Raw genomic sequence first — 144,179 nt, 5'->3', positions numbered from 1 at the left:
AAGGTATTTGGCAATCCATCGTGCCAGTGGATGGAGACACAAATCGCATTTTTTTGGCAGCTTTGTTTGTATACATTCTAATCCAGGCTGAACATGTGGACTCCTTACCAAGCCGAACACTCATGTGACTTGGAAAACTTTGGCATAAACACAAACAATGTTATGTATATGGATTCCTTTTGCAGACTGATATTTATGTCTTGGAAATTAAACATGAATTTATGCAAAGACAGAGAATATCGGTACATATGTACAATATTTAAAGACTGCCTTCTTGCCAGCACTGTACTAGGCCCTAGGGAATTAAAAATGCTTGATGATACGTATTTATAAAAAAAAAATGCAAAAGAGATACAATATGCTCTTTAACCATTCTTATATCTCCCCACATATTACTTCATGATTTTGGTCCTAAACACACTATAAAATATTTAATCAAATACATACGACACTGAAATTTAAGTTTGCTTTGTTTTCCCCTCTGCATCTTCTTTGCCTATAACTTAAAGTGACTTAAAAAAGATCAGGAAGCCAGACTTCTGTTTTTCCATCCTGAGGAGCTCTGTCAACAAATCACTTCACACATGGAAGGCACAAACTGTTGGCTCTTTCTTAGATTTTTGAGATATCCAAAATTATCCACTAAAGCAACTTTGGGGACTCTTCTGAGATCATGGAACTTTCTGCATCACCCACTAATCTTCTGGAATTTCAGCCTTCACTGAGGCCGGAATTAGAGGTGACAACATGGGAAGATCATTTTTTGTTTTTCAAGAAACCCTGAACTCCAACACCTTCGTCTGTGTACAGCAGTCAGCGTTCTTAGCTACCAACAAATGAAATCATTTTTAATTAGTTAAGCAGAAAGGCAATGTATAAAGATGTTAGGTAGCTCTTTGAATCTGCAGGAGGGCCTGAGAGCCTGGCCTAGAGGCTGCACAGCCAAGAACCATACTTGCCTCCCGCCACTTGCTAACAGTACCAGCAAAGATACCACTGCAGCAGTTGCCGGGTGAGGCTACCGCAGACCACACTGCCCACACTGCCCACACTGCTGAGGGCGAGCCCTGGACAACACTGCTAGAACCTTGGCCACAGGCACCTCTGTAAGTTTTTCCACCCACCAATGCTCTCACTCAAGTGGATACCACAGCACTGATGCCACCAGCTCCCACTTCAAGTCTGATATGGTTGTTTAGGTCCTGTGCCTGCCCCCAGCTAACTGCAATGAACGATGGGAGTACCGGCCTCCAGCTTCTTTGTAGGAGATGGGCTCTCAAAAGGTGGGAGGGGAACATCAGCTAAAAGTGCCGAATGCCCTAAACAGCCTAAAATATTCAACGGGATATGAACAAACATTGCTTTTCAGATTACTTAGCTGATTTGTGGACCATGCCTTCCTCTGCACTGAAAACGTAATTTCTACGATAGGTGGAGAGGATGGAAAAAATGGATTCTAATTAGTTATTCCATCCCAACTGTGCTTTCTCCTAATGCAGAATTCTTTTGTATACATGTTTACTTATGTATTATTTTCAGCATCGTAAAATTTCAATGCCAGTACATGGAATTTTATAAAAAAATTTTTTTGGTATGTAATTATAAAAAGAGAGAAATAAGGGAAGCTGAAAATATGGCAAAAGAGTCAATATGACTCTGCCTTCCTCATATGCCTGGCATGCTTCTGGGAATATGTAATTACTCAACCCATAAAATGTGGCACTTTCACAAATATCGTGGTTATAAAACAAATGGGCTTTCAACATCACGCCCCTCCTGTTTAAGTGTTTCTTTTCTCAAAACACCCCTCTCTCTACGGTGGTTATTTAAAACTTTATCTATTTGCCTTGAATGTCCATCTCATCCTGCCCAGGGCAGATCACTGTACCTCATACTCTGGCCACCATTCTCTTTTTCTCTAGTGTTGGAACTGGAGACCCTCCTACCTAAGGCTAATCTTGCCTGTGCTCTGGATTCCATCTTCTCCTGCTTATTTCACTGTCTCATGTGTTCACAAACTCTACACTGGCCATTCCCCCTCGGCACGTAAACATGCTCAAGGCTCTCACATCCTCAAAAACATCTTTCTTCAACCAGAAGTCTGTCTTCCTGTTGGCACCAAGCTTTTCATTGCCCTTACAGCCAAACTTCTTTCAGAAGTTTCCTGGACTAGCTCTATTATCTCACCTTGCAGTCCCTCTTCAGTCCCCGATACCCCTCTGTACTGCTCCCAGAAGTAAGCAAAGACTGTTAGGGCTGGATTTAACAATTAGTTCTTGGGTTTTATCTTCCTTGATCACTCAGCAGCTTTGAGACTGTTGACACGACTTTTCCCTGAACTTCTCTGAAACCAGAGTCTCTCCTTCCTCCCCTCCTTCTTTGGTCTCTTCTGCTCAGGCTCCTTGGAAAGCTTTATTTTCCCTACCACCTACCTCTTAAATGTCATTATTCCCCAGCCCCTGTCCTTGACCTCACCTTTTCTTTCTCTCCACACCTCCATGGGCTTCTGCATTTCCTCTTACGATTCCAAATAACATCTAAATGAGAACGACTCTGAAATCTACATCTTCTCCGTGGAGAGATACACTCAGTTCCAGACCTGTGTTTCTGACATCTTAACTCTCAGAACCTCCTGGAAATCCCACAGGCATCACAAAGTCAGAATGCTCAAAATCGAGCTGCTGATTCCTCTCTCAAAGCCCACCTGTTCCCACGTCCATCTCTCTTCCTCACAGAATGATACACCGTCCTGCCAGCTGACTGAGGCACAAAACTGACATCACCTTTCACTCATCGAGTTTCTTTTTTTTTTTTTTTCATCGAGTTTCTTTATATCCAGCCATTCGTGAAGCTCTTCCTACCGCTTTACCACTTCGGTATCTCTCAGAACTGTTCACTTCTCTCCATCCCTGAAGCGGTTACTCCAGTTTATGCCGTGACTGTCTCACATCTGGATGGCTGCCCAGTTTCAGCGCTTTCCCTGCCTCTTTTCCTGCCTGCTCCTGTACATTCTCTACACTGCTGCCAAGGGGCCTTTCTGTTATGCAAATTTAGCTGCTGGCTTCCTTATCTAACATCTTTTACTGCTACCCCACAGGCTCCAAGGATAAAGTCTAAACTCTAATATGTTTTAAGGTCTTTTGTTGACCGTGCTCCTACTTGCTTTGTCAGCCTTGAGTCACTCGCCATGCACCAGCCACTGTAGCACTGTTTCTGTAAGCGATTACATCCAGTCACATGTGAACAGTGACCTGAATAACTGAATTGGGGAGGGGGGTGACATTATAATTATTATTTACCATGTCAGGAAATCCAGGAGTAGACGGTTCAGGGCTAGAACTGTAGCTCCATGATATCACCAACCTCCCAGGCTCCTTATTATATCCTTCTATGCCACCACCCACAGCTCCTGGCTTCCCTCCTCATGGGTACCTCATGGTAACAGGATGGCTGCTTCACCTCCAGCAGTACATCCCCATTCCAAATAGGAGATGAGGGATGAAGCAACAAGGATGAAGAGATAGCACCTACATCATGAAAGCAAAACCTACTCATAAATCACCTCAACATCTACTTATGTATTGACCAGAACTCTATCAAATCAAATAGCCCTTAACTCTAAGTTAAACAAAAAAAATGTAGTTTTCTGTTTTTTTTTTTTTACATCTTTATTGGAGTATAATTGCTTTAAAATGGTGTGTTAGTTTCTGCTCTATAACAAAGTGAATCAGCTATACATATACATATATCCCCATATCTCCTCCCTCTTGTGTCTCCCTCCCTCCCACCCTCCCTATCCCACTCCTCTAGGTGGTCACAAAGCACCGAGCTGATCTCCCTGTGCTATGTGGCTGCTTCCCACTAGCTATCTATTTTATGTTTGGTAGTGTATATGTTTGTTTTTATATTTCTTTTAACCTGGGTGTTTTGCTCTTTTGAACAAAATCAGAGTTCTGTTAAGAAGAAAAAAGTAAATAAAAATGACATACTGACTAAATAACAGTACTTACCACAGGAATTTTTATGAATTCCTGAAATACTACAGCATTCTCCAACAGACCCTTTTGTCATTGTCCCTACTGCTCTTTTCATCTGGAACAATTTTTCATATCTCCGATTTGCCTGGCTAACTTCTACTTCTACTTCAGGTCTAGCCTAAATGTCACTTCTTTTAGAATGCCTGCTTTGAGCCACTCCTATCCCACCTTCCCTCAAATTCCAAACCTACCTTCCTATATACTCTCAGCATGAATGACTTTTTAAAATGTGATATAATTTCCTCTTTAAACCTCAGACTTTCCCACTAGACTGTGCCTATTTTGCTTACCACTGCATGTTCGTAGTACATAGTATATACACTCAGTATAACTTGTTGAATGAATATGAAATAAACATGAATATGTTAGTGATTGAAAGGATATTGTATATAACATATATATGTATTCAACACAGTATGCAGAGATCCAAGAAATTAGTACATACCTGAAGAGAAATACGGGGTGAACCGTGTGGGGTGGATGAATTTTACTTGAAATTAATAATGTGTGCCACCTGCCCCCTGCCATCACCACCACCATGTTACTGGCATTATTCTTCCCTGGACCACTTGCTTATTTTCCTCAGATGTATCATTCTTAAGATGTTAGTATATATAAAACAGATCAATGAGATTTAAAAATGCTAACTATTTTGAAGAAATGAATGACTAGCATCAGGATTAAAGAATATATCAGGTAATCAATCAAAGGAGAGATTTTAATATTTCTCTCTCTCACCTTGACAATGGAAGCTCTCTAGTTGGAACATAATAGTTTTATTACCACTTTATGAAGTCTTACTCATGTTTTAAACTATCAACATCAACTCTCAAATGTTATTACACATCCTCTCCCAATTTCCAGTGTCTTAGCACTTAGCAGATAGTAAGTAAATATTTGTTGGATAAAATATGTGCCAGGAAAGTGGCTGAATATGTCATTATTCCGCATATTAGGGGAAAAACGGTGGAGATTGGTAAAACGTAGCTTTGAAATTCTTGTCTAGGAATTTCCATATTGTACTTTTCAGAAGACTAAGACTCCATGCAGGTTTCTCAGGTCTAATTTTTCATGGTGCAAAATTCTGTAGTTCTTTGCTAATCATTCTCTTATGACATGTACTGATAAGTTAACACAAAAATCCTCACTCTTAGATAAACAGGGGCTCAAAATCTAGATTAATTTAAGAATTAATGCTTTCTGAAAACTAAAGAAAATTTGAAATATAAACTAAAAATTAAGATTCAGGAAGAGTTAATGTTTGCTAACCTCATTCCAAGTGGGACAGCCATCAGAGAATATGCTTTGGGCAAACAAGCCATATCTCCGAATGAAATATACAATTTCACGTCCAAGTTTCACTAATATGAATAATGTAAAACACTAAGTGATGACATCATGTGTGGTGAAGCATTTCTATTTTCAGTGAACTCGCATAAGATGAAAACTTGATGAGAACATTTAAATAAAGAGTAACTTCAAGGTATGAGTGAAGTTAAAAGTCTATTTGTAAATAAACCATTACTTAAGCATTCTCTATATCTTCATCCAAATTCATCACCTGCTGTGATAGAAGGGAGGTCTCTGTTGGCCAAATGTTTGCTCCTAAACCTAGAACCAATATTTTTCTTTTTTTCTCCCTCTTATTTTATTTTTTCCCCAGATTTACTGGGAGATAATTGACACATAACATCGTATAAGTTTAAAGTGTGCAGCATGTTGATTTGATATATTTAAATATGGCAAAATGATAGCACTATAGCCCTAGCTAACACTCCCACCCCATCACATTTCTTTTTTGTAGTGAGAACATTTAAGATCTACTCTGTCCACAACTCTCAAGTGTATAATGCAGTATTATTATTATAATCACCATGCTCTCTGTCAGACCCCCAGGACTTGATACTCTTATGACTGGAAGTTTGTATCCTTTGACTACTATCTCCCCATTTCCCCCACCCAGACCCTGGTAACCATCACTCTACTCTGTTTCTACTCTTTTTTTTTTTTAGCTTCTACATATAAGAGCAATCAAACGGTATTTGCCCTTCTTTATCTGATTTATTTCGCTTAACATAATGCTCTCAAGATAGAACCAATATTTCTTAAGAAATCATTTTGTGTGTTCTCTAGGGAATAACCTTCATTTCATAACTTCAGTGGATTTCCCCAAAGAATGATGAGGAAAGCAGCTCTTCTGATTCACACAAGGCCGATACATTCTGTTTAATATCTCTATTTGCTCTATTTGATTGATCAGAAATTGTTTGGATGAGTGTCCAAAAAAGTTGGGGGAAAGTAAATTCCTACATAATAGATAGTTGCCAAAGAGAAGTTTACATGATTAAAAAAAAAAGAAGGAAAGAGGGAAGGAAGGAAGGAAGGAAGAAAAGAAGGGAGGGAGAAAGAGGGGGAGGGGAGAGGGAGAGAAAGAGGGGGAGGAGAGAGGGAGAGAAAGAGAGAAAGGGGAAGGAAGGGAGGGAGGGAGGGGGAGGGAGGGAGGAGGAGGGAGGAGGAGGGAGGGAGGGAGGGAGGGAGGGAGGGAGGGGGAGGGAGGGGGAGGGAGGGGGAGGGAGGGGGAGGGAGGGGGAGGGAGGGAGGAAGTTGCTGCCCAACTGCGACCAGTTTTCCATCAGGGGATGAAGAGCTTTAGTGTTTGTTTCCCCATCATCACACCATGATACTGCTTCTACAAAAGGGAGCAGAGGGTAGCAGGACCTTGCTCCACATATGTTAACAGCAGACCGAGTTACTGGTAAAGGCTCACATTTTTCCTCTCACTATCCAAAATGCTTTACTTCTTCCAGTCCAAACACATTACTCTTCTTGTAAACGATTCTCCCTCAAAATAATGTGCTCACTGATAACACACAAGAGCCTCCATTCTTCACCGTAAACGTTCTTGCATCACATCACCCAGGTAGAGCAAAGTGTAACTGCCCCTCCATCCAGGCTGACTCCTGGTTAACCACACCCTTGGCCTCCCAGAAGCACCAAGCCATACATTCAGGGAGACACGACCACCAAAGCTCTGAGGGATGCTGAGCCGTTTTCATGCCTCACCCTGTCCATAGTCTCCTTTCTTAGAAGGTTTCAAGGACATTTCTTCATGTTGAACTGTCACAAGGTCACAATCTTCCTAACTCCCGAGAGATCAACACATAAATGCTGCATTGCTCATGTGCTCAAGACTTCTGAAGGTGCCCAAGCAATTCCCCTCCTCTCCTGACAAAGACAGGGAAGCGGGGCACTACTGTCTTAGTCCTGGCAGATTGAAACTGTCTTGATATAGGAAGACCCTTCCAGTTTTCAACCCCCGCTCTGAACCATATTCTGTATTTCAACTATGGAAAAGCTGTTCTAAGTTGTAGCGCAGGTCTGGGTAGCAGGGGTTTTCTTTACCAAGGGGAGGCATTTATACACTCCTGAGTGTATAAATGGGGCACAGAGGTTAGCATTATAGGCTGTGGAGCCAAGCTACCTACGTCCACATCACAGCTCAGCTAATTTTACCAGCTTGCACTCTTGACTATATCAGAGAACTTAACAAGGGAAGATATATATATATATATATATATATATATCCATTTAGACTTTAACTCTGTGCATTATTATACAAAGAAATTTGAGTTGTAGTGTGAATTTATACCTGGGAATGTGAACTTATTTAGCAAAAGGATGTTTGCAGATGTAATTAAGGACCTTGAGATTAGATCATCCCGGATTAACTGAGTGGACCCTAAATCCAATGACAAGTCTCCTTACAAGGAGACCCAGTGAAAGAAGCCCTGTGAAAGAAGGAGTCAGAGATTGGAGTTATGCTGCCAAAAGCCAAGGAATGCCTGGAGCCACCAGAATCTGACAGAGGCAGGGAGAGACTCCCTAGAGCCTTCCTAGTGAGTACCGACCTGAGAACACCTTGATTTTGAACTTCTGATCTCCAGAGCTGCAAGAGAATAAATTTCTGTTGCTTTAAGCCACCAAGTTCGTGGTAATTTATTACAGCAACATAACATCTGCCACTCTTCCACCCCTTCTTCCCTTCTAGGGAAGAAAGCACCTTTGGTCAGCTTAGCCGGCTACCCTTTGTTTATTTTGGGGCTTGATCATGTTGAGAGAGGCAGAAAGGAGAGTAACATGAAGAGCAGGAAGCTGAGGACAATGAGTGTGGGAAGAGAATGAGAAAAAGTAGGAAAAATGAGCAGCTTCTGTGAAGAGTAGAAGATTCGGGGTAAGACTTGCTCTGTGTTCTAAAATATTAATCCTCCTTTTGTTGCCTTCTCAAGAGAACCTCATCAACACCAGAACGACCTCAGAGGCTCTCTGCAGCTGGTGTTTGTTTTTTTAGGCTGTATTATCATGCTGGGATCAGAGGGCTGCTAAATTTTAATTAAGTGACATTTTTATAATCAGAAAATAAAGGTAATTTCTCTGACAAAACAGGATGTGTGCACATGAACACCAGGCTACTCTTGGTATCTTGTATTCAGGGAGGGTTACAGATGTTCAGGAAAAGAAAAGATTTCTTCTGCCCTGACCAGGGGCACCCCGAATCCATCCAGACTTACACCATCAGGGCTTTTGATTCCAGTTGGACTCTACCACTGTAGTCTTCAGAATTTCTACCCTTGCACAATTTGCCTGGGATACTGAGCCCCGAAGTATTACTTTCTCATCTGAAAATGAAAGTTGCTTGTCAAATCTGCCTTCTGGGCTGTGTAGCACTAATCCAGTTATAATCCACCGCAGCCTGGAGCAACCGCAGGTAAGCCTGGAACTCTTGCTTCTGGTGCCCCATAGCCTGCATATTTTAGCACAAATGTGTCATATGTTTTGGGTACCACCCAAAACAACGATAGAAGCAGCAGCAACAGCAACAGCAACATTGTGAAACCTTCTGGAACCTCAGCAGCCAGTTTACCAGTGAGTAGTAGATGCGGCCCCAACAGGACAATACCTGCGCTCTGAAAACTTTGCTTTTGTTGAGTCCCATGTGATAATGAATGAGTGAGCAGCCTCACCACGATCGTGAGCATCAACTAGGCACAAGCAGCAGTCTATGTATACGAAAATTCCAAGGCTGCTGGTGGAATGCTCTGTGTAAACTGGGGACTACATATTTTGCATGGAACAGCCTATGGCCAAGATTTGCCACTGTACCATTTCAGCCAGCCGCTGTGGCTCTAGCAACATATTAAATCTGGCTTAGAATAGGGACAGTGATTTGTAACACGTTTACTTGTGATATCTGTCTCCAGGTTAACTAGCAGTATAATCCCTTATTTAATCCATTTTCTTCCCTTGGATGACCACGGAGACACTTTTTCTCGATTTTATCTCCTTCTTAATGCATGGTGGTGTTATATATCCACACCAAAATGGCACACAATCTCTAGCACACCTCTGGTCTTATCTCCACTCCAGACACCACCAGTTCAGGGAATCTCCTGACCCTGTGGACAGGTTCAGCTCCCCGATTTATGGCTTATAATTTTTAAAGGTGGTGTTAAAATACAGCCAAGTCTGTATTTACCTTTCCATTGTGCTTACTGTCCATAGAGAAATGGATTAATCCATAGACAAAGCGGTGATCAAATCTGCTCTCAAAAAGCATACGCAGTGGTGTCATTGCCTATGTTCACACAACTGAACTAAAAAATACAACAGCTCCACCCAGAACACCTCAGAGAAAGAGATCATACAAGGAAGTCTCAGCATCATCATCTTTTTTCTTTTTTCTTTTTTTTGATGTGGACCATTTTTAAAGTCTTTATTGAATTAGTTACAACATTGCTTCTGTTTTTTTATGTCTTGGATTTTTGGCCGCGAGGAATGTGCCATCTTAGCTCCCCAGCCAGGGATCGAACCCGCACCCCCTGCATTGGAAGGCGAAGTCTCAACCACTGGACCACCAGGAAAGTCCCCTCAGCATCACCTTTTATCACAATCACTCTTTCCAATCCCTTGGCTCCTCTGAAATGATGGAGACAATCAATCTTACTTCAGCTGCCTCCCTTCCTTGTTTTATCTTACCCTCTAAACTCTATCCACCATGAGCTCCATTATGCCTAACAGAAACCTAAAATGTGCAGCAAGACTTTCTAAAAGGTACTGTGTTACTGAGGACTCCATAATCAGCTGCTATTTCCAGTTCACTGGAAAGGGAATATTGTCAGGAGAAATTTTTACCTCCATAGCACCTTTGGTGGGTCAATGCTCCAGTAAAAAGTGGTCCACTTTCATCTCTTCCTCTGACCTTTCTAAGGAGTTAAGGCCATTCCCTGTCGTTCTTACTCCATTCCAGCCAGGGCTCATCAGTCCCATGGGGAAAAAAAGATCTGACAAAATATATTCCAGCTATAGATCTAGCACAAGCTAATGCCAATATCAGATAATTAGAAAAACTGAAATTAGTTCATTCTTGTTTACTTGTTTACCGAGGAGTTGGCATTAGCAAGAATGATTGGGATAACATCAACATTAATCTTAATTCATGAATTATTAAAACCTTATACTGAGTCACAGTAAATCTTCAGGAATAATAATTTAATTTGGTACTGTTTGCAGTCAGTGCAGAAAAGATAGAAAAGCATTTTACGATCAAGCATTGGTAATAAAGGTGTCATTTTTATTATAATAACATTAAAAATACTCCCTCTAAATAAGATGAACTTTGTCATATTAACTAAATTAAAAAGCCCGTTTTTCACAGGCAACAGAAAACATTATGGCTACTGAATTCTTATTCTTGCACTAGGAGAAAAATATATTAGAAATCATTCTGAATAGCTGGAGACCTGATGAAATACACGCAAGTATCACAGCCAATTATATAGTGAAAATGACATCTTAAGAGGAGATTTATGTTGTCAAAGAAGAGTCAGCTGCTTTGCACATCAGTATGAAAAAGAGAAACACAACGACGGACACCGGGGACAATAGTAACACCTCTGATTTGTCTTCTACTGATTGCAGTATACAAGAAAATTGCCAATCAGTATCTTCATTTCTTTGCCAATGCAAAAGAGAAATTTATCACTTAAAAATGCAATTACATTCTTTGTGCACTTTTGTATGCATTTCTGTTGTGTATGTTCCATGGAGTGGGATTTCTGGGTCACTGCATATGTGTATGTTCATTTTAATAGAAAGTGAAAGTTTTTCAAAACCCATACATCCATTCATACTTTCTCCAGCCCTGGATGAGAGTTCCAGTTATACCACATCCTCACCAGTATTTTTACTTGGTAAAATATTTGGTTTTAGCCATTCCCTAATCAGTAGTTGGTTTGAATCACTTTTCATAGGTCTAATAGACCTTTTCATAGGTCTAATGGCTTTTTTATATCATTCTTTATGAAGTGCATTTGTAAGCCTCGGGTTGTTTGTCTTACCCAGCGGCAACGGCAAACTGGAATGAATGGTCATTCTACATATTTTTGACATAGGCAGTCTTTAAAATTCAAACCCAGTTCAAATGCATAATAAGTACTTACCATGTTTTTTCTGAATTCTCAAAAATAAGTCTCAACTTATTTTTTTAGTAGAAAGGTTGGTTTCTTTAGACAACGATGTATGTTTACAGTGTGTAGCTTTGGAAAATGACTGATATGAAAACTGCTGTATGACTGAGTGATAAGCCCAGGGGACAGATGCTTAATGTGTAAAGCTACAGTGGGTTCCTAACCATTACTAGAGTCCAAGCACTACTACAGATACAATGTGGAGGCAATTCTCCTTACCAGGACTGTTAGAAACAGGCGGTGTGAAAATTTATCTGATAAGCCACTTGAGATGGAAGATGAGATACCAAGAATTACACCTGTATAAATATTGATGATCACAATAAATGACTCTCTAAGGTCAAGGGTAACTGCGCACTTCTGATTGATGGAGTAGAGTACGTACTTTTGGGATCAGAGCGGAAAAAAATGGGAGTGATCTCTGCAAACAGTAGATCTGGATCCCTGTTGGATCCAGGAAAAGGATGTTCCTTTCCTTGCCTCTGATTATATATTAGGTTAATATGCCAAAATATCAATTTGAAGGGATGTCAACCTATTAGCTTACTTGAGAACACACACATCTCTCTCTCTTCCACAGGCACCAGTCAAATGTCTTCGATCTTAGATTAGTGCATATAGTTGATAAATATAAAATGTTTCAGGTGTATTATTTCTTACAAAAATACTACTGCACAATAGATCAAAAGTTTTGAGCAATTTGCATAGTCATTAACAGTGCATTTATGAACCTGTGTCCCTATACTCTGATGACCACTAATATTTGGATGTTTTAACATTTGCCAGTTCGGTAGATAGACAAAAATATGTTTCCTCTATTTTATTTTGAATTTCTTCAATTATAAGTGTCATAGAACATCTTTTCCATATTTACTGGTCATTTTCATTCTTTTCTGTGAACTGTCTCTTCATGTCTTTTGACCATTTCTCTACTGGGCTGTTGACTATTGATTTGTAAGGGTTCTTTTTCAATGACAGAAATTAGTATTTGTGTAGCGATAATGTTAGCTATATGTATTACACATTATTTTCTAAGTTTTCCAGTTTTGGGTACTATTATGGCATATTTTCATCGAGTAAATTGTACCATATTTTTCTTTTATGACTTCTGATTGCATATGTTTTTGCTGTGATGCATTCAGAAATTGTATAGCTGTTTTCTTCTCTCTCCCTCTTTTGGGCAGGTTAAAACTCACTGTGACAGGACTGAATAATCATTTTAGGCTCTCAAAACATTGTACTTTATCATCTCACCACGTATCCCATTTTTGAGATTGCCATTCAATGAATATTAACTGAGACCCAACTATTTGCCTAGACCTATGCTGAAATTGGGAATGAGAAAAGCCACTAGCTAAACTACAGAAACGTGGTCAAATACAAATTACATTGAACCAGTAACCTTGCTCTTTACTAATTTCATGAAAAAGTCCTCTTTAGACATTTCCTTCTCACTAGCCTTAAACAAGTATAGAATTAAGCTTGCCTCATATGATACTTATAAATATATATTTTGATTACTTTGCACTCCACTATTATTCCTAGAAATAAATGCCTTCCTGTATCAATCTTGTTGAATGCAGGGGAAATGCTATCTTTATTAGTGTACATGGTAAGCTGCTGTAGCAAGATTACTTTTCAGGCAAATATCTTATTGGGTAAATGTCAGCACTGAGTCACATGGCCACAGTCAGCTCCAAGTGAGGCTGAGAAATTTCATTCTACTTAGACAGCTATATATTTGCTAAAATTTTGGTGGGTTCTATGATTAGAAGGAATTAAGAGATATTGGATACTAGGATACACTTAGCAGCTTTTATCATAACCCATTTGTATGGTAACTCAACTATCTTGTTTCTTTCACCCTACGTGAAGGACGCACCTCTTTTCCAAAGGTGAACAGTGTAGAGTCCAGCCCAGTTTAGCTCAAAATCTAGAATCTCTATGTGATGCAAAGTTCTTTCCATGAGTCCTGAAGAGGCTTCATCTGGTTCTGGGACTGACAAACTGGCAGATAATTTCCCTGCCACTACCCCCAGCTCCCACGTCCCCACACACAAACACCCAAATACACTGATATACAGTAGTGGAATAGAACCAGAATAACCACAGTAAAAATTCCCACTTGGAGGAGAAGAATGGAAATTACACAGAGATGCTTGTCTCTGGCAAGGCTGAAATCTAGCTGGGCAGAAATCAATAAGACTCCCCTCACTAGCACTGGAGTAAGTTCCTTGATGAAATCCTGGCTCTGCCCTCTGGGAAACTCCCTTGTCCATTGTCCTTTTGGTCTCCTGGCTTTGTCCTTTGGGAAATTCTTCTCTGTCCATCATCCCCTGGGACACATCTACGGCGCACATTGGAAAGCATACTCTCTTGTCACTTTAGATGTGATGATGGACAAGAAGTTCTAGGGTTTAAACTGAATGCAGCACGAGTTTCTCAACTCTGCAGATGCAGGGTTAGAATCTCAGAAGGTGCCTTATCGTGAAACAATCCCAAACTTTGGTGGACTAGACTTGCAAGTTCTTTGGCAATATTATTTGCTCAATAACAGTTGATTCCTTGTCTATTTGGTTCCAGGTAGCTGTTTGTTTGTGAAAGAAATTATGGCCAAGGGCTTTATCTGGATATAACCCTGACGATTCTATCATCTCTCTCTCCCTTGCATTAACAGCAGTTACACTGAGTATGAAAACAACACCCTTAATCTGATTTCGGATTGGCTCACATTCTGGGCTGAGAACCCTTAAGGGAAGGCTCTTGAGCAAGGTCCTGGGTGACAACTTTACCTACTGTTATTTTGTTTACAGAAACAGTTGGCTTTTCCAAGTTACTAATCCATCAGTCAATTTAGATTAAAGGCCACCTGCTGAGAACAGAGCAGAGTTATACTCCCCTTTCAGCTCTGCTTTACACTGATTAATTCCTGCCTGAATCATCGCTCTCTTTTAGTGCATTTCTAAAAGCTGCGAGGAACAGCCAACGCACATTAATATTCTGAAATTTCCTGACCCCTTTTCCAGGAGACACAGGCTTGGTAGGCACATGATCTGCCTTCTTAGTTACCATGGGTAACAGCTTTATTTATTATTTACCTTAAAAAGGATTCCCGGCTTCCCAGCCTGCAATATCTATTTACTCACACTCAGCAAGTCTATCATTAAGGCAGGGCCACATATGTTAGAACAGTTTTACAGTGTAAAACTCCACTTCTCATACGAATGTTTGTATTAATTAGGGTAGAGGCTGAACTGCTCTAAAAAGAGACTCCAATGGCTCTAAAGCCACTGGAAGAAAATTCTTTCTTTTTATCTATTCATCTTCAACAAGCAGATCCAGTCATAATAGGCAAGCTCTGCCAGCTGCTACATGTGGCTTCCATCTCTGAGCCCAAGGTGGCTATTCAAGCTCTTGCTGTTTCGCAGCCAGTGGAAAAGGGAATAGAAATGTGGAGGACAAAGAGCTTCCTTTTCAAGGAAGTGACTAGACACCTGCCTTTATAATTCAAAGAACTTCTGCTCACGTCATTGGCCTGAATTTAGTCAGATGACCTTGCTGCTGGGGACACAAAGAATGTGACCTGCAAGTCGTACGGGTGGGTTTCTGTTATTAATACTAACAGGAAAAAGGGAAGAATGGATAATACAGAACGATCAGCAGATACAGATAACACATGAACATATTTTGCTATTCCCTTGCTTGTTTTTTGGTTTTTTTTTTAGGAGTGTCCTTAACAGCTTTATTTGTAACAGACAACGCAAATTGGGAAACAATCATATGTCATCAACACGTAAATGGATAAACAGATTACGATATATCCATGCAGTGAAATACTACTCAGCAGAATTGGGATTAGAATGAAGCAAGTGAGGTGCCGAGAGTGCAAAATACAAGGAGGCGCCCACTCCCAGGGTCATGGAAGTCCCAGTGATGCCTTTGCAGGATCCTGAGGGTGAGCACCTGCTTGCACTTTGCATCCCAGGCACCTCCCTTGCCTCACCCTAGTCCCATCTCTGCTACTCAGTAATAAAAAGGAATGCTCTATTGATACATGCTATAACACTGATAAATTTCAAAATAACTGTGCCGAGGGAAAGAAGAGTACGAACCAGCCAAAAAGAGTATATACCGTATGCTTCCACTTATATTGTATACTATACAATTCTAGAAAATGAAAACAAGTCAATCTATAGTGACAGAACCTTGCTTGTTTTTTTGACATCACTTTGGGGAAATAGCATGCATATTTAGAAACACTACTTTTAGTTCTGAAGTTACATATAAAATTACATATTTTCAATCTAGATTTCATGTCTTTTGAATTCAGGCTGTTTATCAACACCAAGTCACTAATCAATAAAAATATTTTTTATCTGTGATACTTTCTGCTTTTTTATTGTTCTTTGTCCTTTAAGTTACACTCAGGTTTTTTCAAAGCTCTCTAAACTTCTACCCTCTACTTTCTGAAATGTTCGATAAAATCAAAACTTCTTACTGATGTGTTTGATGGTATGACACTATATATGCTAAATGCAAAAGGTGAGTGAATATATAAAACAGTTGATGATATTCTTATAAGAAGTGGGGGTTTTCCTTCCAAAAAAAATTCCTTCCAAATTCAAAAAAAAGAGGAATTCTCTCTACTTTCTGCATAGGTATTGCTCATCTTATTTTTTACTTCTCGCCTCTGCATATATAACCCATCTCATTGAGTACAAAGTACTGCAAACTAGTAATAGTTTCTGGCATTCAGTTTTGTTCCCCATCACCCCACCCTCACCACCATTATTGTTTTATTCACTCTACTCAATCCTTGAGCTTTTCCCAATATCCCTTCCTTTCCCACCAAGGTTTCCATAATTAGTTAGACAATTAGGTTTATAATTCCCTTCCTCAGCATAGCCACTTTCTGACGTATCTGCTAATTTTGGTTGTGTTCAGATAGTCTTTCTTCACAATATTCTGCATGTCCTGAGACTGTGCCATGCTCTCCTCCCTCCTCCTTCTCTTCTCATTTGGCGCAACCTGAGGTAGCAGCTAAATGACTTTCCCCGACTTCCGGCAGCTATGCTGGTTTTTTTTCCCAGCACCCACGCTAACCACTGAAGACCTCTAATATGTGGAATGTTAGGAGAGTAGGCAGGCAGAGGCATGCTTAACCTTTAGAGAAACTGAGGTTAAAAAACAATTAAGTGATTTGCCTAATGTACTTGGCTCAACTAGTAATGGTGGAGCCAGGATTCTTCCCAAGAATCCTGACATCCTTTTAATTAGAGGATTAATTAAAAGACCTAACAGGACACCACACAGTGTTCTTTAGCACAGCACTGTTAATGTAACCAACCACACTGCTTTCAGACAAAGCAAAGGAAGTCCAACAGTACCAGTTGGACTGTCAGTTATATTTAGCTTTTAGGTGTCATCCTGGGGATCTGGTTCTGTCAAGGCTGAATAGTTTACTTTCTGGGAGAAAAACCATGCACAGAAAAGGAAACTATACCCTTTTCTTTTTGGTCTCACTTAGTAATTACCTTAAAAGCCAACAAGTACAAAATACATTTTAAAAACCTATAAAGCTGGATATTTTAGGATCATAGAATATTTTAACAAACTACAGGGTACCTGTAATCCTTATTGGGAAATAGAACATAACTTTGATACTTTTCATTAATTATTTTTTCATTAAAAATCAGGGAATCATTATCCCGTGGCTATTTTTCCCCACAAGTTCTTCTCAGTTTGTGTTAGTTTTGGTGCTGGAATATGGAATGATTTGCTCCAATGTATCACTTATGAAGTTCCGTAAGAATATATTGTGTTTGGCAGTGACCTCTTCTCTTAAGGAATATCATCATGGGAACATAAAGAAGGGGGTTATGTGGATACTACAGCAAAAATAGGCATTATATAGATTTCCTGCTTTGAGTAACTGATGGATGACCTCTTGGGGCCTGACACATTACAGAAGGAGAGAATAAAATGTATACTCAAATGAGCAGCTGATTCAACTACTGTTTAAAACAATAAAAAAGAAAGATTTTATCGCCGGTGTGCTCAATAAAAGTGCATGTAAAATAATACTTGACCTTGCAAAAATATGACCTTTTTTGAAACACTTTTATATTCAGAAGTTATAATCTCAAATAAATATTCTTCTCATTCACACCTGGGTTGAATATTATGCACCATTAGAATGCTGTTGGCTAACCTCATTGATGACCCACTGAGAATACTGTCACTTTAGCAACGTTCTTCCTGGCTCTTCAAATACATAAAATTCACAGATATCCCATGACTAAGCATAGAAAAACACTACTCTCAAACATCAAAGCTCAGGGATTGGTTCAAGATGGCAGAGTAGGACGTGTGCTCACTCCCTCTTGCAAGAGCACCAGAATCACAACTGAACAATCATCAATAGGAAGACACTGGAACTCACCAAAAAGGATACCCCACATCCAAAGACAAAGGAGAAACTGCAATGAGACAGTAGGAGGGGTGCAATCTCAATAAAATGAAATCCCATAACCGTTGGGTGGGTGACTCACAAACTGGAGAACAATTATACCACAGAAGTCCAGCCACTGGAGTGGAGGTTCTGAGGCCCATGTCAGGCTTCCCAACCTGGGGATCTGGGAACAGAAGGAGGAATTCCCAGAGAATCAGACTTTGAAGGATAGCGGGATTTGACTGCAGGACTTTGACAGGTATGGGGGAAACAGAGACTCCCACTCTGGGGAAAGGAGCAGTGACCCCATAGGAGACTGAACCAGACCTACCTGCAGGTGTTGGAGGGTCTCCTGTAGAGGTGAGGGGCAGCTGTGGCTCACTGGAGGGATAAGGACACTGAGAGCAGAAGTTCTGGGAAGTACTCCTTGGTGTGAGCCCTCCTGGAGTCCACCATTAGCCCCACCAAAGGGCCTGTGAGCTCCAGTGCTGGGTAGCCTCAGGACAAACAAACAACAGGGAGGGAACTCAGCCCCACCCATCAGCAGACAAGCAGATTAAAGTTTTACTGACCTCTGGCTTTAGCAGAGCAACGCCCAGCTCTACCCACCACTAGTCCCTCCCATCAGGAAACTTGCACAAGCCTTTTAGATACCCAAATCCACCAGAGGGCAGACAGCAGAAGCAAGAAGAACTACAATCCTGCAGCCTGTGGAACAAAAACCACATTCACAGAAAGACAGACAAAATGAAAAGGCAGAGGACTATGTACCAGATGAATGAACAAGATAAACCCCAGAAAAACAACTAAATGAAGTGGAGATAGGCAACCTTCCAGAAAAAGAATTCAGAATAATGATAGTGAAGATGATCCAGGACCTCGGAAAAAGAATGGAGGCAAAGATCGAGAAGATGCAAGAAATGTTTAACAAGGACCTAGAAGAGTTAAAGAACAAACACCTACAGGAATTAAAGAATAAACAAACAGAGAGGAAAAATACAATAACTGAAGTGACAAATACACTAGAAGGAATCAATAGCAGAATAACTGAGGCAGAAGAATGGATAAGTGACCTGGAAGACAGAATGGTGAAATTTACTGCCACAGAACAGAATAAATAAAAAAGAGTGAAAAGAAATGAAGACAGCATAAGAGACCTCTGGGACAACATTAAATGAAACAACATTCAAATTATAGGGGTCCCAGAAGGAGAAGAGAGAGAGAAGGACCCGAAAAAAGATCTGAAGAGATTATAGTCAAAAACTTCCCTAACATGGGAAAGGAAATAGCCACCCAAGTCCAGGAAGTGCAAAGAGTCCTAGGCAGGATAAACACAAGGAGAAACATGCCAAGACACATAGTAATCAAATTGACAAAAACTGAAAGACAAAGCAAAATTTTAAAAAGCAACAAGGGAGAGAGCTTCAAGATGGTGGAAGAGTAAGATGCAGAGATCACCTTCCTCCCCACAGATACATCAGAAATACATCTACAGGTGGAACTGCTCCTACAGTACACCTACTGAACGCTGGCAGAAGACCTCAGACCTCCCAAAAGGCAAGAAACTCCCCACGTACCTGGTAGGGCAAAAGAAAAAAGAAGAAACAGAGACAAGAGAATACGGATGAGACCTGCACCAGTGGGAGGGAGCTGTGAAGGAGGAAAGGTTTCCACACAGTAGAAGCCCCTTCGCAGGCGGAGACTGTGGGTGGCGGAGGGGGGAGCTTCGGAGCCATGGAGGAGAGCGCAGCAACAGGGGTGCAGAGGGCAAAGCAGAGAGATTCCCGCACAGAGGATCGGTGCCGACCGGCACTCACCAGCCCGAGAGGCTTGTCTGCTCACCCACCAGGGCGGGCGGGGTCTGGGAGCTGAGGCTCGGGCTTCCTAGGTTGGATCCCAGGGAGAGGACTGGGGTGGGCTGTGTGAACACAGCCGGAAGGGGGGCTAGTGCACCACAGGTAGCCGGGAGGGAGGCCGGGAAAAACGTGTGGAACTGCGGAAGAGGAAAGAGACTTTTTCTTGCCTCTTTGTTTTGCAGTGCGCAGGGAGACGGGATTAAGAGTGCTACTTAAAAGGGCTCTAGAGACTGGCGCGAGCCGCGGCTAACAGCGCGGACCCCAGAGACGGGCATGAGACGCTAAGGCTGCTGCTGCCGCCACCAAGAAGTCTGTGTGCAAGCATAGGTCACTATACACACCGTCCCTCCCGGGAGCCTGTGCAGCCCGCCACTGCTAGGGTCCCTGGCCCCCCGGCCTGAGTGAGCCAGAGCCGCCAAATCAGCTGCTCCTTTAACCCCATCCTGTCTGAGCGAAGAACAGACGCCCTCAGGCGACAACACGCACTGGCGGGGCCAAATCCAAAGCTGCACCCCAGGAGCTGTGTGAACAAAGAAGAGAAAGGGAAATCTCTCCCAGCAGCCTCAGGAGCAGCAGATTATATCTCCACAGTCAGTTTCATGTACGCTGCATCTGTGGAATACCTGAATAGGCAACAAATCATTCTAAATTGAGGAGGTGGACTTTGGGAGCAAAGATGTATTATTTTTTCCCCTTTTTCTCTTTTTGTGAGTGTGTATGTGTGTGCTTCTGTGTGTGATTTTGTCTGTATAGCTTTGCTTTCACCACTTGCCCTAGGGGTCTGTCAGTCTGTTTTTTTGTTTTTTACTTAAAAAATTTTTTTTCTTAATAATTATTTTTTGTTTTTATTTTAATAACTTTATTTTATTTTACTCTACTTTTTCTTTTATCTTTTCTTCCTTCCTTTCTTTCTTTCTTCCTTTCTTCCTCCCTTCCTTCCTTCCTTCCTTTCTTTCTTATTTTTTCTCCCTTTTATTCTGAGCCATGTGGATGTAAGGCTCTTGGTGCTCCAGCCAGGCATCAGTGCTGGGCCTCTGAGGTGGGAGAGCCAACTTCAGGACACTGGTCCAAAAGAGACCTCCCAGCTCCACGTAACATCAAATTGCAAAAATCTCCCAGAGATCTCCATCTCAATGCCAAAACCCGGCTTCACTCAACGACCAGCAAGCTACACTGCTGGACACTCTATGCCAAACAATTAGCAAGACAGGAACATAGCTCCATCCATTAGCACAGAGGCTGCCTAAAAACATAAGTCCACAGACACCCCAAAACACACCACCAGACGTGGACCTGCCCACCAGAAAGACAAGATCCAGCCTCACACACCAGAACACAGGCACTAGTCCTCTCTACCAGGAAGCCTACAAAACCCACTGAACCAACCTTAGACTGGGGACAGACACCAAAAACAAAGGGAAATACAAACCTGCAGGCTGCAAAAAGGAGACCCCAAACACAGCAAGATAAGCAAAATAAGAAGACAGAAAGACACACAGCAGATCAAGCAGCAAGGCAAAAACCCACCATACCTAACAAATGAAGAGGAAATAGGCAGTCTACCTGAAAAAGAATTCAGAATAATGATAATAAAGATGATCCAAAATCTTGCAAATAGAAGAGAGAAAATACAAGAAATGTTTAACAAGGACCTAGAAGAACTAAAGAGCAAACAAACAATGATGAACAACACAATAAATGAAACTAAAAATTCTCTAGAAGGGGCCAACAGCAAAATAACTGAGGCAGAAGAACAGATAAGTGACCAGGAAGATAAAATAGTGGAAATAACTACTGCAGAGCAGAATAAAGAAAAAAGAATGAAAAGAACTGAGGACAGTCTCAGAGACCTCTGGGACAACATTAAACACACCAACATTCGAATTATAGGGGTACCAGAAGAAGAAGAGAAAAAGAAAGGGACTGAGAAAATATTTGAAGAGATTATAGTGGAAAACTTCCCTAATATGAGAAAGGAAATAGTTAATCAAGTCCAGGAAGCACAGAGAGTCCCATACAGGATAAATCCAAGGAGAAACACGCCAAGACACATATTAATCAAAGTATCAAAAATTAAATACAAAGAAAACATATTAAAAGCAGCAAGGGAAAAACAACAAATAACACACAAGGGAATCCCCATAAGGTTACCAGCTGATCTTTCAGCAGAAACTCTGCAAGCCAGAAGGGAGTGGCAGGACATATTTAAAGTGATGAAGGAGAAAAACCTGCAACCAAGATTACTCTAACCAGCAAGGAGCTCATTCAGATTTGAGGGAGAAATTAAAACCTTTATAGACAAGCAAAAGCTGAGAGAGTTCAGCACCATTAAACCAGCTTTACAACAAATGCTAAAGGAACTTCTCAAGGTAAGATACACAAAAGAAGGAAAAGACCTACAATAACAAACCCAAAACAATTAAGAAAATGGGAATAGGAACATATATATAGATAATTACCTTAAATGTAAATGGATTAAATGCTCCAACCAAAAGACACAGACTGGCTGAATGGATACAAAAACAAGATCCGTATATATGCTGTCTACAAGAGACCCACTTCAGACCTAGGGACACATACAGACTGAAAGGGAGGGGATGGAAAAAGATATTCCATGCAAATGGAAACCAAAAGAAAGCTGGAGTAGCAATTCTCATATCAGACAAAATAGACTTTAAAATAAAGACTATTACAAGAGACAAAGAAGGACACTACAAAATGATCAAGGGATCGAACCAAGAAGAAGATCTAACAATGGTAAATATTTATGCACCCAACACAGGAACACCTCAATACATAAGGCAAATACTAACAGCCATAAGAGGGGAAATCAGCAGTAACACAATCATAGTAGGGGACTTTAACACCCCACTTTCACCAATGGACAGATCACCCAAAATGAAAATAAATAAGGAAACACAGCTTTAAATGATACATTAAACGAGATGGACTTAATTGATATTCATAGGACACTCCATCCAAAAACAACAGAATACACATTCTTCTCAAGTGCTCATGGAAAATTCTCTAGGACAGATCATATCTTCGGTCACAATTCAAGCCTTGGTATATTTCAGAAACTTGAAATCGTATCAAGTATCTTTTCCAACCACAACGCTATGAGACTAGATATCAATTACAGGAAAAGACCTGTAAAAATACAAACACATGGAGGCTAAACAATACACTACTTAATAACCAAGTGATCACTGAAGAAATCAAAGAGGAAATCAAAAAATACCTAGAAACAAACGACAATGGACACGTGATGACCCAAAACCTATGGGATGCAGCAAAAGCAATTCTAAGAGGGAAGTTTATAGCAATACAATCCTACCTGAAGAAACAAGAAACATCTCAAATAAACAACCTAAACTTGCACCTAAAGCAATCAGAGAAAGAAGAACAAAAAACCCCCAAAGTTAGCAGAAGGAAAGAAATCATAAAGATCAGATCAGAAATAAATGAAAAAGAAATGAAGGAAACAATAGCAAAGATCAATAAAACTAAAAGCTGGTTCTTTGAGAAGATAAACAAAATTGACAAACTACTAACCAGACTCATCAAGTAAAAAAGGGAGAAGACTCAAATCAATAGAATTAGAAATGAAAAAGGAGAAGTAACAACTGACACTGCAGAAATACAAAGGATCATGAGAGATTACTACAAGCAACTCTATGCCAATAAAATGGACAACCTGGAAGAAATGGACAAATTCTTAGAAACGCACAACCTGCCAAGACTGAACCAGGAAGAAACAGAAAATATGAACTGACCAATCACAAGCACTGAAATTGAAACCGTGATTAAAAATCTTCCAATAAACAAAAGCCCAGGACCAGATGGCTTCACAGGCGAATTCTATTAAACATTTAGAGAAGAACTAACACCTATTCTTCTCAAATTCTTCCAAAATAAAGCAAAAATAGAAACACTCCCAAACTCATTCTATGAGGCCACCATCAGTGATACCAAAACCAGACAAAGATGTCATAAAGAAAGAAAACTACAGGCCAATATCACTGATGAACATAGATGCAAAAATCCTTAACAAAATACTAACAAACAGAATCCAACAGCACATTAAACGGATCACACACCATGATCAAGTGGGGTTTATTCCAGGAATGCAAGGATTTTTCAATGTATGCAAATCAATCAATGTGATACACCATATTAACAAGTTGAAGGAGAAAAACCATATGATCATCTCAATTGATGCAGAGAAAGTTTTCGACAAAATTCAACACCCATTTATGACAAACACCCTGCAGAAAGTAGGCATAGAGGGAACTTTCCTCAGCATAATAAAGCCATATATGACAAACCCACAACCAACATTGTCCTCAATGGTGAAAAACTGAAACATTTCCACTAAGATCAGGAACAAGACAAGGTTGCCCACTCTCACCACTCTTATTCAACATTGTTTTGGAAAATTTAGCCACAGCAATCAGAGAAGAAAAAGAAATAAAAGGAATCCAAATCGGAAAAGAAGAAGTAAAGCTGTCACTATTTGCAGATGACATGATACTATACATAGAGAATCCTAAAGATGCTACCAGAAAACTACTAGAGCTAATCAATGAATTTGGTAAAGTAGCAGGATACAAAATTAATGCACAGAAATCTCTGGCATTTCTATACACTAATGATGAAAAATCTGAAGGTGAAATTAAGAAAACACTCCCATTTACCACTGCAACAAAAAGGATAAAATATCTAGGAATAAACCTACCTAAGGAGACAAAAGACCTGTATGCAGAAAATTATAAGGCATTGATGAAAGAAATTAAAGATGATACAAATAGATGGAGAGATATACCATGTTCTTGGATTGGAAGTATCGACATTGTGAAAATGACTCTACTACCCAAAGCAATCTACAGATTCAATGCAATCCCTATCAAACTACCACTGGCATTTTTTTACAGAACTAGAACAAAAAATTTCACAATTTGTATGGAAACACAAAAGACCCCAAATAGCCAAAGCAATCTTGAGAACGAAAAATGGAACTGGAGGAATCGGGCTCCCTGACTTCAGACTATACTATAAAGCTACAGTTATCAAGACAGTATGGAACTGGCACAAAAACAGGAATATAGATCAATGGAACAGAACAGAAAGCCCAGAGATAAACCCACGCACATATGGTCACCTTTTCTTTGATAAAGGAGGCAAGAATATACAGTGGAGAAAAGACAGCCTCTTCAATAAGTGGTGCTGGGAAAACTGGACAGTTACATGTAAAAGTATGAAATTAGAACACTCCCTAACACCAAACACAAAATAAACTCAAAATGGATTAAACACCTAAATGTAAGGCCAGACACTATGAAACTCTTAGAGCAAAACTTAGGCAGAACACTGTATAACATAAATCACAGCAAGATCCTTTTTGACCCACCTCCTAGAGAAATGGAAATAAAAACAAAAATAAACAAATGGGACCTAATGAAACTTAAAACCTTTTGCAAAGCAAAGGAAACCATAAACAAAATGAAAAGACAACCCTCATAATGGGAGAAAATATTTGCAAATGAAGCAACTGACAAAGGATTAATCTCCAAAATTTACAAGTAGCTCATGCAGCTCAATATCAAAAAAACAAACAACCCAATCCAAAAATGGGCAGAAGACCTAAATAGACATTTCTCCAAACAAGATATACAGATTGCCAACAAACACATGAAAGAATGCTCAACATCATTAATCATTAGAGAAATGCAAATCAAAACTACAATGCGATATCATCTCACACCGGTCAGAATGGCCATCATCAAAAAATCTACAAACAATAAATGCTGGAGAGGGTGTGGAGAAAAGGGAATCCTCATACACTGTTGGTAGGAATGTAAATTGATGCAGCCACTATGGAGAACAGTATGCAGGGTCCTTAAAAAACTAAAAATAGAACTACCATACGACCCAGCAGTTCCACTACTGGGCATATACCCTGAGAAAAGCATAATTCAAGAAGAGTCATGCACCACAATGTTCACTGCAGCATGAATGAATTGCACAATAGCCATGTCATGGAAGCAACCTAAATGTCCATCAACGGAGGAATGGATAAAGATGTGGTACATATATACAATCGAATATTACTCAGCCATAAAAAGGAACGAAACTGGGTCATTTGTAGAGACGTGGATGGACTGAGAGACTGTCATACAGAGTGAAGTAAGTCAGCAAGAGAAAATAAATATCATATATTAACACATATATATGGAATCTAGAAAAATGGTACAGATGAACCAGTTTGCAAGGCAGAGACACAGATGTAGAGAACAAACTTATGGACACCAAGGGGGGAAAGTGGGGGTGGTGGTGGTGGTGGTATGAATTGGGAGATTAGAATTGACATGTATACAGTAATATGTATAAAATGGATAACTAATAAGAACCTGCTGTATAAAAAAATAAAATAAAATAAAATACAACCATTACCAAAAAAATAAAAAACAAAAGCTGAAAAATTATCTTAGTGAGTTAGATGTTTAATTGTTCAAACTCTTTTGTTTTTGTTTAAATGCAAATGAAATATCATACCCACTCTCTTGTCTCCAAAGTGTCTCACAAAAGGATATGTAGTAGTGTTACTGTAATTGTGAAAACAGCAAATGCCTTATGTGAACATAGTATGGGAAATTTCTCTCTGCCTCTGTTTATAAGATGGTCAGGTTGGAACTAGAACAGCCCCTTGCAAGGAATAGGAAAGAGATGAAATGCTGACTAGATTTTCCCCCAGCTACAATTATGTTTATTTTCTGTTTTAGAAATTGGAGTCTAAGCTGAAGGTGGAGTGGATAGAAGAGAGTGGGAAAATCTACCGGCTTCCCAGGTTATCAGCTTTTATCCACTATGCCAACCGACTACAATACTGGTTTCATTGTATACCTTTCTACCCAGTGTGGTAGGTGAAATAACAACCCCCCAAAGACAACCACATCTGGCCCTGAACCTGTGAATGTATTACCTTACAAGGCAAAGGGACTTTACAAATGTGATTAAATGAAGGATCTTGAGAAGGGGAGGTTATCCAGGATTATTCAGGCAAGTCCAAGATAATTACAAGGGTCCTTATAAGGGAAGGAGGGAGGCAAGAAAGTCAGAGCTGCAGAAGGACATGTGACTGATGGTCACATAGCGGAGGTCATATAGGGAAAGAGAGAGAGATCTTTGAAGATGCTACACTGCTAGTTTTAAAGACGGAAGAAGTAGCCACAAGCCAAGGAATGCAGGAGGGAGGGCACTAGAACCTGAGCTCCAGAACCAGAAGACAATATATTTGTGCTATTTTACACCAATAAATTTGGGATAATTTGTTACAGAAGCAATAGGAAATAAATATACTATGATTCAACAATACCAATTTTAAATAGAGAGTATCAAAATTGTAGTGTTTTAAAAAAATATTTTAATATGAACTTATACCTATATCCATATACTTTATTTTATTCTGTTTTGTTTGGTTTATTTATTTATTGCCTGCGCCGGCGTGGCTTGTGGGATCCTAGTTCCCTAACCGGGGATAGAACCCTGGCCCTCGGCAGTAAAAGCACAGAGTCCTAACCATTGGAACGCCAGGGAATTCCCTATCCATATATTTTATATTTTTTAAATAACTAGGTCTTAGGTATATGGTCTGTATGTCATGATGACAAGAATATAGCAAGTTTAGTTAATTAATTAAGAGCTCTTATTTGGTCCTTCATGTGAAACATCATGTAAAAAAAGGAAGCAGCTGTCCTGCTGTATGGTGTTATCTCATTTTAGCTTGTCTCCTTAAAACTTCTCTGAAGAAACAATAGATTTCCATTTTGAAATGTAATGATTCTAGGTTAGGGATTCTCAGCCTTGGCACTATTGACGTTTTGGACTAGATAGGCTTTTGTTGTGAGGGGCCCTCCTGTGCACTGTACAATGTTCAGCAGCATCCCTGGCTTCTACCCACTAGAGGCCAGTAGCACTAGATGTCCCCGAGTTTTGACAACCATAAATGTCATCAGACATAGCCAAATATCCCCAGGGGTGCAAAATCGACCCTGGTTGAAAAATCACCCCTTTTAGAGTGAAGTAAGGGCTTTCCTGGTGGCGCAATGGTTAAGAATACGCCTGCCAATGCAAGGGACACAGGTTCGAGCCCTGGTCCGGGAAGATCCCACATGCCGCAGAGCGGCTAGGCCCGTGAGCCATGGCCACTGAGCCTGCGCGTCTGGAGCCTGTGCTCCGCAGTGGGAGAGGCCGCAACAGTGAGAGGCCTGCGTACCGCAAAAAAAATATATATTTAAAAAAAGAGTGAAGTAAGCCAGAAAGAGAAAAATAAATATTGTATATTAACACATATATGTGGAATCTAGAAAAATGGTACAGATAAACCGCTCTGCAAGGCAGAAATGGAGACACAGATGTATATATAGAACAAATGTACAGACACCAAGCGGGGGAAAGGGGGAGGGTGGGATGAATTGGGAGATTGGGATTGACATATATACACTAATATGTCTAAAACAGATAACTAATGAGAATCTGCTGTATAGCACAGGGAACTCCACTTTGCTGTACAGTAGAAACTAACACAACATTGTAAAACAACTATACCCCAATTAAAAAAAAAAGAAAAGAAAAATCATTGCTTTAGTTCATGCACAATCTGGGGAGAAATACCCCATAAGCATCCACTAGAATATTCACAAGAATATTTGGTTATATTATTAGGAAATCATCAGAAAGAACAGGTCGTTGTTTCCTTAAAATACCTTTAGTTTGTAACTAACACCTTCAAGAAAGCATTCTCTCATGGACTCCCTTCATTTCCTTCTTGCCTCACTGGGATCTTCTCATCCTCTTTGCTGGCTCTCCCTCACCTCCCACACTTCTACATGGTGGAACATCCCAGAACTCATTTATCCTCTTAGTCATCTTCTTTATCGACACTCACACTCTAGGTCATCACATCTACCCTTAAGTCTTTAAATGTATCTATACACTGACTCACAGCAAATATATGTCCCTGGCCATGAATTCTCTATTGAACTAGAATAGCTACTCAACAACTTCGATTAACTGTCCAATAGGATAAGCATCTCAAAAATGAACATGTTCAACTCCTGTTTCCCCACTCAAACCTTCTCCATCAACAGTTTCCCAGCTCAGTAAATGGCAACTCCTCTGATACTTGATTTCTCTCATTTTCTCACACCCTTTATCCAATCAACTATCCTCCCATTGGCTCCATATTCAGAACATTTTGGAATCCAATCCCTCTTAGCCACCAACACCATCAGCTCTGTCCTGGATTAGCATCATCGCCTCCTGACTGGCCTCTCTTTTCAGGCTTTTCATCCTGAAGTCTGTTCTCAACTTAGCAGCCAGAGTGATCCTTTCAAAATGTCAGACAAATCATGTCATTCCAGTAAATCCCATCCAGAGGGAAAATGAAAATGCCACAAGTTCTGTATGATCTATGCTTCTACTACCTTTCTGATCTCATCTCCCACACTTCTCCATCTCTCTCCATCACTCCAACCACACTGGCTTCCTCACAATTCCTTGAGCAAACCAAGCAGCTTCTTATGCCTCTACACAGAAAGGCTCTACTGGTCTCCACCCAGAGATGTGCACAAGGCTCTGTGTTAGTCACTAGTCACGCTTCTCCATAGAACAAAACCAAAGGGATAGCTAGATAGACAGACAGACATATAGATCTTGGTATCTATCTATATCTATCTACACAAAATAAGATTTATTATAAGAAGTTGACTCACGTGATTATGAAGGCTGAGAAGTCCCACAATATGCCATCTGCAAGCTGGAGACCCAGGAAAGCCAGTGGTATAAATTCCAGTCTGAGTCCAAAAGCCTGAGAACAGGAGACCTAATGGTGTAAGTCAGCCCAAGGGCAGGAGAAGACTGATATCTCAGCTCAAGCAGTCGGGCAGAGAGAGCCAATTCAACCTTCCCCCATCTTTTTGTTCCACTCAGGCCTGTAGCAGATTGAATGATGCCCACCCATACTGGGGAGGGCCATCTGCTTTACCCAGTCTACCAATTCAAATACTAATCTCTCCAGGAAACACCTTCACAGACACATCCAGAAGTAATGTTTAACCAGATATCTGGGCATCCGCTGGCCCAGTCAAGGTGACACATACCATTAATCATCACAGACTCATTCCCTCACTTCCTTCAGGTCTCTGTCCAAATACCACCTCAGAAAGGCCTTCCCTGTTCACTCTATCTAAAATAGAATCCCTCATCTCACAATCCCTGGCCTTATTTTTCTCTTCCTGTCCTATTTTCCTTCATAACACTTATTGCTATATGGCAATATGTATTTTAGTGTTTGTATCTTCTCTTCTCCACCCACTAGGCTGTAGCTCCACTGAGGGAAGGCATCCTTAACTATCTGCTTTCTGTTGTATCGCCAGCACTAGGCTATATACCAGGATATATAGAAGGAGACAGATGGATACATATAGGTATGTATCTATCTCAGAAAGATATATACTGCATATATACATATCAGGATATACATGACAGGATAGCCTAGCAGGTAGCAAATATATTATAAAAGCAATATATGATGGCACTCTACTGAACCCCCAAATTGGAAGAGTATAAAATACTTCCACAGCCACATTTGACCTGCCTAGAAGCACTATTCATGTCCAATCTAAAATAAAAGTAAATACGACTGTATTTTTCAGTGTTTTCAGGACCATGTATATAAACATGGGCAAGGAGTGCCCTCTACTGTGCTGTTTGGATGTATACATCTCTGAAGGTACAAATATTTTTTAACTTCTTACTTTTTGCTTTAATCAGGCAGAACACTGTTTTAATGTACTTGAAGAGGTTTACAAGTAGATCATTTTCACCCTTAATGCTACTCCTACTTTTTGAGTAAACAGAAAGTAAATCTTATGCTGCTGGGGTTTAGATTTTTCTTTAAAAGAGTATTCACTACCTCAAATTTGATTTGAGGCAAGAGTAGAACATGAACAGGGTTTTTAAGTCAAAGGGATGTTTTGCTGGTTATCAAATACTGTGAAGGATAGATAGTTACAGTTTTGGCTGTTCCTACAACTGAAAATAATCGAAGAAGTCTCCCTGGATAGTGAGGCCAGGCCTAGAGTCAGAGCGAGCTGTATTTGATTTGCAGAAGACTCTAGTAGGTATTTATCCTGGCTGCATATTATATTCACCTGGGAGCAGTTAAAGACTATTAACACCCAGATGACTTTCACCAAGAGTACTCACATCTCCCTTTCCAATCTATGAACCTTTTAGTTCTTTCTCTTGCCTCATTGAAGTGGTTCTCCATTGGGAGCAATTTTGCTTCCCTCTCCCCCGAAGGACATTTGTAATGTCTAGAGACAGTTTTGATTGGTACACTGGAAGTAGGGGTGGGAGAGATGGGGGTTGTGGTTTTCTGTTAAGCAGAGGCCAGAGATGATCCTAGTCATCCTCTAATGCCCGGACAGCCGGAAGAGCAAAGAATTATCAAAATATCAGTAGTACCAAGACTGAGAAACCCTGCCTTCTCTGCCTGGCTAGGACCTCCAGTAAAACACAGAAGAGATGAAAACAAACTTCTGCATCATGTTCCAAATCCTAGTGGGAAAAATTTGGTCTTCTGCTCTTAAAGATGTCAGCTGTACACTTTTTCATATATACCCATTTTAAGATTGAGGAACTTCCATTTTATACCTCATTTGCTGAGAGTTTTCATTATCAGTGGTTGCTGAATTTTATCAAATGCTTTTCTGTACCTATTCAGACGTTCATATGGTTTTTCCCTTTTAGTCTATTAATATGGAGAATTCTTAATTTTTAAATGTTAAAATGGATTCCTGGAATAAAACCCATTGAATTTGGATTCAATTTGAAAAACTTTAAAGTTTTTACCTCTATGTATTGAGGAATACTGGCATAGAGTATTCCTTTCTTACAATCACTTTGTTTAGTTCTGATATCAGGGTAATACTGGCCTCATCTTCTATTATTGGGAACAGTTTGTATAGAATTGGTTGAATTGCTTTTTCAAATGTTGACAGAAGTCACCAGTGAAGCCTAATTAGGCCTAGGCTTTTCTCTGCCAGAGGGGTTTACCTATGAATTCAATTTGTTTAATGTATGTGTATGTGTTGCTACTTAAGTTCTGTTTCTTCCTGAGTTAACTTTAGTAGTTTGTGTCTCCCAAAGAATTTGCCCATTTCATCAATGTCAGATTTATAAGCATACAATTATGTTTCTTATTTTCTCTTCAGTGTCCATAGGTTCTGTGGTGATACCCCTCTTTTATTCCTGATTTTAGTAATTTATATTTTCCCCCATTTTCTGTATTAGTCATTTTCTTCTCTCTGCTTTCTTTAGGTTTAATTTACTCTTCTTTTAGTTTCTTAATGTGGAAGCTTACAACATTGATTTGAGGCCTTTCTATTCAACTAATGTTAGCATTTAATGCTATAAAATTTCTTTTAAGCCCTGAGTTAGCTGTATCCCACACATTTTAATAGGCTGTATTTCAATTTCATTGAAATAAAAATATTTTCTTATTTCCCTTGTGATTTTTCCACTTATCCAAATACGTACAAATTAGCAAGATATCTGCCTGTTATGAATTTCTACTTTAATTCCATTGTAGTTAGAGAACATAGTTTGTATGATTTCAATACTTCACGTTTGTTGAAATTTGTTTTATGGCCCAGAATATTTTCTCTCTTGGCAAATAATTTAAGTGCCCTTAAAAAACCGCTATGCTGCCATTATTGGTGGAGTGTTCAGTACACATCGATTGGGTTAAACTGGCTGAGAATGCTGTTCGAGACCTCTGGGTCCTTACTGATTTTCTTCTTCTGTCAGTTCTTGAGAGATGATTTCCCCACTACAGTGGAATTCCATGTTTTCAACTATTATTTTCACATTCAAGTTTTTGAACCATATGGAATTTATCCAGGCATATACAATAAAATGTAGATCCAATCTTTAAAATATTTCATCATTAATATTTTAGGTAGCACAATAAGGATGGTTTTAAGAGACAGAACTATTTTAGAGAATATATAAAATACGTAATATACTTTTAAAATACCTAACATAGCTCTTTAAAACCAAAAGGGGAGAAATCATAATGGAGAAAAAAAATCTGAAGGTACAGCAAGAAAAAAACGTTTTGAAAATACATTTTTTTGAACAACATACCCATCCTGCATATATAATGAATACTAATATTCTTTTATTTTGACTAAAATTTAATCTCTGTGAGTAATCTGTCCAATATAGAAGTTATTTTGAAGTCAATTCTCTGATGGTCTCGCAAAACAAACAAACAATGCTAAGACGACAAAACAATAGTTCACTTTACCCAGGTTCCTTGTTTCCTGCTCTTTGGCTCAAAGTTAATGCCATAATCTAACCTTATTTGAAATTCCTGAAATATGCTACTTCTGACTAGAATGCTGATTTCTGATTAGCACTTGGTTTTCCTAGATTCACTAATTTTTTTTTCCTGTCACAAATTTCACAAGAAAACCAGTGTGCTATATTATTTGAAGCAAAGAAAGGTCTGTAAAGCACTAGTAGCTGAGGGCTAAATTTGTTATGGTTTTTCATCCCAAAAATCTTTCAGGAAAATCAGAGGCAAGAAAGCTATCTAATGTTTCATGTTAAAAATTAGCAATCCATAGTTCTATTCAAGAAAAATAGAAAATAAATTATGAAACTTTTATACTTATTGATTAGGCTATATGAAACTGCTTTTCAAATCCAAGAGACTGACTTCTATGTGGGTTTACATATAACTGGAGGTTTTCTTTGGCTTGTTTTTTTTGTTTTTTAACATCTTTATCGGAGTATAATCGCTTTACAATCGTGTGTTAGTTTCTGCTTTATAACAAAGTGAATCAGCTATACATATACATATACCCCCATATCCCCTCCCTCTTGTGTCTCCCTCCCACCCTCTCTATCCCACCCCTCTAGGTGGTCTCCCTGTGCTATGCAGCTGCTTCCCACTAGCTATCTATTTTACATTTGGTAGTATATATATGTCAATGCCACTCTCTCACTTTGTCCCAGCTTACCCTTCCCCCTCCCTGTGTCCTCAAGTCCATTCTCTGCATCTGTGTCTTTATTCCTCTCCTGCCTCTAGGTTCATCAGAACCTTTTTTTTTTTTTAGATTCCATATATATGTGTTAGCATATGGTATTTGTTTTCCTCTTTCTGACTTACTTCACTCTGTATGACAGACTCTAGGACCATCCACCTCACTACAAATAACTCAATTTCATTTCTTTTTATGGCTGAGTAATACTCCACTGTATATATGTGCCACATCTTCTTTATCCACTCATCTGTCAGTGGACACTTAGGCAGCTTCCATATCCTGGCTATTGTAAATAGAGCTGCAATGAACATTGTGGTACATGACTCTTTTTGAATTATGGTTTTCTCAGGGTATATGCCCTACAGTGGGATTGCTGGGTCATATGGCAGTTCTATTTTTATTACTGGAGTTTTAAGACTACATAATATCATAGAACAACAGCCCTTCTATAATCCACCAAATTCGCCTTTTTACAAGAGATTGGTTCCCCTCCCCAAGACTGACTTCACACGTATTGTGTTTTTTCCAGCCACATCAGTTTTAGGCGTGAAATGAAAACAGCAACTCCCTAGCTCACCCTTTCCAGGTAATTTTTACAAATGCTCTTCATCCCCTCTCTTCACCAGCAGCCCTTCAGTTCACTAACACAGGACTCATGAGCCTCCCTGATACAGCAGCTGTTGCTGCTGGTAATTTCTGTGAACACCCCCCATGGCTACATTCTCCCCACACTGCTTGTGCTGATGCCGCGCCTGTCTCGTCGGGCATCACCATCCCTGCCTCTGAGTACTTGGGTTTCGGATTTGGGAAAGCAACCTTTTCACAACTCAGGCTTAAACAGCAGGTCTGCTGAAGATGAATGTTTTGTAGCCCAGTGGTGACAGGAGAGAACCCCAAGGAATCTCCCTGCTTCTTGAGACTTCAGCCCCATTATATGGGGCTTGCTTCCACCTCCAGGCCTTAGTACTTGGCATTGCTTCTGCTCAGGTGTTAACACAAGGTTTGCTCCTGCCTAAGCACCCTATGATATCTGTACCCCACCTCACTCTTATCCAAGTATTTCCTATCTTCCTTCTTTATCTTTTTCCCTCCACAGAACTTATCTTCTAATATATTTTTATAATATATCACTTACTGATTTTGTTTTTATTAGCCTCTTCCCTGGAATATAAACTCCATGAGCTTTGGGATTTTGTCAATTTCATTCACGTTGGACCCTAGAGCGCCTGACACCAAGCAGATGCCTAATAAATATTTATTAAATGAATGAACAGTCCCTGGAAGTACAGCTTCTCACTGCTTCCCTACCACCCACCTAAGCCCCAGGTCCCCACCAGACCATCCACCTTCAGGCCGTAATGGACGCGGGTCCACGTTCTCATGCCAGGACCCAGGGCAGGACCAAATCTGAAACATACAGCCCTTCATTTCCCCAGCGAGAGGGTGAGAATTCCTCAGATCCCATCTCTGTTTGATTCCCCTTCCCATTGAAGTATGGCTTCCTCTCCTCACCCTGCCACCCCGTAGCTTACCACCAAAGCCGTTTTCTGCTTTCCTGAGCGCCGTCTTCGGCCCCAAAGCCTGTTTTGTTTAGTTAAGCGAGGAGGCATTAGACTGAGGCGGCTCCAGTGCCGTGGCAGCCGACGTAAGCAAACCAAAACCTAAGCCTGTAAATGCCTCACGGTTACGAAATCCAAACCTACGGGCAACCAATCAGAGTCAAGTAGGCTTCAAGCTGTAGCCAATCAGTAGTAATTTCCTTGCTTTGTTTCCACCTTTTCTCCATTATAGTCCCCTTGGAGTGCTCGCTTTGGCGCTGCCCAATCCAAATCGATTTTTGCTCACAAAAACTCTTAAAACTGTTAATATGCTTCTGTGTATTTTTTAACAGGACCCCGCTTTCATTTGCACTATGGTATTTAAAGTTGAAAATTATATAACCATGGAAAAGTTTAATTTTGACTATGTAATGAGAATGAATTTTTAAAAATTAAATTCATATTTATGCATAAAAGTATTTGTAACCTTAAGGTTAACTGTGTAATTAACTGATACATCACACTTGAATAAAATGTCACAACAACCTTTTTAAAAAGATGTATTTTAATGAGGAAAGAGGATTAGTGAAACATTTTTGTACATATCTTTTGAGATATTAAACATTACTGTCAAATATATAGATATATATAAAAGTGGATACGAATACAAATTATTTTGTCATGAAAGAGCTGTGCTTTCAAAGGCTTTTTTTTTTTTTTTGCGGTACGCAGGCCTCTCACTGTTGCGGCCTCGCCCGTTGCGGAGCACAGGATCCAGACGCGCAGGCTCAGTGGCTATGGCTCACGGGCCTAGCCGCTCCGCGGCATGTGGGATCTTCCCGGACCGGGGCAGAACCCGTGTCCCCCGCATTGGCAGGCGGACTCTCAACCACTGCGCCACCAAGGAAGCCCCTCAAAGGCTTTTTAAAAGGCCAAAAAGGTAAAGTTTCTCCTAGAAAATTACACTTGGGACTTCCCTGGCGGTCCAGTGGTTAAGACTCTGCCTTCCAATGCAGGAGGCATGGGTTCAATCCCTGGTTGGGGAACTAAGATCCCACATGCCGTGGGGTGTGGCCAAAAACTTTTTTAAAAAAAAAGAAAATGACACTTAAGAGTTAATGGTATCAAAGTCACATTGGCTAAAGAAGGAAAACAGCAAACTTTTAAACCTATTTTAATGGAAACCTTACTGCAAGCATGTGATTCTTTTGAACATAACACACAGAAAGGAGAATAACCTCAAAGGCATTTATAACTTTCTTCTCTGATAAATTAAAGTACAAGTTTGGCTAATCACTCCTGAATTGTAAAATTTCCTGACAAACTCCCCTAGACTGAGCAGAGCTTCTCTCCTTTAAAAGGTCTTATAAAAGATATCAGCCAGGATCCAGCAGAGCTAATACTGGTCCATAACAAAAGTTTACTTTAAGTTATTTAAAAATACTAACATAAGAAAATTCCAGTTTAAAAGAAATTTCAAACCAGTACTAAGCATTAAAAAACAGCCACATGGCTGAGGTTAATTTTCTAAAGTCAAACAAACAAGCTCCCCCTTTCTCCCCACCAAACAGCAATGGGACAGCTGCCCCATAATGCTTACTTGTTTGTTTGCTTTTTCCTACAAAACTCAGTTTACCACCTGCTGGAATCCCAGCCCAGGAACCAGCCTGTGAATGTAGATGGCTCATGGCCCTGTTTTATGATGACAATTGGCGTCCCCTTGTCTCTTCCAGAAGGGTCTGTCTCAAGGTATATTTTGGCTAAAAAGAGTTTAAAAGACAAAGTGAGTTAGTTTCAATTAAAGTAAAATAACTATAGAATGAAAAGCTTGCCAATAAAAGTAATAAATCAAATTTTCATTGCCCTAAAGTAGCCAATGCTACTCCATATGAACAATTCCTTATTGTCTTCTCTCATCTGCCATGGAATGTGCATGAGAGTCTCATTATTGCCTGAAAAAATTCCAAATTTTATGGAATTATTCTTACCGAATAATTATTCTTTACTTTGCAATAATACAAAAACAAACAAACAAAAAACTGTGCCAGAAAGAACAGCATTCCTCAAAAGGAATTTATAAAACTCTAAGTTGTTGGAGCTTCAAGATGGTGGAAGAGTAAGATGCGGAGATCAACTTCCCCTCCACAAATACATCAGAAATACATCTACGTGTGGAACAACTCCTACAGAACACCTGCTGAACGCTGACAGAAGACCTCAGACCTCCCAAAAGGCAAGAAACCCACCATGAACCTGGGTAGGGCAAAAGAAAAAAGAAAAAACAGAGACAGAAGAATAGGGACGGGACCTGCACCAGTGGGAGGGAGCTGTGAAAGAGGAAAAGTTTCCACTCACTAGGAAGCCCTTTCGCGGGCGGAGACTGCAGGTGGCGGAGGGTGAAAGCTTCGGAGCCGCGGAGGAGAGCACAGCAACAGGGGTGCGGAGGGCAAAACGGAGAGATTCCCGCACAGAGGATCGGTGCCGACCGGCACTCACCAGCCCGAGAGGCTTGTCTGCTCACCCGCCGGGGCGGGCAGGGGCTGGGAGCTGAGGCTCGGGCTTCGGAGGTCGGATCCCAGGGAGAGGACTGGGGCTGTCTGTGTGAACACAGCCTGAAGGCGGCTAGTGAGCCATAGCTAGCCGGGAAGGAGTCCGGGAAAAGTTCTGGAGCTGCCGAAGAGGCAAGAGACTTTTTCTTGCCTCTGCTTCCTGGTGCGCGAGGAGAGGGGACTAAGAGCACTGCTTAAAGGAGCTCCAGAGACGGGCGCGAGCTGCGGCTATCAGTGCGGACCCCAGAGACGGGCATGAGTCGCTAAGGCTGCTGCTGCCGCCACCAAGAAGCCTGTGTGCGAGCACAGGTCACTCTCCACCCCTCCCCTCCCGGGAGCCTGTGCAGCCTGCCACTGCCAGGGTCCCGTGATCCGGGGACAACTTCCCCGGGAGAACACACGGCGCGCCTCAGGCTGGTGCAACGTCATGTTGGCCTCTGCCGCCGCAGGCTTGCCCCACATTCTGGACCCCTACCGGCCCCCCCCTCCCCGCCCCAAGTGAGCAGAGCCCCCGAAGCAGCTGCTCCTTTAACCCTGTCCTGTCTGAGCGAAGAACACACGCCCTCAGGCGACCTACACGCAGAGGCGGGTCCAAATCCAAAGCTGAACCCCAGGAGCTGTGTGAACAAAGAAGAGAAAGGGAAATCTCCCCCAGCAGCCTCAGGAGCAGCTGATTAAATCTCCACAGTCAACTTGATGGACCCTGCATCTATGGAATACCTGAATAGGCAACGAGTCATCTCAAATTGAGGAGGCGGACTTTGGGAGCAAAGTTATATATATATATATTTTTTTTTTTTTTTTTTTTTTTTCCCTTTTCCTCATTTTGTGAGTGTGTATGTGTGTGATTTTGTCTGTATAGCTTTGCTTTACCATTTGTCCTAGGGTTCTGTACGTCAGTTTTTTTAATTTTTTTTTAACTTTAAAATTTTTTTTTCTTAATAATTATATTTTATTTTAATACCTATTTTATTTTATTTTATCTTCCTACTTTCTTTCTTTCTTCCTTTCTTCCTTTCTTTCTTCCTTCCTTCCTTTCTTTCTTCCTTTCTTCCTTTCTTCCTTCCTTCCTTCCTTCCTTTCTTTCTTTCTATTTATCCATTTTTTCTCCCTTTTATTCTGAGCCATGTGGATGAAAGGCTCTTGGTGCTCCAGCCAGGCATCAGGGCTGTGCCTCTGAGGTGGGAGAACCAAGTGCAGGACACTGGTCCACAAGAGACCTCCCAGCTACACATAATATCAAATTGCAAAAATCTCCCAGAGATCTCCATCTCAACACCAAGACCCAGCTTCACTCAACAACCAGCAAGTTACACTGCTGGACACCCTATGCCAAACAATTAGCAAAACAGGAACACAGCCCCATCCATTAGCAGAGAGGCTGCCTAAAATCATAATAAAGCCACAAACACCCCAAAACACACCACCAGATGTGGACCTGCCCACCAGAAAGACAAGATCCAGCCTCACACACCAAAACACAGGCACTAGTTCCCTCCACCAGGAAGCCTACACAACCCACTGAACCAACCTTAGCCACTGGGGACAGACACCAAAAACAACGGGAACTACGAACCTGCAGCCTGCGAAAAGCAGACCCCAAACACAGTAAGTTAAGCAAAATGAGAAGACAGAAAGACACACAGCAGATGAAGCAGCAAGGCAAAAACCCATCACCTAACAAATGAAGAGGAAATAGGCAGTCTACCTGAAAAAGAATTCAGAATAATGATAGTAAAGATGATCCAAAATCTTGAAAATAGAAGAGAGAAAATACAAGAAATGTTTAACAAGGACCTAGAAGAACTAAAGAGCAAACAAACAATGATGAACAACACAATAAATGAAATTAAAAATGCTCTAGAAGGGATCAATAGCAGAATAAAAGAGGCAGAAGAACGGATAAGTGACCTGGAAGATAAAATAGTGGAAATAACTACTGCAGAACAGAAAAAAGACAAAAGAATGAAAAGAACTGAGGAAAGCCTCAGAGACCTCTGGGACAAAATTAAATGCACCAACATTCAAATGATAGGGGTCCCAGAAGAAGAAGAGAAAAAGAAAGGGACTGAGAAAATATTTGAAGAGATTATAGTTGAAAACTTACCTAATATGGGAAAGGAAACAGTTAATCCAGTCCAGGAAGCACAGAGAGTCCCATACAGGATAAATCCAAGGAGAAACATGCCAAGACACATATTAATCAAAGTATCAAAAATTAAATACAAAGAAAACATATTAAAAGCAGCAAGGGAAAAACAACAAACAACACACAAGGGAATCCCCATAAGGTTAACAGCTGATCTTTCAGCAGAAACTCTGCAAGCCAGAAGGGAGTGGCAGGACATATTTAAAGTGATGAAGGAGAAAAACCTGCAACCAAGATTACCCAGCAAGGATCTCATTCAGATTTGAGGGAGAAATTAAAACCTTTACAAACGAGCAAAAGCTAAGAGAATTCAGCACCACCAAACCAGCTTTACAACAAATGCTAAAGGAACTTCTCTAGGCAGGAAACACAAGAGAAGGAAAAGACCTACAATAACAAACCCTAAACAATTAAGAAAATGGTAATAGGAACATACATATCAATAATTACCTTAAATGTAAATGGATTAAATGCTCCAACCAAAAGACATAGACTGGCTGAATGGATACAAAAACAAGACCCGTATATACGCTGTCTACAAGAGATCCACTTCAGACTTAGGGACACATACAGACTGAAAGTGAGGGGATGGAAAAAGATTCCATGCAAATGGAAATCAAAAGAAAGCTGGAGTAGCAATTCTCATGTAAGATAAAATAGACTTTAAAATAAAGACTATTACAAGAGACAAAGAAGGACACTACATAATAATCAAGGGATTGATCCAAGAAGAATATATAACAATTGTACATATTTATGCACCCAACATAGGAGCACCTCAACACATAAGGCAAATACTAACAGCCAGGGCTTCCCTGGTGGTGCAGTGGTTGAGAGTCCACCTGCTCATGCAGGGAACACGGGTTCATGCCCCGGTCCGGGAAGATCCCATATGCCGTGGAGCGGCTGGGCCCGTGAGCCATGGCCGCTGAGCCTGCGCATCTGGAGCCTGTGCTCCGCAATGGGAGAGGCCACAACCGTGAGAGGCCTGCGTACCGCAAAAAGAAAAAAAAAAAAATACTAACAGCCATTATAGGGGAAATTGACAGTAACACAATCATAGTAGGGGACTTTAACACCCCACTTTTACCCATGGACAGATCATCCAAAATGAAAATAAATAAGGAAACACAAGATTTAAATAATACATTAAACAAGATGGACTTAATTGATATTTATAGGACATTCCATTGAAAAACAACAGAATACACACTCTTCTCAAGTGCTCATGGAACATTCTCCAGGATAGATCATATCCTGGGTCACAAATCAAGCCTTGGTAAATTTAAGAAAATTGAAATGGTATCAAGTATCTTTTCCGACTACAACGCTATGAGACTAGATATGAATTACAGGAAACAATCTGTAAAATGTACAAACACATGGAGGCTAAACAATACACTACTTAATAACCAAGAGATCACTGAAGATATCAAAGAGGGAATCAAAAAATACCTAGAAACAAAAGACACTGAAAACACGTTGACCCAAAACCTATGGGATACAGCAAAAGCAGTTCTAAGAGGGAAGTTTATAGCAATACAATCCTACCTTAAGAAACAAGAAACGTCTCAAATAATCAACCTAACCTTACACCTAAAGCAATTAGAGAAAGAAGAACAAAATAACCCCAAAGTGAGCAGAAGGAAAGAAATCATAAAGATCAGATCAGAAATAAATCAAAAAGAGATGAAGGAAATGATAATTAACTTAATTGTGATTAAAAAGATCAATAAAACTAAAAGCTGGTTCTTTGAGAAGATAAACAAAATTGATAAACCATTAGCCAGACTCATCAAGAAAAAAGGGAGAAGACTTAAGTCATTAGAATTAGAAAGGAAAAAGGAGAAGTAACAACTGACACTGCAAAAATACAAAAGATCATGAGAGATTACTAAAGCAACTCTATGCCAATAAAATGGACAATCTGGAAGAAATGGACAAATTCTTAGACATGCACAACCTTCTAAGACTGAATCAGGAAGAAATAGAAAATATGAACTGACCAATCACAAGCACTGAATTTGAAACTGTGATTAAAAATCTTCCAACAAACAAAAGCCCAGGACCAGATGGCTTCACAGGTGAATTCTATCAAACATTTAGAAAAGAGCTAACACCCATCTTTCTCAAACTCTTCCAAAATATAGCAGAGGGAGGAACACTACCAAACTCATTCTATGAGGCCACTATCTCACTGATAACAAAACCAGACAAAGATGTCACAAAGAAAGAAAACTACACGCCAATATCACTGATGAACATAGATGCAAAAATCCTCAACAAAATACTAGCAAACAGAATCCAACAGCACATTAAAAGGATCATACACCATGATCAAGTGGGGTTTATCCCAGGAATGCAAGGATTCTTCAATATACCCAAATCAATCAATGTGATACACCATATTAAGAAATTGAAGAATAAAAACCATATGATCATCTCAATAGATGCAGAGAAAGCTTTCGACAAAATTCAACACCCATTTATGATAAAAACCCTGCAAAAGCAGGCATAGAGGGAACTTTCCTCAGCATAATAAAGCCAAATATGACAAACCCACACCCAACATCATCCTCAATGGTGAAAAACTGAAACCATTTCCACTAAGATCAGGAACAAGACAAGGTTGCCCACTCTCACCACTATTATTCAACATACTTTTGGAAGTTTTAGCCACAGCAATCAGAGAAAAATAGAAATAAAAGGAATCCAAGTCGGACAAGAAGAAATAAAGCTGTCACTGTTTGCAGATGACATGATCCTATACATAGAGAATCCTAAAGATGCTACCAGAAAACTACTAGAGCTAATCAATGAATTTGGTAAAGTAGCAGGATACAAAATTAATGCACAGAAATTTCTGGCATTCCTATACACTAATGATGAAAAATCTGAAAGTGAAATTAAGAAAACACTCCCATTTACCACTGCAACAAAAAGAATAAAATACCTAGGAATAAACCTACTGAAGGAGACAAAAGACCTGTATGCAGAAAATTATAAGACACTGATGAAAGAAATTAAAGATGATAGAAATAGATGGTGAGATATACCATGTTCTTGGATTGGAAGAATTAACATTGTGAAAATGACTCTACTACCCAAAGCAATCTACAGATTCAATGCAATCCCTATCAAACTACCACTGGCATTTTTCACAGAACTAGAACAAAAAGTTTCACAATTTGTATGGAAACACAAAAGACCCCGAATAGCCACAGCAATCTTGAGAAAGAAAAACGGAGCTGGAGGAATCAGGCTCCCTGACTTCAGACTATACTACAAAGCTACTGTAATCAAGACAGTATGGTCCTGGCACAAAAACAGGAATATAGATCAATGGAACAGGATAGAAAGCCCAGAGATAAACCCATGCACATATGGTCACCTTATCTTTGATAAAGAGGGCAAGAATATACAGTGGAGAAAAGACAGCCTCTTCAATAAGTGGTGCTGGGAAAACTGGACAGGTGCGTGTAAAAGAATGAAATTAGAACACTCTCTAACACCATACACAAAAATAAACTCACAATGGATTAAATACCTAAATGTAAGGCCAGACACTATAAAACTCTTAGAGGAAAACATAGGCAGAACACTCTATGACATAAATCACAGCAAATTCCTTTTTGACCCACCTCCTAGAGAAATGGCCATAAAAACGAAAATAAACAAGTGGGACCTAATGAAACTTAAAAGCTTTTGCAAAGCAAAGGAAACCATAAACAAAATGAAAAGACAGACTTCGGAATAGGAGAAAATATTTGCAAATGAAGCAACTGACAAAGGATTAATCTCCAAAATTTACAAGCATCTCATGCAGCTCAATATCAAAACAACAAACCAATCCAAAAATGGGCAGAAGACCTAAATAGACATTTCTCCAAAGAAGATATACAGATTGCGAAGAAACACATGAAAGAATGCTCAACATCATTAATCTTCAGAGAAATGTAAATCAAAACTACAATGCAATATCATCTCACACTGGTCAGAATGGCCATCATTAAAAAATCTACAAACAATAAATGCTGGAGAGGGTGTGGAGAAAAGGGAACCCTCTTGCACTGTTGGTGGGAATGTAAATTGATACAGCCACTATGGAGAATAGTATGGAGGTTCCTTAAAAAACTAAAAATAGAACTACCATATGACCCAGCAATCCCACTACTGGGCATATACCCTGAGAAAACCATAATTCAAAAAGAGTCATGTACCAAAATGTTCATTGCAGCTCTATTTACAATAGCCAGGACATGGAAGCAACCTAAGTATCCATCAACAGATGAATGGATAAAGAAGATGTGGCACATATATACAATGGAATATTAGTCAGCCATAAAAAGAAACGAAATTGAGTTATTTGTAGTGAGGTGGATGGACCTAGAGTCTGTCATACAGAGTGAAGTAAGTCAGAAAGAGAAAAACAAATACCGTTTGCTAACATATATATATACAATCTAAGAAAGAAAAAGGTCATGAAGAACCTAGGGGCAAGATGGGAATAAAGACACAGACCTACTACAGAATAGACTTGAGGATATGGGGAGAGGGAATGGTAAGCTGTGACAAATTGAGAGAGTGGCATGGACATATATACACTACCAAATGTAAAACAGATAGCTAGTGGGAAGCATAGCACAGGGTGATCAGCTCAGTGCTTTGTGACCACCTACAGGGGTGGGATAGGGATGGTGGGAGGGAGGGAGACGCAAGAGGGAAGAGATATGGTAACATATGTATATGTATAACTGATTCACTTTGTCATAAAGCAGAAACTAACACACCATTGTAAAGAAATTATATTCCAATAATGATGTTTAAAAAAATCTAAGTTATCACAGTTATGGAGGCTTTACTATTTCCATAATAAAAAAGTGTTTAAGTGAATTAGAAATTTTCAGAATAAATTGATATAATTACATCCTAAATTAGATAACAAAATATGTTTTTCTTGTTCCTTTTCTGAAATTCTTCATTTAAAAAAAATTCCATTACTCTTCAGTTCTGAAGATGAAAGCTAAGATTCTTCTTGGTTTTGATATGTGGTTTTGGAGGATGTGGTGAAAAGAGAAGTCAGGAACTTGGTAACACCTGTTCAGAATTACTGTCATAATTCCCTACGGGATCTAGCTTACCCGACTTCAGAGATTCTGATTTCTCAACTTCATTGGCATCTTTTCCAATCCAAATAAAAATCTGAAAAATGAAGCAATAATAATACACATTGTTTTGGGAGTGTAGATGTTGTGCAAGCCGTATGCAAAGTGCTTCTCATACAATCCCACTTAATCTTCACAGCAACCTCAAAGTCAGGGGTGTGGTGATGGAGGTGCAGAAAGGTTCAATCACTTTCCTAATGTATACACTTACTAAGAGACCCTAAATTTATATCCAGCCAGTTTGACTCCAGATTTCACATTCTGGTATTTTAAGTTTATATAGTGTTTTCTAGTTATTAAGTGAGCTTTCCTTAAAACCACACATTGGCTGGTTTTTTGCACCCAACCCTGGGGTGTGTAAGGCAGTCAGTATCCCCATACTATTATCCTGGGGGAACCATATGTAGCTTGTTTGTGGGCACCCCAGACTCCCTTTAGGATCCCCTAACTTAGTCCTAGGGTTCTTGTCCTATGGTATTGTATCCTGTCACACTTTGGTAAAAGTGCTATAATGTTTAATATTTAAATACTGATTCTTAAAAACAGATATATGTTCTGTATGTATCCTTCTTGTCAAATGTGTAGGTTTTCTGCTTCAATGATGACAAATTCTCCTGAATTCCCTTACATTTAAATCACTTTAAAATCACTTGTTGGCAGAGAAATTTTGGTCAAATTAGTTTTGATTACATTCTAATGCATACTGAAAGTGTTAGAATATTTGCTTGCAGGCACAGAACAAACCATGACAGCATGGCCATGTAGATGAAAAGTATGATTGAAAAACAAATGAAATGTAGTACAGGAAATATTCTGAAGTATCCATGATTATGGAAGCAACAGAGCTCACTACAAATGGAAAAGATTAAATTCTTCTGAAAAAGGAAACATTCTTATAATTCTTAAATACACAAAGGTGTTTTATTGACATAAGGTTTTAAATTTCATATCTAGAAATAAGTGATCCATTCACTTAGGGAGAATCTGTGACTAGATCCCAAACTCAGATATGGTAATTCTAGACCAAGAAGCTAAGTTGTAATATAACTGAATGACTTAGCAAGTAAGAACAAACCTAAAAGTAACAAGTCTCTGTGGTTGACTCTAAGACTAGGCCTAATTCAGATAAGTGTTTTATAATTGTTCTATACGATTTAGCTCCTAATATATTTATTTTTCCCTTTCACAGGAGAAAACAACTAACAGATGTGACATATAAAATCGCCATTAATTTTCTATCAAATAAAGATATATACATAACAGTAATATATTTTACTGTGTAGATTCAAAACTATTCTGTGTCTATTCCTTCCCCAGGGAAGGGGTTTCCTAGGACTTCTTGTCAAATTTCAAGAGAAATTCTGAATATTTTGGTCTTCCTGAGGCATCGTACCCCCCATGCACTGCAACCAACTAATGCATTTATTACTTAAATGAGTGGATGAATGAATGTACGAATAAATTAGGAATGAGTGAATTTTACAAATAAATGAAAAGTAGGGTTTTTTTGGCCAAAACTATACAGCCAAAGATGGTAGCCGTGGAATTATTTCAATATTCAGAAACCAACTTGCCACACTGGTTTTATTTTTTGCCAAACTGTGGAGAGTTTCTTTTAAATACAGCCTAAATCCATGGGTCCGTTTATTATTAGACTTGCTATTTCTCAAAGCAGGTTGTGTCAGGTCCCAACTATAAGTACACTCTCTTCCTGTTCCACTCTCTTACCTGTTCCCAAGCATCTAGTAACATGACATCATCTTCTGCTAAATCATCCTGGGTGAACTCTCCTGGAACCTCTTCAACCTGAAATGTATAAAAAAGCTTTATAACCAAGCAGTTAAGCAGTGATTTTTCTAATATACAGGATATAAACGCCTTGCATTATTTGGAGCATAGCAAAAAGAAAAGTTTGGTAGCCATTTTTTTCTTCCTTTTGGGCAGTTAAAGATTTAAATAATTGTTTATCTGTTTAATCAGGTATCACAAATTCAGGGTGTCTTATTTGGGGAGGACAGTGGTTAACATAAACATTGCATATGGCCTTAGAGAGACCATGTACAGTCAATCTGGCCACAATTGTCTCTAATTCCACTTCCTTATGACAAGTTGCTTCACAGATTTCTGTTTCCTTCCTAGCTCCTAAAGATATTTAAGTTTATGATCTGGGTATTAAATCGTCTTTCATTTTGTAGGTCAAGATTATTTTAATAAAATCAGTAAGTCTGGTCATTTTTATGAATCAATCATTTTCCATAAGATGATATTATAACAATATTCCATATGCAAAGCTTCATTATTTTTATTTTAAATGGGTTAAATTGTGTTCTCCGTAGTTAACATTAAAGGGTAATGGGGAGGGTTAGTTTAATGCACCCATTACCAGCAGGCATGCATTAATCTAAAGTTCAAATTTTTAAAAAGAATTCTGGATGAAACCCCCCCCTGATCATTAGGAAGGTATGGTAGATTGGATTGTGGTTTGCTCCTTCCCTCTACTGTGTGACTCTGCAGGTGAAGTTGACTGTGGCCTTGCCCTTGTCATACTAGCAAATGCGACTCAGGGGCCCTCCTGTGCTCCTGGGCTCTGTCCTGGGAAGAAGAGGCATGACCCCAACCTGAAGCCCCCTAAGCATGATAATACCTGTTTGTTGTAATCTGATTACATTTTGAGACTGTTACACAAAAAACAAACAAACACTAACCATTTACAGCGGGCAAATTTGTTTATATTTTCTTTTTACAGAATAATTACCAATTACATAATGCTTAAAAAAAGCGAAAACCTTAAATATCACTTACTCCATGCCTGGCACTGTTGTATATATGCAACAACTAATTTAATATTCACAACAACCCTATGAAGTAGGTACTAGGATTATCCCCATTTTTCAGATGAGAAAATTATAGCACAGAGAGGGTAAGTAACCAGCCTAGGGTCACACAGCCAGTAAATAATATCGCCAAGTAAGTGATATCAAACAGGCAGAATGGTTCTAAAAGCTGTGCTTTTAACCAAGAGGCTCTGTCTTGTATGAATCTACATGTCTAAAGCCTGCTTTCTGATGATGAGATCAAACACTTGTTAGTAACACTCCTTTTCCTTAAAATGTGAAGGGATTAGCGTTCCAAATATCAAACAAGAAAATGAGTAGGTGTAAAGGAAAAGTATATTTCTCTTAAATATGTGAATGACAAAACCCAAAAACTAATAGATTTTTTTAACATAAGAACAAAGCCTAGGTGTTATTTTTTAAACATATATCTCCATTGGAAACAAACATGTTATTTACAGCATTATTAGTAGATAATACTAATAAGAAATTATAGGAGCATATGCTGAAAAAGCCATTGTTTGGATGCAATATAAAATCAGCAGTCAAAAGAGTAAAACAGGGCTTCCCTCGTGGTGCAGGGGTTGAGAGTCCGCCCGCCTTTGCAGGGGACACGGGTTCGTACCCCGGTCCGGGAAGATCCCACATGCCGCAGAGCGGCTGGGCCCATGAGCCATGGCCGCTGAGCCTGCGCCTCCGGAGCCTGTGCTCCACAATGGGAGAGACCACAACAGTGAGAGGCCCGCGTACCGCAAAAAAAAAAAAAAAAAAAGAGTAAAACAACAGATTTTTCTGACAGCAAATTTATAAGATATATGGATTTCCTGCAAAGTAGGTGAACAACTGTGGTGCCTAATATTTATCACAATCCACCATTTAAATCTTTAATTTTTAGGTCAAATCACATGTAAGCTTCAAGTGTGGTTCACACATGAGCAGTTTCTTCTTCAAAGCATTTTATTTCAAGCATGCAATGTAACCTGGGAAAATACTTACTAAATTGTCATGTGTACATTGAAAAGTAAAGCTTGTATTTACTAAGACTTGGTGACCAAATCTTTAGTTCAGATTTTATAGGCAAGGAATTTGTTCTTTAAATGAAAGATTTACACAAAAACTTAGTATGTCAAACAGAAAAAGCAGAATTTTTGATTAAACTGAGATGAGGGGCCACAGCCCAGGATATTTTAGAGACCCGTAGACAATCACTCTTGTACACAAATACTTTGAATTGCCTAGAATTCAAAGCTTGTGAATGGGACTATGACATAAACTACTCCTGCTGATTTCAGTTAATTTGCAGGTGTGTATATAGCTTTCTGTGATTCCTGCCCAAGGATCATAATATTTCCATAATATTTTTTATTCCATCAACATGGTGAAACTTTTTATTCCCGTGGGAAACTGCAGTGTAAAATTTACATAGTTTGATCAGAGAAACCACTATTGTTGCGTAGAGAAAGCATCAAATCATTAAATAAGCAAATCCAACCACACGCATATTCATACCGAAATGACCACATGCTGACACTGGTGCAAAGTAGCTGATATATTTAAGAGCAGCTTGATTAATACAGTACATTACAGTATTCCGATGCTTTCACGTCCATTACGTCACTGGCTCTTAAACCAACCCTGCGTGGAGCAAAGATTGTCACTTGTGGTTTGCAGGTAAACTAAAACTGAGAATCAGGGCAGGGACGCTTTAGAGCCACACAAGAAGGCTTCTCTCTCCCACTGCTGCTGATTCCACCCCAGGGTTTCACGGGACACTTACAATGAATCTTCCAGTTTTGTTGGAGCAGGCGTAAAGCCGAGGTGGATGGTCTTCAGCCTGGGTTTCTAGCAGGGGAGAGGTCTGGTAGTCTTTTTTCCCTCCAAGGGAATTCCAAAACTCCTCTGTGGAAAACACAAGTTAGCCAGTGCATTTTCAGAAGCACATGGTCGGTACTGCTTTACCGTAACAAATAATTGTATCTCACTTCAACTTCACTGTTAAGAAGTTACTTAAATAGAGCAGGAGAAGTTACTTAAATATAGTTGGTACCATCACCCATTTTTGCAACTAGTGAATGGGTTCTTAATGTCCTACAACCATTACAAAGTTCCTATTTATGACAGAAATAAATAAATTACATGATTAGCAAGCATGCCAAATATAAGTTCTGGCTAGTGTCCTTGGCCTCACCTATACACACCTGGTTCCTTGCCTTCCTGAATCCTCGTGGTTTTACATTTGAGGACACTTGCCATATACTCTGCTCCCTTCTCCTCCTCCTGGCTGGCCCCTCTTCCTCTCCAGATGTAGCCATTATTTTGTCGTAGTTTCAGGACAAAAACATCATTGGAATTCAATGACTCTGCATCAACATCTACCTAGAGTATGAAGAAAAAGAACACAATGATGTAAATTCATTGCTGCTCCCTCAATAAACATGTCCAGGAAGCTGCGACAGTGCCAAACCGCCTACAGACTTCTGTCCTGACCCAGGATATTAATTCAGGGGGCACCAGGATACGCCCAGGGGGTTAGAAACATTAGGAGCACGTTGCGCTGTGTCACTTACGCTCACCCGCCCGAAGACAGTAGCACAAGGCTCTGAGAATAAAATAAGGCAAACTTAAGTGATACATAACAAGGATAATATTCAAAGAGACCGCAAGAAGGAGGATGGGCTATAACTGATGTTTGGAAAGAGGTTGAAAAGAAATATACGTTTATATTCACAAATGATAAACATAAAGCACAGTGTTCAGTTTTTCTCTCCCTCCACTAAAGAGGTTTGTCAAATAATCCAAGGGACACAGAAAAATCATAAAACAGGGACTGATATCTAATACAGACAAAGAGATAATAACATAGATTCACTGAAAGGTTCTCCAGGCTCAGATAAATTATAGCTCAAATTATAAGAGACTGTTTATAGGGGGTTAAAAATACAGCACTGACATACCCTCTTCCTTTCAACTGAGAAGCTGTGGACACCGTCTGGGATGAGCCAGAGGAGCACAGCTCCAGTCAGTGTGGCTGCAGAGTGAGTGAGAGGCACCTGGCTGAGACCAGACTCCAGCCTGAGGGTGAGGCTGACAGTGGAGCATCGGGGCAGAGACAAGGCGTGTGCGGAGTCTCAGGCTTGGGAGTGAGTCTGAGGTCCTACGATGGGCTTGTGCCTTTGACTGCATCTATGATCTTGTCATTTTGTGTCTCTGCACTGGCCTCTTTGAGACCCTCTGTCTGACTACAGGATTGTATGATTGTGACAGTATGCATATGACTTTCTGTGGGACTCCATGTGAGGTGTGCTAACAGGGAGATGAAGAAGAACCAGGAAACAAGACTGTGATAGAGCAGCCATGAGAGAGGAAGAAATCAAGAGTGTGGTGTCCTGAGGGCAAGTGAAGAGAGTGCCTCAAGAAGGAGCTGGCGATCGGCTGTCCAAATGATGCCGTTTGACCAACTGTGGCGAGCTGCCAGAGGAAGGCATCAACCATGTGGAGAGTTGGGTTTCACCAGGCTCGTCAGGACCCTGTCCCCAGAGAGAGCACTAGAGGAGCAATGAACAGCTGCTGGAAATTTTAAAGATGTGTCCCAGGTGTTGGGAACACTCAGAGAAGTGCTTATCATCCTCTTTCAGTAGGAAGGAGGCTCCATGGACCAAGCTCAAAGGAATCTATCAGATGTGATGATGGAGATTTACAGGAACTATGACTTCCAATTTCTAATCCAAATGTCTCCTTACTGGTTCGGAGGAAAGAGCTTGGATGATGGAGAGACAGGTGACAAGAGGTCCATACCCAGACTGGTGTGGGATCCTGGTGGTAGTTCCAAAATAGAACATAAGAAAGCTTTAGCCTCCCAGGAGATGAAAACAGAAAGCCTTATAAACAATGTTTCGACTAGCGCATTTCAGAGAGGCTAGGAATGCAAAGGCTGGTTTGGGAGGCTGCAAGAAAACAAAGAATCTGCAACGCAAGAAGCTCATGATGCCCCCTAAAGAAGTACCCCCTGGGAAGAGACCAGGACCATAACGATTCTCCTTGACTCTTGCATCTGAAATCAACTGAGAGGGCCTGTAGATGAAGGCTTCACCGTCCATTTGATAGATTAAAAAAAGTAGTCATAATTGAACACATGAGAATCCATGCACAGAATGTTCTGGATGAGATCAATACCTAATGGCGTTTAAATTATATGACTGAATGAGATCACTCTGAAGAGGGCCAGGACTGAGCCTCGGAGGGTTCAAGAGCTTAGAGGACGAGCAGAGGAGGAGAATCCAGCAAAGCTGGTTGGGAGTGAGAATACTCTTCAGAAGAGTGGCCCTCAAGTGTGGAAGAAATCCTGCTAAGTGAGGGGTTCCAGAAGCCTCGTAAAAAGATAGCGTTCTGAGAAGACAGAAAAGGGTGGCTCTAGCAAATGCTAGCAGGAGGCTGAGAAAAGCGGGGTCAGACATGAGGCTTTTGACGGCGAAAGGCAGGGCTTTGGCAAACTAGATAAAGCCCATCCGGCTGGAGGGGCAGGAGGCGATGACGGAGTGGAGTCCAGTACAGGACCACAAGTGTGAGATGAAGTGGAGTCAAGACACAACTGTTGGATGAGAGGAGCCAAAGTGATGGAGACGGTGAGACAATGACTGAAGCCACCAAACAATAAGAGGGGAAGGACCGGACCGGGAGCTCAGCAGACGACAGCACAGGGGGATGGGGGAAGGAGACGGATAAGAAGAACTCAAAAGGGCAAGGGTCGAGCAAGGAGGGGACCCCACCACCGGTCCCTGGTCAGTGGGCACTGGGGGAAAATACAACTTCCACTTGAGAAGGCTGTATGGGAATCTGCGTCCTCAGAACACAGCCATGGAGCAAGAAGGCGGGGTGGCTTAGAGAACAGGTTGAGGGGGGAGGGATGCTGTGACCCACCTGGTTTTAAGGGCTCACCTGAACAACCTGGCAAATGGTCCAGGTTTGGGGACATACAGAGAGTGCAGGGCAGTTAGGGGTGACTTGGGACACTTGGGTTTCAACGGTGACTAAGGTGACTGGGTTATGAAGTGTGATGAATCCTCCCTGAAGTCAAAGCACTCAGCCATTTAAAAACTTGGGCCGCTGGCCTTGCCCATACCTGGTGGTCTTGTGGTCTGACACTGTGATCTGGGGTTTGACTTCTTTCACAGCTGCTGTCAGAGACAGCTTGTGTGGCCTTAACAGCTGAGTTATGGTTCCGGCCCAGTGTGGTGAAACTTGCTTTCCATGGTCCTCACACTTGTACAAATAACGGCCCTCCCTCTTGAATTTTCCTAGAGTGGTCACCTGACCATCACCCTCAATCCATCTTCCCCCAGGCCTTTCAAGACAGAGCTTAAGCTGCCTCACACCTTTGACCGCTTGATTTGTTACATTATTCTTAAAATTCATTTGTTTTGTTATAAGCTAGTTGAAAAATATGAGAGGCCTGGTATCTGAAGTTAACTTTTTACTTGATTCTCCTGCTTTTAATATTTTTTATGGTGAACGCTGGATTAATTATAGAAATAAAGGGGGTTTACTTGCCAATTTTTTTAAAGACTAGTATTTGTTGATGGCTCAGGTCCACTGGGAAGCCCATGAGCAGGGCAGGTTTTACTGAACGCATGATGTTACCTCCACAATTCTGGTGATCGATGCCAGGTTTCTTCGGACTTGAAAGAGGCGTGTTGGGGGGGCCGGCACCTGACCTCCTTTCTTTGATGTTCCGTTCTTGTAAATAATGAGCGGTTTGTCTTTGAACAAACTCAGCAGGTGAGCAGGTTCTTTGCCTTGGGAGACTCGGATCTGGGGGCGGCGGGGATAAAAGAAATTAATAAAGAGCGCAGTGAAAGAAGGCCGTATTTCCAAAGGCGTCCTTATTTTTCTCTTTGAAAACAAAATTAAAAATATATAAAAAGTCAAAAAAAATATATAAAAAGTCAAGAGCCGGAGGAACGATGAATCAACAGAAAATATAGGTTAATGATAATCAAACAGAGCTTCCTCTGTTACTCCATTCGTTAGGGACCATTCGTTACTCCAGACACAGCACCTTCTCGGGGGACACAGCACCACACTGCACCGCTTTCTGCTTCCAGAAAGCACAAAGTTTCAAGTCTGTTCATTTACATCTCCAAAAGGGGGAAAACAACGAAACGCTGATGTATGCCGTCTTTTACGAAAATCACTCTTTTTTTACAAGGGCACCAAGCTTTCCAGATGTTTAGGGGTATACCTGTCTCTCACGTGTTTTGGATCTCGTTCAGTAGGTTAGGAGATGTGCATTCATTCAAATTCTTCCAAAAATAAGACAACATGAAAGTATACTCATTCTTTTTACATCCCTACCACTGTAAGATGAAAAAAATCATCGTAATCTGGGGATGAGTAAAGATTTCAATCCAAACATCAAGAACTGACAAAAATAAACAGAATAGACTTTCTACTTTTTAGCTTACCTATGGAAATGGTACTAGTAGATTTGCTTAATATAAGCTGTTTTTAAAATACAATATCAGGACTTTTCAGGATAAGGAAATGGAAGAAAATAAATGGCAAGTTATTTAATTTCACCTATTAGTTTAACAACAGATACTGGATCAGATCCGAATTTCCTATCCCTTGCATAATCTATTGATGCATGTATTTACATAAAGAGTTCAAATTTTGTGTCACTCTCCTGTTTTTTTAAATTATTTGCCCTATGCTAAAGTTGAAATATCTCTCCTACCCTGGTCTGTCTTTTTCTAGAAGCCAAGTGAATGGGAATGCTGATGCACATACCATCATAGGGAAGCCTAGGGAGCACTGAAAGTAACTAGCTCCACAAATATCTTTCAACCAGTAGGCATTCAAATAAGCGAGTAACGAGTTAAAACGCCTTTTGAGTCACATCCCAAAGCATGGGTGAGGTTAGCTAAGAGCTCCTAAAACTGCCGTTGGCTTAGCATTTCCCATAACATTGAGAAAACATCAAGTGCCAACATGAAAGAAAGAGGGCTACTGATTAAGGCCCATTCTCCACTGTGAAATGAAAATAAGAGATAGAAAGGTAAATTGAAAATTTTTCAGTACTGTTAATACAGTCTACGAAGGAATGTTTAAAACAGCAATTCAGGACTTTATTTATGCATTGTTGTAAACCACCGCCATCTTGTGGTGAAACTAAGCATTACCATTTCATTGCCATTTTAGGATTCAATTGGCTGACACTGGAAATTCATTCATTGGGTATATCAAATATTTAACTGTGAAATATAGAATTTATAAGGCACAGGACCTTATCCTCAAAGTTTTTGCATGATTTGGTAATCACTACTTGAAAGATCAACTAAATGACATAGATGATGTCAGTTCTTAGAAATATTTCATTCAAGAAATGAATATAAACTCTATGCCAATAAAATGGACAACCTGGGGGCTTCCCTGGCGGCACAGTGGTTGGGAGTCCGCCTGCCGATGCAGGGGATATGGGTTCATTCCCCGGTCCGGGAGGATCCCACATGCCGCGGAGCGGCTGGGCCCGTTAGCCATGGCCGCTGAGCCTGCGCGTCTGGAGCCAAAAAAAAAAAAAAAAAAAAAATGGACAACCTGGAAGAAATGGACAAATTCTTAGAAAGGCATAACCCTCCAAGACTGAACCAGGAAGAAACAGAAAATATGAACGGACCAATCACAAGTAATGAAATTGAAACTGCGATCAAAAATCTTCCAACAAACAAAAGTCCAGGACCAGATGGCTTCACAGGTGAATTCTATCAAACATTTAGAGAAGAGCTAACACCTAACCTTCTCAAACTCTTCCAAAATACAGCAGAGGGAGGAACACTCCAAAACTCATTCTACGAGGCTGCCATCACCCTGATACCAAAACCAGACAAAGATGTCACAAAGAAAGAAAACTACAGGCCAGTATCACTGATGAACATAGATGCAAAAATCCTCAACAAAATACTAGCAAACAGAATCTAACAACACATTAAAAGGATCGTACACCATGATCAAGTGGGATTTATCCCAGGAATGCAAGGATTCTTCAATATATGCAAATCAATCAATGTGAAACACCACATTAACAAATTGAAGAATAAAAACCATATGATCATCTCAATAGATGCAGAAAAAGCTTTTGACAAAATTGAACACCCATTTATGATAAAAACTCTCCAGAAAGTAGGCATAGAGGAAACTTACCTCAACATAATAAAGGCCATATATGACAAACCCACAGCAAACATCATTCTCAATGGTGAAAAACTGAAAGCATTTCCTCTAAGATCAGGAACAAGACAAGGATGTCCACTCTCACCACTATTATTCAACATAGTTTTGGAAGTCCTAGCCACGGCAATCAGAGAAGAAAAAGAAATAAAAGGAATACAAATTAGAAAAGAAAGAGTAAAACTGTCACTGTTTGCAGATGACATGACACTATACATAGAGAATCCTAAAGATGCCACCAGAAAACTACTAGAGCTAATCAATGAATTTGGTTAAAGTAGTAGGACACAAAATTAATGCACAGAAATCTCTTGCATTCCTATACACTAATGATGAAAAATCTGAAGAGAAATTAAGGAAACACTCCCATTTACCAGTGCAACAAAAAGAATAAAATACCTAGGAATAAACCTACCAAGGGAGACAAAAGACCTGTATGCAGAAAACTATAAGACACTGATGAAAGAAATTAAAGATGATACCAACAGATGGAGAGATATACCATGTTCTTGGATTGGTAGAATCAATATTGTGAAAATGACTATACTACCCAAAGCAATCTACAGATTCAATGCAATCCCTACAAATTACCAATGGCATTTTCTACAGAACTAGAACAAAACATTCTTAAAATTTGTATGGAGACACAAAAGACCCCGAATAGCCAAAGCAATCTTGAGGGAAAAAAACGGAGCTGGAGGAATCAGACTCCCTGACTTCACACTATACGACAAAGTGACAGTAATCAAGACAATATGCTTCTGGCACAAATACAGTAATACAGATCAACGAACAGGATAGAAAGCCCAGAGATAAACCCAAGCGCCTATACTCAACTAATCTATGACAAAGGAGGCAAGGATATACAATGGAGAAAAGTCAGTCTCTTCAATAAGTGGTGCTGGGAAAACTGGACAGCTACATGTAAAAGAATGAAATTAGAACACTCCCTAACATCATACACAAAAATAAACTCAAAATGGATTAAAGACCTAAATGTCAGACCGGACACTATAAAACTCTTAGAGAAAAACATAGGCAGAACACCCTTTGACATAAATCACAGCAAGATCTTTTTTGACCCACCTCCTAGAGTAATGGAAATAAAAACAAAAATAAACAAATGGGACCTAATGAAACTTAAAAGCTTTTGCACAGCAAAGGAAACTGTAAACAAGACAAAAAGACAACCCTCAGAATGGGAGAAAATATTTGCAAATGAATCAATGGACAAAGGATTAATCTCTAAAATATATAAACAGCACATGCAGTTCAATATTAAAAAAAAAACAACGTAATCAAAAAATGGGCAGAAGACCTAAATAGACATTTCTCCAAAGAAGACATACAGATGGCCAAGAGGCACATGAAAAGCTGCTCAACATCACTAATCATTAGAGAAATGCAAATCAAAACTACAATGAGGTATCACCTCACACTGGTTAGAATGGCCATCATCAGAAAATCTACAAACAACAAATGCTGGAGCGGGTATGGAGAAAAGGGAACCCTCTTGCACTGTTGGTGGGAATGTAAATTGATATAGCCACTATGGAGAATAGTATGGAGGTTCCTTAATAAACTAAAAATAGAATTACCATATGACCCAGCAATCCCACTACTGGGCATATACCCAGAGAAAACCATAATTCAAAAAGACACACGCACCCCACAGTTCACTGCAGCACTATTTACAATAGCCAGGTCATGGAAGCAACCTAAATGCCCATCGAGAGACGAATGGATAAAGAAGATGTGGTACATATATACAATGGAACATAACTCGGCCATAAAAAGGAATGAAATTGGGTCATTTGTAGAGACGTGGATGGACCTAGAGACTATCATACAGAGTGAAATAAGTCAGAAAGAGATTAAAAAAAATCATATATTAACACATGTATGTGGAATCTAGAAAAATGGTGCAGACAAACTGGTTTGCAGGGCAGAAATAGAGACACAGATGTAGTGAACAAACGTATGGACACCAAGGGGTGAAAGCAGGGGTGGTGGGGGTGGTGGGATGAATTGGGAGATTGGGATTGACATGTATACACTAATATATATAAAATAGATAAGTAATAAGAACATGCTGTATAAAAAATAAATAAAATAAAATTCAAAAAAAAGAAATGAATGTAATAGTTCATGGGGAACTTCATGGGGAGTTAGTGCATTTACAGAATTCAATCGTGTTGTTAATTTGTTAATTAACAATTTAAAAAGTTTTTTTTTTTTTTTTTCGGTCCGCGGGCCTCTCACTGTTGAGGCCTCTCCCGTTGTGGAGCACAGGCTCCGGACGCGCAGGCTCAGTGGCCATGGCTCACGGGCCTAGCCGCTCTGCGGCATGTGGGATCTTCCCAGACCAGGATACGAACCCGTGTCCCCTGCATTGGCAGGTGGACTCTCAACCACTGCGCCACCAGGGAAGCCCAGTTAGTTTATTTTTAAAAAGTTAATATGCACCTTTAAATTTAGGTCTAACTTGCTTTATTTAGGAACTAAAATCCAAGATGGAAAGAAAAACAGCTGGAAGACCAAATTCACTCTCCACATCTCAGTTTTTATGTACTAAAGTATTGGACTTACTTTTCTAATTACTTTCTACCTTTGAAGAAGCCATTACACATTTATAAAGATGTGAAAACGTGAAAGTGATCACCTGGGAGTGATAACTCAGGTAGAACAGTTTTAATAGCAAGTGGCTATCATTGATCTGATATGATTCTAAAGGAATGATTCTTTGGGGCTCTTAAATCTGTTAATAGTTTATTTTTGTTTCTGTTTTTTAAATTTTGTTTGCTCCCTCTTTTCCAGAATCTGAGAGAACGAGTATGGCATGAGAATAGGAATATTTAAATTCTAAAATGAAAAAAATATAATATTTAGAAAGCGTCAAATTCCCATCCCAACTTGGGAAAAGGGTTTTAACTAGACACTGGGCTAAGAAAACTTTAACTTGTATAAGTTTTGGGGTAAAAATATCCCAACCTGCACAGCCTGTCCTCCAAGGGATCTATCCAACTGAATGGTCAGGAATGCGGAAGTCGTCAGCTCATCCCTCGTGGCATTTGCTCCTTGCCTGGTGGAACCAAAGTAAAATAAATTAGTTTGTATTTAAGTTTTAAGATCTTCTAATGTAGGCATTTCAAGCAGAAACTTAAGTTATTATGAAAGATCAAGAAGAAACCAGCTGTTTTGACATGATAAAGCCATAGAAGTTATTGTTTTTTTAAAGTACTTAACTAACATTGAGCCATGAACTATCCCATATATTGTTTAGAACTACATATGATAAGTATCTTTAATCTCCATTTCATAGGTCCATTTTTAGTACCATAATTACTCCGCTAAGTAGTCAATTCTGTCTGATTTCAAGTTGGAGGTGCCTATTTTGGGAAACCATCTTCACAGTGAAAATAATCCATTTAAGTAGAATACGAGCCAAATCTATTAGGCTGGATATTAGAAGTACTTTATCTTTCCATGAATATTTGGTGATCATAGTAACAAATGTGTGGCCCCAGAAAAATCAAGAAAATAATCGTCAGAAGTAGGCAACGGTGAAGCCCCATTTTGTCATTCTAGCAATTCTTTAAAGGAATTTTTAATAAAACCGTAAAAGAAGCTAAACTACCAGTGACCCAGATAAGGATCAATGAATCGGGTCTTCCCTGGTGGTCCAGTGGTAAAGAATCCGCCTTCCAATGCAGGGGACACAGGTGCGATCCCTGGTCGGGGAAGTGGGATCCCACATGCCACAGGGCAACTAAGCCCATGCGCTACAACTACTGAGCTCACGCCTCAATGAGAGAGCCCGCATGCCACAATCTACAGAGCTCATGCTCCCTGGAGCTGGTGCGCCACAAGTAGAGAGAGAAATCCTGCACACCGCAACTAGAGAGAAGCCCACGTGCTGCAACGAAGACCCAACACAGCCAAAAAAAAAAAAAAGAGTCAATGAATCAATTCATCCAGTTCATTTGCAACTTCTCTTTCTAGGGTGGCTTGTGGCTACAGAATTCAGGGAGTACGTCTCATTTATCTCAGAATATTTCATTGAACCAACAGAGTCAAGTGATTGATATTAAAATGTTCTACAGTGGGGTGCAAAAAAACGGAAAGATATGCTCATGTCAGGCATATGTTTAAAGAAATAAAAAATGCGTTTCATAACAAAGGCACCCATAAAGATACAGTCTTTTAAGGCTAATAGCCTAAATTTTCCATGAGCTTATCATGCTAGCAAACACTTCCGGGAGCCACTGGGAGCACCGGCTGGGGTGTAACACAGAGCTGAGGAAACACCAGGGTCTGTTATCACCTGTCCTTCCTTCCTCACATCTGCAACTTCTTGGATGTTTCTTCATTTACTTTTTTTTTCTGCAGGAAAAAAATTCAACTAACTAATAGACTACATCACCAAACTTTTGTCACCATTTTACTATTTTTTCTCCTGGAGTATTTCAACCAGCAAAACTGAAAACCCTCACCAAACTTTTGCCGTCTGACACTCTTAACAAATATTTCACTGTTCATCTCGAGCCCTTCTTCCTCTTCATGTCAAAGTGACTCATGCTTCCATCCACACAGATTCAAACCAATTTGCTTTATTGATCTATGACCCAGGAGGTCAAGGACTCCACTGCAATCAAGATACAATAAAGTTGCTCTTCGCCTCTAATTTTGAAATCCTGTGCCTAGGGGGAAAAAAAAGCAATCTACTTTGATATGATTTCTTCTTTATAAATCTGTGGCGCTTGTTACTCATTAAAAATAAATGCTGCATGAAAATGGAATTTACTGCTTCAAGTGACTCATCATTGCCATTGTTCAAAGTTTGTTCACTTTCAACTACTTGACATTTCAGAGAAAGATCACTGCTGAAATTATTTTTCTCCTATCATTTTAGAATATAAGTGGTTTCAGAAATAAAGAGACAAAGTGATTTAATTCTAGTCTGTCACCTTCAACTCCGCTTCTTGGATTTAACCTATTTATGTCCCTGCATTGAAATTATCACATAAACTGGAAAGCTGTTTAATTTGAAAGCTAGTCTTCAAGAGGCATTTTCTAAATGCCTCTTTGCTACCTTTTCGGAAGTTTTCGAAGTTCTGCAAACCATACAATATTAACAAACTGACATATTTAACATCCATGATATTAAATGACAAAAACTCACAAGAGGACTCAAGCATCTAACTTATATTCTTGATATCTCAAAAAGTCATACATTCTCATCACAGAAACCTTGAACACATCAAACTGAAAGAAGAAAACTAAATGACCCCCTCCCCCAGCCCCAGTCCTAGCCCAAAGGTCATGACTATTAAAAATGTGACATATTTCCATCTTGTTTTTCTCTTTGATTTCTTTACAGTGAGGACCAAACTTGTCCTCCTCCTAAGTTCCTTATCTCAGCGAATAAAACACTACCCGCCTGTGCACATACCAGAAATCTGGGGCCACCCTTGACTCAGTCATCTTCTCCGTTCTCTGTAACCAGTCATTCAGATGTCAACTTGTTAGTACTTTGCACACTTGCTCATCCTTTCCCTCCCTTACACTGAACTCTGGCCATATTATCATTCAGTTGGATTATTGCAACAAATTCCAAATGGCCTCTCTGCCATCAATCTCCCACCAGTCCATTCTTTAGATGTTAACCAGAATAATTTCTTTAAGATGGAAACCAATCATGTCACTCCCCTGTGTGAACTCTTTGACTGGCTCCCAACGCCCTGAAAATAAAGTTCATCTTCCCCAGGATAGTTACAAGGCCATTCACTATTTAGCTCCTTCTAATTTCTCTAGTTTTATCTTTTGCTCCTTAACTTTGCTCTAGCCATACATCATTACTAACCGAGTAGAGCACGATTTTCCCTGCATTGCTAGGAAAAACTTCCCTATGTGCTTGCTTTCATCGTTCCCATTTTTGCTCCTACTTAGATGTCGCTTCTAAGAGCCCTTCACCGATAGCCTAGGAGTTAGCTTGAGTGTCTGTCCCTAATTCCCCAAAGTTCACTCAGCTTGGTTTTATCTTAAACCCTTCATATTTCATTGAAATGCCTGATAACCATCTTTCTCTCTTTAAAGTATAAATTCTTGGGCAACGTTTTGGGTTTTTTTTTTCACCACTGTATCTTTAGTATCTAGCTTAGTGCTTGGCACATAGAAAGCGCTCTATGAATACTTTCGTACGATTGAAGGAATAGCTACTGCGTTTAAAATTTACGACCTGATTTAATCTGTTTTAGTTATATCCACATAGTTATTGACATGGATTACAAACTGCTAATTCCTCAAAACATTCTCTTGAATTACTTATTTAGTCTTTCTTCTTTGATCTGAGTGCTACAATTAATTATATTTTTTACATACCAAAAAGAATTAAGAGGAAGAACAAGAAACAGAATGTAAAAGAAAAGCTGACTCGGAACAATAAATTTATCCCTACAAATGCCACGCTTTGCACACACTTCTCTGAATTAAAATTTTAGAAAAGGAAATTGCAAAATAAGGACACAGCTTCTACCAAGGTATAGCTGCACACAGGCCTTAAAGAGATCTGCAGATCAAGGTGTGAAATGTTGCTTCACCAGTTACAAGAGTTGTGACCTTGGGTTAAATTTTTTTTTTTTTTTTTGAGGTACATGGGCCTCTCACTGTTGTGGCCTCTCCCGTTGCGGAGCACAGGCTCCGGACGCGCAGGCTCAGTGGCCATGGCTCACGGGCCCAGCCACTCCACGGCATGTGGGGTCTTCCTGGACCGGGGCACGAACCCGTGTCCCCTGCATTGGCAGGCGGACTCTCAACCACTGTGCCACCAGGGAAGCCCATCCTCCTCCCTTTTTTATCTTACCTTTCACTTGAAAATAATCTGGTTGTGAGGAAGAAAGATAATATATGGCAACATCTAGCACTTTGCTGGCACAAACATGCTGCTCAAAAAAATGGTTACTATGAAGATGGCATCTTAAACATAGAGCTAAGTAGCTCAATACATTCATCTGTGACAGGATATGATGTGACTGTGGAGTCAGAAATGTCCCTGGACACAGTGGTTCTCATTAATGCCACAGTGTACATTAGAATCTCGGGAGTCCTACCACCACCTTTATTTGGTATAAAGTGGGGGCCAGGCGTTTGGATTTGTGAAAAACTGTCCAGGTTAGTATGTGCAGCTAGTGTTGGGAACCACTGCCTAAGGCAGTGCCTGTCAATCATTAAAGCGCGTATGAATCATCCTGAGATCTTGCTCAAATGCAGGTTCTGCTTTAGTGGGTCAAAGAGAGAACCTGACATTTTTCTAACCAGCTCCCTAGTGACGCCCATGCTTTTGGTTCACAGACCACCCTTTGGGTACCAAGAACTATGGGATAGGGAAAATCATCTCATCTCCTTTACTTGGTTAAGCTCAAGGCACTGGCCAGGATAAGTGTTAAGTGGTCACACTGTGTGGACAGATGTCTCTGTCATCTGGTGGGACGCTCACCAGAGAGAAATGTCACGATATCAGCAGACACCTAAGTCTGCATACGTTCAATATGTTCCCTGAAGATTGCCATCACCATGTAGGCAAAGGCAGGATCCTGCTTCACCCTTGCACCTTTGGCCTACAGCCCTCAGCTTTAAGATCTTTTTTGAAAATTCTTTTTATTTTTCTCAGTCTTCTCAGAAATATTCTACTTTTCCTGATTTCACTTAAAAAAAAGTTTGAGAATCCCACATTGCATGATTTGTTGCAGAAACCCCATCCCTTTGGAAGAGTCCAGCATGCTATGTGTACTTCACTTACTTGGTTGGACACTCCCCATTGGCACTGGCTCTCTCTAAGTAAACTTAATCTTCAATTAACTCAAGTCATTATGCAAAAACCATATGAGATATGGATGCAATGGCATTTTTCTTCATTACTGCTATGAATTTCATGAGGACAAAGAATAAGGATGCAACAATTTGAGGTCTCTGGAGTATGAAATAGAATCATAAATTATATACATGTCTTAGAAGATTTGCATCATTGAAATGTTGCAGCTCCAATCAGGATGGGCTCTGTGAATTTTAGCAAGAAGACATGGCACCTGATGCCAGTTGGAGTGTTAGCTTGCATAGGAGATGAGTTACTCAACTGTATATCCACTAAAGGAACACTACCCTTGGGCTATCAAAGCCTTTCTCCTAGATTAGAAAGGATGACACTTATCTAACCCCTCCTGCTTGTGGACAGCAGCTACAGAATACAATCAAAATCATATCAAAAGAATACTACTTGCATGTTATACAAACCTCACTGGTATATTTATAGGATAATTCTACCCCCTATTGCATGGAATTTAATGAAATTTAACTTTGGAGGAAAATGTGACCTCAACGGAACTTGAGATCTTATGAAAGAGGGAGACTTACCAGGTGTAGATAATCTGTCCTCTGGGATAAGTGTAGAGTATAATGTAGCAGTCACCACCATAGAATTCGCCATACGAATTTCGGTCAATTTCGATCCTACCATTGTTTTCTACACGCCAAATCTAAAAGTAATGAAATATGTGTACCCAAATCAAAATTTTCTTGATCTAATGATACTTCTCAGAGGTTTAAAAATCATTTTGGTTTAGATCTGTCATTAAGCAACTTTTAAATTACTTTTCTAACTAGTTTACAAATTAAGCAACAGGAAGAAATTTTTATCCATTTGGCAATTTGGTTATTGACTTTTTAAGCGCTTCTAGTTCTTTTGTACCCTTCACAGTACTTAGCTCAGTTCTGAGCCTGCTGATCAATAAATACATATTGTTTGATCCATTAGTGAAAATAACATGACACTCTAGTGGAATAACAAACTGAAATATTCCGCTCAGAAATACATCTCTTAAGGTACATAAAATTTTTCATCAGTTTGGAAGTAATTTTTTTAAAATTTCTTTTCCCCTGTGTTTTAAACCATGAGACTATTGGTTTCCCAGGTAAGAGTGGCAGATTGTGACCAAATAATAAAAATACCAATTGCATGACTTCTATTTTCAAAAGCCACCATCTAGGCATGAGACTGATTAAGATAAAAGCAGGCAGAACTAGTTATTTTCTATTTCCTTATCCTCGTCACAGATTAAAGGCACTTTTAATTAAAGATTAAAAGTTGGAGAGATGAGAGTTGTAAATGAAACGGGAAAGTAACACTTGACTGAGAGACTGCAGGCACTATGTGTGCGAGCACCGTCCTGCCTGGGTCCTGGGGAGGCTCAGGATGGACCCTTTGCTTTCAAACAAGGAGATAAGCAAGTGCAGAAGAGCAGTGCAGAGTTTTCAGAGAGCAGCCTTCCCAGGCCATCCCAGAGGAACAACGGCAGCATGGCCTGGCTAAACCCAAAAACCTAGAGAAAGCCCTGGATGTTAATATCCCTGGGATGGCACGGGAGGGCATCTCAGAGATGCTGTGCCCTAACGTGGAGACTGCAGCTGGGACACACTTGGTGCTGGGAGCCACGTTTGCCATGCAGTCTGCTGGCTGTGTTGAGCTCCAGAAAAGGATGTCTGAGCAGGAGACAGACCCAGCCCCAGAAGCTAATACCCCTCTGACAGCGATCATGGTCGGGGGTAGGGGGAGGGGCACTTCTCCCTTCGCAGTTCCCACAACCCCTGCACAGCTTAGATTCACACTTCATGTCTCTGAAAAGAGAAAAAACTTTTAAATCTTTTTACTATATACTTTGGTCCAAGCATTGTGATAAGCTCTGGGAATAGAGAGATAAATTATTCAATTCCCTCCCTCAAGGAACTGACAAGAGGTCTGGGAGGAGAAACCTGTAAGTAAATGAACAATTCTGTGGTACTTATATGATAAATTCTATGAAGAATATTACTTATGGCTTGAGCACAGAGAAAGGTCATTTCAGTGTGGAGGGAAGGCTTCTCGGAAGAGGGGCAGCTTGTGACTTAACGGAGTTACAAAGGAGGAATGGGAATGTTAGCCAGATGGCAGAGGGGAAGAGTGCTCAAGGATGTGGAAGGCTGAGGTGCAGAGAGCAAGGGTCAATCGTGGAGGTCCGGGAGGCCCACCTGAGGATGGACGTTCCCAGGAAGACTGTGGAAAGCCAGCAACATATTCTAGAATGGAAGTGACATTATCCAGTTTCCCTTAAATTAGATGACCCAACAGCAGATTAAATGTCAAGAGATTTTAGTTAGCGAGAATTCTTAGGAGGGTTTTAACAATTTTTGTCAAAAAATAGCAATAACCGGGCTTCCCTGGTGGCACAGTGGTTGAGAGTCTGCCTGCCGATGCAGGGGACATGGGTTCGTGCCCCAGTCCGGGAAGATCCCACATGCCACGGAGCAGCTGGGCCCGTGAGCCATGGCCACTGAGCCTGCGTGTCTGGAGCCTGTGCTCCGCAATGGGAGAGGCCACAACAGTGAGAGGCCCGCGTGCCGGAAAAAAAAAAAAAAAGCAATAACAAACAAACTCAATTTGAATGCTCTAAAAATATCTGTGATTTTGGCACATGACACATGCCCAATTTGCCTTTGTGAATGCCTCTACAGTGCAAGGGAAGGACACACTTATGTAGTGGGTGCTTTTGGAGCAATGCGCCCTCACTGGACAATCCCAGTTGCAAGAGCGGGAGCATTTCTGGACCAGGAAACAAGATGGAGATGGCTGGGTTCCATGGAGGCCTCTAAGGTGATAATTAGGTGATCTTGCACAAATCGCCTAACTTCTTAGAATCTCAGCACACACACTGTAAACTAGGACTGAAGGCCAGACAACAGCTCTTCCAGCTTTAAACTCCCTGGTTTAATACACAGTCTTGAACCATTTTTATTAATAATAAAAATTCACAATTTACACAGTTTGTAGTTTCCTGAAGTTATATTTCCACATATCTTGCCATAAATGGGCTTGACAAGGACAAACAAATGAACAAAAACATGTAAATACCTCCACTTTGCCAGAACCATCATCTACCATATTATGCTGGGCTGCCATTGTTGGAGAACTGTGTAATTTTGAGGCGTCAAATGGAATTTGTTTTATTTGAGCCACTTTTTCTGTGACATATACTTTCCCAAAGCCATCACTCTGATCTTTATCTCTCCAGTCCTTAAAGAACTGTTTGAAGATTGGTGTTTCACCTCCTTCTGGAAGAACTTGAATCTGAAATTTTAAAAATAATAATAATTATCAACAGAAAAATAAGAGACCAAGAAAAACATTAATCTAGTAGTGGAGAAAAAAACTGAGGAAATGCAAAGATGATTCTGTTTTTTGTGATGACAGATGTAAACTTGGAAGCTGGGATCCTTAATTGAATGCAAAAGGGAAGGTTATCAAATACGAAGCTAAAACAATGCAACCTGGCTTTTATTTTTTCTTACAGCTAAAGTAATTGCCACCGAATCTCGATGTTTGAGAGAAGAATAAAGTTATTTTGTAGGTTATCATTACAGTCAAATAAGTTTGACTGTTTTCCTACACTAGGTTCATAAGATGTCTGTGACCTGAAAGAAATGATCTCGTTGTGTTACTTGTGCCAGGACATAAAAATGAAGAGCAAAGATGAGGCTGAGCGATTCAGAAAAGAAGAGCAACTATCCAGTGTCTATGCTGATCTCCATGAAGGCAAATATTCTCTGGGCATTAGTCCATGTCTATACAAATTGCTCTAAGGAATAACTGATAAATGCTCTCAGCTAATTCAATTGTGGTCGATCATCTTGACTTAAAGGCTATGGAGGAAGTGGATGTGTTTTTATTCTCATCACAAAGTCCCATGGAAGGTCTGATCTCCAACTTCTGCAAAATTCCATCCTCCACACAGATGTAGTTCTAGGGACGCATGATACAGCATGGCACACACGTGAGAATGACTTCCGTGCATACGTTATTTTGAACCAAATTCTTTCATGAGTTTTGTGGCGATGTCATGAGCTCCCATGTTTAAAAACATTTTTTCTAGCCAGTTCATTTCTACACATACCTGAGTATTAGTAGAATAATGCATTTTTTCTAGGAATTCTTCAGCTGTCTTCATGGCAGCCTTTCTCTCCTGGCGATTAGCATCTCTACCTAACATGCAAGATATATGAAAGAGACAGAATTTCAGAGAAGCAAGGTATTATATGATTAAGAAATATTTGTGCACCAAAAAATAAACAGAATTATAACTGAATTTAACTACAACCCTGAAAGAATAGCAAAATTTTCCTAGTATACTAAATATATTTAACAATATTGTAATGAACACTCGGTATAAAAACGATTCTTTTTATAGTGCCCAAAGGCTTTCTTTCTCCCCATCATCCCTGGTAAATAATGCTGGTAGGAAGAAAATATGGGTTTGATGTCTGCATTTTACAGATCACGCAGAAACGTAAGATTTTTTTAAGTTAGAAAAGATGTTTTATTGACCTTTCCGAAGAAAAATGTATAAATCTGAAGTACATCAACAATACCAATGGCATTTTTTACCTTTCCATACAAAAATCTGTTTTGCAGCACCGTGGTCCAAAATGAAGCATTCTTCAGAAAGCAGCATCGCCATGGAGAAGGGGTTTTCTTCTGCCACCATGCTCAATTTCATGGAGCCACTGGCATCTGAAACCTAACATGAAAACCATGAGCTTGCTTGGGGATGGTCAATATGTTCTAAACTCTTTGATCATGGTGATGGCTGCACAACTCTGTACATGTAATAAAAACCACTGAACTGTACACTTTAAATGGATAAACTTTACAATCTGTAAATTATATCTCAACAAAGCTATTTCAAAGAAAACAAACAAACAAAAAAACCCCATGAACCCAGTTATACCCTTAGAAAGGCTTTTTTAAAGTCCTTTGGGGTTAAAAGTATTACTAATAAAAAGTTAAGTTTCAACACAGAAAATAATAATGATAATAATAATGGATAAGGTTTGTGGTGATTTCATATATACTAGGCACCACACAATGAACTTTAACAAGATTATTTCTTAATTTTATTAATACAACGATCTTTTAAATAGGTAATAACCTTACACTCACTGCACACACACAGAAAGCTGAAGCTTAAACATTCATTCATTCAACATTTACTGAGTACTGTCATATGCCAGACACTGTGCTAAGGAAGGCATTGATACGTTACAGTTTATGCTTACAGATTTTTTTCAATATGGGGCCTGTAATTTACCTCCATTTATTTAAATACTTTGTGTAAATTATCAAAGTAAATATCATCTGTCACAAATAAAATTGTGTCACAAGTAAACTTACCTAGACTCTTGAAGTTTGTAAACGACTACATAATATATATTTTTTTAAGTTTCAGGGGATCTTACAAAATTTGCTAAGTTAGAATTCATTGTTTTTCAAAGGCCTGGTAGGCTGCAAGGTAATCCACCTGGGCACTTGTTAAATATGCAGATTTGAGGGCCCTACCTAGATCAGTGGTGGGGTTTTGCAGCACTGTGGTAGGGCTTGAATTCTGTATTTTTAGACATCGCCCTAGGTGACTCTGCTTCCCAGCTCTGTTCAGCAATCCCAAATTAAAGTATTTTCAAAAGAACTTTAGAGTTAGATGTATGCAATACATCAAAGATCCACTAGAGGGAGCATTGTTTCAGCATTAACATGTTCACATTTTAAAATATTTCCCTTGTCCCATAATGCTGTCCAAGAAGGAGAACAGCTTTATTTGATGATGTGACACAAAAGATATTTGTTAAACTGTTGCACTTGGGTTTTAGAAACAGTAATAAAAAATAAGCAGCAACAAAGTCTTCAGAATAACAATTTCTGTGTGGCTTATATTAAAATTATCAGTATTTAGGAGTGGTAACCACGTTTTCCTTTGTCATCTAGGAGGAAAAGAATCTACTTCCCCTCCCATTCTACAAAAAGGAAGTTATTCTATACAAGTTAGTAACTTGATCTTCATTTAAAATCACAGCGTGTCTGAGCCAGAAGGTCCCTTTAAAGAGCAGCAAATATAATCCCTTCTTGTAAGAGATGAGAAAACTATTCAGTTCTGCAGGGAGATTAAGGTCTGCTCCAAATCACATGCTTAGAAAGTTACAAGGGGAGGGAACGCTTGAAGGGTCCCATCTGAACCGTCTCCTCAACTGGTACATCTTGTGGATTTTGTTACCCTGAACAGCAATAAAATCATGAAATTGTGGAGTTGGAAGGAACCTGAGTAATCTTCTAATTTAATCTATCTCTCTTTTTTTTTTTTTCAGATAAGAAAACTAAGACCCAAAATGGCCATGTCTTGCCCAAGGTCACCCAGGCAGTCCTTCCCACAGAGCTGACATGGAACTAAGTCTGCCAACACCCAGGACAGTTTTTACCCCGTTTCCTTCCAGCGGTTTGATTTGATAGCCTTGTGCTCATAACAAAAAAAGCCTTCATGATGGCTAAACAGGATATTTTAAATAAGGGGATGATTTTATAGCTTATTAAGATTTTATAAGAAAAAGCTTACAAAGTTTTTTTACTTCATGAAGGAAACATTTTATTGAATGTAATGTATCAAAACAGATTGCTGCAAACTAATACAGCAACAATATATAATTTTATTTAAATCACAGCAAGTTATTATTTGCTGTTTTTAATAAAAATTTTAAAAGTAATAGAAAGAGGAATTTAAATAACTATGCTAGAGCAAAGAACGGATTCTGCCCACACATTTCTCTTTGAGGGCAATGAGGAGAAATGCCATCTGTAGCAAAGAGTCCCTCCCAGTACAGGCCTCCCCAGCAGCTTCCAGTCCAGTAAAAACAACAGAACTCCCTAACAGTGAACCCACCATGTAGAGTTTAGCCATTTTCCTGTTAGTTATGTCTGCTATCATGTCGTCATCCTCTTCTCCATCCCTAAGCTCCGGCTTTTCCCCTAAAACCTGGGAAAAAAAGTACACAAATAAAAGATAAAGACCTCTCATTAATGGTGCAAAGTTAAAAAAAAAAAAAGTAAAACAGCTTACATTTCTAAAGTCATAGATTATAAAATATTGGCAATCAAAATGACCAGACTCAGACATGTCTCACCAGTCATATTAAATTGTCCTTTTACCATGGGTCATATCAATCAATGGCATTTAGTAAACAGTGAGTTTGCTGGTGATGTGAAGGAGAAAGTGAAATCCCAAACTTGAAAGTGTAGTTCTCCGTATTATTGAAAACTAGGAGAAATTAATTAAAATTTGAGTTCTACGTTCAGTTCTACAACAGAATTTCTTCCATGACCTCTGCCTCTAGCAGCAATCTATAGGCTTTATTAATTTATTATCACAAAGACTTGGTCAAAATTACTATCTGAGGGTAGAGTACTATGATCATTACTGATTTAGACGAAAGTGTAAATTAACCACACCATGCTTTGTTTCCTGCTGTATTTTTGGCATAGAATAAATGAATGTTGAATGAATGAATGCATTTATTTATTCTTCGCATATCTGATGCAATCCAAAAGTCCAAGTAAAGCATTTGGTAGAAAATACATTTGAATCTGCTTTGAATTTCTGTACACCAAAATCACAAAAAAAGTCTATAAAGCACCTTAATTAATTGACAAATATCATAGGATGTTAAGGATGGGAATCAAATATAAATTTATTGAAAACAATGTGATTTTTATAACAATACATAGATATAAATTCAAGTTTAGAAAATACAAAGAAGCTATTCACTTAGATTCAATAAATACTTAATATACAATGAGATTGCTTGCATAATGTGCTTTATAGTCAGTATTCCTCACAATATATTATGTGAAAGTATATACTGCTGAATACCAGACAACAATAAAAATGTATATAAATTCTAATCCTTGCACGAGCACACCACAGCCTCGAGTTTAGAAATACATTAAAGACTTATTTCCTCTCAGAATATGCCCATCGTTTTGTTTATACAGTGATCAATAAAACCCTTTAATTACTGACCACACTAAATGATTATAATATAGTTTTTCTTTTTTTTACTAAAAGTAGGATCAAGACAAAAATTAAAATACAACCAAAAGTGCTTATTTTTAAAAAACAGTTTTACATTGTTAGAAATATGTGTAACTTATAAGAGCAGTGAAAGGTCTCATATACCCTTTAGAAATTCTACTTCAACCAAGACAGTAGTTTGGAATCAACAGTTTGGGTTAAGGACATATTTAATACTGGGAAGTCTCCCAGTGGACTAAGCCTGAGATTTGGGACATACTCGAACTTTTAATTTTCAGACAACAATTCCCATATTAGCTAGGGATCTTAGCCTCTCAAAGGACTGTAGCATAGTTGGGAATTTACCAGGGAATTTACCAGAAACAGGCTTAACTCCAGAGGTACAGGGAGGCTGTATATTGTCAGATATCATTTTAAAATTCAGTTCAACAACTAAGCATTTACCAAACACCTCACTGGGACATACAAAAGAGTTTCCAACCACCCTGCACAACCCTTACAAACTTTACATCCTTCCTAGAAAGAGGAAAATAATTTAATACGTTCACCTTATCAACTATGCCACACATTTTGATCTTTGAAATAAACTGTAAATACAGCCTTTCTTTTTCTCTACAGGTAGGATAATGCCTACATTAAAAAAACCCATTTTAGGTTTCTCAAGTGATGAGCATTTAGCTCATGTAACCCTTTGTGTATGAAATAACATATACTTTGACAATCTAAAGAAGGCGAAGAGAGAACCCTTATCTCAGGATGTTCCATGAAAGTTTCATCTATTGTTCTAGCCAAGTCCTGCCACTCCAGCTTGGAGCCCCCCTTTCCTTCAATTATTTTCTATAAATTTCTACTTAAAAGTACCAGCATCCTCTAACATGCTCCAAACTTACCTTATCTCTCCACAAAACTGACCATTCTCAACGCTCTGTCTGTGTCAGTGAATCTCTGTTCCTCTATTCACCTGGACTTAAAATCATGTCGTTAGTTTTGAATACCTCCTGTCCTCTACTTTGAGTCTCCTAGCCTCTTAGTCATTAAATTCTCCTTCTTTATGATGATGTTTAGAGTCACTGTTTCCTATCTACATTCATCCCCACCCTAATGTAGTTCTTCATCACCCAAGTCACGGCGTAGGCCTACTCCTGTCAATTCCCTCCTGTCAATTCAGTCCCCACTCATCTTTTCATCCGGAAAGTTATCCTGGACAATGGCTGGAAGGCCCATCTTATTTCACTTTACTCCAATGCTTCAAGAATATGACTCCAGATAAAGATTTATATCTTTTATCTGCAGCAGTGATTCTTAAGGTTCAAGGTGCTCAAGCAACATCTGAGTAACTTGATAAAATACAGATTCCCAACTGCCAGCTATTAAGTCAGTGGATCTGGGGTGAAGCCCAGGATTCTGCGCTCCAGATGATTCTGAACTGGATGCTTACTGACAGAGCCCCAACTCTTCTCTCTGGATTCCAAGGCTCCTCAAGAGGCTGGATGTGACCTACTTGGCATTATTTCCCAGCATCTACCAAGTAGCCTTCTCTAATCAAGCTCATGTTTCCCATGTCCACTGGGAGCCATGCACTTTCCTTCCCCAGGGCTGTACCTAATGCTCTATGTAACTGCTACCTAGGTAGACTGGCTATGGCAGAAGCAAAACTGAACAATTATTCTTTGGTTGATTCAGTTAATTATAATTAGCACAGTAATAGTTACCACTCACTGGATGTCTACCATGAGTCACACACTGGATCAGGAGCTTTAGACACATGTAATTTAAATCTTATAAGAGCTCCCATTAACCAGATACTGTTATTATCATTTTTACAGAAAAGGTCACTGATGCTCAAAGAGGCAAAGCAATTGTTTTCACAAAGCTGCTAAGTGTTGAGACTGAGATTCTGGCATAGGTTCCTTTAATGCCATTTCTGTAACTTTTAGAATAATTGGTTGCATACTTTCCTAAATCAAGAGAAACTAGGCAAGTCTTTGAAATGGACAAAAAGATTCTTTCCATGGATGGTGTCTAAAGGACCCTTCTGGTGATCTGATGTTACAGAGGTCTGCACCTTTCCTTCTCTTTGAGTTATATTTTAATCCAGTAGAAGACTGATAGCAGCAAATGATTTTGTCCACAGAGATGCACAGGAATTTTGTCTGGTGGAGATGAAACTAATTTCCGCCATGTGAAAGAGGCCAGTTTTGCAGTTACTAGCAAATTCATTTCAACACTGCCCATACCTTTGTCTGTTCTTTGGATCCTCTTTGAACTCATTATAATATCTTAGTTGTTTTCTTAGTGAATGACTTAAATGACATCTTTGACATGGTTATTTTATATTTGTCTGAGATTCATGATTTTACTTCTTTGAAAACTATCCTTTAACACATAGTACCCCACTTGTCTAAACCACAGATATTGGAATCTATTTATATATTTATTGCCTTTTACTACGTTGCATGTATTCAGCTAACACTTTTCAAGTCCATTATGTGCCACTCTAAGTCCTTTAAAAATTTAATATAACCGATGCTTACATGTTACTATGTACCAGACACCATTCTAAGCACTTTACATTTATTAAGTCATTTCATCTTCATAACAAGCCTATGAGGTGGCACCGTTATTATCCTATTTTATGCCTGAAGAAACAGACTAAGTAACTTGACCAAGGTCACGCAGCCAGTAAGTGACAAAGTCGGGATTTGAACTCTGGCTCCAGAGTGTGTGTTCTCAACTAACAGGCTGTACTGCCTCTTCTAGATACTTCAAAAGATCATCACTTAACTGTTTAGGCCTTGTCTCTGGAGATAAAGCAGTTTTTTCATAGCAGAGACTGTACAGGGGCCACGTTTATTTCTCCCATTCGGATCAGAACAATGCCAGCAAATACCACAGGTGGCACACGTCCTATACACTATGGTTACGGTGCTCTACCTTCCTCTCCACGTAGCTTTCATCTTTCTCCAAATCCTCTCTGTCTACTCCCCTTTCCTCTTGGTTCTGCCTATGCTGTGGGCATTAAAGGTCAAAAGAGAGAAGTTCTCTCATCATATCAGAGTGCTATGGGAGCAGGCAGCCCTTAAAGAGAAGATACAACAGGGTGCAACAAACATGAAAGAGCTACCGAAGAATGTAAAATAACAGAGCAACAATACTTCTTTACGCATAAAACTGTCAAAGGTCAGGAGAAAACTGACCTTATCTAGTGTTGGGAAAGATTCAGTATTCTACCAGGCACCCTGCTGAGAAGGAAAATTCTTAAAAGTGATGACCAGTAGGTAACAGAAACCTTAAAAGCATACCTATCATTTAACCCAATTATTCTATTCTAGTAGTTTATTCTAAAGAAATAATTTAAATGTATGCAAAAAATTAATTTAATGAATATTCACCACAGCATTATATAATATTAAAAAATGCAAACCACCTAAATGTCCAACATGGAAGGAACTGATTAAATAAATTAGGCTATATCCGAACAATGGAAAACTATACAGTCATTATAATATCAAAAATTAGTTGATTATCAGGAAAATCTTCATAACATTTCAAATAAAAATCTAGATTTCAAGCATTATCTACGGTATGAACTCTTTCTTGTAAAAGCACAGAGCTGCATATGTGGAAACAAAGATTAGAAAATATTTGGTCACTCATTTTTCAAAGGTGGGACTTGGGGTGATATTTTTCTCTACTACAACTATATTTTGTAAAATTTCAACAAGAAACATGTATTTTTCTTTAATAAATAAAACTGTAAAAACTTATATTAGAAAAAACGCTGACCTCTTGAATTTGTTTTGCTCCCCGTAGAATAAACTGCAGTATTTTATTACTTCAAATAGAGATAATATCACTTCATTTTAACTTACAGTCTACCTTAGGCTTCTGCCTCAGCCTTATCCACTCAGTTCATCAAAGGATAGTAAATGTTACTGGATTCCTAACTGCTCTAAGACATTTTGATCAGAGAAGCATTTGTTAATGTAAAGACCTAGAAGGAGCCAGCAGGGGCCCAGGGTTCTTAAGTTTTTAGCTAGGAAATTAAGTGGCTCCAAAGATCGCACAGTCTATTTTGTTACAGATGGGATGTGAATACAAAAATGGGAGCATCTATATCTTTTCCTCTCTGTTTTGTCAGTAACGTAACAGAAACGCTTAACAACGTTAAGTCACTATTCCAAGTATGTTAAAGAGGTTGGAAATTTGCGGAAATACAATTTTGTTCTCTGCCTAAATAGACCTTCTTTCCCGCTGTATACTCTTTGCCTTCAACAGGAGATCAATTCAGAATAACTCAGAAGATATTTATATTAAATCATTAAAGCAAATACACAATCCAACTTTAGATTCACAATCCTCCAGCTTCAGAATTTCTGGGTTTTCATGACCTGTGCCAAGACCATCCTCAGCGTCTTGTATGTTTCTTCTATACGACCCACTGTGGCTTTGTTTTAAAACATAAGTTGGCCTATGTGTAAATTTGTTTTCTCAGAAAGAAGGACGAAGCAGTTAAAAACTTTGCCGTATTTTCATAATCCTTACTGAACTTTCACATTTGCAATTGTTTTTATTTTGAATCTTTTAGCCAGCCCCACATATTTTGGATACAAAATTCCAACATTTGCAACCTTGCTCACACAAGATGCATTTTCCCTCCTTCTGATGTCTGACAGAAAAGTCAAGATGCTTGGACACTCTACAGTAAGTAATTAAAGTGAATAAGAAAAGAGGGGATAATACGTGGCCTGGAGGAAGAACAGTACATAACTCAAAACTCCAGGTCACCTGGGATCAAAATGATCTACCCCGGTGTCAAGTCCTACCGACATTTAACATAGAGTGTCTTATGTACTTCCCAAACCAAGTTCATCTTGACAGATGAAGAAAATGAGGCTGCAAGAGGTTAGGAGTTTGCCTTAGGCCCAAATCTTATAAACACAAAGCGAGGATGTAAACCCCAGGGCTTCCAACTCCTACTGCAGTGCTTTATATAGATAATGAGACATGGCACTGTTCTTACCTTAATTATTTTACTGTAAACGGCTCTGCTTCTTTTATCACTAAAAACAGAGTAAGCTTCCAGGTTCTAAGAGATAAGATTTTAATTACTCAGTAGTTTTTGTGTCTTATTTCCTTTCCCTAACTGGTAAAAAACATCTGTACATTTCAAGCATATAGAAAGAAATTGTTAAAGTGAAGTACAGCTTCATAGTTACGGTGTGTTTACTTCAACGCATTTTATGCCTTTGGTAAGGCTACTATTTGATAATAGGGAAGAAACAGATATAAAATGATAGGCAATTCTGAGAAGAGCCACGAACTCCTTTAACCAGCTCCACTTAATCTGGGTATGGTTCCAACATTTGCTCTCCTGCTTTCTCTCAGTGATGTGCTTCCCCGCCTTTAAAATACTTTTACCTCTTTATTGGTATGTCAAATAAAGGGTAATTTAACACATCAAATAGTGGATAAAGTACTTTAGACTGAGAGAAAGCCTGTGAAATACATATTGGGATAAAAGGACAAAGTGAACCAAGCGTCTGCAAAAGAGGGTTCGCTTCATTATCTAGCTCAGGGCTGTCCAGTAGAGTTTTCTGTAACTGTAATATTCCATATCTGTGTGTCCAATACAGTAGTAACTGTAGCTACTGAGCACCTGAGATGTGGCTTATGTGACCAAGTAACTAACTTTTAAATTTTATTTAATTTTAGGAAATTTAAATCAAAACCTAAATAGCCACATGTCTCACAGATGCTGTATTTGACAGTGTAGCTCAGGAGGACGCAGAGAATGCTGTGGCCTTGGGACAGTCATCACGACGCAGGTCTGAACCTCAACATTACTGTAACATCAACGATTAGAGATTAGATTTAGAGGGTCAAACTCATGAGAAAGTTTACTCATAAATTATTATAATATGGAAAGTTAATCCACAGGTTACTATTACAGAAAGCTAACTTACAAGTTTCTTTAACATGGAAACCCAACTCACAAGTTATTAAAATATGTAAGCCAGAACGTCAACTTTTTAAACTACAGCAGCTGTTTTTCACTGGCTGTATATTAGAACCACCTAGGAGTTATGATATAGAACACTCAAGTTTGAATCCCATCCGCAGAGATTCTGAATGAAGCCCTGGCACTGTGTATTTGAAGAGCTCCTAGGGCCTGGTTTGGTGATATGATTTAAACCTTTAGTGGCTTCAGCTCTGTGAGCCTGGCTCACTCATCTTAACCAGCAGGACAGGTCCGCCAAGTCTTTCTGATTTCACGTACCTTCACATAAAGAATTTCTCTCCTGGAAAAATTAGCAGGCCTGGTAGGCTGGAGGCTGCCCTGGGTCAACTCTTAGGTAAAGATTTTAGGCCCTCTGCTCTTTCTGGGGATTATTAAACCCTTCTATTGTAAGATCTCAAAGCCATTTGGACATTTGTATCCGATCAGTGCTTGAATGGACACTTTCATCATTGGCCTTTGGGGTTCCTAATCTCTATGCTTCACAGTGGGCAACCCCACATTTGCCTTTTTGACAATCCCTTCATTTGCTAAGATCAGACAACCTGAGTTGGATGGACCCACAACTAAGTGACTCTGTGACCTTATTCTCATATTTAAAACAGTATGATAAGTAATACCACTCACAATGATTATGATGATTAAGTGAGGTAAATAAACCTGATTCACATATAACATTTAATGAGATTAGGTGGAGTTTTATGGCAAGAGAGTTGTGAGTTTCCTCTTTATCTACATAATTAAGGAAATTTCCAAGCAGCAAAATTTAATGGAGCAAACTCAAAATGGCTTTCATATACTCTGAGGTTCTTGAAAAATATTTGCATGACTTTTATACTCACATTAAAAGAATGTATTTTCTTTCAAAGAAAATGGCTACCCCAATTACCCTGCACCTAATGCCTCCATAGTATGGATGAAAGGTTGAATGCTGACACTAAGAGATATCAATGGTCAAGGCAGCCCACTGAGTGCAAAAATTGTGCTACAAAAGCTATTACTTATGATATGTAATAAAATAGGTATGATTATCAAAAGTGTGTAGCAAAGTTTTGGAAGTTATAAAATAACTTCCCAGCAGATGAGATTCCCATCTCTCTGCATATTTAAGATTTGCACACTCTGGAATGAAGATCTGCCATGATCTGTGAACCACAGGTCTCCCATTCCCATTCCTACATGGGCAAGTTACATAGTCCCTCTACGACTTACTTTCTTCACAAAGTGAGGATGCAGAGATGCTACTGGTGCCCTGCCCATCTCACCTTGGTCTACCTCAGAGGTCATCGCCAGATAATTTCTTAAAGGCCAAAGCCTTCTGCTCTCTGTCTGACGGCATTATCTGGCCACCAGGCTGTACTGTATCTACATACAAGGCAGGCTAGAGGTTCTGGGGAGTTAAAACCCAAGGAGTGACCCTCAACAAATGAGGGATGGGAGTTACCAGCTAAATCCTGCAGCCACCTCAGCCTTCAGTGGGCCAGTTCTGAAGTGTTCTACATACAGTTTCTCAGAGGGCCCCTCAGGGACTAAGCCCCAGTTGTCTGCAGCAGTAAATAACTTATTAACAAACTATTGCCTCATTTTACTTCTACTCCGCGCGCTTCCAGGATCATCTTCCAAATAACAATCTGCTCCCAAGTCCTTGTCTCCAAGTTGGCTTTTGGAGGAACACAAACCAAGACAGGGGATAATAACTGTATCCACTTCACAGGGCTGTTGTAAGAATTAAATTAGCTCATCCATGTACAGCCCACAGAAGAACGCCAGTCGTATAGTAAACACTGAATGTTTGTCCTGGTGGTGCTTCTGGTGGACCTCCTCTGCAGCAAATAAAATCCATGACAAATTTGCTTCTTAGATTATGGAATTTCTGTGTCAATGATGAGAAGCACTTGCATCATATAAAGAAAAATGCAGCTAGAAAGAGTAAAAAGTGAACAGAACATTCAGCTGACCAGTAAGCCATTTGCCCTTACCCCTGTAAGGCATGACAAGATGAAATTATGCCGTCACCTAGCAATGGAGCACCACGACAGTGAATAGCAGAGCAAATGATATGCAATTGTGGGGCATTTGCTACTTGCTTTGGAACAGTTTTTAGTCAACATATTTGTCTTGTCCACATGTCCTCTATCAGATTTCATCAAAATTTATTTTTAGTTTTGGTTGGCTTTTTTAGTTACCAGCCTTCATTGAAATAGAGCGTTGATATTTAATTTCACAGTTACACATGGTATAGGACTTCATTTCCCAGTATATTTGTATGGCTTTTTTGTGTACAGATACTAACAGATTTTCTGTTTAATAGTACGTTAGTACCTGTTTTCTGATTAGTAAAATGTTATGAAATATCCAGAACTGAGGATTTCCTATTGAGAGTTTCCACTGAGAGGATACTGTATTGACAAGAACAAACCATGCTTTCCTGACAAATCCTTCTTACATATAAATATATATATATGTATCTATATACATATATATAAATATATATACATACACACACACACACACACACACACACACACACATATCCAAAACAAAGCAATTGTAAAATGGTGATGCACTGGATACCTTTGCAAAGATAACAGCAATTCTAAGAGCAATAACAACACTTTTGCATTTGCAGAAGTACTGTCAATATAACCCAATTCCATCACAGTGCGATCCTTGGCTCTGGATAAACATGACTTAAAATCACAACCTAAATGGCCTCTATCTTAGGGAGTTCTTTCCAATACGTGAACACTTTTCCTCATGATATTAAACAAGAATTACAAAATAAATACTAAGGAGTTGTGAATCATTGACTCTTGAAAAGTCAACCTTCTAATATCTGGGCTTGGCTAATTCTTAGCACAAGATGTTAAGAGGAAACATATAAAATTAATATTACAGTGAACGATTATTATATATTTTAACTATTTATTTTACAAAATGAATGTCAAGGAGTTGTGAATCACTGAATCTTAGAGATCTGACCCTTTGATATTTGAGTTTGGCTAATTCTTAGCACAGGAATAAGAAGAAATTGACCTAAAACTGCTGAAAGAAAATATAGTCTTACTGTAAGTCTTTTTTTACTATATATATATATATATATATATATATATATATATAAAATCACTAATATTATAAGAAACATGAGGAGAAGTATAAATAATAGTGAGACTAGAAACTTGCCATTCTAGTTTAATATTTGTGTTAGCTTATCATTTCAAATATAGAAAAAAATCCACCCTTCCATACAACCCATATGTCTTGGAATTGCGTTATCCTGTTGATGGGTTCTATCACTGTTCCCTCACTTCAGCTGTAAACTAAAGGAGAAATGACCTCATTCAGAAATGCTTGCCAAGTAGTATTAGTTTGGACTGATTATATAAAAGTGACATCTTATCAGCGAGGTCACAACTCTTCAATGTTGAACTTGGGTGTGACAAAGTGGAAGATTATTTGAAAAATTATCATCTTATTGCTGTATATAGTTAACTATACTTTTACTCTATTTCTTATCTTTGTTCAGAATATTTCTACTTCCCCCACTGGATGAATTGGTGAGGAACAAAATGGATATCTGAATTAAATACTAGACATACAAATAAAAGATTCATTAAAATAAATGACAACAAATGAATGGTGCCTTGAACAGTGCCTGGCACATAAAGTAAGCTTCAGTAAATGGTAGATACAAATAGCTACAGCAACTATAGTGCTCTTGGAAGCATCGTAACTTTGCAGCATGCACTACTCGTCACTATAATCTTTGGATTTGAGGTGTGTACTAAGTATCATTGCTGTAAAGCAAAACAGGGGAAATGATTTAATTACAATGCAACAGATATAAGAAAAGGGAAGATTTCTATTTTCTGGTACCTCTGATACTTCCTCTCTATACGTAATATGAGGACTAATCTAGAGAGAGTGGCAAATATTTTGGACCCCTTTACCTTAAAATTCTCTGAATGGTAAACCCATAAATGGACCTTCTCTCTCCACTTGGCTCTCATAATAATGTTATTTCAGACAACAAATTCTGGTGAACATCTCTGATGTGCCAGACACCATGTGATATAAATAGGAAATTCCAAAATATGTCAGACATTGTTCAATTTCCCAAAAACTTACAAAAGGAGGTTGGAAAATAAAGGAGGGATAAACAAGGAAGCTAAAACTAATTGGACAGCACACAAAGAGCAGTGTACCTCTCTCACAAAATGCTTCTTGTTGTCTCTTAGTGTTAAAAGTGTTTACTGTGCCTATTGACCAAATTAGTATCTCAGGCAACTCAAATTTCCATCCTCACAAAGTACAGAGTTGTGACTAACAATGAAGTAAGAGGGCAACAGAAAATAATTTAATGAGTGGTGTGTGTGCGTTACAAACCCACAAAATAACTATCATTTACATTTAAGGAGCTCAAAACACCCATGTTTATTCCCTGATGCTAAAAAGCTGTGATTTTGATTCTTATTTATACTATTTTCCTATAAATCTTTAGACCCTTTAAAAATACTGTATACTCACTGTTCCAAAATGCTCATGAAGGGGGTTTTCAAAACAGCTCCCTGGGCTTCCTTGGTGGCGCAGTGGTTGAGAGTCCGCCTGCCGATGCACAGGACACGGGTTCATGCCCAGGTCCGGGAAGACCCCACGTGCCGCGGAGCGGCTGGGCCCATGAGCCATGGCCATTGAGCCTGCGCATCCGGAGCCTGTGCTCCGCAACGGGAGAGGCCACAACAGTGAGAGGCCCACATACCGCAAAACAACAACAACAAAAAAAAACAGCTCCCCGACTTCTATTATTGGCACTTCTTTGGTTCATTTGATACTATTTTACAAAGATAAATGGGGATTATCTAATCAAAAATCATCCCCATAAAATAAAGTTTCTCCCATTCTCTATGGTATAATTTTTAAAATGACTAAGCATGATTCAAATACACAATGTTATTTTAGTTAAAAGATTAAAATATAACGCCATGTAAATCCAATAAACTCAAGGTTATGCTATGAAAGCAAACATTTTCCACAGAGAAGCTTCATGCAATGTTGACAATTCTAAATTTCCAAATTGCTGCTTGCTTTTTCTTCACCTTTTGCTCTACATGCTGAAACTGTATTACTATTCCAGTGCTTAGATGATTAAATGTTCAAAATCACTCCTGCTTTAACTTTCTGTAAATTTAAATTGTACAACCTTGGGAAGTGTCAGCACCACCGCCTTTGATGTTAAGCATTGATGTTAAGGATAAGACAAATATATTGGGTGATTTCAAAAACAAAGCTCTACAGCTGTGTAGTTCCTTGGAGCGCACGGAGCACATTCACTTTTTTTTTTTTTTTTTTTTTTTTTGCGGTACGCGGGCCTCTCCCTGCTGTGGCCTCTCCCATTGCGGAGCACAGGCTCCGGACGCGCAGGCTCAGCGGCCATGGCTCATGGGCCCAGCCGCTCCGCGGCACGTGGGATCTTCCCGGACCGGGGCACGAACCCGTGTCCCCTGCATCGGCAGGCGGACGCTCAACCACTGCGCCACCAGGGAAGCCCCACATTCACTTTTAACCCAGTGGTGAGGAGAGGCAGCACCGAGACTGTAGGCAGCAGCCACGCACAGTGGCCAAGGCCAGTGGACAGCAGTGATGTGTACTAAACAGCAAGAAGAGTGGACAAAGTGGACGCTAAGTGTGCACTTAGTGTGTTTTAGTCCACACTAAGTGGACAAAAACAGAAATAGTTTCCAATTTTGCTGAACACTAAATAGGGAGGTGACCTAACCTGGGAAGGAAGATTTTACAGATGGCAGAATCCAACTGCAGCTCCTGGGGACATGCATTTTTATTCACAGAATGAAGTTTTAGACATTTGCTGTCTATTTCTTACTGTGCTAGGTACTCTCACCTGGAGTGTATGCAATCTGCCTAATACGTGGGAAGGTAGATAAGCTCAAGACTCAGTTATCACTTTCCAGGAGATGAGCTGTAACTATCAATCTGTAGAAAGAAGACTAGCAGACTCTATGGATTATCCTTATCTAAACACTAACTGCTCCTACATAAATGCAGTTGGTTTTAAAACTTAATCAACCATATGGCTTTGTTCATATATTCACCAACACTATCATCTAAAACACAGGGAATTTTTTAAAGCAATACTATCCTCTAGAAAACAGGAAGACAAATGTAATTGGTTTTCTAGAACCACAAAGTTCCCAGTTAATTGTATTAATTTTCTAAATATTAATGAGCAATGAGTTAGAGCTGTGAGGGTTCCACAGATATAAAGGCAATGTCTTGTCTTCAAGGAATTTAGAGTAGCATTGTTAAGATATAAATTTCATTGGGCAAAGTACTTTGGGGAAGTATAACTAAAATTTTACTCTTTGCCTAAATAGATATCTAAAGGATAATTTAAGAAATATCTGCACAGTTCAACTCTAGATTTTATTTACAAGATTACCAGATGAGCACATCATAAATATCTGATCAACTTCTCAAAAGAATGATTGAATAAATTTTCTTATTTTCAAGTAGTCAATTATGACTTACAGTAACAAGATGAACACAATTCCTATACTGGGAGATCCTCTGGAGATTAATCTATTTTATATGCTATTGTCATATAGTCTAAAATACATAAATTTGGGAGGGATGAATTGGGAGTTTGGGATTAGCAGATGCAAACTATTATGTACAGAATGGATAAACTATAAGGTCCTACTGTACAGCACAGGGAACTCTGTTCAATATCCTGTGATAAACCATAGTGGAAAAGAATATGAAAAAGAATGTGTGTATATACATATATATATATGTGTATAACTGAATCACTTTGCTGTACAGCAGAAATGAACACAACATTGTAAATCAACTATACTTCAATAAAATAAATTTAAAAAAAAAAAAATAAAATACATAAGAGAAGTCTTTCAACCACTGGTAGTATCATTCTGACCGTGTTTTCTCTGGCATTTGAGGACCCTCACAACCTGTTACCACTCTAGGACTATGTTTTAGACTGGGTACATGCTTATCTTCTCAATCAGACAAAAAAATACAGTCTGAACTTTACTGGGAACCAACCCAGTGATCAATAAACACTTACTTATTGTAACACATCCTCATTAGGGAGGATGCCCACACCCTTGCTCTCCGGGTGTGCATCTCTGCCTTGCTTCTGTCTTAACTAAGCAAACTGTTCCTCTGCCTGCTCTCCCACTTGTTGTTGTGCTATGTCTCTAATAATAAAGTACATGCTTTTACAAAAAGAAAAAAACACTTATTAACTGAGACATCATATGACACTCTAATTTTTCTTTCCAATTTTCTTCTTTTACCCAAATCTAAAATAATGATTGTGCATATGACTTTCCAGGGAGCCTCAGTGTTTTTATATAAGCAAGAAATCTAACAGTTCAACAACAAAGCATCTGCTAACAATCTCCCTGTAGTATTTTTACTGCCAGGATTCCTTCACTAGCATTTACAATGATTATAGACTTAACAAGTTTATTAAATTACATTGGAAAAAACTCTTTCCAGGTTAGAAGAACTGGTTGTTTTGTTGTTGTTTCAAACAACTTGCTCCTTCTTTATCCTTTTTTTGATATCTACCCAATGCTATCTTTTTAAAAATGAAAGTCTATAAAACATACTGATAAGTTATTCACCTTAGCCATTTTTCCTCAAGGGACTTTTAGCCTCCCTCCTAATGTTTCGAGAATGAGTAGAATCAACAAAGAAAGTTTGAGACCTTCAGGCTAGTGAGATACTTAATTTTCCTTCACATTCATTGATTACTTATTTTAAATATGAAAAGAAAAAAGCTTTACATAATTTACATGCAGCTTTTCATGGTAAATATGTTTACAGTTAGGAGAAAACAAGCACAGAATATACATGACTTTAGTTACAGGCTTTAGTTAGTTCTGCTTATAGGATTACCTTCATATTTAGGCATACAAGCTTTTAAAAGTGCTTAAGATACAGATAAGAGGCTGACCACACATCCTGTTTCCCCAGATGGTTCTTGTTAATGCATGTTGTGTCCTGTCTGGTTAGTGCCCACTATTACTCTCCAGAGTGTTTTGTTTGAAGGATAAATTTATGATCATCCTAGAGATAAGCCACATTAAAACTGTGTGAAAATAATATTGTGATCAAAAGATAGTTGAACTACCTCTAAATAAAGATCAATTTTTCAAAAGACTCTCAGAAAAATTTTTTTTCAATATTTTCAGTGTTGAGCACTTGAATGTGTTACAAAGACATGTTCCAAATATTCAGCATTGAATATGGAGTCATGACAATCACATCATCTAACTGGTTGAAAAGTCCTTGACTTCAAGCCATTACCAACCTTCATATATACACTTTCAACGTTTTTGGAAATAATTTTTTTTAACTCTCATTAAAAATGAGTCACTTAACAGGTCAATTTTATAAGATATTTTGAAAGATTTTTAGATTTTTGGAATCCTCTAGCAAAGTCAACAGGTGCATTAGAGTCTCAGAAAAAGAATTGGTGTCCCATTACCTTAAACGAGGTAACCTTTTTTGTCTGTGTGCTATGGACCATTTTGGACCACTTTTGAAGCCTATGAACCCCTACTATAAATGTATTTTTTAAACGTATAAAATAAAATACTTAGTATTACAATGGAAACCAATTATATTAGAATACAGCTATCAAAAAATCAAAATATATTTAAAAAAGCAAACATAAAGTAATAAATAAGCTTCTTCATTTACTCATTAAATAATATTATTGAAAAGCAGGTCTAATAACTGCCATAATTACCAATGTAGTGATGAGCATAAGTGATACTTGAGGTTACATGCAATATCTATAGTGTGATCTGAAAAGTCACAAGTTCTGCTCATGCTACTATCGTTTATCAACTACATTCACAATTGGAGAAAATTTTCACAAAGAAATCAGTGAAAATGAAGCTGTAATTTTTTTCCCAACCAAGTTCATGAGCTCTTTGAATTCTATTGTTACAGTACAACATTAAGAAAGCCTAGAGGTCAGGGGAGGGGGAAGGGTGAGCTTTGACAGGGCGAGAGAGAGCCATGGACATATACACACTAACAAATAGCCATGGACATATACACACTAACAAATGTAGTAACGTAGATAGCTAGGGGGAAGCAGCCGCAAGGCACAGGGATATTAGCTTGGTGCTTTGTGACAGCCTGGAGGGTGGGATAGGGAGAGTGGGAGGGAGGGAGATGCAAGAGGGAAGATATATGGAAACATATGTATATGTATAACTGATTCACTTTGTTATAAAGCAGAAACTAACACACCATTGTAAAGCAATTATACCCCAATAAAGATGTTTAAAAAGTAAATAAATAAATAAATAAGAGAGAGAAAAAAAAAAGAAAGCCTAGAGGTCAAACTTGTTTATCATAAGTCCATAGGTAATTCATCAAACAACTACCTACCCTTGTAATCAGGCCACAAAAGAACATTTCTGAAAACAGAACTTCCCACTGAATGCTTTTTAACAAAAAAAAAAAAAAAAAAAAGGCTTTCACTCAAAATTCAGTTCAGATCAATTGTGAGTGACAGCTGTCCATCATAATGCAGTATAAATTGAATGTACTGAATGGAAACAAAGTCGGTGTTTTCTGTAAGGTAGATAGCTAGTAGGAAGCAGCCTCATGGCACAGGGATATGGGCTAGGTGCTTTGTGACCCGCCTGGAGGGGGTGGGATAGGGAGGGTGGGAGGGAGGGAGATGCAAGAGGGAAGAGATATGGGAACATATGTATATGTATAACTGATTCACTTTGTTATAAAGCAGAAACCAACACACCATTGTAAAGCAATTATACCCCAATAAAGATGTTAAAAAAAAAAAAGTCAGTGTTTTCTAGGATTTTTTAGAAACCAAAAAACAAAGAGCCCCTAAAACACAGACATAGCATTTTAAACAGTATGTCCCTTATCCCTATCACTGATATTTTAAAATCAAAGTTACATTTTTACAAATTTTTTTCTTCAGGTTTGCATTTTCTCATTTTAATTTAACAGCATAATACAGTCATCGACTATTCAAGCTTTTCTTTCTCAGAACTTTGAGTGATATCCAATAAGTAAAGACATCAAAAATACATATGCACAGTTAAGGCCCTCGGCCTCAGTGGTTTCGTTGCCTAGAACAGACTACAAATGACTAGTAATTAAACACAGCCATTGCCTGAGAGACAAGATTGAATCACAGATCATTGGAATCTAAAGGGACCAGAGAAGCCACTTTGTCTAACCCTCACTTTACAAATGAGGAACCAGAGACAATGAGAGTTTAAGGGACTTTCCAAGATGACCATGGAGAAGCTAGCCTGACAGTTAATGCAACACTCCCTCTAGCTCCCTACAAGGGCAAACTGTGTCCCTGGCTCCACTTCTATCAAAGTATAGCTATTAAGACAAGAGGTTATAATCAATTAGAAATACATCTTATTTATAGATTTTTGCTCCCAAATATGAGAATTAGATGACTTAAATGGTGATCACATCTGCAGAACAGAGGTCTTTAAAAAATATTAAAAGATCAAGAATGTGCTCTAAATAGTTTCAAGGTCTAATGTATTAGTAATGTTAGTCTGACTTCTGAAAACCCAGGTTTCAATAGTCATCCCTTATTTTATTTTTTCATATGGCCTTTTTTTTTCTAATTATAAAAGGAATACACATCCATTATAATAAATTTTGAAAACACAAAGACAAATGAAGAAGAAAATAACAAGAAGCCATATCCCCAGAGTCAAAGCCATATATGGGTGGTGTTGGTAATATTTCAGCATATTTCTTTCCAGATATAAATGTATATATGAATATATAGCTATATAATGTAAACTTACATATTAAGATAATAGTACCTAAAATCTTATAGCCTGCCTTTTCTCTTAGCATTGTACCGTGATCATCTTCCCACTGAATTAAAATTATTTCTAAAACATCATTAATGTGAAAGTCTGTGTTTGGTGGTTATTAAAGTAATAAAGTTTAAAGACATTATAATCAATAAAATGATCTCATTATATAATTTTCGATTGCTGGATTATGTAGGCTAGCATCGGATCAGGTAACTCTAATGCATTAAATTGTTCTAAATAAAAAATATTAAAAATATATGTTTACAGGATTGTCTTTAGAAAAATTTAAGCGCCCAATGGCTAAAATCATTGGGGGGAAATGCATAATATCCCAGGAAATTAGAGAAAGGAAAACTCAAAGAGATACCTCCTGCTACTATTACATGTGGGAAGATTCAAAAAGGTACAACAGGATATCCTGACAGTGCTCTGTAAAGTCATGAAGGAACACAGTGCTTGGTCAAGGAAGCAGCAACTGGTACAAACATTTAGTGCCTGGCTCACGTAGGAATTCAATAAATATTTGTTGAATGAATAAATGGGAATCGATTTAGCAACGTGTATCTAGACACCTGAATATGATTATACCCTTTGGCTGATAATCTTACTTAAGGGAATATATACCATATATACACTTGGTCACAAGTAAATGTCCGGGACTTGTATGTTGATTAAGTAAATGACAGAGGTATAAAGAGCTGTACAGACAATTCATACTGATTTAACAACTATACTAAAATTATGTCTTGCCTATACTGTAATTCTTAGTTTAAAATGATTCAAGTATTTAAAAGATTGGTGTATTTAATCTCTTGGTATAAGATTTTATTTCATTCTTTTAATGAAATAATTGTTAATTTTAAAATTGAAGAAAATCACTGCGTTAAAAGAAATTTGAGAAGCCCAGATGAAAAAACTATTATGTTTCTTCCAAAATATTTTCTTATAGTCAATCTCAAAGGTTTTGCCTACCTATTTGTCCTTGAATATCACAGAAGACAGGCACAAGACTTCCTTTGATAGTCATCCCAATGGTGGGAGAAAACAGTCATGATGTTCTATTTTCCTAATACCATGACTTATAAAACCCTGATACTTCCTCTTACCTAACCTTAGCCTAAGTATTAAGAAGTTATTAAATCTAACACACACACTAACACACACAAAACTTAGAGTGGCAAGCTTTCAATACCTTTATAAGCTCTGAGGGTTCATGCCCTTCTTCCACCACAATTAGTTGAGCTCTTCCTTTCCTTTCATTGTCCCGAATGCCAATGGCAACCTGGCTGGCCTTCAGACGCTCATATTTGTTGCAAGAGGATCCACACCACTGGTAAATTTCCTAAAAGAAAAAGACAGATCTTTTGACCCCAGGAATACTTGGAGGACATTCAGTCCTGGTGTAATACACACTGTAATTAATTAGGAGAAAAACAAAAAGGTCTAAAAAAGTAAATTAAATTGATCTATTGTTGAGGTATATATAATTTTATATATTTAATTTATACCTCATTCTGTATCCTGTTGCTTTCAGTTAGCATTATAAAGTAAGCATTTTTAAACATGGAAAATATAAATATATACTTCAGCATTCTGTGTATATAATCCACTAAGTATAATTTATAAAAGTAAATTTATATAAATTATTTAAACTTAGAATAATAAATCTAATGTATTTCAGATAGTCAAGAATCTGTTATAGTAGAAATATGCTCTTGATGATCATAAAACATGACCTATCTCTTTTGTAAAGCAATTTAACAATTCTTATCAAGAATCATAAAAAGAGTTAAAACTCTGACCCAGTAATATCACTATCTGGAATTTATTTTAATAAATTATTCACAAAGAAGAGAAAACAACACATGTACAAGGGTTTTCACTGATGTGATTATATTAGTGAGGCATTGGGAAGACATTAAATGTTCAACAATAGGATTACAGTAATATAAATTATGATATATAGAAAAGATACTTAAACATCAAAATTATACTTTAACAGAAATTTAGAAAAACAGAAAGAGCAGTTTGATATATTGTAAATTATATACATTAGTTGCCACTTAGATTAAAATATATATTTTAGACTTAGGTACAGTGTTCAGAAAGTATACAGTAACATGTAAAATAATAAAATGTCATTTTCTCCATTAAATGTGGTTTAACAAAAGAAAGAAAGAAATGTAATGGTACCCAGGCCTGGTAGGATGTGGGAGTGGGTATTATCACACACTATTTGGGTGGTAGATACTGACACAGGCTTTTTTTGAGGGCACTTCGGTGTCATACCAAAAAATTATATATGATTTTAAAATCAGGAAATTCCATTTCTAGGAATCTATTTTATAGAACTATTCAAACATGGGATGCAAAAACAAAGAAACAAACACAAATGCCCATCAATAGGGAGATGGCCAGATAAATGTCATTATGTGGATACTATAGACTATTCTTCAGTGGTTAGAAATTGAGGACAATGTTTAAACACCAATGTTAAAAATATCCAGGTATTTCATAAATAACATAAAGCCGCAGAATAATATAGCTCCATTAAAGTACAGAAACAAAAATATAAGCTCTGTTTCTGTCTTTGCAGAAAAAGATTTTTAAAGATACACAGTATCTTTAATACATGGGAAGGGGCATGTATTTGCAGAAAGAAAGCCTTCAGTTTTTGCTGTATCTAAATCAGTGTTTTTTCCCTTTCTTTTTAAAATGTCACTCACATTTATTAGCTGCCTATTAGGAGCTAGATGTTGGGAATAAAGAGATGAATGAGCGAAAACTAGCAAGGAGTGACTGACATGTGGACAACTAATGCTAATAATATGTTTGTACAACACTTAGTTTTCAAAACATTTCCACACATACTTCCTGTAGTCAATCCGGAGAGGGGGTTGCTTTGTGGTTATTGCTTTGTGGTTAAGTACAATATAAAGGAGACAGACCAGCAGCCACTTTCTATGTGGCTTTATGTTTGCAATTTTTAAAAGAGGAAATAAATTAATAACAGCAAATAAAAGGGCACCCCAAAATTCAGAGACACAGGCTCTTTTCTTTAATCACAAGACATTTCCAGTCCAGAGTCATTTCTTCATTCAAAAATAGTTCACTGATTACCTGAAATTGGGCAGGATCCCTCTCCCTGGGGGCACAACCTGAAAGCACACAGGCCGGCAACAGTCTCTCTGTCCCCTTAAACCGGCCCCCCACTCCCATGATCCTGCTTCACCTTTTCCACATTCCTCTTCAAGCATAAAATATAAGTCTTAGGAATTCAAGCCTTTATAAGAAGTAAAAGAAAAAGAGACTGTGCTTTGCAATTCCTTTCATTTTAGAATCTAATTTAGTTATTCAACATTGTTAAGGGGTGTTTCTTTTCTGTTTTTCAGAGAATTGCGTGCCGCTATTGTTTCCACTCTAACCTCTTTTCTATACCTGGGCATCTGAACATGACGCTCACATTTGAATACCAGGCCCAGATGAACAGTTACAAAGAGTGAAAATGAATGGTTCCCAGCGAACGATCAGCTAACGTCTACTCACTGAGCAGTAAAATCAGGTGGTGGAGTAAGACGGTGATTTTTTTTTAAAAAAATGGATACCTGAGCCTACCCTTCGGGACTTGCAGGTGTGTTCTGGGCAGCCGCATTTATTGAATGCTCCCTAGATGATTCTAAGCATTAAACCAAGGCTGAGAAGCTCTGCTGGTCCCCGGGAGCACCCGTTGCATCAGGCAGGTGTTACAGGGAATCTGTAATTTCTAGTTACCCAAGGCAGCCAAGCAGGCTACTCTGCCCGTGCACTTAGGCTCTTAGCCTAGGTCCCTTTTCTACCCTATTCCATGATATTTTGCAAATGATTCTTCTCTTAGTAGATCTGAGAAAGCAAACTTCCAATTTTTACATAACAATGAAATATAGGAAGTGGATCAGAAGTTAGCTCTCTAGATATCTCAGGCTTGTAAACAACTTTCATTACTGATTTGCTCTGTATTTTTATACTCATCTAATAGATGTTTATATTCTCCCTACCTTAGTTGTATAAATGGCCTCTCATCCACTTCAAAGAGATTATGTAAAATCACACTAAATTTTTTTTAACATCTTTATTGGGGTAAAATTGCTTTACAATGGTGTGTTAGTTTCTGCTTTATAACAAAGTGAATCAGCTATACATATACATATATCCCAATATCCCCTCCCTCTTGCGTCTGCCTCCCACCCTCTCTAACCCACCCATCTAGGTGGTCACAAAGCACTGAGCTGATCTCCCTGTGCTATGCAGCTGCTTCCCACTACCTATCTATTTTACATTTGGTAGTGTATATACGTCCTTGCCACTCTCTCACTTCGTCCCAGCTTACCCTTCCCCCTCCCCACGTCCTCAAGTCCATTCTCTATGTCTGCATCTCTATTCCTGTCCTGCCCCTAGGCTCTTCAGAACCTTTTCTTCTTTTTTTTTTTTAGACGCCATATATATATGTGTGTTAACACACGGTATTTGTTTTTCTCTTTCTGACTTACTTCACTCTGTATGACAGACTCTAGGTACATCCACCTCACTACAAATAACTCAATTTCGTTTCTTTTTATGGCTGACTAATATTCCATTGTATATAGGTGCCACATCTTCTTTATCCATTCATCTGTCTTGGACACTTAGGTTGCTTCCATGTCCTGGCTATTGTAAATAGAGCTGCAATGAACATTGTGGTACATGACTCTTTTTGAATTATGGTTTTCTCAGGGTATATGCCCAGTAGTGGGATTGCTGGGTCGTATGGCAGTTCTATTTTTAGTTTTTTAAGGAACCTCCATACTGTTCTCCATAGTGGCTGTATCAATTTACATTCCCACCAACAGTGCAAGAGGGTTCCTTTTTCTACACACCCTCTCCAGCATTTATTGTTTGTAGATTTTTTGATGATGGCCATTCTGACTGGTGTGAGGTGATACCTCATTGTAGTTTTGATTTGCATTTCTCTAATGATTAGTGAAAATCACACTAAATTTTATTAGTATCTGTAAAGCATTAAGGAAGTCTGGTAAAATGTGTTTAAAAAGAATTATAGCTAATGATAATTTTCTAAATATAATTATTATTTAACATAGAATTTTACAATATTCTTTGGATCCCAAAATATTTTCCATGATATTACTTTGGGTTGGGAGTTTTATGTGCAGTATCAGTTCACAGATAAATTTAGTTGTAGAAAATATTCCTCACCATTGCTTAGAGACCAGTTTCAACCTTTAAAATAGCAAAAACATAGCTAGGAAACACTCATAAAAATAATAAAACTTTTAATAGTGAAGTTTTCCTTTTAATTCAAAGATGACTAAATCACTAAAGAAAGTGTTACCAAAAAAAATTTCTTACTGAGCATGAAAATGAATGTTTTGTGTTATGCTTACTCTTTCATTACTTTCACCTTATTTTGTGCTATTTCTATAAGTGACATATTATCTTATTTACTAGACTTAATTTTCAGTGGTTAACTCAGACAAGAAATGCAATAAAATGTGGACTTTAATTTTAAATTGCTAAAAGCCAAAACTGTTTAAAAAATTAATTAAAAAACCCTTTTCATTCAATGCTAATTAATTTTTTATACAAATATAGTTTGTTCTATAATGGTAGCAGTACATTAAAACATGTTTTAAATTTTAAACAGAATTTGAGCAATTCATTAAATTTGAGCCATTTATATTCCACCACGTGTAGATGATGTGTTTAAGACATCTTATTTTAACAGAGCTGTACAGTGATGAGATGAATGTGTGTAGTACTATTAATAAACTGTGTTAGCCCAACACTTACTCTATTCAGAGGTAGTTGGTTAAGACTATTCACCACTCTGGGCACAAGGAAACTTTGTACTCAATCGGCCCCATGCTTGAAGAACTCTCCTATAATGCAACTTAACCTTTTTTTTAGAGGGCATGGGCTGAAAAAAAGAAATTCTGCATAGAGCTAAAAGATGTCTGAATTGATATGATAGGTTGATATGTATTATTACAACCAGAAAAAGTTTTCATTATAATTTAAATTGTTTTATTTGTAATACTTTAATGGGATTTAGATGAAAAACCTTTTGTAAGTGTGATTTAAGTGTGCTAGACACTGAAAATTGTAGAACAAACATGGTTTCAGAGGCAACTATTTTACCCTCTAAGATCCTAAGGGATTTAACAGCTCAACACTAAATGTCATGTTTGGGGAGGGAGGGAAGGATATAAAAACTCCCTGGAAATATGGAAATATCCATTCAATTTAGAATGAAGTCCACTTAAATTGTGGCTGAAATTTGCTGACGTACATGTTGCCCACAAACATCCTCTAGTAGAAGTTTGTGAAACTATAATTAACGCAATGTACAAACTATTAAAGGAAAACGAAATCACTCTGGATAGTTTGAAAAGCAAAAAATAAGGGAGTAAAGAGAAACTTTTACTGGCAATTAGTTCGGACCACCAAGTAACAAGAAATCAAAACAAATGAGTGATATTCATAGAAACAACCACACTGGGGGCAGACCTAGAGGTTTCTAAAATTTCCTTTAAACTACATGGTCAGAGTTAACAAGTCAAACATCAAAGGGCAGCCAAACCTCATTTGGGGACAGGAAATAAGAGCAGAAATAAAACAATGGTCAATGATGCCTTTGAAGGGAGGCAAGATTAAAGGAGACCCCCAAACAGCCATGTGATGGTAACTCATAACATGGGCAAAGAATTCAGATGGAATTGCTGCTCTTTTGTCCTCTTCTAACTTTTTTATTCTAAATACATCTAAAAGTTTATAAAACGGGTGGGGGCAGACTTCTTTCTCTCCCTTGCTTCTACTGGCTTTATTTTTCCTGTGTTTAGTTTTCCCTTAGATCTAGTTAACCAAATATAGAAGTTCATTCAGATACTCCTGTAGGCTGGAGATTCTCCAAAAACTGCTTAATAGCCACTATGGAGAACAGTATGGAAGTTCCTTAAAAAACTAAAAATAGAACTAACATATGACCCAGCAGTCCCACTACTGGGCATATACCCTAAGAAAACCATAATTCAAAAAGAGTTGTGTACCACAATGTTCACTGCAGCTCTATTTACAATAGCCAGGACATGGAAGCAACCTAAGTGTCCAAGACAGATGAATGGATAAAGAAGATGTGGCACATATATACAATGGAACATTACTCAGCCATAAAAAGAAACGAAATTGAGTTATTTGTAGTGAGTTGGATGAACCTAGAGTCTGTCATACAGAGTGAAGTAAGTCAGAAAGAGAAAAATACCGTATGCTAACACATATATAAGGCATCTAAAAAAAAAAAAAGTTCTGAAGAACCTAGGGGCAGGACAGGAATAAAGACGCAGATGTAGAGAATGAACTTGAGGACACGGGGAGGGGGAAGGGTAAGCTGGGATGAAGTGAGAGAGTGGCATGGACATATATACACTACCAAATGTAAAATAGCTAGCTAGTGGGAAGCAGCTGCATAGCACAGGGAGATCAGCTCGGTGCTTTGTGACCAGCTAGAGGGGTGGGATAGGGAGGGTAGGAGGGAGGGAGACACAAGAGGGAGGAGATATGGGGATATATGTATATGTACAGCTGATTCACTTTGTTATAAAGCAGAAACTAACACACCATTGTAAAGCAATTATACTCCAATAATGGGGTGTGTGTATATGTATGGCTGATTCGCTTTGTTGTAGGGCGGAGGCTAGCACACCATTGTGGAGCAATTGTACTCCAATAAAGATGTTAAAAAAAAAGATGTTAAAAAGTAAAAGATGTTAAAGAAATGATAATGTCTTCTGCAATACTTCTAGGACCTACCTTCTTTTTTTTAAACTTTAAAACATGACTTTTTTTAGTTTTTGATAAACAAATATTTATTTACGTTCTATTTTGTTGTTGTTTAAAGCCAAGCCAACTCAATATCCTTCAATGACATGTATACGTGTTCTAAAAAACATCTCTGACTGAAGGATGTAAGTTGGATGCAGAGGGTGTGTATGGTTACTGAAGGCAGGGCGACCAGAAAGGAAGGAGTTAAATGTGAGGTAGGACAAAGCAGTGGTGATGGAGAAGAGGAGAAGAATACAGGGATTTATAAGGTTAAAGCCTACAGGGTCGGTCAACCATGCCTTTGGATGGGTACTAGAGGACCGGGAATGGGGGAAATGACTTGGACAAATCTAGCTTGGCTGTGGCAGTGATGCCACTTACTGGGAACAGGTGACAGCTTTTGGAGCATTCTTTTTGTAGCAAGAGAAGGTGAAATTGGGTTCTCTGTACTAGTCAAAGTATTTGGCAAATCATATACATTTATTTTTCAAAAATAATTTCTTCCAGCCACAGAAGTAGGTGATTCAACTATTTTTAACTAACTTACTGGTTCTTCGAACATATGATTGTGAATTTCCCAGCACCATTAGACATTTCCCATATTGAAATAGGGACGTTCACTGTACAATATAATAATCTGGGGGTAGAGCTTAAAAAGAACCTACACCAAGACTTCCCTGGCGGTCCAGTGGTTAAGACTCCACATTTCCAATGCAGGGGGCATGGGTTCAATCCCTGGTTGGGGAACTAAGATCCTACATGCCTCACAGCCTGGCCAAAAAAAAAAAACCACCCTACACCACAGGCCCGTCCCAAAACCTTAAAATCAGAATCTTCAGGAGTCAAATCACAGGCATCAGTATTTTTAAAACCTCTTCTAAATGACGCCAGTGTGAAACCATGATTGAGAATTAAAATATAACTGCTAATACCTTGATAGCCGTCTTTCCTAGGGCCCTCATCCATTCTCCAGTTACAGCCTGTGTGTAGCTCCATTCCAGCACTTCTCACATTCTACCTGGTCATACTCTGACTTGTGTATGTGTTTCTGTCTCTCACCACTTCATGGCACCTGGAGGCCAAAGGCTATCCGGTTTTCATCTTTACACTCCAAGCACCCAGCACTTTACACTAAGCACACACTAAATGCCATTCATCCATACTTTTATTACGGGGTAAATATCAGAGATTTAAAATTAGGTTTATCTTTCCCATTATCTTTATTTTGTGGCCTGAAGGCTCTTCCCAGTAAATCTAGTGGGATGCATTACTTTGGAGTAAGGACAAATTTATCCAGAACAAAGAAGATATTGCTCAGCTCTCAGTTTTAAAATAAGCCTTCTTAAGTCATAGTAGAGACAAAAGTCTGAAAGACAACATAGTTTTAATTTAAAAGAACCTTGATTTTCCTAGAGTTAAGTGTTCTGCAGGGGAGGATTGAGGATGTGGTCTAGGAAGTTGGTTTTGCATATCGAGAGCCACAGTCTTGGCCTCAGGGGCCAGAGTGTATTGAAGAAACCACGGAGAAGGCAACAGTGTAAAATGGTATAAGCCTAGTTTGTCTGATCCAAGAAAAGTAGGTGATTACAAGGGAACCAGGAAACTTGATCAGGTGCAATCAATTTTTGAGAAGAGCTCGGTAAATGTCTACTCCTACTTATCTGTCATACATTCATCCATGATCCCAAGCATTAGAGCAGAAACAACTCTGGTCAGTGTCCAGGCAGTTGGACCAAAGGGTACTGGTAACCTTTTGGATATACTGTCCCCACAACTCCAGTGTGGCATGGGAAAAACTAAGTAGAGTTCCTGAGGGCAGATGCAGTAGTGGCTGATAGAACCAGAAAGGGTCTTGCAGCAGATATGTGGGCATCTCAGAAGACCAAAATGAGGCCATGAATATTTTCCAGCAAGTGTGTTAGGACAGAGGCCAAAGCCCAGAGCTCAAGATTCAATGCAATAGTGATGCCTCAATGAAGCTTAGAGAGGAGGGAGGCTGAAGACTGAAAACCAGACTCATGCTTCCATTCTCAACCCTGTCCCCTATCCCAGGCAATAATATTACATATGCATCCTCTGGGATGGGGAAGAGGGTGGGTGGGATAATCTGATTTTCTTTAATGACAAACAAAATTCACCTTAATAAGGCAAGACACTTTTAACCTTCCTGTGGAAATAGAAGGTTTACAATAAAACAAGGTTGAGTTATAGATTGAAAAAAAAATTGCATCTCTATACACATGACTGTATTTGAGACTGTGTGCTTTAAGCTGGACAGATAGACATTTGTTGAAATGTTTGCTGAGTGACTGTAAGTTCTGGGCCATAGACCAGGAACAAAGAGAGTAAGTGAGGCTAATAAGTGAATGCGCAGGCAGTGTGGAAAGTGCTGAGAGGCAAGTCTCAGCATGGTGGTAGGAAAGTTAAGAGCATGCCCAACTCTACAAGGTGTGACATGGGACAGGACAAGGGGGAGAGGGGAATTAGTGAACACATTATAAAGAAGGCAATCTGAGTTGAATTTGAGGGTGAGATGATATTGGATGCTCGGCAGAGAAAGGTGAGTAGAAGAGGGGAGTATTCTAAGCAAAGGAAACCTGCAAAAAAGCAAAAGCATGGCGACTTGAGGGAAAGTGTAAGGCACAGGGTCCTGAGACAGTACTGTGATGATGAAGAGGACGGGAAGCATTCAAGGGACACTTAGAAGGAAAAATAGACTGAATGTGATTGATTGCATGCGCAGCACTTGGGAGAAGTTGTCAGGATGTCTCCTGGATCTGGGGTTTGAGGGCCTGAGTGAGCAGTGGTTCTATTCACAAGAAAAGGACAAGAGGAGAAATCATTTTGGAATGAGAGGGTGAAACTGATGAGCTCTGTTTTTCGATTTATCAAGTCTGAGGTTCTCATGATATACACAAGCTGAAATATCTCGGAGGCAATCTGAAATACTGACAGAGAGCTCACACAAGAGGTCTGAGCTGGACTATAATGCTGAGATTTACTAGGGGGTGAGCAGTTGAAGCTCTGGGTAAGGATGAGTTTGCTCAGGAAGAATGTATAAAGAAAAGACAATGATCAAAAGTAGAATCCTTAAAAAAGCAACAACTTGTGGTGGTGGGCAGACCATGTGAACAATGAGAAAGGGTGGCTTGAAAGGGAGGAGAAACAGGAAGCCAGGGAAGAAGTGAGACTGAAGGAAAAGGGAAAGTCAAGTGTCAACTGAGCACAGGGGCAAGTGGAAAATGATCAGTGGCCACTGGATTTAGCAGATGCTAAATCAGAAGATGCTCATCGGAAGAAGAGTTTCAAAGAAATGGTGGTAGTGAAAGTCAGAAGACGTGGGTTGAAGGCCAACTGGTCAATGAGGAAGTGTAAGCTGCTTTTTCAAAGCAGCATGACTGACTATGAGAGAGGGCGGGATAGATTACAAATAGCTAAGGCAGTAGGGCAATGCTGCATAACTGACCAAACAAGTTAACAAGGAAACAGAACATGCAGAACACCACAATTAAAAACTCACCACAGGTTCCTATTCCTGTGAAACATAATTCTCCACTAGTGGCTGGCTCTGACATGTATTTCTAAAAGAGTTAACGCCATATCCCAAACTCTAAGAATATGGGCTCTTTTCATTATCATTCACTTCTGGGGTTACTGATGCTTTGTTGAAATATTGAGATGTAATTTTATTAATTTCTATATATTCCTCATATCTTTAAAAATAGTGGAAAGTAATGATTTATAAATTCACCAACATTAAAATATATATTTCAAAAGCATTTTCCAACAATTCAGTAAATTCCAAATTGCTGAAGTCTAGCCACATCCCATATTATTTTCTGAAAATACACTGAATATAAGACAACTTATCCAAATCATCCTCTTAGATGTTGATGTTGTAATTAAATGAATAATTTTACAATCTCATGCTTTAGGTTGAAAAGGTTATGCTGTCATGTCTAGAGAATATTTACTGTGGTCTAAAATCCTACCACAGTAAATGTTTCTAAGGTATATGGCACATCACCTTAATACCAGTGATTGTTTATCATAAAAGGCTCACTTCCCTCAAACACAATCAAGATATGGGATTTAGGTTATATCCATAACCTTAGTGTTGGCCAGCTGGCTTTAGTTTGGTGACAGCTCTAGAGGTTCAACCTATCTTTTTCATACCTGGGTAATAAAACAAGATTGAAGGGATGGCATTGGCTTCCCTTTGTGCCCACTAAAGTAGAAAGTGGTCATGAAATAATTAACTCAGTAACTGTTATAAAAATACTATGATAAAGAAAATGTTGATTCCCTTCTTGGTTTACTGTGACACACCCTAAAAATAAAGTTCCCAAGGTAACTGCAAGATCTTATCACCTTTTAGAAACTTTTGGCGACATAACAACTGGTTAAAGGTTAATTACACAAACACAGATCATGTGGGTATTTGTTCTAAAGTACTTAGGAATCCAGGACTTGATTCTTACTAGAATATCCCTGTGAGGTGTGGGAAAGTTCCACAACATAAGAGAAAATCAGCTTCAAGTATCTCTGCAACAAAATCATTCCAAATGTCTCTAACCAACCATGAGAGCAGGAGATAACTTGAAATTCATTAAAGAAAATTAACTACATAAAATAAAGAAAATTTACTATTAAACAGGTGAATGTCCTCGAATCTTATTATAGAGACTGTCCCTATTACATGAGGCTGGATTTGTGGGGACTACTTCTATGCGCAGATATTACCTATGGGAAGAGAGCGTATGTTACTAGAGCTAGAATTGGTCTATCACAGCATTCAACTACCTAGCCCACTGTGGAAACTCAATACTTGTTCAACAAAATAATAAATAATTTCATTAACAACACTACTTTCGGTAGATTCTAAGCCATATTAGACATAATCAATTCTGAATTCAGCAGATTCTGAAACTATTGCAAGACACTCTGTTGTAGAGGCACATCATCTTCTATACTGCCAAGTTCACTCAGTGGAATGAAAAGGATGTGACAGAAACAGAAACACCCAGGTCCTATCCCAGATCACCATTCAACCTGCATTAATGCAAGTGACTTCCTCACACCTTCTAAGGCATTTCTTCCTCTTGTGAAACTGGGATGGTGACTGCGATTTCCAGATATGACTGTGTGTCAGATGGGACTGAACTAGAGTCGGCTAACATCAGCAGTGTCATTAGAAACCACAGTTAAGATGAAAAAAAAAGAAGGAAAAAGAAATAAGGAAGTTAAGGCTCCAAGAGGTTAATGACTAGCTCAGGACCAAAGAGCAGAGAGTTGGAAAGCTCAGTTGGATACTATTCATGACAAAGAGATTATTGCATTTGTAGAGCAATTACATTACACATAAAATACTTTTTTAGAAAAGAAACATTTTCAAGTAATGGCAGTGATGAATTACATTATCAGTGGGAAGTAGATAGGGGCCTCAAAGCTCATCTAATCAAATACCCGACTTTTATAGATGAGAACCTGAGATTACACTAAACTCGGATGAAAACTGAGGTCCACTTTCTCCATGAACAATACCACCTTACATGTAAAATACTTTACAAATTATAAAGGGATAAAGGGCTATAAAATGTAAGTAGTTGAGGGAGACAATTATTGTGCATTGGCTTTGAGAGATTCTGAGTGCCGTTTTTGGAAATGCATGGTTTAATATACCTGATCATCTATTTGTATAAATTGTGGTTTTGGTTGCAGAGGAATGGAGAGAGAGACTAGTATCTGTTTTCTGCCTAGACCTGAAGGTTAGGACTTAAGCCTGGATAGGGGAACAGGTTAGCATCTAAGGTTGAAAAGGATATTTCCATGAAATTCACTGTGAGATACAGGGCAAGAGTACTGCCATTTTGGGTGCAGACATCTAAGTGTGACACTGGGAATTGTACTTTGGGCATTAATATCATAATTTCAACTGTGCACACAGCTGGTATAATCCAAGACAGTCGAATTATACATTAGCAGTAATAAAACTAGAGGTGTATCCTAACTTAGAGAACCCAAAGAAGTTTATAATTTGCATCATTTTCCAAACTATCTATAACCTTAGCATATTTAATCTCTATGCTGTTGCCAGATTAATATTGCTCAAACTGAACTTTGTGTAGCTGCATTTTTAAAATCCTCAGTGTCCCCTCTATATATATATGAAATAAACTTGTCTGGCCTCTGTCTGATGCTCTTCCCCAAAATACTGCCCAAGGAGAGGCAGTAAAGCAAAAGGCTTAGGTGGGAATCAGACATATGTAGGGTCTAATCCTGGCCTCATTATTTACTGGCTGTGCCACCTTGAGCAAGTTCTATAGACAGTCCAAGCCTCATGCTAACTGAAGCAATAAGTCCCTGAACAATGCTTGACCTAGAAATGTTATGGATGATGATGGGAATGCTGATGTATGTGGTGTGATGAGAATTACGATCCCTAGAAGAAAAAGGACAACATAAACGTGCTCTGTGCTTCTTGCCTTCTTTGCCTTTGCACGTGGGTTTTCAGTGGCAGGGAATACTTTTTTAGGTTTTTTAAAACCTTACAAAGTTTTAAAGACACAACTCAAATCCTGCCTACTAGAGTCTAGAACAAGACCTTGCAATAATACTTCTTTGTCATGATAATAATGAAAAGTATTCCTGACATTAAAGAGGCCTCTTTTCCTGGATGAAAAGTTAGATATTGCCCATCCAACTAAGATGATACTTGACATTTGTACTTGTGCCTTTTCTTTTAATAATTCTGAGAAAATTAAAAAGTGTGAAATAGGGACTTCCCTGGTGGCGCAGTGGATAAGAATCCACCTGCCAATGCAGGAGACATGGGTTCCATCCCTGGTCGGGGAACAAAGATCCCACATGCTGCAGGGCAACTAAGCCTATGCACCACAACTACTGAGCCTGCGCTCTAGAGCCCGAGTGCCACAACTACTGAAGCCCATGCGCCTAGAGCCCGTGCTCCGCAACAAGAGAAGCCACCACAATGAGACGCCGACGCACTGCAACAAGGAGTAGCCCTGGCTGCCTGCAACTAGAGAAAGCCTGCGTGCAGCAACGAAAACCCAACACAGCCAAAAATAAATAAAATTAAATCTTAAAAAAAAAAAAGTGTGAAATAGTATTATGTGTGTGGATGTAAGGGATATATTAATATTTGTTAAAATAGTTTCCCAAAACTCTCCAGGCAGGCTGTTTAGACTAATCCTATGTCAATTTTAAATTCTAGAATCTTTGCTTCCTGGGGGAATCAATTTCCCCCTCAAGCAATGTTTTCCCACACACACTTAGGGACAAAAATAATTAGAGGAAGCTCTGTTCAAGAAGGGGAAATATATTAAAAATTTCAATTTCTGTTCTATGGTAGGAAGAACTAAATCACTACTCCATTCTAAACCTGTCAAAGAAAATAAAAACTTTGAAGTCCTGCTTTATGTGTCATTTCAATACTTGCCAATTAGTCATATGATATCATTGCATCTCACATAAACATGACCTTTTCCTAAGTGTGTAGAAAAAGTGATTATCTTCCATGACACATACATCTGATTTGATCTGAAGACAATTTACTTTCCTCTAGACATCTCCATGTGTGTATAAAACTTACAGTGCCAAGGTCAATGATGAAGCAGTCACCCTTGTTGAAACTGTCCCAGCTTAGGGGAACTTCTGTGGCCCTGACCACTCTCCGACCTTTCACATGCAGGAGCCTCTGAGTGGTCAAGTCATTTGTGAGAACATGATTGAGTCCAGACGCCACACCTCCAGCCTGATCAGTGGAAGGAAGACAGAAAACAAACAAACAAAAAAGGATGAGGCTTCGAACTAGACACAGCAGCTTAGAAAACCTCAGGTGTTGGTGCCAAGCTGCCTGTTAAGCCAAGATAAAATACTCACTTAAGTGCATGTGAAAAATTAAATATGCAGAAGAGAATTTCCTGGCGAATCAACAGGTTTTTGTTTTGTTTTGTTTTAGGCTCTTTGTCCTTCCTATTTTAACCATTCAGTTTAATACTGCAAATATTTACTGAAAACCTTCCATGCATAAAACCTGCTACATAAACAGAAAAGAGCTGTAGCTCTTGTCCTCTGGGAACTAATGGTTCTCAAACCATTGAGTGAGAAGGTAGACAAGGATTTCAGAAAAAAAGGTGACAGGAGGTTAACAGAGATTCAGAGGTCAGAAGTACAGACGAGGAGCGCCTAGAGAATCAGGCAGCCCAAAACTCCCACGGTCACAGCCTCAGGTCAGAGAAGGGAACTGAGTGCTGGCCAGGTATGGGCTGCTCCTAATTTTGGTCCTTGTTTTTTTTACATTAAAAAATCACCTGTTTTATTTATTTAGATAAAGAGTGTATACAAAATATGCCAGGCCTAAGTATTTATACTCTAAATCTGGTTGCACATCCCCAACCAAAACAAAATGAAAATCAAAGTACAACCACACTGAATTAAGAAATGCTGAAGAAAAACAGATTGACTGAATCAAGCACATCTTCTTGCACCATTTGAAATCAGCTTTTCCCTTTTTCATTCTTTTCCCGAATTAAATGTTAAGGACAATAATCTTTATTTACTTCCATAATTAACTATGAGGTAACGTGCAGAATAAAGGTGTAGTGTAAATAAAACTGTTATTTATTGATCAAAAGCCTCCCCGATAATATGGTAAGAAAATTAGCAGTATAAGAAGCCTATAAAATAATCCAACTTTCAAATTTATTACATCAACATTATACAGTAAATCCAAAGAAAGAAGTGAAGCTTCTGGGCTTCCCTAGCGGCACAGTGGTTGAGAGTCCGCCTGCCAATGCAGGGGACGCGGGTTCGGGCCCTGGTCCGGGAGGGTCCCACATGCCGCGGAGCGGCTGGGCCCGTGAGCCATGGCCGTTGAGCCTGCGCGTCCGGAGCCTGTGCTCCGCAACGGGAGAGGCCACAACAGTGAGAGACCCGCGTACAGAAAAAAAAAAGAAGTGAAGCTTCATATGAAATCAACAGCGCATTCTTTAAATTTCCATTGACTTTAGACTTCTCCCCTTCTCCAAAAGGCCCTCATGAATAAAAAGGTTTTGTTAGTATATGCTAAATGTTGACTTCCAGACAATTACAACCACAAGCTTTTACAAATATATAGTAATTTCCCACTTCATAATTTTAAAAAGATTGCCGTATTTCTTGACTGCACAAAGTATTATACAATAAAAATAAATTCAAGTTTTTCACCTACATATTACTATGCTTGGCCACCTTAATTTTTTAAATAAGAGGTACAGTGCAATCTGATAAAAAAATAGCATAAGAACACTGTGTTCTGTAAAATAGTTATAAAATATAGAGTTGACTTAGACTGAGAATACATATATAACATTTAGGATAATTTCATATGGTGAACTATCAGAGTATATATAGTCTGTGAACATTTAATAGTATTTTAAAAATTAATTTTGACTCTAATATTTGATGCCAAAAATGCACAAAAGAAAAACTTTTGTTTCATACATGTCTGTATCAGACAGTAATTCTTCTGTGAATACTGTTTGAATGACCCCTGGAAACTCCCAGCCTCTTTCTACCTATTCTACAGAATGAAAGCAAGGTGGATGATCCTCTAAATCAAGGGCACCATAAATACAGTTTTACTGGCTGACAGATGTCTGATTGTTGCTATTTATAATCATGATTGGGGCTGGGTCTTGTTCAGCTTGGGAAAGGTGCTTAGCCAGAGATTTAATATAAGGAAGTAGTAGTAAGTAATTATTTATTTTTTATTTTATTTTATTTTATTATTTATTTTTTGCTGTGTTGGGTCTTCATTGCTGCACGCAGTCTTTCTCTAGTTGCGGTGGGCGGAGGCTACTCTTCGTTGCGGTGCACGGGCTTCTCATCGCAGTGGCTTCTCTTGTTGTGGAGCACGGGCTCTAGGCACACGGGCTTCAGTAGTTGTGGCTCACGGGGTTGGTAGTTGTGGCTCGCGGGCTCTAGAGCTCAGGCTCAGTAGTTGTGGCGCACGGGCCCAGCTGCTCCGTGGCACGTGGGATCTTCCCGGACCGGGGCTTGAACCCGTGTCCCCTGCATTGGTAGGCAGACTCTCAACCACTGCGCCACCAGGGAAGCCCAACATACGTATTTTTATTATTTAATTTAATCCTTAATCCGTACAACACCTTCACAAGAAAGCTGTTGTTACATCCATTGCACACTTGAGGAAACTGAACACAGAAAGCTTATGTAGTTGCCCTGAGGCAAACAAGCCACTTGTGGCAGAAATGGGTTTATATCCAGGATGATGGCACAGTACATGCTTCTAGTAACTACAAGCCCCAGCTTATTCAAAATCTTGGGTTCACTGACATACGAGATGTTTCAGGATCATTTCACATAAAAGTAACTCATGAATTAAATAAAATAAGAGGTAATAGTTTCATATTTAATAGTTTCTAGCCTAGAGTAAAAAAATGATTTCAAGAGAGAGAAGAGAACTTTTAAGTGTTTTGTCCTGATCCCAATGGCATCACAAAATATTCAACTAAGGCTCTGATCAGGAAAAAGAAGAAATAAACTGGGGCATCATAGTAGGCAAATTTAGTATATATTCAGAATTCTAGTTTAGTTCTGAGGTTTTAGGTCTTCACTGGGCTAATATGGCAGACGGGTGGGGTGGTACGGTCTGCAGAACACCTGTTGGAGACGTTTGATTTTGAGAAAGATTGTTTCTGGTGTGTTTGTCTAAAGAAGGTGTTTCTCACACTTTAACTGAACATTCTTGGAAGCAGGGGGGATAGTGAAGGATGGCCAGTCTGCAAGCGTCACTGAGAGAATTCCAGGAAAAGCTATCCTTTGCTGAAGGTCGCCTTAAAGCACAGACTATTTAATTATTTGGGATTTTGTTTGTTTGTTTGTCTGTTTCAGAAGTAAAACCATTTGATGATTATTGTTTCAGGCCAAAACACATAAATTCTATGTGTGTGTATGGGGGGGGTGCGTATGCCAGTGTATGCATAGGAGTTTGTGAGGCTCAACCACACATATGTTCAACTCAGTGGTTTCATTTGTATCATTTCCAAGATCATACTACACTATTTGGGAAATGTGTGTAGTTCTTTGTATTAACTGAAGTTATAATTGTTATAAATACTGTACTAATATATTCCAGAACAACTGAAATTCCCAAGTTGTGGATTATTTGCAGCAAATTAAGTGATTCTTTCGAATAGCAAAAATGAAAACTATTAATGCCCAAGTTGCCCATATTTACTTAGCATCATTAAAAATTAACCTATCAAATGAAATTAAGTCAGAATATTTCACACATTATACCATATATTCCACAAACATTTATCAAGCACCTATTATGGGTCTCAAGAGTACTGGGGATATATCAGTGAACAAAACAGATTAAAACAAAAACAAAACAAAACAAAAAACCCTGCCCTCAATGAACTTTCATTCTATGAAGATATGAGGCGTGGATGGATAGGAAAAGACGAGGGGGTCATAAAACAGTTTGAGAGAGGTGTTCACCTTGTATTTCAGACCTCCTTTGAAGTAGCCAACAAAATCCATAGACTCATAGCCTTGAAGTTCTCTATTCTGCACAGGCTTGCCACCCAGATAGTCATCCATCTGAACGGTAAAGATGGCAGCTGCTGCGCTTTCATCTTGAGTGCACTCCTTTCCTGAAACGGCCAATGACAGCACCTCATTTATCAAGCAAGAAACAGGATTAAGGCAGAACTTCTGATAAGAAAACACTCAGAAATTTTCTTTGAATTATATGCCAATACAATAAATTTATGCATAAATTGTTCATCTTCAACAGAACAATCAGCAGAAATGGTATAATATAAAATACTATTTTAATAACTAAAAGAATTGTTTTGTTCTCACTTTCCAATTCTTTTATTTTTAATTTTAAAAGAAACGCCGCTGTCAGACTATGTTCGGGAAGATATAATAATATATTCCAGTAGGATTCACATTCATTTGGTATAGTCAGTGATAAGGCTATGAAAACATTTTTCAGTTGTTTTAGCCTTTCTCAGAATTAATCTCCAGGCTTCCAAAATGTCAATATGTTAATATTTGTAAGGAATACAAACATCATGGGCCAGAGCTAAACAACACTTTGAGAATGGGAAAATGGATGTAACTTGACTTTACCACTGTTTTTGAGTACATTTGTCCCCACTTCACTATCTTATTGGCATAAGATAATATTCTCAGAAGGAAAAGGGAGGGTAAAGGAACCAGAATGCTAACATCTTTTGAATGTTAACGTATGCAGTATTACCCCGGGAATTTAACACACAACACACAGTTAATTTTCATAATTCTAATGCAGATCCCATCCAGGCAACCTCACTGAGGTCCAAACACCAATTCTTAAACCCAGTGTCTTCGATGTACACAAAGATCAGAGCCAGGACTGCCCTGATGGGACCTCAAAATTTATAAAAGACATTTAAAAACTTCCACTACTTAAGCTGTGTGAAAATCATTAATGATTCTAGAAATAAAAATAATAGCTAACATTTATACCTTTATAGCACCCTTGCTATGGGCCAAGCACTACGCTAGTGTTTTACACTGATAATCTGATTTAATCTTCAAGTGACCCAATGTAGCAGAAACCATTTTCTACCCTGTTACAGCAGAGGACACGGAGGCTTAGAGAGACCAAGTAATTTCCCTGAGGTCATAAAGTTGACCTTTGATAGAACATGACCCAGAGGCAGGTGTCTGTGACTCTGAAGCACAGGCTCTTAGAAATTACAATACTAGTAGATATTTTTTATACTCAGACTCTCATTACCAGTAAAATTTTGAGGTGATTGGGGAATGTTATTTTCCTCCATGGATAACTGACGTATAAATGTTCAGAAGCTGTAACAATATTATAGTTCAACTGGAACCCCAACTAAGAGTATTCATGAAAGTTGGAGAAAGGGAGTCAGTCAGGTATATTAAAGAAAGAATTGGGGGCTTCCCTGGTGGCTCAGTGGTTGGGAGTCCGCCTGTCGATGCAGGGGGCGCGGGTTCGTGCCCCGGTCTGGGAGGATCCCGCGTGCCACGGAGCGGCTGCGACCGTGAGCCATGGCCGCTGAGCCTGCGCATCCAGAGCCTGTGCTCCGCGGCGGGAGAGGCCACAGCGGTGAGAGGCCCGCGTACCACCAAAAAAAAAAAAAAAAAAAAAAAAGAAAGAATTGGATTTATTTACAACTCCTCTCACTCTCAAAGGGGACCTGTGTAGTAAGTGTCTTCTCAGAAAAAAAATTTAGTAGCTAGAAGAGTATTTGACATGATATCAATTTTGTGAACTTGTTGTGGTCAAAGAAAATTACTTAACACATAAAAAACACATGCAGTTTTGCAGTCTGAAAGGGCCTAGTATCATTCTTCTGTCCACTTTCCCATCCATAAATTAGATTACTAATAAGGGCATAGATGTAGATTTGTACAGAGAGACTTTAAGAAGGAAACTTAAATCAAGGTTAATATGAAAGGTGTTGAGGATGATGTATTTGATATAAATATTCTTACCTGAGTACCAGTTGAAACCGTAATCTCTTTAGGTAGATGAAAATGGGCGGGCATGCGACTAATGAATGAACTAGAAGTAAGTTAGTTAAATTATGCTGTCATTTGTTGATGCTTACGCACTGTGCAAGGCCAGGGAATGTCAGTATGAATAAACCAGAGTCTTCTAAAGAGGCTGTCTTAATGAAGCCAATACTAGCCAATACTAGCCTTTGAAAATGAAGCTTAATGAAGCCAATACTAGCCTTTGAAAATGAAAACTAAAATCAAATTCAGTTATATTATGATGAAATTCTAATAAGTGTTCAAAAACTTACAAATGTTCTGAATGAGTATGCTTATGACTTCATTTATTTTCCCTATGCTAATTTTCCCAATGCCTTCCATGTTATGTTGTTTTGTGTTATGTTATTTTATACTATGTTATATTATATTTGTAAATATGCTGTAAACTTCCTAAAATTGTTTTGGGGATGTGATTTTATATATAAAGCATAAATAAAAAGAGAGGTTTAATGACTAAGTTAACTGAACAACCATTCATGATAAAAAAAAAAAACTCTTGCCATGTTAGGAACACAGGGGAAAATCCCCAACTTGATAAACAGCATCTTCAAAACACATACAGCTAACATAAATTCTTAATGATCAAAGACTGAATCCTTTCTCCCAAAGATGGGGAACAAGGCAAGTACTCCTACTCAACATAACACAGGAAGTTTTAATGACTGAAAAAGGTAGGAAAAAGAAATAAAAAACATACAGATTGGAAAGGAAGAAAAAAATGTGTCTATTTAGAGATGACAGGATGGCCTACATAGAAAATTCTATGGAATCTACCAAAATAAACCTCTTCAGAAAAAGTGCATTCAGCAAGATAGCACGATGAAGATTAATCAATAATAAAAAGCAGTCTCATTTTTATATAGAAGCAACGAACATGCAAAAGTGAAATTAAAAGCACAATACCATTTACAGTCACTTCAACGAAACTGAAATACTCAGATACATATTTAACAAAACAGGTACATGATCTACATGCTAAAAACTATAAAATGGTAATAAAAAATCAGACCTTAATAAATATAAAGACAGTATTCATGGAATGTGAGACTTGTAATGTAATAAATATGTCAATTTCCCCCAAACTGATCTATAGGTTTAATTCTATTCCTATCAAAATCATATTGAGGTTTATTACAGATTATATGAGTCAGTTTGTTATAAAATTAGTGTGGAAAGGCACAGGCCCTAGAATAGCTAAAACAACCTTGACAAAGAAAAATAAGGTAAGAATACTAATTCTATCTGATATTAAGGTTTACTATACAGTCAGAGTAATTAAGTAAGACAGTGTGTTATTGGTGGAAGACACCAATTGGTATAGACACACAGATCAATAGACCAAGTTTCCTTCAATGTAAAATTTTGTAAAACTTTAGTATGTACAGTTTAGTATACTACAGTATATTAAAGTATAAAAGTACAGTACAGCACAAAATGCCACAACCAGGATATTGACATTGATACAATCCACTTACCTTTTTTATATTTTCCCAAGTTTACTTGAACTCATCTGTGTGTATTTGTACATTTAGTTATATACAATTTTATCACATAGGTAAATTTATATATCCACCATCATAGTCAAGATACTGCATAGTTCCATCACCAAAAAATCCCTTATGTTGCCTTTTTATAACTACACCCACCTCCCACCTGAATCCCCCTCCCCTACGTCATCTCTAACCTCTGGTGACAATAAATCTAAAATTTAGTCATTTCCAAATGTTATATAAATGGAATCATATAGCATGAGACCTTCTGGCATTTTGTTTTTCACATGGCATAATTCCCTAAGGGATTCATCTGAGTTGTGTTTATCAACAGTTTGTTCCCTTTTGTTGCTGAGTAGTCTTCCTTGGTATAGATGTGCCACTTGTTTAACCAGTCACCTGTTGACAGATATGTGGGCTGATTCAAGTTTTTGTCTATTCAAATAAAGCTGTTATGACACGCATGTACATGTATACTGCATGAATATAAAACTTCATTTCTCTGGATTAAATGCCCATGAATGCGACTGCTGGATCACATGGTAGTGGCGTGTACAGTTTTGTAAGAAACCGCCAGACTCTTTTCCATAACGGTTGTACGTTTTATATTCTCCTCTACCTCAAGCAATGTACAAAACTCCAGTTTCTCAGCATTCTCTCCAGCCCTTGTATATTATAAGCTCCTTGTATTGTACATTGTATATTGTAACCCAACTTTTTGGATCCCCATGCCTTACAAAGAGCCCAGCACAGATAGATGTATTTAAACTGCTAGGTACAAAGCTGAAATGTTTTTTTCAGGAAGGACCGATGCAACAACTTCTAAGTTACATGCAACAAATTCCTACTTTCTAAAAGAAACAAAAAATAAATTTAAAAAATGAAATAATCTGAGATATGCAAAGGTACTATGGAAAGACACTAAGGGAGAGACCAGAAAAGATGACTCTTCCTCTGTTCCCCCGTTCTGTGTCCCACTTCTTCCTGTTTCCCCTTTCTTCCTCTTACTTGGCGGGTTTCTTCATTTCTACACCAGCCACCTTTTTTTTTATCCCAGGCTGATTTTAACTCTACTCTCTTTCATCTTCCTTCCAACTGACTTCCTTTAGTCAGATTTTCTCTTTCCTTGAACCTTCAGCACTCCCACTTGGAACTTTGTCTCAATCTGTCCCTCTGAATAATCCTCATGAATCCACCCGAATTTAGGTCTTAGAGTAGAATACATTGGATGAAATCCAGCTTGCTTCAGGGAACTGAAGTAGGGAGAGCTGCTGAACAGTTCCACCTACAGGTCCTGCTGACTATAATGCGCTAAACTTTCCACGGTTCCCATGATTTTCTCTTGGCACAAGATCCCTCCCAATTCCCCTCATTTTCCTTTCTTTCCATTAAGGCTTCTCTGCTTCCCCATAACCACAGACACGTGGTGTCTCTTTCATAGTGCTCATGACATTTTACCTGGGTTATATCACTTTTTGTTTTATTGCACCTTTGAGATTGTAAAGTTTCAGGAAAGGTTCATAAATCATTCATATGCAAAAATGCTGGGCACACAATGCTGGGCACGTTGAAAGTTGCTGAATTAACTTATTAATTAACACACTATTAAGTTCAATTTTAGTAGACCTTTAAGATCATAAAATGTTTTTGCCCAAAGCATTTTTTATTACATTTTTTGAAACTGGTGAGCACTAAATGAACGGGTTAATTCGAATCTGTAAACCCTACGAAACACAGTGCTTGAAGAACTTACCTGGATAAGGAAGAACCTATAGAATTAAAACAATTGTGTTTAAAGCCCCCTTGGAATCCTCTGACAAAGTCAAACTTAACTGCTGTCTACACAGCATGATATGAAGTTCTTTCACATTTTAATTCACCAAAATGACAGATGTGGTATTTCAGATACTTTTACTCATTCCAGATCCAAGTTCTAAACAGAAAAACCAAGGTAAGGACATTATTATTCTATGTGGCATCATTCATTCATGAACACAAGTTATACATTAAGGTTTCAGTGGGGAGTTTCTTTTAGGGGGTATAAAATATAAGCAAATCACTGTCTGTGATAATAGGAACAGTGACATTACACTAGGAAACCAAAATGAGTTTAGATCGCAGCCTCAGCCTCCTCAAGCAAGCACAACATTTTAATATCAAGTGCTGTAATGAAACAGTGCTGTCTCCCTCTATGGATTTCTCATTTGGAGTGTTTGCTCCGGGTTTTTACTAATATTGAGAACATCACTTAATGTTCTCTACCATTTTGTTTCTTAAAATCTTCCAATGTTAGTGGAAAAAATGACTTTCAGGGACTTCAAAATGTGTATGTGTGTGTGGTTTTGTGTGTTTTCCCCATAGACTCATGAATAAAACTAAAAATAAACACAGTCTAGGGGAGGCAAGCTGATTTTAAAAGAAGGCAATAAGGCTCAGATAATCGGTGCGTTGTTAGACGGGGTGTGCCCACTGGCACAGGATCTCACAGGGAGAGGTTAGACATTCAGGATGTTTACGGGGAAAAGTAGAACACTCAAGGCCCAGTGTCCTGAGAGCCTGGCGCCGGTGAAGCCCAAAATAATTACTACTGACGAAGGAGCTGTTTTGTTCCAAACTGTCTTCTTGTTCAGATACATAAATAATAAATTTAAAACTAATAATAATAATTATTATTATAAAACAACTCATCTAAATACAAACTCTGCCATACAAAGCTATTTACTGATATTGATAAAGCCGCCAGCATCCTGATCAACAGGAATTTCTCCTAGCCAAACCTGCGAGCAGCGCGGGGCAGGCTGGAATCTGATTTAAAGCGGCCCAGAACATTAATCGCCGCAAATAATAGAGAACTCTAAGCTGACGCCCAAGGGCAAAAAATAAAACTAAATAATTTTCTTAAAGGAATTCTCGCCGTCTGCGGCGAATGCCCACAAACTTGTTTGACTTCATCTCCTCGCTGACAGGGGAACCAGGACTGAACCTATCGGAAGGCGAGCCGAACTTGGCCAGCGCCAGGGTGCAGCCGGCGGCCGCCCCGGGCGGGAGGTGGGTTTGGAGACTGGAAGGTGAAAGGGCGTGAAGCGAGAGGAAGCGGCGCCAAAACCCGGGAGATGGACACGACAAAGGTCAAAGCTAGTGAAGTAAGACTGCTCCCGACTTCGCTGAGCCCCGCGTTTGCAGGAGCGGACGCCAGCGGGGAAAAGGTGCCCAGGCCCAACGGGGGGGGGGGGGGGAGGCCCACGGGGGCTCAACCGGCGCGAAGGGTCTCCAGGCCCGTCCGGCTAGCGCTGCCCTGCCCACCAGCCCGCAAATCTCAACCCCCAGCGGCCACGCCCTTCCCCGACCTGGGCGCGCCCGGGCCCGGCCGCCCGCAGTCTCTCACCGAGCCAGAAGTGCAGGCGGTACGTGAAGCCCCGGCTGGCCTGGGTCGTGTGTAGCACCAGGTACGCATCCCCGACGTAGAAGTCACCGTAAGCGCTCTCGGGCACGGCCACCAGCTCTAGTTTCTCGATCCTCCAGACCTGCAGCCCCGCCTGCTTGCCCGCCCGGGCGAACTCCTCGTGGTACAGCCCCTGGGCCATGGCTCGGGCACGCGATGCTCCGGGAAGTTGGCGGGGTACCTCGCTGACCCTGGAGTCGGACTGAACCCAGACTTGCAGGAAGAACCCTGGTCGCAGCGGTTTTATACGGTTTGCTCTGCGGGGGCGGAGCCCCGGGACCCCCAAACGGGAGGGGCTAAGTGCTCAGGCCGGAGTTGCTTTGGAGTAGGCGATCCGTTCTCCTCCGAAGCGTAGCGCCTGGTATCAACCTCCTATGTCCTTCCCCGCAACCCGAAGAAAATCGAATCTCAGAAACCATAAGATCCTAAGGCAACTTGCTGAAACTCCTGGAAATGCCTCCTCCAAGGAAGGACATTTTCCCAGGCAACAGCTGGAGGAGATCAACAATTAAAACTCAGGTTGGCGCATCGTTTAAAAAAAAAAAAAAACTGGCTATCCAGGTAACAGTTAATCAACAACTCCGTCATTTTATCAGCCAGTCTCGCCATTCCCGATGGACAAAGTTTTTCCGTCCTGATCTTCCCTTTGAAAATGCCATGAGAAACAGCATGTCAGGTTTCTTGGGAAGAGTGAAAACCTGGAAGGATAGTGGTCTTACCCGGGGGACAGAGCTCTGTAAGTCCCCAGGGGTTTAGGGAGCTGTGGTTAATTTGCCACCTGCCTCCTTTGGGCAAGAGAGTTTGCTTTTTAAAAAACAACAACAACAACAGCAGTCCTCCTGAGGTGTTCTCAGGCTGGGCTGTTTCTCAGTGTGATATTATGCTTAGCCTGCCTTCTGAGTTAACTGTTACCTGGCTTCAAGGTGCTAATTTTCTCATTGTTTTCCCTACAGCTTTTGCTTTTGCAGCATGGGCAAAGCATTGTAAAATACAGATGGAAGTTTACTCCTTATTTTGCATTCGTTTAACTGAAGCTGATATGGCAAAGGATTTTATTGTTATTGAGAAAGCAAATCGCTCATGATGTAGAGTAAGAAAGCTGGTTTTTATGCACGTCCATTTTCTGTCACTGTTTTCCAAATTACAGAAGTCCCCGGAAGGTAACTAATAACATACAATTTGATTTTTTCCTTAATTAATTTATGTTTTAAAATAGGTATTACATGAGCATGGTAAAAAAATTTCGAAAGTACAGGTGTGCAATAAAAATGTATCTCTCTTTCACCTGCCATCCGGTTGCTTTCCCCAAAGGCAACTGAGTTACCAGTTTCTTAAGTATTTTTCCAGACATATTTGATATTCTTTCATCTACAAGAATACAGATAACAGAGTAATTTTTATTTTCTAACAGAAATGGTAACATACACACTGTTCTGAACCAATGTATCAAAATATCAGTAGCCAGTACTCATAGAGCTGCTTCTTTTTACTGACTACAAGGTATCAAGGTATTCCATCTTTTAAATGTACTATAACTTATTTAATCTGTTCAAGTTCATAGGCATTTAAATTTTGCCTATATTTTGCTAACACAATGTTGCAAACAACACTTCTGAACATACTTTATTATACTCATGAATTATAACTATCAGATAAATTCCTGGAAATACAATTGCTAGAGGAGTTGGAATTCAATGGTTTTGATGACAGTGATGATAATTATGAAACCAGTCACTACCATTTATGTTCTTCTGCAATGATGGGGCATGGCAAATATAGCTTTCATTCACTTCCCCTGTCCATTCTTGGTTCTGTAGTCACCTAACTACAGTAAGCCTCAGGTTCCTCATCTATAAAATGGGAAAATAATAGCTTTCACCTTAAAAGATTGTTATTTGGATTAAATGCGCAAGTGTTTTTGTCTGTTACATAGAAAATGCTCAGTAATTAGGAGCTCTTATTATGCGGTGGTGAGCTTCCTTTTGCTCCTCTAAACCCCTTCTTCATCCTTCTGTTCCTGGCAGTCTTCCCTTAAGACCAGCCTGCATGGGCTAAAGCAACTGGGCTTCAATGCCCTCTAGCTTAGGGTTTGGTTGGAAATCAGAGGGAGAGAGGACAGTAAGGTCAGAGTATTTATTTCCTTGGCTTCCTCCACCAAAGGTCACTACTTTTAAAGACAAATAACTCTATCTGACTTTTCTCTCGTTTGGATTCAGGCAACTGTCCCCTCAGATGCATTATCCCTTTAGGTTTCTCTGTCCTTCTACTTATATATATATAAAACCTCTAAAAAAAAAAATCTCCTGAATTTTTCTGTTTTGTATGTACCATCTGTCATAGGTTGAGATCCTAATTGATAAATACTATTAGCTACGTTCTCTTTTTTTCTTTCTAACACAAACAGTGATAGGTAGGTTTGAGAAGGCTTATTTTATAAATGAGGAAACTGAGGCTTCAGAACTTGTCAAAGATCACCCAGCTAGTGAGTGGCCGAAGGAGAATTCAAGCTCACTGTGTCTAATTCAGAAGCACATATTCTTTACAAAACCTTACTCTTTCGATCCAAATTATTTGGCCTAGATTTGTTCATATAAGTATTCTTTATATTTTCATTTTCCAAATTTGTCCCTAGAGAAGCTTCTAATATGGTATGTCCCATTCAGCACCAGGAAGCTTAGCTTTAACTTTGTGACTGAGCCGTTACATGTCTTGGTTTTATCTATAAAGTGATAATTATTTGTTCTCTTCTTTCTTCTAGGGAAAAAATATGAAAACTGGTGATCTGGACTTAAGATAATTTAAAAATCAGAGTGATCACTTAAGTTCTGTTTCAGTTTTAGTCATAATTCCATTTCTTCTAGTGAAGGAATTCCTTTTAATGAATAAAAATAAAAGGAAATAATTTCTTTTTATTAAAGAAATAAAACGGAACTTTGATGTATAAGTGAAATTCCCTCTTACTTAGGCCGGCAATAGGGTGAGGCAAGTGAGGCACCTGCCTGGGATGGAAAATTTACAAGTGCACTAAAAAGTTCAATAATCAAGATCAATACTATTTTAAGGCAGTATTTTAAAAATCAAAATTAATGCAAAAATATCATGATAAAAATAGCAAAGTTTAAAATACAGAATTGTTAGCAGTGCCAGATGGGGCCATATTGGAAGCTGAGACAAAGGAAAAATACTAAACTTCTTTTACTTAAAATTTTGATATTTTGGTTTATCATTTTTTTTGCATTACTGTGTCTCATTTTTCTTATCTGTGAAATGGGACTACTGACACAAATCCTTGTAAAATTGTCATGAGCATTAAATGGATAAATAAATATAAACCTGGAATAGTCCTGGTATAAACTCAACTGAGATTGATGAATGGTTAAATCACTTCTCCCAATCCAATCTTGTAAGAATAATGTTTCTAAGTCTAAGTCATATACGGACTGCCAATTTCCTATACAAAAAAGGTCTCTAAAACCAGATGCCATTTCCTTTCCATGCCTTTATTTTTCTTTCTGTCTCTCATAACCTAGGTTCTTAAAATTAGATTATTTTCTCCTCTTCATGCAATTATCCATCTATTGAAGTTTTACTATTTCTTTAAGGTTTAACTAAAGATACTCATCTTCATCATCATTATTCTCTTGGATCCATTAAATTTCAGCATCCTCTCTGCTTCCTCTCTCAGCCCAGGTAGAAACAGCTAAGGTGAATAAGGTTTTTTGCTTTTGTTTTTAACAGGAATCTGGAGGTTTGAGGTGTGGAGCCTCATGGTTGAATTCAAGGTAGGTGTTTTTCTAGAATGTTAATGCCCAAGGGGAAATGTTAGATAGTTTAATCCTTGAAATAAATAACAGTGTTAATACTGTAATTAATTCATTGTGCAATTCATTGGAATGAGTTAGTAAAAAAAAAAACAAAAAGTTGGCTTCAGTGGTCTTCATTATCTAAATCATAAAATCTAGAGTTGAGAGGTATCTCATTTTATTTCCATTATTGCATCATGACCACAGAATTGCTGAAATTAAACGTATGTGAAAGACAGGAAGTACACCTTTTTTTCCAAGAGAGGGAAATGCTTCAAGTATTTTATTTATTTGCTTTTCTTTGATTATAAATAATGAAAGAATGTAATTAAAAATACATTTCTTGGGCTTCCCTGGTGGCGTAGTGGTTGACAGTCCACCTGCTGATGCAGGGGACACGGGTTCGTGCCCCAGTCCGGGAAGATCCCACATGCCGTGGAGTGGCTGGGCCCGTGAGCCATGGCCGCTGAGCCTGCACGTCCGGAGCCTGTGCTCTGCAACGGGAGAGGCCACAACAGTGACAGGCCATGGCCACAACAGTGAGAGGCCATGGCGTACCGCAAAAAGAAAAAAAATACATTTCTTTTACTGGTCATCCTGCTAAATTGTATTAACATGTTTGATTTACCAAATGATTTAAGGGTTTAAGCATGGAACCTGAAGTCAGAAGACTTGAGTGGTGTGAAGATTAAAAAGGTAATGTATGTAGAAGCCCTGTGAACACAGTCCATAAATACGGTTACTAATCAGCAAGGGCTCTTAACCCCAGTACTTATCAAAGGCAGGTGATTATTAAAAGTGAAAATGCACTCTAAGGAAGTGTATTTCCATCCCTCCTCTCTATACCAGACAAACAAGAACTTTTAAAAAAGTCACCTTTTTAATTTTAGATCAGCCAGGATCTAGGACTTTTTCTTTCACCAATTAGTTGGTTTAAAATTGCATATAATACTATAACTATAAAGGCATGGTCATGGCTCAATACTACAGTGAAGGTTTTATTGGTCTTGAACGTCTGCTGTTGTGATAATTTATTTCTTGTAAACCTATTTACCACAGCAGATTGACTCAGCACTTTCTTCATAATATTTTTATTATATATAAATCACCTATTATTATTATTACATAGGAAATAGCTAACCCCTGTGAGATTACTGAGAGAAGACATCATCATTACTTTAGGCGTTTACATATTAGAGAATGCATATAACCAAGAGAAGGGTTGAGGATACAACGTCTCACAGAGATTCATGATCTAAAATGATAGTTTTGCTTTAAGATTATGTTTATGCAAATAGAGATCTGAAGATAATCATGGTTTTAAAACTATGATAGGGCTTCCCTGGTGGCGCAGTGGTTGAGAGTCCACCTGCCGATGCAGGGGACACGGGTTCGTGCCCTGGTCCAGGAAGATCCCACATGCCACGGAGCGGCTGGGCCCGTGAGCCATGGCCGCTGAGCCTGTGCATCCGGAGCCTGTGCTCCGCAACGGCAGAGGCCAAAACAGTGAGAGGCCCACGTACCGCAAAAAAAAAAAAAAAAAAAGAATCACCCATAATCCCCACCCCATAGAGATAACCATCATTAGCATTTTGATGCATTTCCTCCCAGTGTCTACATATTTTTAAAATGAAGTATAATTGAACTATATCATCATGTTAGTTCCAGATGTACAACACAGTGATTCAATATTTCTACAAATGATCACCATGATATGTCTAGTTACTATCTGTCACCATACAAAGATATTACAATAGAATTGACTATATTGACTATATTCCCCATGCTGTACATTTCATCCCCATAACTCATTTTTTTGTACTCTTAATCTCCCCCACCTTTTCACTAGTCCAGCCAAACCTTATCCCCTCTGGCAACCACCTGTTTGTTCTCTGTATTTATGAATTTGTTCTGTTCATTTTTTTTAATATTCTACATATAAGTGAAATCATACAGTATTTGTCTTTCTCTGTTTGACTTATTTCACTTAACGTAATACCCTCTAGGTCCATACATACTGTTGCAAGTGACAAGATTTCATTCTTTTTTATGGCTGAGCAATATTCCATTGTGTATACACACACACACACACACACACACACACACACACACACACCACATTTCTTTATCCATTCATCTATCGACAGACATTTAGGTTGCTTCCATAGCTTGGCTATGATGCTTCAGTGAACATAAGCATACATATATTGTTTTGAATCAGTATTTTTTATTTTCTTTGGAAAAATACCCAGAAGTGGAATTGCTGGATCTTATGGCAGTTCTATTTTTAATTTTTAAAATAAATATTGTAAATCAACTAAACCTCCATACTGTTTTCCCACAGTGGCTGTGTAAATCCATTTCCACTAACAGTACACGAAGGTTCTCCTTTCTCCATCTTTACCAATGCTTGTTATTTGTTGTCTTCCTGATAATATCCATTCTGACAGGTATGAGATGATGTCTCATTGTGGTTTTGATTTGCATTTTCTTGATGATTAGTGATGTTGAGCATCTTTTCATGTGTCTGTTGGCCATCTATATGTCTTCTTTGGAAACATGTCTATTAATTTTAACATTAATTTAATCTACTATTTTGGGGACACAGCATAATCTTGGCATTTGGTCATGTCTTGGTTTATAAAAGTCAATATTATTTCAGAATTTTAAAAAATTCTTATTCCTAGATTTTTTATAATTGAATATATGATACATTTGTGTCATATATATATGCACATATACATATGAAACTAAATATATATATATTTAGCTTTTATTTATGTTTGTTGCTATTCTAATAATAGGCTTATCTTCAAAGTTAAAGGAGTAAAAGTTATACAAGTACATCCATAGATGATATGAAAGGATTTGATAATATTTAAAAGTTACGAAAAGTTATATTTAGAATAATATGGAGCAATTGGAAAGTTTTTTATAAAAAGTGAATGAAAGAAAAGTAAAACAAGATACACATTGGTATGTTCATATTTAGCTTTAAATTGTAAATAAACATATATTACTTTGAGTATTTTGTGTGTGCCATGTACTGTTTAAGTGTTTTTACAAGCATTGCCAACCTAATCATACAACGATCATACCAGGTGGGTGCTACTATTATCATCTCCCTTTTCACAAAGGAAAAATGGAGATAGAGATGGGATAAGAAATTTGTCCAAAGTCATATTTGTACTCAGTGCTGAGTTGGCACCTGAACCCAGGCAATCAGAGTGTTGAACTCACCATTTAAACCACAGGAATCATCTCAACATCTACAAGTGTCAATACTAACATATCTAGGTCCTAACCAGGTGAGATAGCCTAATTCATGAAGAATAGTAAATTGAATTGACATGTATTTAGATTTACCTCAGTAAGACTATGGTTTTTTTAATCTTAGAACCAGAGGTAGAGATTGAGAGTTGACAGGACCTTGGGGAATATATATTTCTTGGTTCCAGGAAATGACATAATTTGTAAAAGTAATCTAACTATAGAATAACATGAATATTTTAAAAATCAAAAAATATTCTAAACTAATGTCAAGAAATTTGAATTTCAAAGCAAAATGGGTATATTTCTAGAAAATGTAAAATGCCAAAATTAACAAAAGAAGAAACAGAAAATCTTAATTGACCAATATACGCTAAATAAACAATGCTGCTTAAAAAGCAAAATCTTTTCTTCTGTAAAGTACCAGATCCAAGAAGTTTTATATGTGAGTTTTACCATGTATATCCTCTATTGTATACTAATATATCTGGAAAACAGGAAAAAAGAAAAGCTGCTAAAATTATTTTCATGAAGCAATTACAGCACATAAACCCCAATGAGGGCAGTTCAAGAAAATAAAATTACAGTTTAGTTTCATTTATGAACATTAACACCAATATCAGATCTAAAATTTTATCCAACCAAGTAAAAAGTGAGTTTTGTTTAAAGGAAAAAATAAGATAATCTCAATATATTAAAAACAAATAAAATCCCTTTATGTCAACATTTTTAGAAAACTAGATAGCTAGGAAGAAGGGAACTTTCTTAACCTAATGACATAATAATAAATGACGGCAATAACATATCAAATGGGAACATTTTAGAATGATTTAATTTAAGATTGGAAAAAACTAATAAGAAAAGACAACAGGAACCCCAGTATGTCAGTAATTTTCAAGAGGGTACAGGAAGGTGTGGACAATGAAAGACCAGAAAAAGAAATAGAAGATATTAGGAATTGCTAGAAAGAAACAAAACTCATTATCTGCAGATGATAATCTGAAAATTAAAAGTCTAAGAATCCTACTGACAATCTGATAGAACAAGAAAGTTCAACAAGATTATCAAATGATTAGAATAATGTGATATAAAATAAGATACAAATTCAAAAAATTTTAAATATATAAAATTGCATGTGTCTATGATTTCAGAGTAGAAAAAGATTTCTTAAACAATACCAAAAATAGCATGAAATATAAAGGGAAAAACTGATAGCTACATGGAACTAAAGATATGGTTTTAAAATTGGACAACGAAGACAAAATTAAATGATGGGGGTAGACTGAGTGAAAAATCTTTTCAATTTCTGTAAATAACTAAGGATATCAAGAATATATACAAAAAAAAGAATGCAGAAAGAATAAAGTCAAGGAACTTTATGAAAAAATGCTGTAAAGATATGGAGTCATGTGGCCACTAGATATACAAAGAGTGTTCATTGATTTGGGCCTCGCTATTAATTGAAGGAACTACATAAACAGCCAATATTTGAGTGCTTACAAAGGCCAGCCATTATTCTATGTGCTTTTAAAGTGTAACGGTTCTGTTCTGATCCTTACAGCAACTCTATGAACTAGGCATCATTATTGTCTCATTTTACAAATTAGGAAACCAGGAACAGAAAGTCCCACAAGTAGTAAGTGGGAGAGCTAGCATTTGAGGCAACACTCCTCACCTCTACAACCACTACAACTTTACTGCTCTGTTACACCATTTCATAGCCAGCAGGTTGTTAAAAATTAGAAAGATAACATGAAAGGCTGGCAAGGATGTGGGGAAATAAGAAATCTCATATAATATTTAGAGGGGCAGCTCTAACATGATGTAGCAATCTCGACAGCAATCTGACAGTATTTAGTGAAAACTGTAGGCATATCTTTTGTGCCCCCAAATTCCACTCTTGGATGTGTATTCCAGTGATATTGTTCACAGGTGCACAAAGAGGCATGTACAGTGATGCCCACCAAAGCATATTGTGCTAGAAAGAAGTTGAAGGCAACCTAGAAGTCCAAAAACAGGAAAATATTTTTTAGGCCTAAGTAATGTGTGGTATATGAATATGCAAGAGAGGAATACTAGTGCCAGAGGCAATGATCAGCATGGAAAAGATAGCAGTGTAAGCAGATTTCAAAACTATAAAGTTGAATAGAATAGTAAGAAACAGAATGTGATGCCATTTGTGCCATTAAAAGCATATCTACATTAATAAAATTGAATTTCATGAATGCACACATTGCAAATGACCATGAACCCTGTGGAATGTGGACTGGAAAAGCATACATTAAACTGCATGTGAGTGGGAGCCTGGTGGGGGTAGGAAGGGGACTGATGATGCAGGAAAGAATGAGAAAAATCATGAAATAAAACATAAAAGAGAGAAGGTGCACTGGTTGACAATAAAAACTTGCCAGGAACCAAGGAGTATAATCAATTCAATTCTGTGCACCTGAGATCCAAAATCCCAAAGCAAACAAAATTAAAAAGAGCAACAAAATTTTAAAAATCTACCTATCTATCTATCCATCCACCCATCCCTCCATTCATCCATCTATGTGACAGAGTTTTTTAAAACGTCGGCATATATATATATATCAATATATAAAATTTAGACCTATTATAATAAAAATTATGTAGGGATTTAAAGAATTTCTGAGGTCTAAAGAATAGCACAGAGAGGATTATTGAAGTTGAATGTAGTGATTCTAATTCCATTTTTTCCTGTATGTTCTTTTAGTTTGTGTGACATAAAGAAACATCTTTAACCCAGGAAGTGTTTCACATGAATTTTAAAACCTGGGTTACTAATTTACTATTTTATGACTGTCTGATTTAAGAATGTGTAGAAAAATACTGGTTTCTATGACATGAAATCCTGCACCCTTATAATAACCTATCATTACAAAAACGTTCAAATAATTAAGGATAATATGCTTTATATTGCATTTATGTTGGCCTTTCTTTTTTTTCTAGTTTCAAAACTTATAATGACCCAGAAAATATATTTACTTAATGAATCAAGGAAACTGCAAGAAGGAAACAGCATGGTGAGTACTTAAAGAGAAGGCAGAAAAATGGGGAAAATATTCCCTCCCTTTCAACTACATTCTTTCCAATGGTCTTAATTACTATCCTCTTGCATTTATGGCCTTTATTAAGTATTGCAATATCTAATTATTTAAATAATGGCAAAAATGCAATGTATATATTCCTTAACAATAAGAAGTTAAAAGATAAAAGCATCTCATTCTCATTTAGAGATATAGTAAAATACTTATGAGTAAAACAACACAGAGTCTGGGATTTACCTTTAAGTACACCAGGAAGAAAGTTGGGGAGGGATAGATGAAATGAAATTGGCAAAGTGGTAACAATTGTTGTTGTTGAGTGACGGGAGTTTAGGGGTCCACTACTCTCTTAAGCCAACTTTTGTATAAGATTTAAATTCTTCATCATAAAAAATTTTCCTTAAAAAATTATAAGTTCTGGCTCTGTGTGATTTTAAAAATCATTTTGCTATAATTGCATTCTGAAATATTTACGAAGGGAATAAAGCTCCTAGAGCTGCATGGCTGGACACATTTGGGAAAGCTTATGATGCCAGTCCAAAAGGCCAGCCACATTCAGGATGAAGCACGGCCTGACACACGTCTCCCATTTCCAAAACAACTGGCAGGTGTGGGCTGCTTTTCCACGTGTGCAGAAAGCATTAGCAAGATTTCTTCTTCTCCGAGTTTATGTGGGGCAGCTCCTGTCTACAAACGTTGCTCTCCCTTTCATTGAGCAATTTCAAAATTAAACTGTCAAGTAATGAGTAGTTATTATAATCAAATAACTCTGCAAAGGAAGTTTCATTTTTTGTTTGTTTGCAATTTCCAAAAGACAGTACAGAGAACAGTTGCCCAAAAAGATTGGTGAGTGAAATTGGTTAATGTTATTGACACGGTTTAGACTGATGAGTATTTTGTTTCAGGGAGAATTTTCTACATTAAAATACCTGTTGAAAATTAGTGACATTTATTTTAAAATTCATACTTTAAACATTTTAAATTATGAGTACTAAAATCTGAAGGAGAATGTTGAGAGGCTGATGAGAACTCTGGAGGTTTCTGCCAAGCAGTTTTTCTGATATAACAATATAACTAGTTGGCTTCTTTCCCTTGTCATATCAAGTAAATTAAGCTGATTTTTTAGAGAAGGTTGACATCTTTCAAAAGGTCACCAGGAGGTTAACTTTCTTTTGTCATTTGGATGACCAGGACAGATTTTCAATTTACGTAGCCTTCAACTTTCCCACGTGGGATTATGAGACTAAAAGTGAATCATTTTTGCAGAAAGTACTCTGCCCATCTGCTAAGAAAGTTTTAAAGTTTCATGATGAAATAGAAATAGAAAAAAAAAAAGTTTTAAGTTCTACCTCAATAAAAGAAAAATAGTTTTAAATTTGAATATTTTAACTGTTTCAACCAGTGAAATAATTGAATGTTCTCCTACATTCATTAAAAAATACGGCAGTTACATTTGTTTTTTCTTCTGTCCTAGAAAACGTAGAAAAGGCTTTCTTCAAGTTAAAGAGAAGAATGAAACACCGGTTTGTGCATCAAATTTTGTAGGCAAATGAATATATCAAATACTTGGTAGTTTAGGAGATATAGTTTAGTGTGGTTTTTAGAGTTGGTTTTCCAGTGATAAAATTAGAGAGGAAAAAATGCTTGAAACCCGTTTCCTGCCCTTTTCATGACTGTAGCTCTTATGGGCACTGAGTGTAGTAGTTAGGAATCTGTACTTTGCATTTAAAAACAAAAAACAAAAACCCAACTACCTGGGTTTGATTTCCAGATGCTCCATTTATAAGCCATATGGCCTTTGGCAAATTAGTAACCTCCTCAACCTCCCCAACTATAAAGTGGTGGTGATGAATATATACCGAACATACACGCGCACACACACACACACACACACAGACACACACACACACAGATATATGAAAACAGGCACATTGTTGTAAAGGTTAAATTAGATTGTGCATTAAATATACATAACAAGTAACTAGAACATTTATAGCATATGCTCAATAAACATTCAGTTATTATTTGCACTAGGATGGCATTTACATTTAATTGAAAATATATAGCAATGTAGAGGGTATTATGCTAGCTAAGTGAAATAAGTCAGACAGAAAAAGACAAATACTATATGATTTCACTTATACATGGAACCTAAAAAACAAAACAAATGAACAAACGTAACCAAACAAAAACAGACTCATAGACACAGAGAATAAACAGGTGGTTGCCAGCGGGGGTGGGAGGAGGGGGAACTGGGTGCAGGTAGTCAAAAGGTACAAACTTCCAGTTATAAGATAAATAAGTACTTGGGATGTAATATACAGCATGATAAATATAATTAACCCTGCTGTATGTTACATATGAAAGTTAAAAGAATAAATCCTAAGAGCTCTCATCACAAGGAAAAAATTTTTTTCTATTTATTTATTTTGTATCTATATGAGATTATAGATGTTCACTGAACTTACTGTGTAATCATTTCATGATGTATGTAAGTCAAATCATTATGCTGTACACCTTAAACTTGTACAGTGCTGTATGTCAATTATATCTCAATAAAACTAGAAGAAAAAAATAAATAAACTATATATAGCAATGAATATGTATAACTGGCAAAATAATTGTTTTGAAAAGATGTTTTAGAAACATATTTGTTGTACGAATGAGATAAAAATGCAGCACGGTTGAATGACTCTTAAAAGTTGTCCTAAAATTCCCTGAAAGAGACAAAATTTTTCTCATTGGAAAACTACTTTACTTGTTTTAAACTGCATCTGGTTTGAATGAGATTTGGAAATCGCTGCTCTGTTTTTCTAAAGTAAATGCTGGATAATCTCCACATAATCCTGATGATGGCATCAGTTTTTGTTTTTTTTTTGATAGTCACTTCATTTTTCAAAACTTTCACAAAGAAATATAAGCAGCAGTTTATATCTGGGTCTTTACCGATTGTTAACGCAATTGTTTGACCATTGACAGTAAGCATGTGACTAGGTCCATCGCTAGCTCACCATTGTTGTACAACTGTATGCAAATATTGAACATTTCTTCTCACTGCTTTCAGCTCTTAATTATCAATATTCTCACCAACCTCAGAATTAAATCAATATTATTGTGGCACCAATAAAAAGATTCTCATCATACAAGTGACAGTATTTTCCACCAAATCTATTTCTTACCTAATAGGACCTTAATATTTTAAATTCACTAATCCTCCATTTTATTCCAGAGAGATATTAATTGAGAGATCAGACAGAATTCAGCTACCTATTGTTGGAGAAGAAAAGGTGCCCAAGCCTTTAAAAAATGCACAAGAGCTCTCAAACTGCTCATGGATGACTCAGAGAAGAAAGGCTAGGACCCTTGGGATCCTAGGAGCTTGATGACATTATCCAGGCCAGGCCGTCTGGTCTACTGTCCTGTTTCAGGCCAGACCCATTCAGAGAATTTTAATTAAAGGTTTAAGAGATGCAGGTTCTGGAGAACAACTGTTGAAATCAATTCTAGCTCTGTCACTTACTGGGTGATTTGGGCTGTTTGCGGTCTCTTTAAAAAAGGAGAATACTAATCTCTAGTTCATATGGTAGTTCTGAGGATTAGTTAAATCAATCCATGTAGAGTGCTTAGGATAGTGCCTAGCACAAGGTAAGGGCCTAGTAAATATTAGCTATCATCATCATCACCATCATTATAAATACCCAGACTAAAGCCCGTATAGACAGAAGTACATAACTACATATATGCACACATGCACATACCTACATATAAATATGCAGTATGAGCCAAAATAGTATGTCTTTTGGTTTTGTCTTACAATATTCACTTACCATGGACTACTTTTTCAGGTGAGTACATGTAGATTTATTTCACTGAAAAATTGCTGTGTTGTAGCACGTTATATTGATGTACTATTCTTACATTGGTGTACCTTTAGTTTTTCCTTCCAGGTTTTTTGCTTTACAAATAATACTTAAAACTGCAGTGTTCTATACATAACTTTGCATATAAATAGCACTCTTTCTGAAGAATAGATTCCAAGAAGTAAAAGTGATGGATCAAATTGTATATCTATTTTTAAAAAATTGATTGATACTCTAAAGTATTCTCCAAGTATATTATGCCTATTTTATACTTACAAAAACTGTAGAATACTATACATTTCTACAGACCCTAACCAGCATTTAATGCTATTAATTTAATTATTGCAAATCCAATGCATATGATATTGTATTGCATTTGGTTTTCATTTGCATTTCCCTGCTAATAGTGAAGATAGCGTATTTCCTTGTATTTATTGGCTGTCTATAGGTACCCTATGACTTTTAGGTTCATATTATTTATATATTTTTATATGTATGGTTTCTTTTTCTATTTCTTTCACTATTGTGTATATCAGGAATATTAACTCCTTGTCTGCTATATGTGTTACAAATATTTTCTCCAAGCCTGTTGGTGGTTGTATCTAGACATTTCTCCTTTTTAAGTGGGCCTTTCCACACTGACCTTAAAATATTCACTCCTACTGTCTTCTAATAATCTTATAGCTTTGTTTTTGCTCTTTAGATATTTTATCTGCATATAAAATAGTTTTGCATTATTTTGGTGGTAAATAAATAGCTTAAATATGTTGGTAGTGAATTTCCTCATAATTAAATATATGTGAACTCAGAGATAGAAACTGAGAGATGGATGGGACTTTAAAGATTATTCAGCCCATAGTCCCATCTTGCTAGTCAGATGATTAAAACCCAGTATGAGAAAAAGAAGTCATTTACTGCAGCACTAAGGGTAATGTGATTTGAATGTTAAGGCTTGATCTGAAATTGCTTCATATGACCAGAGCATCTCTTCCCATGACATTTCTTGCCACACGGGTCTGTATTAAGCAATTTAGCTGGTAGTATTCTCAGGTTTAGCTTCCCCTTCTCTGAAATCATAGTCCTTTATAGCATTATTTCAGGTAGATAGAAATCATTTTTGAACCCTTTTTCTTTCAACATAATTTTTTTTCAAAGGTCTTACTGAGAGAGCCAACTTTTGATTTGGCTCAACCCTTCTGGAAATAATAAAGTTTAATATTCCACCTATAAATATCTACCAGACATGAAAATATTCACTGTTCTAGGCCAGACCCAGGTAGGAAACATATAACTTGATTGTTAAACTATGGAAACAAAGTTTTAAAGGGACAAAAATTTTAAAGGGACAACTTGTGGTACAAATTTGCTTGTTTTTGAGAGGGATGATTTTAGCTTGGTTTTAATTTTTATTAGCATTGCTTATTAGCTTTTATTGTTTCTTTTCTATTTGCTAAAGTAATGTATAAACTGAAGAAAATTTAGAAAATATATAAAATATTAAAAAATTGTACTCTGCGTAATCACTTTAAATATTTTCATATATACTTCCTAATCTTTTATGTATATAAATGTGATATTTTGAGCAAAATTAATATCATATTGCACATGATTTTTCTTTTTGAAATTTACATTCATTATTTAAAATAGCAGTTGAAAATTATGAGATTTAACGTTAAAATCTGGGAAGATTTGTGGCAGCTCAATTTATAATCTGCTGTTGTCCTTGGGGAGAAGGTATCCCTTTTACATGATGTTCATTTTTAAAGCTTTTCTCAATTCTTAACCTTAATATTTTGTTCCTCACTCTTTGAGAAAACTAAGTAAATATAATAGCCAAATTGTCTAAGAAGGTCGCAAATACTGAGCCCAGGCACTCTGGAGCCTGCGCACCACAACTAGAGAGAAGCCCGAGCGCGGCAACTAGAGAAGCCCACGCGCCGCGATGAAGATCCTACCTGCCACAACCAAGACCCGACGCAGCCAAATAAATATTTTTAAAAGGGACCATAGTATTTTGCTTCAACAGAAATCTGGGATGAAATGAATAAGCTCTGTATCAAATTAAGGTTACTGAGCAAATTTTCCCTGTGAGGGGACAAGTATTTGAAAAATATAAAGGATACCAGACCAATGCAGCAAGTGGAGCTAAGAAAACAATGAACTGTTATAGAATGTGTACTTCTCATTCTAGGACACAATTCAAAGCTAGTACAGCAGTGAATAGAGGTAAACGTACGGTTTTGAAAACATTATTTAGAGAGTAAAAAAGAATATTAAGTATCTAAGCCTTCAAATAAAGAAGACAGAAAAGGATTAACAGAATAAACAGACAACAGCAAACAATTAAACAAGGGAATAATAAAGATAATGTCATTAAATGAAATGGAAGACAGAAATATGATTTACAAAACTGAAAGCTGTTTTTTAAAGATCAGTAAGTCAGACATACATTTGAAAAAATTGATCATCAGTAAAAGACTGTGAATGCAAACAACATATAGAATGAAGGGAAATAACTAAAGATATAAAAGACATATTGAAACGTATCAAATTATGTTGTGAATAATACTTTAACAGTACATCAGAAAACCACATTAAATGGACAATGTAAAAATGTAGTGACAAAATTAGTAAAAGGTGAAAAAACAACTTAAATAGAATAATAGCCACTAAATATATCGTATTACTAATGGTAAGTTTTCTCTTAGAAAGACCTAGACAAGGAAAAGTTTATAGGTAATTCCTACTACATATTCAGGGAACAGTGCTAATCCCTAGTTTCTACAAATTGAACCAAAAAATAGGAAAAGGGGAAAAATGCCAAGCTATTGTTATGAGTCCACATTAATTTTCCTTGGCCACATTTTCTCAAGAAGACGTCTTTTAAAAATCATTAAGAAAAGAGGTTTTGGGGGTGGGCAGAGATGAATAGATTGGGAGATTAGGATTGAGATATACACACTACTATGTATAAAATAGATAACTAATAAGGACCCACTGTATAACACAAGGAACTCTACTCAGTACTCTGTAATGACCTATATGGGAAATGAATCTAAAAAAGAGTGGATATATGTATATGTATAACTGATTCACTTTGTTGTACACCTGAAACTAACACAACATTGTTATGTTATGCATTGCCACTGTTGGGAGTATATCTGGAGAAAACTATACTTGGAAAACTCACATGCACCCCAATGTTCATTGCAGCACTACTGACAATAGCCAAGAATGGGATTCAAACAAAAGCCCATCAAAAGAAAAATGGATAAAGACGCTGTGGCACCTATACACAAGGGCATATTAGCCATCAAAAAAGAAGGAAATAATACCATGTGCAGCAACATAGATGAACCTACGGATGACCATACTAAGAGAAGTAAGTCAGAGAGAGAAAGACAAATATCATAGGGTATTACTTATAGGTGGAATCTTAACACTGATACAAATGAACTCATTTACCAACCAGAAACAGACTCATGGAATTAGAAAACCAATTTAGGGTTGCCAAAGGGGAAACATCGGGGAGCAGGGTTAATCAGCAGTTCTGGATTCACATATACACACTAATAACACACACCATCCAAAAGGACGTACTGTATAGCACAGAGAAGTCTACTCAACAGCCTGTAATAACCTATAGGGGCAAGGAATGCGAAAAAGAGTAGACATACATCTATGTATACCAGAATCAAGTTGCTGCACACCTAAAACCAACACACCATTGTAAGTCAACTATGCTCCAATATGAAATGAACATTAATTTAAAAATAAACCAAATGCCTACAATATTCCCCGTAGGCCCCAGTGCAACGGTAAATACGAATATACTGAATGGTGAATGTAATGAAATACTACTCAGCCATAAAAAAGAAGAAAATTTTCCCATTTACAACAACATGGATGGTCTTGGTGGATATTATGCTAAGTGAAATATGTCAGATAGGGGCTTCCTTGGTGGCACAGTGGTTAAGAATCGCCTGCCAGTGCAGGGGACATGGGTTCCATCCCCGGTCAGGGAACAAAGATCCCACATCCTGCAGGGAAACTAAGCCTTTGCACCACAACTACTGAGCCTGCGCTCTAGAGCCCATGACTGACAACTACTGAAGCCTGCGCACCTAGAGCCCGTGCTCCGCAACATAGAAGCCACTGCAATGAGAAGCCCACGCACCACAACGAAGAGTAGCCTGCACTCACCATGACTAGAGAAAGCCTGCATGCAGCAATGAAGACCCAATGCAGCCAAAAGTAAATAAATTAAAAAAAAAAAGAAATATGTCAGAGGAAGACAATTACTGTATGATATGACTTATATGTGGAATCTAAAAAATAAAACAAACCAGTGAATATAACAAAAAAGAAACAGACTCACAGATAAAGAGAACCAACTAGTGGTTACCAGTGGGTGAGGGACGGGGGAGGGACATCATAGGGGTAGGGGATTAAGAGGTACAAATTACTATGTACAAAATAAATAAGCTATTGTACAAGCTTATATTGTACAACACAGGGAATATAGCCACTATTTTATAATAACTATAAATGAACTATAACCTTTAAAAATTGTGTCACTATGTTGTACACCCAAAACATATAATAGTGTACATCAACTATAACTTAATTTAGAAAAAAGAAAAAAAAAAGCTATGCTATAGGTATGCTCTGGGTGGTGTTCGTGCCTGGATGGACAAGGATATTCAAACAAGATGGGTGAGTAGGGAAGGCCAGAAGAAGGCTGCTGGGAGGATGACTCCCAGAAAATGGTCAAAGGCATGTGAGGAGTTAGTGAGTTGGTATGCCCAGGCTTCTCAGATGACAGGACATAGCGTTACTGAGGCAAGGAATACAGGTGTTGTTAACACTTCTGTGTGGAAATAGAATGTTTCCTGTTGTCTTGAAAGGAGGCAAAAGAACGTGGAATGGTGACATGGTCACTGGTAGTTTTCCAGAATTCAGCTGAAATCTAAGAAAAATAATAATTATCTGATCAAGGGACTGGATTCTTTCAGACTCCACTTAAAATGGTTTAAGCACCACGCAAATACTTCATTTATAATTCCTAGGATAGTAGAGCTCCCATAGGATAAAATACACAGTAGTAAAAATAGTCATTTGAGTAGTAATTCTCAAGAGTTAATCTAAGTATTCAACAACAAATCTTAAAATTTTTGCCCACTGTTCTTGCATGTCTTAGTAAACTTTTCTTCCACAACGATCCATAAATGCACTGCATGCATCTGGCCACCTTCTGTGTCTCTTAAGGAAGATGGTACAAAGGAAGTTAGCAAAAGCAAACGTGTATCGACTTTAATTTTCGTTTATCTTTTTAAAATTGCTATTTAATAATCTTTGCTTTAAAAGCTTGCTTTGCATGCCAAATGCACATCTTGTTCTGCTTGGACATACAGGGCTGTTCAAAGCAGCCTTATTTGTCCAGGGGAGAATTTGAGCCATGAAGTATGTGTTTCAGCATCTTTTTCTGAGTGTATGACAGAGTCTTCTTGTCAGTCCTTCTTACTTGAGTGCAATTCACTCAAAATGGGCTGCTCCAAATAAAGTGGGAGTAAACCTGGGTAAGATTCCTCACAATCTTCAGCCCTCAATCCACCATGCCAACTATCTTTGTAATAATAAAAAAAAAAATCCAAAATTCTAGATAATCCACTACTTGCATTTTAAGAAAAATCAGAAATCTGCATGCTTTACTTTTAAAGATAGAAGTATCTTTCACTCCAATAAATGAAAAACTCCTTCATTAAAGCAATCATTAACGACAGTGCAGGAGACAAACCACAACAGCCATAGAGAAAGAGGCAAACTCACCGTGTGTGACACAGATTTAATAGGCCACAGGGCTTTTGGTAAAATTAGCATTGAATCCCAGGTGCATTCATGAGGCTTGTAGGTGATAAATCTTTCTGTAGTGTTCTGCTGACTTTCCTTCAGCAAAGGGCATCCAGTTACTAGAGACAGGAAGACAAATGAGAAACTCAGCAATTACATTAGTCTTTGTTCATGATGTCTCTCAGAATATGGTCTCATTTTTGGAGATAAGGACCCATGAGTAGTAAATTGCTGGGCAATCTATAAATGCGAATCTTAATAAAAATTTGCTTATCCTGTCCACCCTTTCTGCTGGAATTAATTTTGTCCTTCTTCCAGCTTCAATTCAAATCCTACCTTAGTTTATTTCCTTGGAAACCTCTTTTTAAAACTTTTTCACATTAGTGCTTTGTGACTGGAATGGCATATTTTGTATTCTATCTTATATTTGACTTAGACATTTCTTAACATCAAAGGCTTGGTCTTATTGGTCTACAAACTATTCTTGGTATTTTCTCCATAGTGACTCATATATCAGGAAACTTGAGGTGTACCAATTTAATTACACACCTAGAGAAGATCTTTTAAATTTAATCCATGCCAAAATGTATACATTGTTTGCAAATACGTTATCTTAATTTTCCAATTATAAAATTATTTGCTACTCATTTTGAAAAGAAGAAAACAAAATTCAACCATTATCCCACTATCCAAAATCAGCCACTGTTAACACCTTATTGTTTTGTTTATAATTGATATGCAATTATAATATGTAAATACAGTATGTATTATTCACCCCATCCAAATAAAAAATGCTGCATTATACAAATTAAGTCTGCATAAACACTATACAAATAGCACCATAATAATAATAATGGTATGTATATTTACCATGTGTTAGATGACACATGCTTTATATACATTAACTAAGTGCTTTACATATGTATAACAGATTTAATGGTCACAGTAATTCTATGATGAAGATTCAACTATTATCATTCCCATTTACAGATGAGGAAACCAAGATATAGACAGTTTAGGTAATTTAGGGCAATGAAGCCAAGATTCAAAGCTATGCAGCTTGCTTCTGAAATGTATACATTAACTCATTGGTTCTCTACACAGAACACATTGAGTTACAAACTCAATCTTTAATAATATATTAAAAGTTGTGGATAAGAAAGCATATGGATTGTTGCCATTAATTAACTGGGCATTTAAAAAATTTACTGTATCATTAAAGGTGATAAGTAAAAAATACTTTTTAACTTATTTGCCTTTTATGTATTACTATCAATATATAATGCAGAAAATTTATTTTTTTGCCATATGCATAACCTTATTATAGTAACTTACCTGTACTTAAGTGTTGTGATTTAAACTTTAATCCTTTTGGTCCCTTTTCTAAGTTGTCACAAAACTTGGTAAATTATGTTGGTACTAGATATGTAAAGAGCAGATTGTGTTACTACTAATAAATATTGTTTCATATTGCTAACATTCAATTTGGAATTTGGTTTTTCCAAATATTAAATATTTCACCAGTAAAATGCAATTTTGAGGATTTTGTTATAGCATTTAAAACTTGCCTATAAACATTTGATAGAATAATCTAAGATTCAAGACAGTGTATAACCAATTAATTTATGGTGGAGTGAGGACTTCGATTATCCTTCTGTGAATAATTCAGAAATGATATTTTAAACAGGATGAAATTAAAGGAATCTATTCAGAATTTGGTAAAGTAATCTTAAATGCAAATAGAGTTACATGCTTTATTTCTAGAGCTGAATTTATTTCAGGCAATAGGAAAAATATTGAACAAAGCTAAAATAATTTGCTGAGGCTGGAATAGAATAAATACTGACTTTTTAGTAAACTATAAAACAAAGTTTTTTTTAACATGGTTAAAATGAACTAATATAAACTGAAAAGTCCCAGCTTGGTATTGACATATACACACTACTATATATAAAATAGACAACTAATAAGAACTTACTGTGTAGCATAGGGAACTCTACTGAATATTCTCTAATGAGCTATATGAGAAAAGAATCTAAAAAAGAGTGGATATATGTACACGTATAACTGATTCACTTTGTTGTACACCTGAAACTAATACAGCATTGTAAATCAACTATACTCCAATAAAAATTTTTCCAAAGTCCCCCATTCCTTGAACTTTTACTTACCCAAGTCATATAATTCTAACTTTAACTAGTGAAATATTTAAATAAACCAATGGCATTTGATATTTAATTGACCTCCCCTCATCTCAAAATGGTAACATATTTCATTTACTACATATAAAAATGTTTAGATGCCCTGGACAAGTAGAGAAGGTTATGGATCAAGGCATCTTGAATTTCCCAACTTTTATCCGAATAGCTCCCAAGAGTTCACTTTTATTGAATATCTCAATATTCCAAACCCTATTGTAAGAAATTTGTATATAATTGTCTCCTTCATTTACTTAAAATAACCATATAAAACATATAGTATTGTTATCTTAAAGTATAAATAAGGAAAGAGGCTTAATAACTTGTACAAAATTATTAGAAAGTAAGAGAACTGGGATACACTGATCCCAGAGGCCATGCTCTTAACTGCTTCCCTATATTTTCCCAATGGAATAAATTTTTTCCTTTTTCTAGAATTTTTTTTGGTATTATCATTCCTATTGCTTCACTCTTTACCTAACAAGAATCGCATTTAGGTTAGTGCACCACGACTAGCCGGGAGGGAGTTCGGGGAAAAGCCTGCACCGGCCGAAGAGGCAAGAGACTTTTTCTTCCCTCTTTGTTTCCTGGTGCGCGAGGAGAGGGGTTTAAGAGCGCTGCTTAAAGGACTCCAGAGACGGGCGCGAGCCGCGGCTAAAAGCGCGAACCCCAGAGACGGGCGCGCGCCGCGGCTGAGGGCGCGAGCCCCCGAGACGGGCGCGAGCCGCGGCTGAAAGCGCAAACCCCAGAGACGGGCGCGAGCTGCGGCTAAAACCGCGGACCCCAGAGACGGGCGGGAGACGCTAAGGCTGCTGCTGCCGCCACCAAGGGGCCTGTGTGCGAGCACAGGTCACTCTCCACACCCCTCTTCCGCGGAGCCTGTGCAGCCCGCCACTGCCAGGTTCCCGGGATCCAGGGACAACTTCCCCGGGACAACGCACGGCGGGCCTCAGGCTGGTGCAACGTCACGCCGGCCTCTGCCGCAACGTCACGCTGCCTCTGCCGCCGCAGGCCCGCCCCGCACGCAGTGCCCCTCCTTCCCCCATCCCCCAACCCCCGGCCTGAGTGAGCCGGAGGCACCGAATCACAGGCTCCTTTAACCCCGTCCTGTCTGAGCGAAAAAACAGACGCCCTCCAGCGACCTACACGCAGAGGCAGGGCCAAATCCAAAGCTTAGCTCCTGTGAGCTGTGAGAACAAAGAAGAGAAAGGGAAATCTCTCCCAGCAGCCACAGAAGCAGCGGATTAAAGCTCCACAATCAACTTGATGTACCCTGCATCTGTGGAATACCTGAATAGACAAGGAATGATCCCAAATTGAAGAGGTGGACTTTAGGAGCGAGATCTATGATTTTTTTCCCTTTTCCTCTTTTTGTGAATGTGTACGTGTATGCTTCTGTGTGAGATCCTGTCTGTATACTCTTGCTTCCACCATTTGTCCTAGGGCTCTATCCGTCCATGACTTTTTTTAAAAAATTCTTTTTCTTAATAATTAAGTTTAATTGTAATAACTTTATTATACTTTACCTTCGTTCTTTCTTTCCTTCCTTCCTTCCCTCCTTTAGACAACGAATCACCCCAAATTGAGGAGGTGGTCTCAGGGAGCAGGATTTATGATTTTTCCCCCTTTACCTCTTTTTGTGAAGGTGTATGTGTATGCTTCTGTGTAAGATTTTCTCTGTATAGCTTTGCTTCCAACATTTGTCCTAAGGTTCTATCCGTCCCTTTTTTTTTTTTTTTTCTAAATATTTTTTAATTCAATAACTATATTATACTTTATTTTATTTTTACTGTATCATCTTTCTTTCTGTCTTTTTTCCTTCTTTCCCTCTTTCCTTCCTTCCTCCCTCCCTCACTCCCTCCCTCCTTTCTTTCCTTCTTTGCTTCTTTCTTCCTTCCTTCCTTGCCTCCTTTCCTTCTTTCTTTACTCATACTTCTACTAATTCTCCCTACTTTTTCTCCCTTTTATTCTGAGCTGTGTGGATGAAAGGCTCTTGGTGCTCCAGCCAGGAGTCAGGGCTCTGCCTCTGAGGTAGGAGAGCCAACTTCAGGACACTGGTCAACAAGAGACCTCCCAGCTCCACATAATATTAAACAGTGGAAATATCCCAGAGACCTCCATCTTAACACCAGCACCCAGCTTCACTCAACGACCAGCAAGCCACAGTGCTGGACAACCTATGCCAAACAACTAGCAAAACAGGAACACAACCCCACCCATTAGCAGAGAGGCTGCCTAAAATCATAATAAGGCCACAGACACCCCAAAACACACCACCAGACGTGAACCTGCCCACTAGAGAGACAAGATCCAGCCTCATCCAGCACAACACAGGCACTAGTCCCCTCCACCAGGAAGCCTACACAACCCACTGAAACAACCTTAGCCACTGGAGACAGACATCAAAAACAACGGGAACTACGAAAGTGCAGCCTGCAAAAAGGAGACCCCAAACACAGTAAGATAAGCAAAATGAGAAGACAGAAAAACACACAGCAGATGAAGGAGCAAGATAAAAACCCACCAGACCTAACAAATGAAGAGGAAATAGGCAATCTACCTGAAAAAGAATTCAGAATAATGATAGTAAGGATGATCCGAAATCTTGGAAGTAGAATGGACAAAATGCAAGAAACAGTTAACAAGGACCTACAAGAACTAAAGACGAAACAAGCAACGATGAACAATGCAATAAATGAAATTAAAATCACTCTAGATAGGATCAATAGCAGAATAACTGAGGCAGAAGAACGGATAAGTGACCTGGAAGATAAAGTAGTGGAAATAACTACTGCAGAGCAGAATAAAGAAAAAAGAATGAAAAGAACTGAGGACAGTCTCAGAGACCTCTGGGACAACATGAAACGCACCAACATTCGAATTATAGGGGTTCCAGAAGAAGAAGAAAGAAAGAAAGGGACTGAGAAAATATTTGAAGAGATTATAGTTGAAAACTTCCCTAATATGGGAAAGGAAATAGTTAATCAAGTCCAGGAAGCACAGAGGGTCCCATACAGGATAAATACAAGGAGAAACACGCCAAGACACATATTAATCAAACTGTCAAAAATTAAATACAAAGAAAGCATATTAAAAGCAGCAAGGGAAAAACAACAAATAACACACAAGGGAATCCCCATAAGGTTAACAGCTGATCTCTCAGCAGAAACCCTACAAGCCAGAAGGGAGTGGCAGGACATACTGAAAGTGATGAAGGAGAATAGCCTGCAACCAAGACTACTCTACCCAGCAAGGATCTCATTCACATTTGATGGAGAAATTAAAACCTTTACAGACAAGCAAAAGCTGAGAGAGTTCAGCACCACCAAACCAGCTTTACAACAAATGCTAAAGGAACTTCTCTAGACACGAAACACAAGAGAAGGAAATGACCTATAGTAGCGAACCCAAAACAATATATAAAATGGAAATAGGAACATACATATCGATAATTACCTTAAATGTAAATGGACTAAATGCTCCCACCAAAAGACACAGATTGGCTGAATGGATACAAAAACAAGACCCTTATATATGCTGTCTACAAGAGACCCACTTCAGAACTAGAGACACATACAGACTGAAAGTAAGGGGATGGAAAAAGATATTCCATGCAAATGGAAACCAAAAGAAAGCTGGAGTAGCAATTCTCATATCAGACAAAATAGACTTTAAAATAAGGACTATTAAAAGGGACAAAGAAGGACACTACATAATGATCAAGGGATCGATCCAAGAAGAAGATATAACAATTGTAAATATTTATGCACCCAACATAGGAGCACCTCAATACATAAGGCAAATACTAACAACCATAAAAGGGGAGATCAACAGTAACACATTCATAGTAGGGGACTTTAACACCCCACTTTCACCCATGGACAGATCATCCAAAATGAAAATAAATAAGGAAACACAAGCTTTAAATGATACATTAAACAAGATGGACTTAATTGATATTTATAGGACACTCCATCCAAAAACAACAGAATACACATTTTTCTCAAGTGCTCATGGAACATTCTCCAGGATAGATCATATCTTGGGTCACAAATCAAGCCTTGGTAAATTTAAGAAAACTGAAATTGTATCAAGTATCTTTTCCGACCACAACGCCATGAGACTAGATATCAATTACAGGAAAAGATCTTTAAAAAATACAAACACATGGAGGCTAAACAATACACTACTTAATAATGAAGTGATCACTGAAGAAATCAAAGAGGAAATAAAAAAATACCTAGAAACAAATGACAATGGAGACACAACGACCCAAAACCTATGGGATGCAGCAAAAGCAGTTCTAAGGGGGAAGTTTATAGCAATACAAGCCCACCTTAAGAAGCAGGAAACATCTCGAATAAACAACCTAACCTTGCACCTCAAGCAATTAGAGAAAGAAGAACAAAAAAACCCCAAAGCTAGCAGAAGGAAAGAAATCATAAAAATCAGATCAGAAATAAATGAAAAAGAAATGAAGGAAACAATAGCAAAGATCAATAAAACTAAAAGCTGGTTCTTTGAGAAGATAAACAAAATAGATAAACCACTAGCCAGACTCATCAAGAAAAAAAGGGAGAAGACTCAAATCAATAGAATTAGAAATGAAAAAGGAGAAGTAACAACTGACACTGCAGAAATAAAAAAAATCATGAGAGATTACTACAAGCAACTCTATGCCAATAAAATGGACAATCTGGAAGAAATGGACAAATTCTTAGAAATGCACAACCTGCCAAGACTGAATCAGGAAGAAATAGAAAATATGAACAGACCAATCACAAGCACTGAAATTGAAACTGTGATTAAAAACCTTCCAACAAACAAAAGCCCAGGACCAGATGGCTTCACAGGTGAATTCTATCAAACGTTTAGAGAAGAGCTAACACCTATCCTTCTCAAACTCTTCCAAAATATAGCAGAGGGAGGAACACTCCCAAATTCCTTCTACGAAGCCACCATCACCTTGATACCAAAACCAGACAAGGATGTCACAAAGAAAGAAAACTACAGGCCAATATCACTGATGAACATAGATGCAAAAATCCTCAACAAAATACTAGCAAACAGAATCCAACAGCACATTAAAAGGATCATACACCATGATCAAGTGGGGTTTATTCCAGGAATGCAAGGATTCTTCAATATACGCAAATCTATCAATGTGATAAACCATATTAACAAATTGAAGGAGAAAAACCATATGATCATCTCAATAGATGCAGAGAAAGCTTTCGACAAAATTCAACACCCATTTATGATAAAAACCCTCCAGAAAGTAGGCATAGAGGGAACTTTCCTAAACATAATAAAAGCCATATATGACAAGCCCACAGCAAACATCATCCTCAATGGTGAAAAACTGAAAGCATTTCCACTAAGATCAGGAACAAGACAAGGTTGCCCACTCTCACCACTCTTACTCAACATAGTTTTGGAAGTTTTAGCCACAGCAATCAGAGAAGAAAAGGAAATAAAAGGAATCCAAATCAGAAAAGAAGAAGTAAAGCTGTCACTGTTTGCAGATGACATGATACTATACATAGAGAATCCTAAAGATGCTACCAGAAAACTACTAGAGCTAATCAATGAATTTGGTAAAGTAGCAGGATACAAAATTAATGCACAGAAATCTCTGGCATTCCTATATACTAATGATGAAAAATCTGAAAGTGAAATCAAGAAAACACTCCCATTTACCATTGCAACAAAAAGAATAAAATATCTAGGAATAAACCTACCTAAGGATACGAAAGACCTGTATGCAGAAAATTATAAGACACTGATGAAAGAAATTAAAGATGATACAAATAGATGGAGAGATATACCATGTTCTTGGATGGGAAGAATCAACATTGTGAAAATGACTCTACTACCCAAAGCAATCTACAGATTCAATGCAATCCCTATCAAACTACCACTGGCATTTTTCACAGAACTAGAACAAAAAATTTCACAATTTGTATGGAAACACAAAAGACCCCGAATAGCCAAAGCAATCTTGAGAACGAAAAAAGGAGCTGGAGGAATAAGGCTCCCTGACTTCAGACTATATTACAAAGCAACAGTAATCAAGACAGTATGGTACTGGCACAAAAACAGAAAGATAGATCAGTGGAACAGGATAGAAAGCCCAGAGATAAACCCACGCACATATGGACACCTTATCTTTGATAAAGGAGGCAGGAATGTACAGTGGAGAAAGGACAGCCTCTTCAATAAATGGTGCTGGGAAAACTGGACAGGTACATGTAAAAGTATGAGATTAGATCACTCCCTAACACCATACACAAAAATAAGCTCAAAATGGATTAAAGACCTAAATGTAAGGCCAGAAACTATCAAACTCTTAGAAGAAAACATAGGAAGAACACTCTATGACATAAATCACAGCAAGATCCTTTCTGACCCACCTCCTAGAGTAATGGAAATAAAAACAAAAATAAACAAATGGGAC

General features: G+C 38.3%; 1 protein-coding gene and 1 long non-coding RNA gene across 4 annotated transcripts; one reads left to right on the top strand and one right to left on the bottom strand.

Moving 5' to 3' along the window:
- Positions 1 to 36,349: 36,349 nt before the first annotated feature.
- On the bottom strand, positions 36,350 to 115,992 carry SCIN (scinderin). Of its 2 annotated transcripts, XM_032643633.1 has the most exons (16): positions 115,620 to 115,992; positions 108,663 to 108,817; positions 104,749 to 104,910; positions 90,478 to 90,627; positions 71,232 to 71,324; positions 68,912 to 69,044; positions 68,421 to 68,509; positions 67,382 to 67,597; positions 64,852 to 64,973; positions 59,434 to 59,524; positions 53,857 to 54,027; positions 50,418 to 50,595; positions 49,997 to 50,118; positions 47,114 to 47,191; positions 45,362 to 45,422; positions 36,350 to 37,282 (listed from the first exon to the last, which is right to left on the bottom strand). In XM_032643633.1, exons 1-16 carry the CDS (start codon positions 115,816 to 115,818, stop codon positions 37,155 to 37,157), a joined length of 2,148 nt encoding a protein of 715 aa, XP_032499524.1. In that variant the 5' UTR covers positions 115,819 to 115,992; the 3' UTR covers positions 36,350 to 37,154. The 2 variants fall into 2 exon arrangements, with proteins under 2 accessions (XP_032499524.1, XP_032499526.1); XM_032643635.1 differs by lacking the exon at positions 104,749 to 104,910.
- On the top strand, positions 115,174 to 127,956 carry LOC116759637. Of its 2 annotated transcripts, none has more exons than XR_004351522.1 (5): positions 115,174 to 115,377; positions 119,415 to 119,458; positions 120,121 to 120,175; positions 125,720 to 125,793; positions 127,289 to 127,956. It is a non-coding gene; the product is annotated as an uncharacterized LOC116759637 (long non-coding RNA). The 2 variants fall into 2 exon arrangements; XR_004351521.1 differs by lacking the exon at positions 115,174 to 115,377 and adding an exon at positions 116,061 to 116,195.
- The last annotated feature ends 16,223 nt before the right edge of the window (positions 127,957 to 144,179 follow it).

This window comes from Phocoena sinus, chromosome 9 (genome assembly GCF_008692025.1).
Source record: "Phocoena sinus isolate mPhoSin1 chromosome 9, mPhoSin1.pri, whole genome shotgun sequence".
Taxonomy (NCBI): Eukaryota; Metazoa; Chordata; class Mammalia; order Artiodactyla; family Phocoenidae; genus Phocoena; species Phocoena sinus.
This window is presented reverse-complemented; position numbering and strand designations above follow the sequence as displayed.

Coding starts and splice junctions, on each gene's coding strand:
- SCIN (XM_032643633.1), bottom strand. CDS start 115,818: ATGGCCCAGGGGCTGTACCACGAGGAGTTCGCCCGGGCGGGCAAGCAG. Junction 47,192..49,996: donor ACAAAACTGGAAGATTCATT/GTAAGTGTCCCG, acceptor TATACATTTCAG/GTTGAAGAGGTTCCAGGAGA. Junction 37,283..45,361: donor ATCAGAATCTCTGAAGTCGG/GTAAGCTAGATC, acceptor AACTCTTTTTAG/CCAAAATATACCTTGAGACA.